The sequence below is a fragment of the Anabas testudineus genome, chromosome 6 (assembly GCF_900324465.2).
Source record: "Anabas testudineus chromosome 6, fAnaTes1.2, whole genome shotgun sequence".
Classification (NCBI taxonomy): domain Eukaryota; kingdom Metazoa; phylum Chordata; class Actinopteri; order Anabantiformes; family Anabantidae; genus Anabas; species Anabas testudineus.
The window spans coordinates 20,165,902-20,297,678 of NC_046615.1; the positions used below are offsets into that span (position 1 = coordinate 20,165,902).

The 131,777-nt window shown below is 39.5% G+C and overlaps 10 protein-coding genes across 15 annotated transcripts; 1 reads left to right on the top strand and 9 right to left on the bottom strand.

Moving 5' to 3' along the window:
• Positions 1–2,173: 2,173 nt before the first annotated feature.
• On the bottom strand, positions 2,174–22,595 carry mfge8b (milk fat globule EGF and factor V/VIII domain containing b). Of its 4 annotated transcripts, none has more exons than XM_026365192.1 (11): positions 22,391–22,595; positions 14,571–14,693; positions 14,279–14,410; positions 13,478–13,510; positions 7,542–7,655; positions 6,655–6,836; positions 6,313–6,468; positions 6,046–6,190; positions 4,575–4,759; positions 4,330–4,485; positions 2,174–3,369 (listed from the first exon to the last, which is right to left on the bottom strand). In XM_026365192.1, exons 1-11 carry the CDS (start codon positions 22,458–22,460, stop codon positions 3,226–3,228), a joined length of 1,440 nt encoding a protein of 479 aa, XP_026220977.1. In that variant the 5' UTR covers positions 22,461–22,595; the 3' UTR covers positions 2,174–3,225. The 4 variants fall into 4 exon arrangements, with proteins under 4 accessions (XP_026220977.1, XP_026220976.1, XP_026220979.1 ...); XM_026365191.1 differs by having other exon boundaries at positions 4,575–4,777; XM_026365194.1 differs by lacking the exon at positions 13,478–13,510.
• Positions 22,596–27,805: 5,210 nt separating this feature from the next.
• On the top strand, positions 27,806–35,793 carry abhd2b (abhydrolase domain containing 2, acylglycerol lipase b). Its single transcript, XM_026365682.1, has 11 exons — positions 27,806–28,118; positions 28,417–28,508; positions 28,834–29,061; positions 29,260–29,435; positions 29,804–29,971; positions 30,134–30,317; positions 30,448–30,540; positions 30,740–30,835; positions 30,921–30,990; positions 31,859–31,943; positions 33,788–35,793. Exons 3-11 carry the CDS (start codon positions 28,853–28,855, stop codon positions 34,012–34,014), a joined length of 1,308 nt encoding a protein of 435 aa, XP_026221467.1. The 5' UTR covers positions 27,806–28,118; positions 28,417–28,508; positions 28,834–28,852; the 3' UTR covers positions 34,015–35,793.
• Positions 35,794–35,877: 84 nt separating this feature from the next.
• rlbp1b (retinaldehyde binding protein 1b) lies at positions 35,878–40,362 on the bottom strand. The gene is made up of 8 exons (XM_026366175.1): positions 40,327–40,362; positions 39,415–39,458; positions 38,226–38,354; positions 37,684–37,888; positions 37,278–37,456; positions 37,027–37,185; positions 36,718–36,828; positions 35,878–36,370 (listed from the first exon to the last, which is right to left on the bottom strand). The coding sequence occupies exons 2-8, from the start codon at positions 39,424–39,426 to the stop codon at positions 36,242–36,244; spliced, it is 924 nt and encodes a 307-aa protein (XP_026221960.1). The 5' UTR covers positions 39,427–39,458; positions 40,327–40,362; the 3' UTR covers positions 35,878–36,241.
• Positions 40,363–42,498: 2,136 nt separating this feature from the next.
• isg20 (interferon stimulated exonuclease gene) lies at positions 42,499–45,851 on the bottom strand. Its single transcript, XM_026364680.1, has 4 exons — positions 45,804–45,851; positions 44,067–44,753; positions 43,544–43,744; positions 42,499–43,426 (listed from the first exon to the last, which is right to left on the bottom strand). Exons 2-4 carry the CDS (start codon positions 44,718–44,720, stop codon positions 43,226–43,228), a joined length of 1,056 nt encoding a protein of 351 aa, XP_026220465.1. The 5' UTR covers positions 44,721–44,753; positions 45,804–45,851; the 3' UTR covers positions 42,499–43,225.
• Positions 45,852–47,034: 1,183 nt separating this feature from the next.
• Positions 47,035–54,806, bottom strand: pdia3 (protein disulfide isomerase family A, member 3). Its single transcript, XM_026364853.1, has 13 exons — positions 54,467–54,806; positions 53,252–53,330; positions 53,040–53,157; positions 52,782–52,889; positions 52,450–52,579; positions 52,187–52,303; positions 51,119–51,244; positions 50,637–50,819; positions 49,777–49,885; positions 49,136–49,264; positions 48,694–48,773; positions 47,744–47,801; positions 47,035–47,652 (listed from the first exon to the last, which is right to left on the bottom strand). The coding sequence occupies exons 1-13, from the start codon at positions 54,598–54,600 to the stop codon at positions 47,533–47,535; spliced, it is 1,491 nt and encodes a 496-aa protein (XP_026220638.1). The 5' UTR covers positions 54,601–54,806; the 3' UTR covers positions 47,035–47,532.
• A 5,622-nt stretch (positions 54,807–60,428) lies between these two features.
• On the bottom strand, positions 60,429–70,314 carry LOC113165418 (creatine kinase U-type, mitochondrial). Its single transcript, XM_026364855.1, has 9 exons — positions 70,044–70,314; positions 67,383–67,581; positions 66,325–66,420; positions 65,937–66,158; positions 64,834–64,919; positions 62,549–62,672; positions 61,876–62,010; positions 61,418–61,543; positions 60,429–60,612 (listed from the first exon to the last, which is right to left on the bottom strand). The coding sequence occupies exons 1-9, from the start codon at positions 70,190–70,192 to the stop codon at positions 60,499–60,501; spliced, it is 1,251 nt and encodes a 416-aa protein (XP_026220640.1). The 5' UTR covers positions 70,193–70,314; the 3' UTR covers positions 60,429–60,498.
• A 3,572-nt stretch (positions 70,315–73,886) lies between these two features.
• Positions 73,887–86,290, bottom strand: ticrr (TopBP1-interacting, checkpoint, and replication regulator). Of its 2 annotated transcripts, none has more exons than XM_026366433.1 (21): positions 85,221–86,290; positions 84,871–85,108; positions 84,332–84,564; positions 83,437–83,671; positions 82,818–82,956; positions 82,541–82,668; positions 82,160–82,363; positions 81,906–82,051; positions 81,326–81,426; positions 81,131–81,224; positions 80,061–80,143; positions 79,443–79,667; positions 79,274–79,361; positions 79,122–79,182; positions 78,856–78,987; positions 78,583–78,673; positions 78,384–78,442; positions 77,786–78,060; positions 75,465–77,646; positions 75,050–75,175; positions 73,887–74,520 (listed from the first exon to the last, which is right to left on the bottom strand). In XM_026366433.1, the coding sequence occupies exons 1-21, from the start codon at positions 85,893–85,895 to the stop codon at positions 74,408–74,410; spliced, it is 5,628 nt and encodes a 1,875-aa protein (XP_026222218.1). In that variant the 5' UTR covers positions 85,896–86,290; the 3' UTR covers positions 73,887–74,407. The 2 variants fall into 2 exon arrangements, with proteins under 2 accessions (XP_026222218.1, XP_026222217.1); XM_026366432.1 differs by having other exon boundaries at positions 75,050–75,178.
• Positions 86,291–90,975: 4,685 nt separating this feature from the next.
• c6h11orf96 (chromosome 6 C11orf96 homolog) lies at positions 90,976–92,524 on the bottom strand. The gene is made up of 2 exons (XM_026364657.1): positions 92,248–92,524; positions 90,976–92,127 (listed from the first exon to the last, which is right to left on the bottom strand). Exon 2 carries the CDS (start codon positions 92,125–92,127, stop codon positions 91,765–91,767), a length of 363 nt encoding a protein of 120 aa, XP_026220442.1. The 5' UTR covers positions 92,248–92,524; the 3' UTR covers positions 90,976–91,764.
• Positions 92,525–104,085: 11,561 nt separating this feature from the next.
• Positions 104,086–113,696, bottom strand: alkbh3 (alkB homolog 3, alpha-ketoglutarate-dependent dioxygenase). Of its 2 annotated transcripts, none has more exons than XM_026366542.1 (10): positions 113,589–113,696; positions 112,525–112,615; positions 112,182–112,288; positions 112,062–112,096; positions 111,867–111,914; positions 110,527–110,630; positions 109,107–109,195; positions 107,611–107,820; positions 106,871–106,969; positions 104,086–105,351 (listed from the first exon to the last, which is right to left on the bottom strand). In XM_026366542.1, the coding sequence occupies exons 2-10, from the start codon at positions 112,598–112,600 to the stop codon at positions 105,226–105,228; spliced, it is 894 nt and encodes a 297-aa protein (XP_026222327.1). In that variant the 5' UTR covers positions 112,601–112,615; positions 113,589–113,696; the 3' UTR covers positions 104,086–105,225. The 2 variants fall into 2 exon arrangements, with proteins under 2 accessions (XP_026222327.1, XP_026222328.1); XM_026366543.1 differs by lacking the exon at positions 113,589–113,696 and adding an exon at positions 112,716–113,564.
• A 514-nt stretch (positions 113,697–114,210) lies between these two features.
• Positions 114,211–131,228, bottom strand: hsd17b12a (hydroxysteroid (17-beta) dehydrogenase 12a). Its single transcript, XM_026366372.1, has 11 exons — positions 130,926–131,228; positions 121,343–121,389; positions 120,525–120,600; positions 119,298–119,405; positions 118,556–118,620; positions 118,261–118,305; positions 117,793–117,827; positions 116,868–116,949; positions 116,686–116,751; positions 115,749–115,898; positions 114,211–115,437 (listed from the first exon to the last, which is right to left on the bottom strand). Exons 1-11 carry the CDS (start codon positions 131,101–131,103, stop codon positions 115,297–115,299), a joined length of 993 nt encoding a protein of 330 aa, XP_026222157.1. The 5' UTR covers positions 131,104–131,228; the 3' UTR covers positions 114,211–115,296.
• Between the last annotated feature and the right edge of the window lie 549 nt (positions 131,229–131,777).

Genomic DNA, 131,777 nt, shown 5'->3' on the forward strand with positions numbered 1-131,777 from the left:
TTGCAACAACAGCTGTTTCCCTCAAATTACTGCTGAATATTGCAAAGAATTGAACTGAACTCCTCTGCCGAAATACAAAAATGTCACCTTCACTGCATGAATGTATTTTCATATGATTGTGTGGTTCAAACCTTCTTACAGAGGGATTTCCCCACTTTAGCGTGACCTCCACAGACTGTAATGAGGGTGAGAAGGGGACGCGGGTGAAGATACCTTTGGAAGATTGTATGGTTGAATAAAGGAAGATTAGGCCCCTGGGGTGTTTAAATGCTAAACAGGCAAAACGACCCTCAGTGCTTTGGGTCTTTTGATCTCGCACCTTTTTAAATGGAAAACAGCTCTGATGGATTCAGCATTATGATTAATAATATGCCACATATATATATATCCCATCATATCCACCTACAGACTACTACTGTGCTGTTTGGACCAGTTATATTCATTTACAATAGTTTTTTTTTTTAATTCTTTATTTATTCTTCGTTTATAGATACAAAGGCCAAACATTAAAGAATCCTCTTAGAAACACAATACTGGAATAATAATAATAAAAAAAGCTTCAAATCCAGTGAAGATTTTATGAAATTAACGGTTACAATACCATAAAAACACGTCATCATTTTTTTATTCAATCATAGAAAATCTGAACAGTGAAGAAACAAGATATTAACAGTAATTTGAATGTTGATGAATGTCTTAAAAAAAATGTCACTAATAAATTCAAATTGGTTCAACTTGGAACAACACTCGTCACTAGAATGCATGCAGACATGGATAACAAGGGTGACGTGTCTGCAACACTAATAAATATTGTACAGTGTTTGACACCAACATCCATCCTCGACCTCCGAGTGGCACAGCTATCCCCTCATGCATTATTAAAGGATCTTGAATTAATAATCATTGTTATCAAAACTAACAGTCTAATATTGCACAAGCCCATAATTCATAATTCATGGGGTGAATACGGTGACGGGGGCGACAAAAGCGGATGATATGGCAGGTTGTGCCACATGTCCAGTGGAACCGTAAAAATCAGTTTTAATTTGGTTTCTCTCTTACAGTTTTATCAGCGGGAGCGCAGCTTTGAACTGGAGGAATAATGTTGGACACCAACTATATGGTCTCCATCGAATATTAACATCTACTCATATTAACAAATCCCAGTAAAGAAGTACTCTATATATGCACGTCACACATCAACACTAAACAACCAAGGGTTTGCCTGAACTGTGCATCTATTTTCTTTTCTCCTCTACATGATATTATGAACATATTAACTGTCTGTTCTTCAACACACTGGGTTCTTTGTTTTTGAATACTTCAAATATCAAAACACAAACATCAAAGTGCCATAAAAAAGTGAAACTGGGTGAACACAACTAGAAGCACAGTCGAGTGAGTGGATTAGTAGTGTTTCAGTAGCTTTTACTGTACATTAGGAGCAGATCTGCATCGACCTGAGACGATAACATCAATATAAGCTATGGTTAATCTCTGAGTTTATAATGCCAACCATTAGTAATACACACATTTCTTGATAATTACTGATTTAATACTGTAATTCTAGCAAAACACTAGCATGATGCGCCATTTCCAAACAGCCTATTAATAGAAAACTAAATATACTAACGATAAACTGACGAGAAATGTTTAAAAGAAACCACCACTTGAAATTTGATATACATCTGATGTAGCAGCCAGTAACATATGATGAACACTGCAATAACTGACACGTCTAAAGAAAGAAGACCACGTGACTAAGGTTATGACCATGGTGAAATTATTTTCTGAATTTATTATCAAAGCACCAGCTTCTCTTTTTGTTGGCTGAAGATGTCCTGCCAGCCTATCACAGCAGCATGTGTAAATCTCTGTCAGTGGATATTGTTCATTTCCTCTGGAGCAATAAAGTCTCTCTTTTCTCTTTCACTAAACAATGATCTCTCTGTACTTTGTAGCATCCTGTCTGTTAATGACTATGTCTCCTGTTTGACTGTTAAACTATCTGACTGTGATGGTTCATTGTCAGACTGCACCATATAATATTGTGCACCATACTACAGCATGTTTTGTCTAAATAACTCCACAGAAACAAAAATCTGAATGTGGGTTGGCACGAAGCTTTACCCCTGATTTGGCTAAATGAAGCTGTGGCCTCAAACTCAATTTCATGTTTATGTTGTACACTATGTAAAAGCTGGACCAGGGTTTTGTACACAGGTCAGAACCAATTATGAAGACTGGTTTGAGTCGTGGGATGTTCACTTTTCTGTTATTGGCTACTATTAACAAAGTGAAGACAGAGAGTTCAGTGTTGCCCTCTTAACGACTTCAAACCAACTATAAAGTAAAAAAAAATGAACTGGGGGTTTTACTGTCCAAACCACTGCAGGAATATACTTAAAATATTGTTGCACACTGTGACACATCAAGTTAAGATTTTCCTGAACAGAGACAAAAAAAACTGCATGTAAATAAGTTTAAAATCACTTAGATTACGTGCAGGTTTTAGCTACTAAAGATGAATAAACATGTGTTACTTTAATTTGATTTTATATGTGCAGATTGGCTTTTTGGTGAGGAAGATGGTCAAACAAAAATCATCAACGTATCCACTAAAGATATCATATATTCTGTTGGTCATGGGGAGACAGCAAGTGTTTGGTTACAGGATAGGGACAGAGTGGAGCTTATGTACATCACCAGCTGTAGGTCTTAGAGGTTCAACGTTCAATGTAGAACGGATCTAGGATCACAGTCCAGGCAGCAGCAGTGTCGTTACCTCATAACTCTGACACAGGGATGAGGGACTCACCATGTTTAATGCAGCCAGCATGTGGGATAAAAATCTGACCGCAGCTCTTTTTAGTAACAAAGCAGGTTTACTGTTGTTTATTGAAGTGATTGCAGCTTTAGTTCTGGTAGTAAACATAAGAGTGCACGCCAGGTAACTAATGGCAAGAGGGCAAAGGTGAGTTTAACTAAATCTGGACCCTGGTAACAGTGGTTAGGGGTAACATCTCCCACATCTCTCACATCCAACCAGCAGGGGTTGGGTTGGAGGTGTGATACTCAGGGGATTGCTGCCCCCTAGTGCTGAGAGCAAGGCAGTGCAGGTGTGTTAGGAAGGGGAAGGGAGGGAGGGTGAAGGAGGAGGAGAAGGGGAGGAGCGGGTGGAGGTAGAGAAAAGAGCAGGAGATGGGAGACGAGTACTGGGAGGTGCTACTCGTCACAGCCCAGGAGCTCCATTCGCAGGGTGATGCGCTCGTGCCACTCCCATGGCAGGATTCGAACATATCGCCCATAGAACGATGGTTCAAAGATGTTCTTTCTGTGAACGTTGTTATCGCTGTTACCTGGGAAGATCTGGACACAGAGTAGCAGCCAGTTAAAACAACACACATCATAGGTGTATTTTTTTCATACTGCTTGTACCTGCAACAGCTAAATACTAATGGAAAATATTGGTGTCTTTGGAGTTAAGAGCTTTCTTTAGTGGATAGCATGTTTACTTCTCTTCTTACATTGTATTGTTTTAAATAATGTTTCATTGGAAAAACATGGATGGAAACTAACTACAGTCTCAGGTAACTGCAGAAAAAAAAATACTGTATGACAATAAGAAGCGACTATAACAGTGGGTATCAGACAGACAATAATCAAAGTCTGAAAATATGAGCCTTGTAAGAAAGGAGCCTTAATCATTTGCACAAACTAAAGATTCAAGTCAGAAACTGAACTTCAGTAATAAGAGTTTAATGGATTAAGTCATAGCACAATAGCACATCTGCGAGTTAAATTGATTTTTGGGTGGATTATAAATTAATTCAAACTGAAAACTATTCAGGGCCACTGTCAGCATGATTGGTTCCACATTGTAAGTTGAAAGTATGGATGATCTAAGCTCAACTGTGACTCCATTTTACTACATTTTCCACACACAAAATAACTCTCTGGCAAGGCATGCATCTTTACTTTTAAACACAAACCCCAAATACACCAGGATGTTCTTTTTTTTAAAATCAGTGATTATTCTTATTTCATTAAACAGGCTATATTACATTTTTTTATTCTGAAGTGTATTTTCCCACCAAATTTATTTTAAGATAAGAACTTTATTGATTCTACAGCTGGGAAATTCACTTGTTGCAGCTCACAGAAACAGATATAGTGCAAACAGTATAAGGTGAAAAAAGAGAAGTAAATTTAAAATATAAAAATATTCCAAGTTTATTTAATTGCCTTGTATTGCAGAGTAATGGAATTGTTCTATAATGTAATATATTCAACATCTGTAGCCATGGTCCTGTGTGCAGCTGAACTTACCTTGTCTGTCTTTGTGGTCTCATCCTTCACGATGGTCCAGGATTTTCCATCATCACTGTAAGCCACTTTGAAGGCGGTGACAAACTGGATGTTGCCAAAGTCTTTGGCCCCCTGTGTGATGATTCCTGTGATCTTCCTGGGAGACTTCAGGTCCACCTGAACATGTACATACAGCTTCACTTTACAAATGCAGAGTTGGAAAAACAAAAATCATCACGCAGTTCTGTCCCTTCCTCCTCTCCTACCTGCAGCCACTCAGATCGGTTGTTGGTGGCAGCGGTCCAGGCATTGGTCTTGCCCTGTTTGTCCAGTCGGGCATAGTGAGGATACCAGGTGAAGGCCTCGATTCCCCAGGTGCGGAAGGTGCTGGAGGCCGTTATCTGGTGGTCAGACACCAGGCGGGACTTCATGCCCATTGGCTCTGAACAACCTGAAGTGTTTGAATACACTGTGGAGATGAGACCAGGCAGAGGAGGGGACAACATAGAGAAATAGAAAGAGAGAGAAAAAGAGTATGATAGACAAGGGGCGGACATGAAGACGCCCAGGCCAGCCAGTGCCGTGAAGCAGCAAACAAGACATCCAAAGACGACGATGATGTGGGGCACGATGCAGGTGGTAGAGACAGAACATACAGGTGTATGTGCAGCTTTAGGAATAGTTGACTCACATGATGGTAACAAACAACAATTTCTTGTTTCTACTAACTGTGGATCATTTTGAAAAAAATCACAATGTGTGGTCAGGGAATGGCAGAAAGCTACCTTTTGTGATCTAGAGAAATTAGTCACTAATGCACATTTTAAAATCAACTTACTACTAAAAATTTTGTAAATGTAAAAACAGATTGTAATAATCTCTTTAGCACTTCACATGTTTAGCTAATTTTTTCATCTAGAAAGTCTCTAACAATGACTGCGGTTTAGTGAAACAGCTTAATGTGCGAGTCAGATGTATAGAGGTTCAAAGCTATAAAAGTTACAAAAACTTCCGCTGTATTGATGCTCTCTGTCACAATGAACTGCATTTGATTGTGCAAAATGTGTCACAGAATCAAATGAGGCTGAATTTGGTGACCTGAACAAAAAAGGCTGCAAATAAGCAGGCTTGCCATCATGCACAAACTGGGAAGCACAAACGAAGGGAGAAGAACAGATGCTGATCTGACAAATGAGACAACCATCAAGAAAAATGAACATTCAACAGTGTAATGAGGCCAGCGGGTTTGGCTCACGATTAAAGGGGAAACAGGATGAAAAGATGTTTCTTGCAATGTAGAAGACTTAAAAGAACTTCGTTTTAGGTTTGCCTGCTGTGGTGACAATAAATTTTTAGATGATTAATCTGTCCAATGTGTTCTGAATCACTAACGTGATGCAAGTGTGCCAGTATATTATAAAAAATATGAACATCTGGTTTTAATAAAGAGCGAGATCATTTTGGAATAGAGTCATCAGACAGTGCGCATCTGTTTTCTGAGTTACTGAGTAATACTCTGAGATGCACAGTTTGAAATGTGATCAATCACGAAGTTTAGGAATTGAAATAATGTGCAAACAGTGGGCGTAAATTCTGGGAAAAAAGCATTTCCGTTCCTGAAAACAATTTTTCCACCTAGTCTGAATGACTTAATTCTGTTTAGGCACCAACAAACACTATCATATGGTTGTTCCTAGAGCATGTGAAAGTTGTTTACTCATTTCTGTGTAGGTTTACCGTTGAGTTCACAGCCAACCAGCTCCATGCGCAGGGTGCAGGCCTTACGACACACCACAGGAATAATGCGGATATATTGGGCAATGATTGGGGGGTCAAACAGATTGGTCTTAGTGCTGTCGTTGTCCACGTTACCCACAAATACCTACAAAAGAGGGAGGTGTTAAAAAAACAAATAGCATTACTGGATTAACTATGTTTATCATAAGAATAGTCTAAACTCTCTGAGATTATGTTGTGATGCAGTGCTCTCAAGTGTCTCCTTACATGGTCCCTTCTCTGTCCTTCTGTTCTGTACATGGTGTACGTCTTGCCATCCAGGCTGGAGGCAACTTTAAAGGCCTTGATGAACTCTGCTGTTCCCATGCGACTTGCACCTTGTGTCACAATACCTGTAAAACGCATCTTCCTCTGCATGTTGATCTAGAATCCAGAAGAGTCCACAGTCAAGTTAAATAAAAAAATAAAAAACAAAAACAAAACTTTTACCCCAAAGTTTAAAAATGTCAAGTACTATAAAATCAAAGTCTTGATGCCAGTTATTGAACTACTTCATTTTGTGCATATCTACAGCATTGAAGTGTTAATGTACAGAATCACTGGCCTCACCTGTATCCATGGGTTCTTATCATGAGCAGCAGCACTCCAAGCATTAACGAGCCCCTTGTTGTGGAGGCGGGAAAGCTCTGGTCCCCATCGCTGCAGGCCCAGGAGGCTGTAGCGAACTGATGAGGCTGTGATCTGGGATTCAGCGATGCCGCCTCCCTCCATGCCAAGGAGAGAAATACAACCTGGGGCGGAGAGGCGTGGAGCAGATTTAACTTCAGATAAGCTTTCACCCTAATGCAAATGTTGCACACAGTTTAAAGAAAAACCTAATTTAAAGGAGCTCACATTTCTACAGAAAAATTCTTACTTTGTTCCCTGCATAATTTTTTATTCTTTTAAGCTAAGATTCTGTTTTCTATCTTAAGTCAGAGAACATTTTAATCTGATGGCTTTAAAGGAAAATGGTGAGTGCATACTGATACTGTTAAAAAACGAGTGAGTGAGTATATGCTGTATGCATATACTCAGAGAGGTAATCAAAGTCTAAGGATATTCTTCCATATTATGCGTGTGCTAAACCATAAAAATCATTAAAGATGCAGAGCTTTGAATCAGCTTAATTGAATAAAGGTATTGATTCTTCATCTGGGTCCAGGCTCTCCATTTTCTGTCTATTGATCATCCCAAAATCCAGTAACCTGGCTGCCTTCCCAACCCTATCGTCTTTAGAGTCTTCTTTCAACTGCACTTACCTTAATTGGTATATTTATATTATACCAGTAATAGCACTAATTTATCATTTATTCATTTGGTCTTCAGAAGAAACTTTAAAGTGAACAGGCAACACATACTCCTACTATTATAAGTAGTAGAGGAAGTTATTTTTAGCTATATAACCATCATGTGAGACCATGTTGTAATGTACCGTTCTGGCTGGTCACACTTACGCAGTTGGCAATGTTTGCCCACATAAGGGGAAGGGCAGTGGCATTTGAAATCTCCGTCCAGGTCCCTGCAGGTGCCACCATTCTCACATGGCTGCCCGGCACAGTCGTTCACATCTACAGAGACATAAGTCACACCTTCATTCACTGTAGTCAGCCATAACTGGTTTATTAGTCAGCTGTTATCAGCCAGTCTGGAAATAAAGCACAGAAATGTGAGAGAAGATCATGTCATGCTTGAGAAAAAAAGTTTTGATAATTCTTCAGATGTTTCACAATAAGGTTAGTTAAAGCCATGCCAACAGTACTGCAACTATAGCAGAGTGAAGGAGCTGTTTCTTCATTAGATGTAATTAGACAGTTAATGTAGACTTAATCAGGATATTTAATATCAAAGAACAAGCTGCACCAAGGCATCATGTGGTCAGAGAGTGAGAGGAGTGGCAACTGGGCGAGTATGGAAATGACAATAAATAAATAAAAATTCAGACACGCTATGTAATCAGGGTCGGCCATTTCAGTTCTTAGCCAATTTCCTTGTAATTGCTTATATATCCTCTTGATGGCGCCCTCATCAACACTAAGTGTGCACCTCAAAGGGTAGGATAGATGACTCAGGGAGGGAAACGAATCCCGAATGAAAGACAAGAACTGGCAGTGTGACTAAACCAGCTTTGAACACATTTTGACCACAGGTTCACATTTAGCTGGTTATACTGATGATTGTACAGCAAAAAGGGATTTTCCATCAACATATGCAGTGCAGTGCTTTTATCTTTAGTGGTTGTTATTGCATGCAAACAATCCGGGCACACAGATGTAATATTGCTTCTAGCAAAAACACACGGCAGCATCTCCCTACCCACATGCTCTCTCCATAAATAGCTCCATGTCCAAACATTGATTTTCACATTGTCACTGGAGGAATACACTGATTCTGAAATGCATATGCACAAACTCTGGATAATGAGGTCTAACACTTCTCGCTCCAGGAGCTTAAAGTAAATTTAAAAAAAGAAAAAGAAAGAAAGACTATTTCAAGCAGCGATCGCTGAATACTTTAAATATCAAACTGTGTACACTTAGTAAATAAGCTGTCTAATCGATTTACTTTTGTAAAACAACTTCATAGCAGCTACTATCTGTATCCAGATATTCTGATGCTATTAAAAATATCTTCAGGTTTCACTGGCAGAAGGGCTGTCTTAGTACTAAAAGGTGCCTAAATCTGACTTTTCAAACTTAATAAATTGTCTAACCAAATCAGAAAACTAAAACTGTGGCACAGAATAAACTTGTTTGTTGAACAAATACAGTGAATGCAGATACCATGATCCATTAAATAGATTAAAGGTTTAGTTTGTATGCATGATTCCAACATTTAGACTTTAGGACTAACTAGACTAAACTTTCCTTGAGATGACCTCTGTTGTGATTTGGCGCTATACAAATAAAACTGAATTGAAGTGAATTAGATTAGTTAGAAAAACACAGATCTACAACCCAGAGATCTACATCAGTAGGTGCTGACAGACCTTTGTCCCATGTGCGTCAGCTGGCCCTCTCTCCAGTAAGAGGATTGGGCACCAGGAGTAGGAGGATCATACTGCCTATTGCCCAACTAAACTCTCTTATTTATTTACCTGACAACCAGAAGGGAGTCAGTGGAGGGAGGAGCCTGAGGAGCAGCCAGCATTCTTTTGACAGGTAGAGAAACACCGCAGAGGCTTGTAGATATGTTTATCATCAGGGCTATGCAAGCCTGAAATGTATACACTGTAATGATGACAGATGCACAGAGGATTCAAGGTGAAGACTGTAACTCTACAATGCCAACCAAGAAGAACAATGCTGACCTGACACCTAAGCAACTGTTACATATTTAGCAGTATCACTAACAGTAACAACACACTGTTTGCATATAGTACACATTTCAGGGAGCAGAGTGAGATGTGTATGGCCTGTATCCAACAAATCCAGTGGCTTATAATGGAAACAACACACTACCACATTATTTAGAGTGTCTATCTGTATATCTGTCTCAGCATGAGGCAAAAACCAATACAAATCTCATGCAGCTTGTTTGAAACTCGACTCTGATTAATCAAGGTCAGCTGGCAGTGCATGTGTTGACCAGGAAAACTATCTGTGTCCAGGATCTATGCTGCAGCCAGCAGGACTCAGGCTTAAACAAAGGTGCCAGGATGCATCAAAAACTAGTTGAGGATTGAAACGACAAGTCAGTTAAGAACCTTTAGTCCCAACAAATACACTGGCCTATACTGTGTTGAAGTAATGTACTGTATTTATGGTATAACTGTTTTCAACCCTGCACCTTTAATACATACAGTTTGCATTGGGACTGCCATACAGAAGCAAAATTAGCCTTTTCCTCCAACCACTGACAACATGAAATGAGAAAATGATATGTTTTTATTCACCACTCCCAATGTTGCCATGGTACATCAACCAAATAGGGTGCTCTACATGCATTACTGTCACCAGATAAAACTGAGATGGCTTATATAAATAAGAAAAATATTGACGTTTCCAGATGTGTGATCTTTTGTGCACTGTGGACTGGACTGTCATTAACCAGGGATTGCCAGTGGCACCCAGAATAACTTTAAATCATCTCTTTGCCAGGGTGTCACTGTTGGACAGATGCAGTCCTGAGAGGAATCTCTGATGTCATAAAGTAGATAAGTGCTCACAAGATCCTGTGCGCCGATACATGACAGCTGTGGTTCTTAAATTGCAATGTCTGCAGCATTTAAATATCTACAGTCAACTTAATTTACATTTGTTAAGTTATACATTTATTTTTTTCTTCATTGGAAACATAAAGAACAAACATTAAGCTCAGAGTGTCATCAAATTGACAAAGTCCTGACTCCATATCATTGTGGTTTGAGTGAGAACAGGGAGTCTGGTAAGATAAAAACAATGGATTTCCCCTGCTGAATGTCTGAAATTATTCAACACCACATTATGGTTACATATTTACACAAATGTGGTTATTGTAGTTTCTCAAGGATCTCAGGCAAACCCTCAAAGGAACACAAAGTCAAAGAGGTGTGTGTACAGTGCTCAACTTTCTGAGTGAATTCCAAAATCATGAAGAAAAAGAGCACAATTTCTTAAAAACATATTTTGAATAAAAATACATAAATCGTTTTCTAGTTTAAGGGAGCTGGACATTTTTAACTTTTAAAACTATCAAAAATCCTTATAGGTTTGCTTTCTAAAAAAAATTCACCTTAGTTTAAAAGTACATTAATTACAAATGTATGATCACATGTAATTTCTAGTTTAAAACTATAGAAATCTATCATGTCAGTTGGTGGGTGGGTTACTGGTCTGTTGCTGTTTTCTTGTTTACCTACGAAGGTTCATACCCTTTACTTAAAACACTGCTGCTTATATTGCTCAAGATAATGTTCTGATTTCAGGTAAGCAGCTTTGGCGATCTAAAAGACCAGGCTAACTTGTTTAAAACAGACAATAACAATACACCATGAAATGCATATCACGCTGAGTCAGATCCATGACAAACACATGTACATATTATATGTATATAAACACTGTCTTTATGCCATAGAGGGCATGAAGCCCAGTCTGCCCACACTACCACATCCTGGGAGTAACTGAAAGCTCAACTGAAAGCAAATAGTTCAAACACACCCTTCTGATTTCCAAGAAGCAAATAACGGGCTTAATCTGTTATGAAAATCTGGGTTTTAGAGACTGTAAGCAATGAAAAAGCTCATTCTTGCCTCACTGTTTACATCCATCTGCTTTGGCCCAAAGTGAACAGCTATCGACATCTCTCATTCTCTCTTCTGCATCTCCATACTTGAGTCCCCCAACACATACACTCATTCTCTGCAACTCATGAAGGCTTTTAGGGCAATTTGACAGGACAGTCAGAAGTGCTGCAGTCAGACTTGAGTAGTGAGTGTGACATTGTCAGGAGGGCAGACTTAATTCACCGTTACGCCTCCATGTTCACTTTTTCACCCAGCAACAGAAGCAGTGCTGACGTTGTGCACGCTCAGCATGGACCTCTACTTTCTGTTGGCTAGACGGGAATGAGGGATGGACCATGTGTGCATGTGTATGCTAAACAGTCTCTATATGAGATCATGAGCTGTGTGTGGTTGTGTAGGATGTGTAATGCACACGTGATTAAGCCTTTACCAGCAGAAATATCTTCCTTCCCTTGAGCAGTTTCTCAAAAGGAAAATTAGTCCTTGCAGAGAAAAAACAAAATAATACAGCTAAACTAGATATTAGTTTACGAAAAAAAAACTTCTGCACACCTTGTTGTTTTCAACTTCTTTCCCATACACAGTAAATTTTAAAGAGAGGAAAGTGCTATTTTTAACTCTATATTCTATTCCCACCTAGTCCATCTTCCACTTCTTTACTGGGGATTCTTCACCGTTATATTGTCTATTTGCATTTTTGTACTAATTTGTAACAGTGCATCAGGTTCAATTCTACACCTGGCTCCAATTTCATAACCTAAAACTAGTTCATCCTCCTATCATAGAGTCCCAAACATTATCACAAATTATCAGTGAGTGTATTGTAGTGGCAGCCTTTAAGTTTTAATCAGTTGCTGCCCCAAAATATCTTCTCAATACAGAACCGAGTGCGGGGATGCAAGTTAAATTCTGAACTACACTTCACCTTCCATGGTTAACCTCAATAGCAGCTTCTACAGCACCTCTCCTTCTGGGTTTTACAGAAACCATATGAGTTGGCTGTCATTAGCCTCGTACCCTACCAACACACACAAATTAGAGAGCACTTAAACTGTCACAACACAGTCATCAGTTTACAAATGAAGGGGGACCTCCCTGACCCAGTAGTCCTTAGAGGGGTTCTCCTCAACCAACATGGTTAAATAAATTCTCATCATGATCCCTTAGACATTATCTAATTAGTGTAAATGCCTGCTCTGCAGAGTGCTTTTACCACGGCAGCTAACGTAACAGCACTTGCCAAAGAACGTGTTAATGGATATGGATTTTGATGAGCTGTGATCTGTGGCTCTCAGGAGTAAAAATAACTTGGCTATGTTGTTAAATCAAATGGGAATGTTTGGAAATTGGAGCATAAATATGTACTGGGGATTCTGGATTAAAATAGATGCTAACTTGGAAACCACTTAGCTGGCTCAGAAGGCATATGTGTGGTTCCACTGAGGTCTGAGGCATGACGGAATTGAACATCAAATCTTTCATTGCAAAAGGAAGTCTTCCTGACAGGGTTAGGGTGAACTGATAATAGGGTTGTTTGTCTAACACTGGCCTGATCTCAGTGCTGCTTTTGCTGTTGGCCTTCACTCAGAAATAAGGAGAAATATTGCTGGCCTCAGCAGTTCATGGTCTATGAATGTTAGTGTGTGTGTGTGTATGTGCGCATGCATGCGTAATTGTTGAATTCCTCAGCCCCCACATGCAGCCAAGAGAACAGAGAGCACCTAGATCCAAGAAGGAAAAGAGATCACAGTCCTCAACACAAAAACACACACACACACACACACACATTTTGTATGGCAGTCAGTGTGAAGACACTCATTGACATAATATAGGAGGCATAGGCCAAGTTAATCTACCTTGTTTCAATTTTTAATTTATCAAGTGTACTGCCTTACCCTAACCTTAACAATCACAACTAACCCTAAACTTTTCCCTAACCCCAACCTAATTCTAAACCTAACTCTAAAACCTAGTCTAAAATGTCCTCACTTTGTAAAAATGTCCCCAGTCCAATGATTATAAATTCACACCGATAGCCATACAAACACACACACACACGCGCACGCGCACACACACACACACACACACACACACACACACACACACACACACACACACACACACACACACACACACACCATTCTCTCCTGAAGTCCCAGTTTCTGTTACCTTTTTTTGCATTTAAATCAGCCCCTTGGACACCTAGGATAAAAGGGCATACACAATCAAACACAAAACACATGTAGGATTTTCTAGTTCTTTCTGCACACTTGGTCAATGTTGCCCTGCTGCCTTCTAATGCAAACAGTAGCCATCTGTCTCAGTGTTCAGGGGTGGAGGCAGTTGAAGGAGAGCAGCACGTGTTTCCACTGTTGTGTCCCTCGCCCAGTATGACCCTGACTGAACCAACCTGGTCTGAGTTACATGTGAATGAAGCTACCATAAGGAAGACAGCTGTCTGTCTGGAGGCAAACACTCACAACAGCTGTCTCCATGTTAGTGTTTCAGGTTGAACTCAAACAGGAACTTCATTAGACTTGCCAATTAATTATACTTGGAGACTAATGTGTGTCATTAGGAAAGGAAAGATACTCGTATGCTCAATGGTCATGACTCATGATTGTGATTAATAATTGAATTTCTCAGTCAATCTTAAATACAGTTCTAATAAAATAGTCAAAAATAGCCCCAAGAGATGTCTTGTCTCACAGAACAATACTGTTATGAGATTCTTATATATCATTCATACAATGAATGCTGCAGTAGCCTTTTGCTTTATTATTGGCACCAGTGTAAATACTAAATATGTTTAATACAGCCACAAAAATACAACTTTCCCTGGGTGACAATTGTAATATTCACATATGACAGAGTGAGACAGATCGTGAATTGGATGTGAACCAGACTACTACTATTTATAAAATATTATATCATCCTATAAACTTATAGGGATAGGGAGGAGGAACTTACTGATCTGGCAGTGAACTCCTTCAAAGCCTGACTGGCACTTGCAGACGTACTCACTGAAGACATCACCTCTGCGTGTGTGGCCTGTCACCTCACAGATGGCATCATTCTTGCAGGGATTAGGGTAACAGGGTCCTTTTGGAAACACATACACACAGAAAAGGAGAGCCAAGTTAAACAGAGGTTAAACAGTACCATGTATGTGATCTTCCATACATATTTTTCTATCAGATCAACAAATTGTACAGAATAACTCATATCTGAGGTTTATTTTGACCTCAAAGACATTACTTACCAGTCTCAGTCTCATTGCAAGTTTCACCAGAGAAGCCATCAGGGCAGATACAGATAAACGGAGCTCCTGCTCTAATCACACATATTCCACCATTACTGCACACATTGACTTCACAGTAGTCACCTGCAGACAGAGGTAGGGAGATTAAACAAATTAAGCTACAGAGATATGTGGATTTGCAGAACCTCACAGTAAAGACAGTAACTTATTTACAATATATACATACTTTTCCCTGTTCGTGTTGCAACAAGGAACAAGCCACAAAGACATTTGAGTAAGATTCATTGCAGATGTTTATTATATTTGAAAAATTATTGATAGTAGCTAAATTAAACTGGAAGAGCAAGATATTTAAAGAGAGTAAAGCAAGCTTTTTTACAAGACTGAATTTGACTTTATGGCAGCAGGAAAGAGAAATGTTGTTAAAGAAGAGAACACAATAAAACTGCTTGTGTAAATCACCCAGCTGCAGTTTGTAATCCTTTCACAGTCAAAACTGTCTGACAGCTCAAGATGTCTGTTCTACAAATATCAAATTTTTCCAAGCCTATATTTCAGGACCAGAAGAGGACAATTAGATACTGTAGCAGTTGTGACTTTTGTGTAGTTGTGGCATTGGCTCGTTGCACGTCTACACTGTATTTAGTCCATTTTCTTCCATGTGCAGTTCCTAGAATTAAACCTGTTATGCAAAAGTATCTGTGAAGATTCTCATTCAGTTATCTGAAGGTTTTCTGTGAGAAAGACAGAAACATGTTTTGACAGAGTAGCAGCTGAAGTCATGTTTTTATCCATTATTACATTTGCTGTTCCAGTCCCTTGTTGTGCTGCTCAACAACAGGTAAACAGCCTGCTGCAGGTCACGGCCAGAACAGCTGAGTAAGCCATCACTACACTGTAAACAACACTAGACGCTTCCACTGGCATCACTGTTGCACAGTCTGAACCTGACAATCTGGCAGCTCTGTGGGCAAAAAGGAAATCAAGTCAGCTGGCACTGGATAGAGAGAAATATGATGTGTAGTGGTTTTCAAAAGCATGAGGACTTTATGAGCTGTGATTTACTGTTTTATTGTTTTATGTCAAAGAGATTTTGCAATTAGGTGTCTATGACAACAAATTAAATATCACAAATGGGAAACTAAGAGTGATACTACAATTAAGTATCATAGATTATCACAATACAGCAAGACTAGTGGCTTTATTTAAGGTTTGAACAATAAACCTCATATAATTACAATTTTCTGCACATGGATACATAAAGGTTTGGAAATCAACACTTAAATGATACCCTTCTATTCATTTTGACATTTAAAATATGGAGGAAGTAAATAATTAAGATACTTTTAACATCAGAGATGATAAGGAAGGCAACACTTATCGTTTGGATAATTGTGAAGGAAACTGCGGTTGGACCCCAAGTGTGAAATTGGTGGTTTAAGCACCACAGTCTCTGCCATGCAGGGTAAATAGGAGCCCTGATCTCACATTTTTCCAGTGCTTCAATGTGGGGTACCTTTTCCACCACAAAAAAATAAAACTGACTTGTGGGAGTAGATAATATTTTTTTAGACTTCAAGAGTAAGAAAATTGCCATTTAATTTCTGCTGCGGCTACACTTCTCGGAGGCCACAAGATCACGACTGAAAATTACATTTCTGAGAGGCTCCCAGGTTCCTGTGCAATGCTGCCTGTTTCTAAACTCACAAATACACTGGGGCAACTTTTCCTATTTTTTAAAACACTTTAAGTTAAGAGCGCTTCAAGTAGTTTACTTAGTGTGAACTAGCTGATCTTCAGACAGATGAAGGATTAAAAACACAATAATAAAATAAATAAATATACTGATGTTTCTGGATTGTAGTGTTATTTTATACACTAATGTTGAAATCTGGAGCCCATTAATCATCCATTAACAACAGAAGATGTCAGACAGATTTGCATTATATTCATTGAGGGAAAAGGGAGAAAGAGAATGAAAGCAATCTACCCTGCCAACATCCTGCTTGGTTATTTATTCAAAGAACTGCACTTCCCATGGACATCCAGTGTTATCAGTGCTGTATCCAGTGTCCTGGCCTTCAAGTGCTTTCACATCTCATGGGACTATTAGGCAACAGACTTGGCTGACACCATCAACACATCCTTATCCAAAGGTTTTTTATCTCAAGGGAAGGAATGCAACCTCCCTTCCTACACTGGCAGACAGCTCCCTTCAGGAAGTCATCTCAGCATTTAGAGATAAACTGAAGAAATTGTCTTGTATAAATTGTATATCTTACTGATGACCCCATGCTATTTAAGATACAACTTAAGAGAAATAAGAGAAACAACACGCTTCATCTAACCGTCTCTGTAAATCTTGGTTGTGTTCTGACTAAAGAGTAATTTAGTTGGGAGTTAATGTGGATTTATAAAGGAACTAAAACCAGTGATGTATTAGTCAAGGTGGTCAGCAAAAAGACAAACCAGCAGAGGCTCTTTAAAAATCCCCAGTGATGCAATTTGAACGCAGTGAAGAAAACAATGCTCATTTGCTCCCTATGGTTTAATGAAATACAATGATATATGAACTTGATTGTATAAGGAAGAAAAAGGAGAAAAAAAAAAAACTTCAAACTGCTGCAGAAAAAAATGCAGTTATGCATTGTGTGGTTTCCTCACCACAATATCTGTAAGCTCAGTTACTGATTGAGATGGAACCAGATACTTATTCTTCCCTATTATTTACACAACCAGCTGACAGACAAATATTGTTTCAGATAAGCCAAGGATTATGCTAATCAGTGGCTGTGGTTCAGTTTGGTTTACTGAGAAATTGTGCAGGAAAAGCAGCTTCAAATTTGTCACTGACCCACCACAGCCTATATTAGGAAATGAACACATTCCTTACTAATTTCTTGTGATATGTAGCCCAGACACCCTAGAGAGTTTTGGTTTTATATCCGTTTTACGTTCTGTCTGTGTCTATATCTGTGAGCCCAAAACAATGCTGGTGAATGACCATGATCTCTTCCCATTGTCTCTGGTACTTACTTTTTATTGGAACCACTTTCTACTAAAGACATAATTAATATAGAAAAACTTGACAGACAAATGTTGCTGCTGAATGTTTCAAGCAGTGCTTTTACATGTGAGCATCACAATGAAATATCCATTTACCTACAACAGAAATCCAAATAGCAGATCCTGTTAGAGATGTTATTATTATTTGTATAAATTAATTCTTATGCTGCTGAAACTGTCTACGCAAGTAAAAATTCCAAACCTATTCAGTAACACAAAGATACTTTAGGTATTTTTAGACAAAATTATATTTAAAGAGCCCACATTTTGACTTTTTAGTCTAGGATGCATGTAGACACACACTAAGTATGTTAGAAGTGCATCTTTTTTCCACATTTCCTGGTGTTGTATAAACCAGTCCCAGAGTGGCCCATTCAAAGTTTTACGCGAGTCTCAGGGAGACAATCCCTGATCTAATATGGCTTCATATTTTATTAATATATGTTTAAGACACACAGATACTGCCATTACATTACATACATTCCCAAAAACTACACCAGAACTAAGAATGCCCAACAAAGTCCCCCATTTTATCCGGTGACAGATTAGGAAGGTATGTGGAGTTGTTTTGGCAAAACAAGCAATTTCCACAGAGCATTGTACTTTTCTAATTCCTTATGAGTCATGGTTTGTGCCTTTCCCATGAGCCCTCAGCCCAAGAATGAGTTTCAAATACCAGACCAAAAACACAGAGCAGTTAGAGTCAACCTCACATAATGATCCAGTCCCCAATGCAACAACCAACAAAGAGGGTGTGTTAGAAAATGCAAAACCTTAAACCTCAGATATGAAAACACCACTGTGGTTGGATAATTTCAGTGCACGTAGTAATATTGTATAAGGTTAAACCATGTAAAGATATCAAATATCCAATGACACTAAAATTAGGTACTTCTGTATCTCATAATCTCTTATTGTCTACGTTCTGACGCCAGCTCTATTAATAAAACAAGTTTGTACTGACTAAAGTATTAAATTATTTGCCTATGTACACAGGTTTTACAAAAACCCAGTCTCATATCTCAAATGGCTGCATGGGCTTGTGTTTTCTTGAAGGGAACAGTGAACATGATAAGTCTTATATTTACTTTTTGAAACAAATGAGGGGCAGGACAACATGTGGTGCACGCTTCCTGCAGAAGCTTCACAGAACAAAAAAAAAATCATTACTGGTGCTAGGGGAATCTAAGTGATCTGATTCAACAAAATTACTTTGACCGGAGCACAGGTGAACAGGAAAAAAGGAACCTTCGGCTAAGCAAGATCACAAGCAGAGAGTAAAAACACCTCATGACTGGATAGCAAAATTTATTCTAGGATGTTATTTAAGGGCTCTGGGCTATGGGCATAAAGATGGGGGAGCCATTTCAGGACACAAGGGCTGAAAGGGGAGTCTTTGAAGATACTTGCTGCAGCTCATATAAGAAAAACAGTGACTGGTTAGGGAGAGAAAAGAGCACTTTATTGCTCTGACACTAGTGAGCAGGAAAGCCTTAATCAGTTTGATGCTTTCTTTAAGACAAACCATGCTATTTGCTGCATTAGGAAAACACACAGTGATGATCATGGGCAAAAATCTCTTTCATTTGAATTGCTTTTGAGTTATCAAAGATGATTTGAGGAAAATCAGTAGCATACCAAAAATAAATAAATAAATAAATAAATAAATAAACTTAGTTTGAGAGGGATTTAAAGGAATTAGCTTGTTTGAAATGAACTGACAAAGTAGATGTTGTAATGACCTAAAACCATTTAATTCATGCTGATTGTGTAGAGGCTGATAAATGCATGGGAAATGATAAATGACTGCATATACTGTATGTGTGTGTGTGCTTACGTCAATACTCATATCCTGTCTTTCCTCAGGCCTGAATACAGTAAACACTCTGCCCTCTGCTCTATCACGCACACACTGAAGCATATAGGCTGGCAGGCAAGTGTGGGAACTCAGTGTTCCAGAAAGCCAAGCAGAGAAGCATGTGCCCCTCTCTGTCAAACACACACACACACACACACACACACACACACACACACACACAGCCCTTGTTAAAACTGTTAAGGATGTCCTGAAGCATAATAAGAAGGCTTGAGACCTGTAGAGTGCTAATCTAGTCTGATGACTTACCACTGCCAAACTGCACTACTGAGCGGAGACAGAACAAAATGCAAACCTGGACCTTTGTAACAGGAAGTGGATTTATCAGGGTCAGGCCTACTGGTGTCCTTAAATAACCCAAACCTGTTCGATATGAAGATCAGCAGGAGTCCAGCTGCAGGTGAGCTTTCTGTAATCTGCAAGTGCTACTCCAGAGCAACACAGCCATCTGCTGCTGCTCCAAAAAAAAAAGAGGGCCAGTTACTAAAAATACCCACAAGCGTCACGCATCATCATCAAAACAAGATTTTCTCCTAAGTACTATTACTGAAATAGAGCCTGAAATACTGTCACAACCAGAACAGTCTAAATTTAAAGGAGCCATACCTGTACACCAGAACAGTCATTAAGTTGTCACTAACATTCACAGAGACGTTGTGGGAACTTCTCTTCTTCATCGATTCAAGTAGTGCCAATTTTATCCTTGGCTCAATGTCTAAATTCACATGAGAGCGAGTAAAATATTCAGCATCACAGATTGGAAAGTGGGGCGAGAGACACTAATAAAGCTGCCCAAATTAGAAAATACTCCATACTGTGATAAAACATTGATTAGGGAAGCTATTCAAAATTCAGATGGAAGAAAAAGATCCTGTCCTGTTCTAAGGGATTTGGAGGGAGAACACATAATAGAGTCATCAGTGCTGAACAAGACATACGCCTGAAGGGAAGACCCAGAACAGGCAGATGGTAAGAACTGTATTTGACTCTGAAGCACACACATACGCAAACTTACTGACACAACATCAACTTAACTAAAAATCTACAGTACGGCTACAATAAACAAAGTAATCAGACCATTCATTAGTCAATTAAATTATTTTAGTAGATTTGTTAAAAAAATGTAATATCAAAATAATGTATTATTCATATTAATCCACTCTAGCTTGGTTGTCACTGGATTTTGGAGCCTGCGACTGATCCTGATAAGTTAATAATCAATATCCAATTTCATGTTGAAGCCAAAAAGGTCTATTGACCTCAGTATTTTCAAAGATTTTGCTCTTATAAGGTTTGAAAATCTTCTAAAACCTTGAAATCGAAACCCAGAGTAATTCATATTGTAATAGGAAATTAAGGTTAAAAAAGTCCGATAACTGTATGATATTAGCAATTGAACCCTAGCAAGTTAACGTGTACTACTCATTGTTCATATGCACCTGTCTACATCCACACTTTAGACACACATACACCATTGGCAGAGTGTCATTCTATATTTAGCTGTGGTTCACTCAGCTGCCCTAAGTGGTCTTGTTTGAGAAAAGACTGCCTCAGCCCTGACAAAGAACACAGTTTTCCACTTTTCTCTCCTCAGCAGCAAATACAGGCGACAAGTGAGCTACAACCTGCTGAATTGAGCCTAATCAGGTAAAACACAGGGAAAAATCCCTCCCCTCAGCTCTTCTTCTACCCTGTAAACATATTGAATGACACAGCAGCAACAAGTCTCATTCCCTCTAGCCCTGACAGTGTGGAAAGGTCTCAGTGAGCGCTGTTGTGGGTGGAAGTTCACTGGCATGTCTATGTTGGCGGCTGCATCCGGAAAAGTGACTCAACGCTGTGGTCAGGATAACCACACCTATTCTCAATGGCTAACCCGTCTCTGAGCCTTGAGGAACAAACATGTTGTGATGTGTGCTTCTCTACAGACTGACAGAAAAAGTGCATAAAAAACACAAATATTCCTTTTTTTCTATCAGTCTTGAGCAAACCTTATGGTTTATTTTATTTTTTGCTTCAGGAAACTGAAGAAAGCATTTTTATTGCTGACAAATTGGCAAATTAATCAATAATGCAACAGATATTTACTTGCTGCCCTCATCTACAGCCTTAGGATGGTGTCCTTATTCAATTTTGATTAGCATTAACTGAAATGCTAAATTTGTGGTGACAACTAATCAAGTTATGAATTATTCAATTTTCCAATGTGTAAGAGTGGAACAGGAACATCATCAAACCAAGGAAAACACTTGACATGTCAAGACTTCCTCTTCCCCAGAAAAATCAGGTCATTTTCCCCTTTGTCTGTCGTCCTAAATACGTTTGATTCATACAAATGCAAACAAAAGCCAAGCACCAACGGGTTGGGGTTATCACTGGAGAAATATAATAGCAAGTCTGTGGAGCTTCTTAAAAGGATCAGCCTACACAAAGGTGTTGCCCCCAGGTGTTAATTCTGCAACCATGCATTATTTCATACCAAGCAACCTACAAAAGTTGAAAAACATTCATTTATTCTCGTGTACAAATTGCGTGATGCCTCTTATCAGACTACAGTACAAGCCTGGCACCTCCACAGCTGATCCTCTCACGTCCTGTCTGCTTAGCAGAGGATCGCTCGAACCCGTCACCTACAAATACCCACAGCTCCGTTACTCTGGTGATTAACTGGCTAGTTCATGGCGCCAGGCTGAAAATAAGCCATCAAATACCAAACACAGAAAGAGATAAATAATATGAACCACATTTCCAGTGAGTAAAGTTGAAAACAGCTCAACTTTACAACCATTTACTGAACGAACTCCACCGGAACAGCAACGGTCCGGGGACGTTAGCGGCGGCGGTTGGAACTGTAAACAAACACAAAGGGACAACTCACCGTCCACTCCGAGCACCACACAAGCTGTGAAAAGTTGCAGCCACACGACAACACGCAGGTGTGTCTTCATGGCTGTAGTTTTTCTTTGTGGTTAGTTAGTTAGTTAGTTAGTTTAGTTAACGCGAAGTGTCGGAGGACGGCGGCGGCTCTGCGGACGCTGCTGCGCGGACGAGCTCGAGCTGGTTGTGCGGAGGTTCGACTCCCAGGCAGCGGGAGTAGAGCGCGAGCACGTGCGCCTGTGCCTGTGAGCTCAGCCAATCACCGCCTGGGCTTTAATTGTAGCCACGCCCTCGGCCCCTCGTTGTTAAATCACCATGGAAACAAGTGAAGCTTTCCCGTCGGATGCTTCGACGCCATGTTGGTTGTTTTGGTGAGGGTTTGCAACCTGAGAGGGAAATTATCACAAACTCATGCATGCACCTGAGGGACTGAGTCAGCAGGGGAGCTGCGGTAGCACAGGTCCCCCCCCCCTCTTCACCCCACAAATCTGATTGGCGACCCCTGGTGCCCCCTGGCCGGAGCAATGGTGCAAACTTGCAAGGCCAGGTGGAAATTCATGGCACAACTATCAAAGTGCATGGATGAGGTTAAACAATCAGAAAACACCGAATCTCCTGCAACACCGGCAGGTTACTGAACAACTTGCATTTCAGCTTTTGGTCTTTATCAGGGTCTGTTAAAGCAAAAAGCAAATACTCCATATATGGTCAACAGGTGAGCACAATATGTGGGGCGGAGCCCTAATTAACCTGCTAGGTGTCTGGTAATTGTGGTCCACACCAAAACAAGTTTGTTTAATTCCCCTCTATAAAATCTGAGAAATACTTGTTCATACACTTTGCAAATAAACTGTTAAGATTGAAAAACAAATCTTAAAAGATGAATATTGCCACCTATTATTTTGGCTTTTAGCACCTCTATGTGTGTGAAGAACAGTGATGATATTTGGTGTTTAAACTTATTAAAATATCTTGTAACAGGGTTAGTGAGAGAGGGAGAGCAAGGTAGCGCAGAGTAGATACATCTTAAGGTTCCTTGTGGCATCAGGAGATACGTGGAGATGTGTGTATTCATTTGTCTCACTACTTTTCTGTAGGAGTTTTGGAGTTTAAAATGATTATTATTTATTGTCATTATTACATATCGGAATTTATAAATCATGGAAACAAAAGGAGCTTTAATAACGATAGTTTAGCATCAAACCTAATGTCTTGATAAATATCTTTGATGTAAAAACCCGTATGAGGTAAAACACCCACTCAACACTTTTTGCAAAATTTGAACTTGTGGATTATGTTGTGCTGTGTGTGTTTTTTTAATTCAGCATATTGCTAAATGAAGTCATGTTAAATCAATTTGCCTCAAACTACATGAACAGTACACACAGCAACACAAAATAACATAGTTTTTCTCTGGAGGACATATTTGCAGCTTTGTTTCATAATGTAATTTTTCCATTGAATCTGTGTGGTTGAAGTTTTTGGCTGTTTCTTTTATAGTTCTGGTAAAACTCCCATGATGATGCAAGGCATGAAGTATTCCTCTGAAATGCAGATTAAGAGGTTCATCTGTGGGCGTTTCTTGGCAGGGACCCAGCAGAGGGTCACAGCTAAGTTTTGTGCTGTCCAAGGGTGTGGGTGTGAGGTGAGGAATGTTTTTTATTGGGTGTATCTTTGAATCTTTCACTTAATTTTGCTTTCATCCTGGTCCAAATTTAGGAGACAGTTACCTCTACAGGGTATGGTACCTGCATTGTGGCATCCACCTTTAAATTTCTTTTCCTGTGGTGCATAATGTGTCATATTCTACAGTTGCAGGAACAATATTCTCAAACTCTGAGTTGCACTCATTTTGACAGGCAGGGTAAAATTACCCTTCTGTAGCTTAGTAACAAGCTAAAGTGATTTAAATGCAGCTTAAAATGATCTCACACTTTGCAACTGGCTCAAATACATACAGTAAGAAAAAGGCTGCTGTGCATTGAGGGTCGATTGTAATCGCATCTGCATGCTTAGTGTATCTCCTTTCTCATGCATGTTTAGATCGAATACAGCTAAAGAAATGTAGAGACAGTTCAATCGTGAAAGCGTTCTGTGTGAAATCTCTACTCCTCCTTCTCACGTGCTGCAAAGAAAAAGAAATCCTTCCCCCAGATGACCTTTAAACATCAAAGCTAAATCCCAGTGTATATGGCATGATACTAAACCCTGCGTATTCCCAGTAAAGGTTGAAACTGTGGGAACTAAAGGACTTCTTCACTTCAACTCCTACCTGTTGAGGAAACGAGAAATGAAAGTGCACGTTTTTCTTGAAGGGGAACAGTAAATACAGTAAATTTGAGAAAAGTTGGTTCTTTCTGTCCTTTAAATTGAAAAGGAAAGTTATGTAGGGAAATTTATAGACGTGCCATTTGTAAAAATCATCATGCCATCAGTTTCTGTACATAAGAGATAAAAAAAAAAGAATCATAAAGAAGTGACTAAACTTGGACTTTTAAGCTATTTAGCTTTTGTTATTCAGCTGCTGCAAAAAGTTTGATTTTGCTCAAATGGAGTTTATTCCTGAACGTGTCTAGCAAATAAAACACCAATGACCTGCTGTAGGGGTTTTGTGTGATGAAGATGAGCTGGGGTCCTTTGTTGTCTCTCATTCCCTGTCATCCTTTTTAACTGTGGATTACCAACATGGCACAGCAAGCAACTGCCACAGGGCTCCAGGCCTTGGATTCACTACATGGTTGAAATCGGTTTGACAGGACAGTATGCAGCTCAGTATGAACTTGAAAGTTGAGGACTTTAAAGTGACACTTGTATTTTTGTGTATTTTAGAGGCAAAAAGCACAAGAAAATATTAAGAATAAACAGGAGCCCACAGCTTATTAATCTGCATCTGTGTCTCACCGCACTTTTCCTGTCATATCTAATAAAAACAACTAAATGATTGATACTGTACATAGTGCATGGACTGTATCTATGATTATATGCACATATTTATACACCTCACACATTCAAACTCATATAAATCACTGTTACCAGGTAACAGTAACTATACACCTCAAAAAAGCCAACAAATGTTTACAAAATGTGGGAAATCACTCTGGACCATGAGCTGAAGGGTTCAAACAGGTTCTCTCATCTTGCAGTTAAAGGGTCAACATTTTGATTTTGCCTACAGATGTTTTAACCCCCGCTGGTTAATTTTCTGCCTGAAATAGTATATCAGCAAAGTCGCAAACTGTGAAATTTAACGAGCAGAAGGAAAAATAGTCCACACAACACTGAAACCACAAGAACAGAACTGAGACGCATTGTGGGCTTGTTGACGTGAAACATGGTCAAAGTGTTGACATTCCATGATGGCAGCATCCTGATGTTCCTCTTCTGTCACAGAAGGGTTTATTCTCATGACCAGGTTAAGCTAGAGGATGAATGATCACAATATGATGGTTGAATAGAATTTAAAGGCAGACAGAAGCTTGTTTGAGCCTAATCATCGAACAGAGAGGAGCATAATCCTGTAAATTTAAACCTAGTGAACATTTAGTGCACTTTGAACTGGTCACATGCTTAATAATCTTAAACTGATGTGTTTCAGTTATGTTTTATACACAAAGGTAAGATAAATGCTGTTTCACTTCTATTTCCCATCTGGAAACAACCATGAGGAGTGGCATTTACAAAGAACATCAGATAACGAAGTGAAAATTATGAAGAATGGAAGATGGTACATGGCTGTGGTTTAATTTCTTGTCAAAACCCTGTATGGTTGTTTAATTAATCAACAAATGGCAATATCCCATAAGATCAATTAAATATAATTTTAATTTAGAGTACCCTTTTCTTTGAGATATTTTAAAATGAGTAAGAATGATCTTTGTTGTTGACAAAATGCAAGTACAAAGAAAAGAAAGTTGCTTGCAATTCACTCAAAAAAATAGACAATGTTTAACACATGATCAAGTAATACTCTTCTGGATGATTCCAAATGTAGCATGTAAAATAAGCAATAATGAAACCACAGTAATACTGTAGGGTGAGTCCTCAAATATTCTCTTTGGGCAATTTCAAAGTGAAATGCAATGAAACAGTGACTGGTTTTACATGTTCCCTGTGTGCAAATATAGAAACTTATAATGTATTTATTCTTATATATAGTATAGGTTTATGATGAATGTCACAGTTACATTACACAAATACTGGTATAAAACAGGTCACTATGAATAAATATTTAGTTCCTGTAATTTGGCCTTTTAGTGGATGGCGACCTCCAGTGGTTAAAAAGATGTTTTACTGGCCTTAAAAAAGTCATCCCACATATATTTTTTTTACTTTTAACTAATTGATGATAACTAAATGAACTAATTATATAACTAACTAATATAAAATTAAAATGTAACTTACTATATTTTTGCATTGACTGAAAAGTCTGCTGGACATTCCAGGTAGAAACAAGTAGTAGTACAAACGAATGATGAATTTAGACTACATACTGTATTTACATACATTTGGCACAAGTAGCTTGTTTAGTTCATGTATTGGAAAGTGACATCTTAATTCTGTAACGCTGTGTCAGTAAAATGAAAAGGTAAAAGTAAGAATAAAAATAAATAAGTAAATACGTAAATAAATAATTGCATAAGATGCATCTGAAGAAAATGCAACTTCAGTAATTCAATAGCAACAAATAAATAAATGTAAACATGCACCTCCTTGTTTTCAATTTGTGATGAAATTTCACCTTTTATTTTCCACTTAGATAACTGGTTACCTATGTTCCAGGACAACATTCCTCTCTCCCTTTATCTGTTCCGTCAGATAACGACATTTACATATAATTTACATGTTAAACCTGCTTCACTAATAGTGTCTATTAAAATAACCTTAATTGATGTAGTGTTAAGAGTGTATGCAAATGTGACAAAGCAGAACCACTTGTTTTATCCCAAAATGTTCTTAAATATGAGTAAAACATTGTTGCAGGAAGCTCAAAACTGTTTTAAAGTGTATAGTACACAACATCAAGTACACTGTTGTTCCTTGTAATCAAATAAATCCCGATCCTTTTGTACATATATATAATTATCATGATATATTTGTCTAAGGCTTGTTTGTGAGTTTATGACGAGGTGAAGTCTTGTAGGTGTGGCGGCCACCGCTTTCCTACATTATGTAACATCCTCTACCTCATGTCTGTAAAAGAAGTGTTGTTGTTGTTGTTGTGAAACGTACATCTACGGTGCTTTTCTGCAGGTATCTCCATTTGTCCAGTGAAACCGCAAATACCACAGATGTAAATGAAGTTACAGTTATTACTGAAGGTTTTACTGTTATAATGTTAGTTTCTCAGAAGTAGGAAGTAAGCTGCACTGTAGCGCTACCTTGAGTTACCTCGGATTTTCCAAATGTCTCATCATGTGCTCAATATATACGGAAGAAGACTGAGAACCAGAAGTGGGGACTTCATTTATATATACACAACAATACAACTGCTGTAGTCGACTTATTATTTAGCGAGAGTGTAAGGGGAAGAGTAAGTTCAGGATAGTCTTGAAAGGGCTATCAGCTGCACTGCTTCCGAAACGTTGCAGTTTTCTCGGCGCACCTGAACGCACCGTGAGCTCCCTGCTGGTCAGTCATCTCCAGTGTTGTAAACAGACGCTGATCAGAGCCGGAGCTCGACTCTGGGTGGATCCGACCAGAACCCGGACAGACTCCAGAAGAACACCATGGTAGGACCGGAAATGTCCCAAATGTCTAATGTAGAAATGTCGTGTACTTTCTGTAAACTTCATGTTGTGTTCGGGGTCTAATGAAGTCTTTCAGTTTCACCTGAGGGACAAAAGAGAACAAGAGCCTCAGCACAAGTCACTGTGATCATTTATCCTCTTGGAGCTCTTGCGTAATAAACGCGTGTCAGTGTAATAAACGTGAAGTAACAGCCTTCCCATTATGTTTTTAATGTCGCCTCCTGTTCTCTTTTGTGTTTCCTGATTTCATAAAGTCGCTTTACTTTGTGTTTTCCTGCAGTGAGTGAACACGAACAGACGGATAACAGACGGATAACAGACTGAAAGTAGGGACCGACACCACACAACTTTTCCTGGAAGTCAGACAACGAGGTGGGTGTGGGCCCCACAGAGGGCACCTCTGTTTTATTTGGTCATTATCAGGATCAGTACTTGTGGAGTCAAACCAGTAGTCAGTATTTCTACATGTTGTGATGCTTCTCATGTGTCCTAATTTATGAATCAGTACCTCCAAGAGATCTAACATACAGGTGATTTCTTTAAGCTGGTGTCAGGTAGAAAGCTCTAAAAAATAACAGCATTAAAAAACTGACCTGACTCATACTGTTATTATAAATAAATCATTCATAAATAAATATTTGACTTCTGTTGGCTCCTGACTCATGTAAGTACATTTCTTTCATTGTGCACACGGCAGGTTTCCTCACATATCCACAATGACCCTAGAAGACAGTAACATGCACACCTTCGGGGCGGAGCTGCCCGCCATGTTTGATGGCATGAAGCTGGCAGCAGTAGCGACGGTCCTGTACATCATCGTCCGGTGTCTGAACCTGAAGAGTCCCACAGCTCCACCAGAGATCACCTACCAGGACACGCTGCTCAGCCGCTACCTGCTCAAATCCTGCCCGATGCTGACCAAAGAGTGAGCGTTTGTTCCTATCTTGTCCAAGATTTAAAAGCTTTTAAAGTTTTTGGAATTAGGGAAATTGGTTTTGAATCACTTGAGATACAGGTGTCACATCTTTATGGTCTTAATCTGCCACCTCCTGCTTTTTGACTGGTGTGTGTGGACTGGTAATCTTTGCTAAGACTGTGCTTTACAGCCTTTCTTTCTCTTCAGATACATTCCTCCGTTGCTGTGGGGGAAAAGTGGTCATCTTCAGACAGTTCTGTATGGCAAGATGGGACGTGTCAACACACCAACGCCCTGCGGTGTCCGCAAGTTCCTCCCAATGCAGGACGGCGCCACAGCCACTTTTGATGTCTTTGAAGCCCTGGGAGGCCACAGCACAGGAGGTCAGAACCTAATACTGAGCTGCAGACTTTAGATTTAATGTTTGGTCAGGATTTAATCACAAACCCACTGGTCTTCTGTTATAGTTCTACCTCTTAACCTCTTAACATCACTCACATGTTTTAGGCTTTATTTTTAGTTTTATATGCTTGATTGGGCGTGAACACATCGGCCCCGAGTAACGAACCGCTCATACCACAGTATGCACAAGCAGGAAGACCACTAATGAACTCCCTCAAGGAAGAATGTCATGCATTTCAGCAGCCAATTAAATCAAGCCACACACAAAAGCCATATTTATGCCCACACATGACTCCACTTTGTATGTTTGTGCATGTGTCGTGTCTTGTATTGTGTTTGTTTATGTCAGATGACATTACAATGGTAATCTGCCCTGGGATCGGTAACCATAGTGAGAAGAGCTACATTCGGACCTTTGTGGATTATTCCCAGCGGCAGGGTTACCGCTGTGCTGTCCTCAACCACCTGGGAGCCCTGCCCAATGTGGAGCTCACCTCACCACGCATGTTCACCTATGGTAAAGAGGGAATAGCTCATGATAACATGGGACTCACAAATCAGTGGCTTGTGTAGAAACATCACATACAAGAGCTTTGATAATTTGTCATTCCAAATAAATATTCAAAATATTTTAGCTGTGTAATATATAATATCATACATAAGAATCTTTTTTATTCAGGTTGTACATGGGAGTTTGCAGCTATGGTGGGCTACATCAAACGAGCCTTTCCCCAGACTCAGCTGGTGGTTGTGGGCTTTAGTCTGGGGGGGAACATCGTCTGTAAGTTTCTGGGTGAGAACCGATCGAACCAGGAGCGAGTGTTGTGCTGCGTCAGCGTCTGTCAGGGGTACAGTGCCCTCAGGTTGGTGGACTAATGGACAAACGGATCAACCGAATCTGGGCTGGATATGATAATGAATAGAGAAGGATAAAGTGGGACTTAAGTTTAGTAACTTTTTATTATAAAAAGCTGCATTTATATTTGTGCGTAGGGCCCAGGAAACATTTCTTCAGTGGGACCAGTGCCGGAGGTTCTACAACTTTGTGTTGGCAGGCAACATGAAGAGGCTCATCCTGTCACACAGGTGGAAAAACACTACATTAATTGTTGCAGTGACAGGCAATATATCTGTCTATAGACATGATATTAATCCTATTAAGCTAAGTGCTACAAGATAAAAATAATATGTATGAATTAAGGTTCTATGAACAGGACAATGTGCTGGTTTCCTTAGTTTCTGCCCTATTTGACTAAATGTCTTTATTTATTGTGCTGGTAAACAGGAGCAGTTTGTTGAACTCCAGCAACATTGGTGATGCAGACCTGAGCAGACTGTACGCAGCCACGTCTCTGATGCAGATAGATGACAGCGTCATGAGGTGAACTTTTGCTAAATTATGATTTGGCTACTTTTGGATATGTCAAACTCTACGACTTGACTCTGTTGCTTGATTTGTTCTGCAGAAAATTTCACGGCTACAGCTCAGTGAAGGAGTACTACAAGAAGGAGAGCTGTGTGCACTACATGCACAAAGTAAGTGAAAAGTGTGTTTTTAAAAGTGCCATTTAATTTGTTTTATTTTACTGCTGTTATTACTGTTAACACCCCTGACACACCTTCAGTTATTACTACTGCTAGTGTCAGTACTACTATTACTAATACTACATCTACTGCTCTCGCCAAGTACAACACTTTTTACTTTAGTATAATGGACCTAATACTTCTGCTTCACAGTTACTGTTTCTAGGATAATTACCACTACACTTCTACTACTACCAGGCTACTGCTATTTCTAATTACTTCTACTTCAGTTAATTGTTTTTCCTCAGTATTACCGCTTTGACATTCCACCTGAACTCCAAACCAGGTTCATGCGTTCATGGTTAAAGATAAAGGAGTAATGAGGCGTAACTCTTGAGTAAACGTGCTTATTTGTTTTCCTTCTTCTTTCCTTCTGAGATTTAGAGGAGAAGACTGATACCACAAGCGTGTTTTTGCATTAATGGAACCAGAACTTTGTCTGAATTAACTTGTACCGGCACCTCTAATGTTCAGTAGTTGTGACACATTACCATAATTTAGCCCCATAGAAAATGTAAAAGGGAACTTAGTTTGGCAAACAAGTTTATCTACTATCTAAGTATTTGCTCATTACCTTTGTAACTTCTGCAAAGCCACAAACGGCCATTCTTTGTACAGAATACACAAATGAGATATAAAGTGTTATATAGCGAGCTTTGGAGGTGTTGGTATGGACATGTTTTTACTGTGGGAACAGCCTGACTAATACTCTTACAACTTCTACTGCTGCTGCTGAACCTAACAAAAGCAGTAACTGTGTAACTAGACCTTACAAAAATAATTTCTGAACAAACTGTTGTTGGTTTTTGTTCTTCTTCAGATCACTGTGCCTCTCCTGTTGTTAAATTCCTCAGACGACCCACTAATTCATCAGTCGCTACTGGCTATTCCACGTGCACTTGCAGGTTTGTCATTCACCATAAGCTGTTCTTGGTATTAAAGCAGAAGTTTACGGGGTATTATGTAATGGTCACTATAGCGGTAAAGTACAGAATGTGTCTTAATATGTCATGTTGCAATACCCACAGTATGTTGTTAGTATTGGTGACAACAGTAGAACAGGAGTTCAAACACTGACCTGTAATCTTTAACCTTCATTGGGGCGTATGGAAAATCATTCATTATGATAAAGCAACAACGAATGTTAAATAGCTTTTAAAATCATCTGCCTTAGTGGGGCAATCAGAAAATAGGTCAGCATATAATAAAACAATCATATGATTGACTGTAACCACAGAATATCATAAAAACAATGACGTGAAAGCATGTCTGTGTGGAGTCCCCCCGTGCTGCGTGGGTAGACAACCTGTCCGTGGTGTGTCAGCTGAGGTTGGCTCCTTACGACCCTGAACAGGAAAGGTGGTTAAGACAATGGATGGATGAAGGGATCAAAGTATTCTTCACACATAAGTATGCAGAAGCACGAGTTAACCAAACCCTCGCTGAGAGGCTATGTGGTGTTTGTTGTTCAAACTGGGTGTGTTTCCTAGACAGCGATGACTAACTAGAGCAGTAAAACACCATCGTCAGAGTGATATTTAGACTAGTGTAAAACTAATAAATGTGCTTTCCTTCCTCTGGAGCTGGAGTCTTAAGTGATGATCTACTCTACACTGCCCAGCCCAGACAGTCTTGTTGAATTTTTTAGGGCCATGTGATCTGCCTGAGCTGTTGGATTATACATATAGAGTGTGTATGTGTGTGTGTCTGTGTGGCTGCAGCCTGCTATGTTGTCTTGCCTCAGTAGGTCCCATGCATCAGCCCCCGTGCTTGTAAATCACTGAGTTTGTAATGACTCAGACCTTGATAAGTACTAAACCTGTGTTCTGCTTCAAAGAAACATGGATATGTTGGATTTTACTCTTTAATGTCAACTTTGTCAGCTGATTCCACAAACTTCACACTTTCCAGTTAATGACCGATGAGTTTGATGATCATAATCATTTTGGTTCTGCTTTTAGATAAGGCACCATTTATAAAGTGTGTATGGGTTGTTGTTAATGGATTTATTAACATTTAAAAATAACTGTATTAATGCTTTCTAGATTGTTGTGTAAAATCCTCCTCTAGCACATCACTTGTCTTTCTAGTTCTTTAATTAATCAGGGAAATCATCAATCTACAGTTTGATTTATTATGAAAAATCATAAAAAAATGTAAATAAAGATGATAAATCGTTAACAGCTGTAATGAAAGCAAAACCTATAACAGCAGAAGCGAAGAAATGATGATCATAAGTTTCCATCCTGTATGTAATGTGCTCTTGCATCTCAGTTCCCTATTTTAGAAATGTGTTGGTAAGAACACGGCTCTGAGTGTTAGCTGTTAGGACTTGCACTTTCTAATATGTCACCTGTTTTTGCAGTTATGAATGTTGATGAATGATGAATTTTTAATGACTTATTTATTAATGTAGGCTTTCATTGAACAGGTGAATCTCAACTTTCGACTAACTATTGCTAGTTACTGAATGCTGAAATAAGCTCCTTGAGAAACTACTATACTATAAATACGTCAGAAGAATGTTTATGGATGTTTAAGACGATACTGGAGTCAGTGTTTCTAGTTAGAGAAGTGCCATTTTACCTCTATTAACTTATGTTTTGTTTGGATCTGATGCTAGACAGACAACCCAAACAGCCCCAGCTTGTTTCTACTGTTACAGACACTGTGTGTAACTTCTGTTATGTGAATGCATTTAACTTTCCATTAAAAAGAAAATACACCTTACCTCTGTCTTCCCCTACAGAGAAGATGCCCAATGTGATGTTTGCCCTGACGCAACATGGAGGTCACCTCGGCTTCTTCGAGGGGGCTGTGCTGTTCCCCCAGCCTCTCACCTGGATGGATAAGGTTATCATCGAGTACGCTGACGCCATCTGCCACTGGGAGAAGAACCAGCCGGCCTGTCACAGGAGCAGTCACCGGGATGGGAAGTGTTGCCAGCAGAGCACAGGAGAAACACTTAGCGGGTAGCACATACTGTACATGACTGGAGACAAAACAATAGACCAAAAACCACAAAGACACAGTCTTTGTATGTGCTCTGCTTCAGAAACTAAAGACCTTACAGTTACGTAAGTTATTCTAAGAAAGTGAGTAAACCAAATTGGACATTAAAACTTAAGGAGATACTAATACCTGAGAGTGTAACAGGACCCCGGGCTCAGTTGTTCCTTCCTCTTTTCTTCCCAGTATAACGATAGTTCGCCCTCTGCTGGTTGTTTGGCAGCTGTTATTGAGTCTGGACACCAGGGTGATGTATTTGGCAGGAAGGTGTACTTTAACTACAGCGTGATTGTGACCTTTGACCTCTGTATAGAAAGAAGAAAATGGGATATTTGTACGTGAATTACTACTGAAAACATTCAAAAGCACACGTATACTAACTTATGAATCAGCTCACACACAAATTAGACCTCTAATCTATTTTAAATTGATGCCTCAAAACCTTTAAAGAATCGGTTCTAGATTTTTCAAGTCTGTCTTAAAACAATATTCATGTGCGTATACATATGCAAGAATATGTCTTGGTCACACACTAAATATGCTGAATTCACTCCAAAGTTCAGGTGAAGCTTTATGTGAAGCTTCGTTCATTACTTACATATTTGTGGCCTTTTGTCAGTGTCAGTGTGGATATTAGAAACATTTCATTGACTGAGACCTATAGTATCAATACTGGTACAGCAATATTGTTTCTAGACAAAAAATCCAGAACTTATACTTGAACAAAAATGTACCTGATGCCCCACATCACTTGTAATTTTAAGTATATTATAGTTAATAGTTAAAAAATGACTTAAGTGCCTTCATATAAATGTGGGTCTGCAACAGGTTTGAGTTTACAGCTCCTCATGAGTCATTGAGCTGTTGATAATCAGATATAATCTTATTTTTCTGTTTAATTATGTAATATTTGTTTAATTATACAATATATAAGTATAATTTTAATCATTTTGACACCACTTTCCAGTTTGTGTGGTGAATCAGCTTCAAAATAAAAGAATCAGGGCATTAGGTTTTTTTAAGAGGTTTAAAGATTATATAAAAACAAACAGAAATGTATAAATCAGTAACACTTTTCAGACTGCTCATTTAACATTATGCGCCAAACATTAAACTTCTGCGTCCTCTTCTTGCTCCGTGGCACCAGGTGACAGCAGTTATTACTGTGAGGCCTGCTGCCACAGGATGAGCATATTCAGGTGGTTTAATTTTCTAAATGCACTGTTTAGATGGATTATTACCACAGAGAATTTCCCCTGATAAGTCTACAATCTGGGGCAGGAGATACTTGGGCATACACTGGACTAAAGGGCTTTTCAGGACAGGACTGAGTCACGCTGTTTTAGTAATACTGCTACTTTGAGAAGTACCCACAGCGTGCATGTTTGATGTTTCTCACAGTTTCCTGTGAGTAACATCCTGTCAGATTCTGTGTAAATGCAGTGGACTCCACCCACCTTTGTACCTGTTGTCAAAAAACATTTGAACCATTACCTTTAATGCAGCTTTATTCTCTTACCTGCACCACTGCCGCATCTGTATGTGTAATATGTCCTGAATGATTAAGACATGGACCATTTTGCTTGCACTTTACGGTTTTTACAGTTCCTTTTGTACTGTATGGACTTTTATTATATATCAGAATATGGGTGTTACATTTGTAATCTAATCATGAAGTGTTGTGTCATCAGCCTTGACTGATTGGACATATCTGACCTCACCCATTAATAAATATTTTCTCAAACATTAGTGTCTGTTCATTTTAACCCTATAAATGTTTTGCTTTTTTTTTATCTCCAGATGAATGCAAAGACTAGAACGTAGGTTTATATACAGTTTATTGTACACTTATTGACATTATTATTGGTGCACCAGGTAGAACAACTGGGAAACGAACAAACTAAAAAACATAAGAGACAGGCACTTGTTGTAATATCGGCCTTATGGTTCAAAGATAGACGGGAACAGTGGAGTGGAAACTGAGAAATCTGGGGCCCGCCAGTGTTAAAACAAGCTGTGTGGGTTGTCATGAATAAACAATTACAAATTTTGCGATAACATACTGTTTTCCAGCAAATTCTCAAATCAAATAAATTTTTTTCCTACAACCACACAGCTAGCTTGTGTTTTAAGTCTCCACAGTCGGTGGGGTCAGTAATGTATCATGCCTGGCTGGCAAAGGGATGGAGTACGTTTAGTCAAACAGCTTGGCTGCTATGGCCTTGCCGTCGTACTTGGCACCTTTTCCATCGAACTCAGAGGGAAGGATTTCAGGGTCAAACTCTTTGTAGTAGTTTTCCAGCTCGTCTCCATGGATGAACACCTAGAGCAAGAACAGGAGGCATTTGAGACTGTGGGGATTCTCAGCCCCTCTGAATGCCACATATTTAACTCTTTATCTATAACATGCTGTAGAATTAGTTAGAGACTAAAATCAGCTTAAAGCCAGTTTTGATGTTGCATTTTGGGATATTAATTCAACACCACCACCAAAAACAAAGACAACATATTTATCCACATAAAGTGAAATGTAAATTAAATCTTCAGTACTTTGAATGTTCACTGGTGGTGGCTCATTTATATACAGTACATGCACCGAGGAACAGTTTTGACATGAATGCATCTCGTCACAGTTATAATATATCACTGAATTGTGCCCGTCCAACTCACTCTCTCTAGCAGCTTGCTCTTCATGAGTGGTTTGACCACATTGTAGGTGGTGGTGAAGTACCAGGGCTGATGGATGAAGTGCACAGCTTTGAAACGGGCAGGAAATGAATCCTGGTGGAAGAGAAAGGATAAAATGAGGAAAACGTGACACATGCAACCTGCAAACCGCAACCAAACATGAGGAATAATCAGCATGAATGTCTTTACTGTAAGAAGAAAACATGAGCAAGTTTTCACTTCTACAATATCTGTGTGTCCACTCTTGTCTGTAACGACCAATTAATCCAGAGGAAGAATTTGTTTTCCCACCTGCAACATGTCCACCATCTTCTTGAGCTCAGTGGGTTTGATTCCAGACGCCTGCTGCATGGTGAAGCCCTTGAAGTTCTCGATGATACAGAACCCATTGATCTGAGTCTCCTCGTTCTCCAGCAGCTTCTCGAGGATCACACAGTAGGCGCGCAGGATCTAAACACAGATATTCAATATTTTCAATCTGAATGTTGGAAGAATAGGGTGGTATGGTATTATTATTTCTTTGTGCACCCAGCACATCTTACCTCATCAAAGGTGATCTCCTCGTAGTCCCAGTTCTCGATGTTGAAGAGCAGAACCACACGTCCATACTTGTCTCTGCTCTGCAGGATGCCTGGGTAGCCGGCCTCGATGGTGCTGCGGACAGCTTCAGGGGTCAGATTCTCGAACAGCTCAGGGTAGTCCCTCCTGAAACGCACATAGCCTGGAAGGCAGGAGGAATTTGGCATCTTTTGAGAACAAGCATTGACTGGTTCTGTCATCAGCTGCCAAAATGACATAGCAAATAAAATAATGTGTAACTGAACTAATAACTAAAAGAAGTGTTAGCGTTTTTCTTGTTGGGTTTTCATAAACTGGTGATGCAGTTAATAAGGATCCAAACATAATTACAGCAAAGCATTGAAGTGATGAAACATTTTTCTAACATACCCTTCACAAGCTCGTAGGCTCTGAACACATCAAACTTCCTGGCTCGGATGAAGCGAACCAGTAAACTGTCTGGTTTCTCCCCAAAGGTGTCTTGGATCACCTTAGCCAGGTCGTCACCTGCGTCTGCCTTCTCCTTAATGATTCCTCGCAGCTCCTTCACTGCAGACACCCGCTTCTCATCGGTCTCGTTCAGCTCATCCTTGGCCTGGTGGTGGTGGTGGGGGGCAACGTTCGGTTAACAAAACATTTGTAATCATAGCAATTCACGATTCTTATTCTACAATTACATGTAGTTCAATACATAATATGAATGAATGTTATGAGCAGCTGTGCGAGCTAAGCTTTTTATAATAAAATATATATTGTGAAGAAGTCAGTGTAGTGTAGTACGACACATTTGTACACACACAATCCTGGGAAGACGTCTAATCAGGACCCCTATGGGTATGTCATATACAGTGTGTGGTTGGTGTGATATGCGTGTTGATTGGGCCTGGACAGCTCATGCAGCTAAGTGTGGCTCCACCTGCAAAGACTGATACCTTCTGCTTGGTGTGGTCTGGCAGGCTGGCACACGGTCCAAACACTGGCCCGTGGTCCTTGACGGTGAGACGTTCCAGCTTGGCCCTGAGAGCCTGCTCTTCCTCTGACACCATACGGTAGGTTCCACTCTGAAGATAGACGACATAATGTTATGATTATGTCATGATGCAGCAGAAAACATTCAAGACCAACAGATTCCAAACAAGAAGCAGAGTTTGTTTGTGTTTCTCAGAGATTAGTTTTGTCTGTTTTTTTGCATCAGCACTGGATGGATGGTATTTTTCACAGCAGCCATTGAGACTTTTAATTGGAGCAATAATTAGTAAAATTAAAGAAACTTTTATTAAATGTAATTAATAGTACACGTGTGATGCAGCAAACACTGGAACAGTTAAACTAAATGAAGCTGTCTGTGTTAGACCACTTTAAATATTTATGAGGAAATTTGCTTTATATGTATGTCACTGTGGGATTTTTATCAAAAATAAGTGTCTTATTAATATTATAATTGTTCTTGGCTTACTAACCTCATACATTTTACACATACAATTTAGACTGCACTTACTAATACTCATTATGTACTAGGTTTTACTGTAGCAGCTCTCTTGGTGACTTTTAAAATAACATTTACTGTATTGTGTGCACACAGAGTGTGCACAGTACAACTGATCCTAGATCAGACTACAACTGATCTAGGATTTCAGGTTATTTATCTTGCATATTACTTTGGAGAAATCTAAATGCCCAAAAATAATTCTAAGAACAAGAAGTGGTTGTGCTGTTTGAGGTTTAAAACACATCTAATCCACGTGAGACAAAATGCCTGAACATCAGTGTTGCAGGACCGTAATCAATAGGCCTCAGTGTTTGGTTAATCTCCCTCACATGAGTCCAGTAAAGCCTGCAAATACACAGTAGGGACTACTAGTAGACTCGAAGCAGGGATCTGAGATTAGCAGCTGTAGCTGTTGACAGCATCCCTAACAATAGACTTTGGTTTTGAGAAATGTTGAGCTGCAGCTGAGTCCATGTTACAGGAAGTTGAATAGCTGGGGGGTACTGCTCATTCAGAGACCTTTCATCCTTCGACACTCGCTGTTAAAGCTTAGTATGAAAACTTTTGTGGAAAATATCGGTGAGCAAAATGTGACCCCATCATTTTAAATAAATAAAAGCGATGAAACTTACAACCACAGCCATGTCTTCTGCGCTTTAAAGCGGCTTTGCACCGTCTGGAAGAGAAGAAAAAAAACATTTTAGTGATTCAGATTAATTATAATTTTGTTTGTTTTTAAAGTTCACACCATGCTTCATGTTAATCCCCCCTCATGTCACACTCTCTGCCATTACAGGGCATCTTTGTTGTGCTATATTTAGCACCTCTGTGCTCCTGGATTGTTTTTCAGGAGATTTAAGGCTGATTGGTTTTATAATCAACAGGCTCACACTCACTGTGAAGGTTTAAACTCTATAGTATCATCTGGATGAAGTGTATGACTGTACATCCTTGATCAAACAAAACAATCAATGTCAAAATGCCACATATTAAATTAGACTGACCTGATAATAAGTAGATGACTCATTAACAAAACCAAATGTTATTTGCAGCACTCATCTAATTTAACATACGTCACATTTAAACAGAGGAGCATTGTTATATGAGACTAACACATTTATACTGTGTGTCTGCAAACTTGTTTCATGTGGATTCTTAATATTTTCTACACATTTACCTCATTTGGCATTTATGCAAACGCTGACGAGATAATACATCTCAAATTTGTAGTCTGACTGCATTAACAGATATCAGATTTACAGGTATGACGTTTCTAACATGGAGTATGCCGCTAAGTAGACATTAAAAACCAGAGCTCCTGCACCAAGAGTGCTGCTTTTGCCAGGTTTAGTCCCATGATGCACCCACGAAATTAGCAGAGGTGGCTTTTGAGAGCCACAGACTCAGATTTGAATTAAACTCAGATTCTGTTCAAGAATTCTGTTGCTAGAAAATTAAATGCATATAATATAAGTATAATAAGTTGTACATCCAAGGAAGAAAAGGGGTGAAGCAGCACCTCAGCAGTGGAGGCCCAGTCTTACCTGAGGCAGATGTGAAGTTGATGGTGAAGACTCGCAGGGGTCTGTGCAGAGCCGGGTGGATGGGAACTATGATTTGTAGCGCTCGGATTAGTGGCGTCACACCAGGTTACACCCAGCAGATTTCTTTTTGATTTTCAATCAGCATAAAAGTGGCAGAGTGTGTAATAAGGGGGATGGGAGGTGCTCCCATAATGAAAGGCAGGGCCTTGGCACATTATAGATGATGTAATGTTGAGTGCACACTTTTGGTAAGAAGTGGTTTATGGAGGTGGAGGGATTTGATCGAATTCCAAGGAGACTTTGGTTGTGTGAAAAGTGACCATTGTGGCTGCTGTATCCCAGTTTGGTTCATGCAACGTGAACACCCTCGGGTGACAGAGGAGGTGGAGTCTGAAAGTAAAAATAGTCTTTTCACATGTTCAGAGGAATGAAGCGTGTTCAGAGTAGCTCTGATGCTGTTATTCAGTTAACCACCAGCCATATTTTATTTAATGCAACATACATAACTTTTTAGCTATAGGAGTAAGTTTCTTTAAATTGTTTCTATGTTGTTGTTAAAATTTTTAAATAAGTTTTTCCACCCATTGCCACATCATGACTGGGATCAAGTGTCTGTGCTGACAAGCAACTGAAACCTTCATTTATCAATTCAGGCCGATCCCTGATCACTCAAAATTTTTACAGAACTATACATATTTCATGCAAATTTGTGAAATGTTTTTAAGATATTTGAGATGTTATGACATTCGGAACTTAAAAGCAGCTATTTAATACATCAAGAAATACGGCATTATGCTTACAAAAGTACCACATGATGACTCAAAAACTACTAGAAGCTTCATTGTGAGTGAGAGGAAAAGCTTCACAGTGTGTTTCACATATCCTCTGTTTCATAAGCCAGAAATTCTTAAACATATTATCCCAATTCAGACTTTGGTCCATTGATATCAGTAAACATGACCCTACACATGCAGTTCGAGTGTGTGCAGATTACTGTGAGCATTAGAAGCTCAGAGTAATGTTAATGTAATGTAAACGTTTACATAATGTGCTCAGTGCCTAATGTCTAAAGACATGTGAGTGGCGTCCACCTGCCCTACTCACTGCTGATTACCTGGATCAGGTGTGTCCACATGAAACTGGAAGATACTAGTCAAGACTAAAACCAGAAGTCCCACTACCCATCTCAGTAGTCCCTGACATGCTATAAGGCTTTTATTACATCTACATCTCAATGTGAGTTCCTGCTGAAAGGTTTTTCTATGAACTCATTTCACCTGCAGCAGCTTGTTCTTCTGTATGGTTGATGTTTGGAAGTTGTCCAGTTCGTCACCAACACACTTTTTCCCCCTGATGCAGCGATGGAGGCAGCCAACTACTAATCTGCTAAATCGGGCCTGATCTGCTCAATAAAGCGATTTGAGGAACAAAATTAGATGGATTGGGGCAAACAATGCTCCTCTCTGTTCTCTCCCTATAGCCTGAGCTGTAGGTGTGTGTGTGTATTCATTCATGGGTTCGGGTGTGAAACAACAAGCAGCACGGCTCCACCTGCAGCTCAGCGTATTGCATGTTAAGAGTGAGGGAATTTCATGGCATCTTCACATCTTTAGACCCATAAAAACAAACAAAAGATAAAGCGGTGCAGAATTTGAGCACTGGAAATACAGTGGAAGCATAAAAAACACAATTCTTTTTAAAAAAGTGTTTTTGTGTGACATTAAATTACTTTTTAATGCAAATAACAAAACATTTCCTAAGAGAGCGGTGGCTTAATCCATTAATGCTATTGCTGCTCACAATGCAGTTGTTAACGCTGATCTGGCAGTGGATCAACTAGGACACCATGTTTGGAGTTTCTCATCTGCTATCAGCGTAAATAAAGACAAAAACTCATTATGATGCAGTCCGTGGTGCAGCACAATGCCAATTAATGCTAAAACACAGAATTGGGTTAAAATTACAAGTTACCTAATAAAGTGGTTATGGCAGTAGGACAAACTAGAAATCTCTGTAGAGCAGAGTCTGGGAAAAATTCTTTATCAATAATATCTGTAATTTTACTAATATATTCATAATAAAAACAGCTTTTTCTCTTTTTAGAAAGAGATTTTGTTTTAGATTTTACAAAGATCCTCTATTTAAGACATGATTTACCTTTGTTACCTACAGTTGAGTAAAACAGGTCGAATGCTCCTTTATTATTCTTATTTCTGGCATTGTAACACCTGATCATTCAAATCAAACAAAGCTGTAATGTTTTATTTTAACAGGACATTTTATTAGGACATTTAAGAGCAGCTTACAATGCGAGGTCAGAACACTAACACCACCAACACCACTTTAAAATACTTAAGGCCACATATACACAGAGGAGTCACTGAAGCATTTTCATGTTCAAGAGAAAGATGATATTTGAAAAAACAAACATCACAAACACTGTTGTGTTTTACATAATAGCTGCATAAGTGGCCTAAGAACAGTTTCATGTCCTATTAATAGTAAAACTTAACCTTTCAAGTAAGAGCAGAAACTGTTAGAGAACTTCAAACCCTGCACATCATCACCCTCCATCTTCGGAGCACCACCATTTTTCATGGTACAAACATAATCAAGTCTGTAAAGACTACCTTTTACTAACAACTCTGCAGGCAGGTTATCGGCTATCACAGCAAACAAAGTGCTGGCAGGAACTCCAACCATGTTTAACATGTGTTAAAGAAATAAGTTATCAAGTGTTTTCACTCAAACAATAAAGTTATGTTCCCTTAAAGTGATACAGTACATCTTCTCATTAGATTTAATTACAGCCCCACACTTGATATCAAGTGTTCATGGTTATCATCACCATGTAATAGCAACTTTTTGAGGTATTTCCCACTAAATACATACTCTCCTCTCATTGGCTGTCAGCTGTGACATCATCAGGCCAGTACTCGTCCTGCATGTAGTGGTTAGAAGCAGCGAAGCTGGGCTCACGTGGAGCACCATCGTCCCTCAGTTTGTTCTGTAGCTCCTGCTCCCACTCACCCTCCACCAGCTTGTAGAGGTCGAGGGCGGCCTGAGCATCCTCCACCGAACAGTGGCCTCTTTTCCCGACCTGGGCCGACAAACAGAAACCCCACAATTTTAATAACAAGTCGGAGCAGAGTTGGCTACTAAAAGCCACCAACAATGTGCCCTTCCCCCCATATGACATGGCATGTGAATGTCTCACCTGTATTCTCCTGTTTAGCAGCTTATTGGCTAAAATTTTGAGGGAGGCGCAGCGTTCTCGGGGAAAACCGGCCAACCGGCTGAGAAGACGTGTTGTACTTGTGTCTCTGACCATGTGACATGGATGGATCATGTCCAGCGCCTCAAAGTCGTTGTAGATGGAGTGGCCAACGACCACTTTACCCTCAAGTATGGTAAGAATCTAAAAGGAGAGAAGCAGAAGACAGGTTAAGAAGAGTTGAAACTAGTTCTTAAATGTTTTTGTTTTAATCTGTAAAAAGATGCACTGTAGCTTAATGCAGAAGCTTCTTTATAATGGAGGCAATAACCCACTTTGTCACAGAAATATTACTGTAAACATTTATCTTTACGATTACAATTTTTGGGAGCAACACTGTGCCAGTTGATCATAGTGAATTTCATTTTATCTTCAACCCTGAACATTGTTTACTTTAGTAATAAAAAAAATATTGACAGGAAAAAATTATCAGCAGATTCAGATGCTAGAGTGAAGCTGGTCTCACCTCCTCCCTGGCCTGAGCGAAGGGCGTAGCATTGTGCAGATGATGCCTCCGGATGCCGCTCCAACGGGTCCTGTAGTCTGTGACAGGCTGACACGGTTGGACGTATTTATCGTACAGGACGTTACCATGATAGTCCAGAATACTGCAGCGGGCCAGCTCACTGCAACGCCCACCAGGCCCCGTCCCCACCATCTCACAGTCCAACGCCACCACGGTGGTGGGGCATGAGCTGAGGCACGGTGAACTTCTACCACTGGCTGGAGGACTGGCTTCAGAGGAGAAACCACTGTCCACCTCCCAGCTGTCTTTAAGGGCTGTGACTAAACTGTGGTGATCAGGTGCTTTAGAAGTAAATACAGAGAATTCGGGCTTAGATGCATCAGTGCTCTCGTGTTCAGTGTTCAGGGTGATTAGATTTTCTTGATTTGTATCATTTAATCTAGTTTTTTTGACCAGTTTAATAGAATCCACTGGTTCATTGTGGAGGTTTGTTTTCTTCCTCTTCATGTTTTCCATCATTATATTCTGCTGGCACTTCTTCCTAGCTCTTGAGCTCTCCATGGCTCGGATCATCATTGTTTTTTTGCACAAATATCGATAGTTGAAGCACTCCCACGAGGAGGAGGCTTTATTTCTTTTCGATGCCTCTGCCATCGTCAACCAAGGAAACTGATCTTTCTGTCATTTCTGAGGAAATACAACATAAACCAATTAGATTATCTTTAGGAAATGGATTACGTATGTGTTCACACCTATACATGACCTTTAAAAATATAAACATTTCATAACATACATAAGCTCGGTTCATATCTCAGCACCTTTATACATGAAACGTGAGAGCAACATACAGAAATGTAGTTCAGAGTTTCACCACATTTAGTAAATAAAACTGACAAAGTAGGTACTAAATTATCTAAATCAATGTTTTTAGAGTTCCTTATTTTAATAGGATTTACCATGTGACAATGGAGAAATACTACAGACTTACAGATGATTAACATCAACACGTCACAATAACAATGACGTAATGATGTAATACGTCATGTTGCTAATAACCTAACCGTTTGACAGCACCTTCTTGTGGTAATAACAAAAGCTAAGTTACATGTTTTTAGAAAGTAGACGTAACTGATTTCTACATGTATATGAAACCACACATGCCACAAGTTCAATGGTTCTTAGCTGGTCGACGGGTGTTCTTTAACTTCTCCAGTAAAGTCAGGCTGATAGAGGTTATTATAAGACTATAGTTTCTGTCTAATCTATAAACCATAAACTCAACATACAACAGACTGTACGTAAAACCCAAACCCACTCGTCAACACCTGATTTAGGTGTTTTCATCTTTTAAATTGTGGACAGCCAGTAGCGACCAGTGCCTCCTCCAATGATCGTTATGAAAATATAAATACGTGCTTGCTAGGTGAGCTGTTTACAATACGTGTTGAACACTAGTCCTTAAGAGTTCAACAATAATCAAAATGGTTGTTTTATATAGTGTTTAATTTTACCGATAGTCAAAGACAACTTTAATTCCCAGATATGTCAATGGAGTTTGGCATTCCTTTCTAGAAAAAACTAACACAGCTAGCTGACAAAAGTCACATGTAATAAGGCGGTAAACATAATTTCTCAAAGGAAAACATCTCTTAGTATTTCATCCAATAGTTGTTAAATATGTGAATGATAATAAAAGGCATAAAAAACGACCAAAAAGATGATAAAGTTTACACGTACCTTCTGCAACAACACGTGTAGTGTTCTGGACATGCCCGGACAGAGCTCTTCTTCTCTTTATCTGATTGGCTCTTTCTCTTCTTCGTGTGTTGTTTCACAGAAATACAGTGTCGCCACCTACTGGCCAAAGGCGAGACTTCCGGAAACAATATTTATTCACTGTTCTGTTAAATGTTAAAGAAATAGTAACAAAACCTGATCTACTGAATCCACAATGGTAAAAAACGAACACATATACTGCAAATTATAAATGTACTGGAAAATCAAAAAAGCAACAAGTGACGATCAAACATGCCTTACATGGCAAATCTAGCATGAAGGTGACTGTAACTGATTGTTTTCAATATTATTCATCTACAATTTTTTTAATAAAACACAGGTGTAATTTTGACAAGTCGTTATTTCTTCCTGATCTGTTTTGCTGGGAGTAGTCGTCTATTTCCCCCCTTTATCCTTTAGACACCAAACCAAATTCCATGTTTTAAACAATATGATCCAATAGTTATATGATTATTACTATGAATTCTGTAGAACTAATGTTTTTCATGAAGGAAAAATGTCAAAATAATCTAAAAGGTTCTGTTTTTCTTTGTTTTGTATATTTGTAAAGAAATTATTTTGAGGTTTTGCAATATCACTGGATGATGATGATGATGAATGTTACACTTGACTGAATACAAACTGTAGTGGAAATGTTTCAATAATCTATGAAATGTAAGGAAATTAAGAATCATTAATAAAAATAAAATGAGATGTTAATATGAGATTAATCTCCAATGAAAATAATTAAAGGTTGCAGTGAATGAGTAGGAAGGTAGTAATACCACAGTGTATTCAAACTTGTACTGTGCAGATCGTTTAACACATCACTGAATAAAAAATATGGATGCATGAACTGTTCCAGCTGGTAAAGATGGAGCTTATTTTAAACACCTTATATGCTGCTTTGATAATTGTAGGTTTTAATTTGAATTCTCCATGAGTTGTTGTGACAGCGGGGATCATTCAAGTCTTGTAAACTGAAATCAGATGTTGTCAAATACTGTAAATGTAGTTGAGAAAAAGTACAATATTTGTTTGGATAAGGTAGTGAAGGCAAAGTACGCAGAAACATGAGATGAAAATAAAGTACAAAAAGTAAGAGTTACATAATCATTATTAAAGCAAAGTGTTTAACTTTGCTTTGACAGCAAGAATATTTAAGTTGATGAATGAGGTCGTACAGTACATGTTGGTTTTGTGGGCCTTTTTATTTCACAATCCTTCCAAATGTACAAAAACAAAGATGTGTTACAAAACAAAAAAAGAGGAATTCACCATTACCATTATCCCCTGTGACGATGAAGACAACAAAAACTAAAGCGACAGATGACTGGAAACTGGTGTCAAACCAAAGTGCATCAGTCTGAGGTGTGGTAGACAGACCAGGGGAAATAAAAATCTCAAATTTTCAAAAGCTGTCCCCTCTTCCCTAAAAATGTATGTTTTTTTAATTTGTTTTTTTAAATCACCGGGCAGGCCCTGGCCACCACCTCTCCACCTTCCACAGTTTTCCCAGAGCAGCAGAGGACCTAAAGGGAGGGCCGCGTCTTTTTGACTTGGCTTCAGAGCATTCGGTAGTTCACTAAAAGAGTGGAATATAATTTAGTTCTTTCTCTGCCTGGATTTCACCAGTCCTCCTCCTCCTGGCATGATAAGGAGGGGGCTGTTGAGTTCCCGTTTGGAGCTTTTATAGCTCTGACTTGTCGTCATCCTTCTTCTTCTTCTTTTTGGTCTCCTCCTGCATTACCAAGGGGTTGGAGGCCTCCCTCTTCAGGTAGTTGATGAAGTCGCTCACCTCGCGACCTCCCTGGAACGAGAGCGGTGACACTGAACGATTAGCAGAGAAGCTAACAACAGGCGTGAATTCCCTTTAACTCGTCACTCAAGCAGATTCTCACCTCATATTTCTTTGGGCTTGTCTTACGTCCAGCTGGGGAAAAGTAGATTGTGGGGAAACTGAAAAAACAAAAGTTGTGGAGGTTGATAAGAATTCATATAGTTAAAGTACAATAGTCTGTTTTTGAGACCGATGTTACAATGACACTTTATTATTCGTCAGACACATGTTTGAAGCACATATTATCAATTTTAAAGTTTAGAATTCACAAATCCTCCAAATTGACAGTCAATATTTACTACATCAATGAATAACATCTGTGACCATCGACACACTGAGCTGTCGAAAATTGACTTGTCAGTGCACCCTGACTTTAATCTGCAATTTCTTCTTATTAATCCACATACACTGATTTACTTTTGCTTCAAATACTTTTAAATGCATATTATAGTATGTTTCTTTACAATAAAATATTTGCAGAAGCAACAGCATCTGAAATACCCTGATATGGGCTGGTGTATCTGCCTACATGTTAAATCATGTATAATTCAATATAATTCATTTTACAAATTTTCCACTGGCTTGTTTTGTGAAATCAAATTATTAAATAAATCGTAATGTAAATTACGAGAATTGGTTCTTTGGTAAGATGTTTTTTAGCTTTTAAAGAGAAGTGTATATTTAATTATATAAAGAGTAACTCTGGTTATTTTCTAAATGAACTGCATCTTAAACAAGGAGGGTCAGTGACATGGTTCCTTACTGCAAAGTATTTTAAAAATGGATGGCTGATTTTGCAGCACAGAGAAATGAGATAATCCAGGTTGCAGACTGACTCATCATGGCTGAGTTGAGGTAATCCATTCATTCATTTGTTGTTTTAGTGTGTGTATGGGCGATAAAGTTCTTTAAACCCAGAGAGACTTGTTAAACATCTTTTGTACTAAACGTCTCAGTAAATTCCTAAATGTGGAGGATAAACTCAGAAAATGAATTTAGAAAATTACTCACCCGCTGACTTCGTAGGGAGATGGCACATCATTAGCGGTGGCGTCCATTTTGGCGATGACAACGTTGGGATCGTTGGCCAGCTTCAGGAACAGAGAGACACAGAAAATGTTGTGGTGAATTAGTTTCAGGTCTAGTTGAGCTATTTTTAAACTCGGCAGGATCATGAACACACTGGCTTTAATGCAACAGTACTGCTGATAAAACAGTGTGCATGGATTATAAGAACTTAAAGTATACATCTTTACTCAAGTAAGAATTGAGTTCAAATTAATTAAATTAAACCAGGTTCCTCCAACACTCAACTTAAACTTGTTAAACAGCTGATGCAGCGAAATGTCTAAACATGTTTGGTACTAAAACAGTTTGGTTACTCATTAAAAATGCTGCTTGTATAAAGACTAATCTGGTAAACACTGAAGTAGGTTAGGAGTCCATCCCTCACCTTCTCTCCCAGCTCTTTGTATTTTGGCTCCAGGTTCTTGCAGTGACCGCACCATGGGGCGTAAAACTCAATCAGCACGTCTTTGCTGTCATCGTTGACGATGGAGTCAAAGTTCTCGGCCACAATAACCTGAAGACAAATGAGATACAAGTTTATCATTTATGGTATATTAAAGACCTGTGTTTTGTGACTGTACCGTCTCATCTTGTAGCCATGATGACACAGTACATTCTGCAGCTTATAGTGGCTTTACACTGTCAACACAGAGCTTACTTTAAATAAATAGAAGTACTGGTTGACAGTACTACTAGCACACAGTGACATTATAGAATAAAAGATCTTGGCGAAGGGACTCCAGTAAAATAACTTACAGTGTGCTCCCAAGCCTTTACAGTAAATCAGAAACAAATTAACCCACAACTTCTTCTCATGATGAGGAAGTGTGAGCCATAAAAGATTAGACTGGTTTCGTCTACATGACATATTACTTAAAATGATTCTGAGTGTGAACATCACATTAATACACTGGGAGTACACGTCTGTGGTAAATCAAATAGTCACACTGGGAATAAACAAGTCCCATCAGGACAGAGCAAAGTTGGTTTAAACAGAAATTAAGAATTCTCCATGCTGTTTCTTACCTTGACAGGTCCATCATTGTTTTCAGGGATGGGCTCAGATTTGAGGTAGCGCTTCAGTTTGCCATCAAAGTAGTCCTGCAGGAAACGCTCCAGAGCTTTTCCATCACGACTGTTGACAGATCAGGAAAGAGACATTCAGCAGGAAGACAGCGTTTGGTGGAAAACAACATAGAAAAACATGCTCTACGTGTATCTGACTACACCACTGCACTGTGTCTGTTTTAATGTAGAGTTTGACACTACATGGAAAATGTATGTGATCTCATGTATCTGCACATCTTCATGCAGATATGTGTATCATTTGCGACATCACGTTATTTTGAAAAATAATCCCAGTCTAATAGGTAGCCTAAAGATGGATGATATGCAGGTTTATAATTTGTAGCACCCAGACGATGAGAATGTGTCATGGTGTAGTAGGAGATGAGGTAAAACATTTACAGATTTAAATATCCTGTTTAATGCCATCATGCTTTAGCTTTTACAATTGTTGTGTTGGAAAAGCAATATGAAACAAATTATTATTCACAGGAGATGTTAAAGGATGACAGGAGAGGCTCTCGGGTGCAGCCTAAACACTGTTTATCTGTATGTTTCTAAGAATGTGACCACAGATATAAGACAGCATCTAAGAAACTGTCATATCTCACATTAAACTGAATATTTTTGATACATTTAACACTTAGCAGCATTTAGAGACACAAACAAAAGTAGAAAGCCACCAAAAGCAGGTGTAACTTATTGTAAAATCAACTAGAGAGAGGTGTGTATAATTACATTAGTAGTAGTTAGTATGTTTGGTAAATCAACAGTTTTAAACTGCAGTCGTGAAATAAGAAAAAGGATTTGTCTTGACTTACGAGAACTCCTCAGTCATGACGTATTTGTCGCCCTTGGCAGTGCGGATGGCCACGATGGGCACTTCTCCTGAGCTTCCATCCAGGCCAAACTCGGACACATCGTGGCTAAAAGTGTTCTTGCTGGCGACAGCAAAGTTCAGCTTCTTGCCCTGATCGAGGAAACTCTTTGCCACCTTCATCACCCTGTAAAATGTAAGTTGGTCTTAAAGTTGGCTTTCAGGGAAGAAAAAACGCAAAGTGGAATCTCAAATCAAATGCTGTGTTGAAGGAGAGAAACGTTTAGCTAACGAGAGGAGTTTCAGATATAAGGAGAAGTTCAGCTGAGAATTTGCAGTGATGAAAAGTGCTGCCTTCATATTATTATTATTGTTTCTTAGACAAAATGTTCATATATAAAAAAAAAAAAAAAAAAAAACAACTTTTACATCCACCACGTATTACAATGCTGAGAGCAATCTAGGTGCAGGTTGAGGGACTCCTACCTGTTCCTCCAGTAGTTGGAGCCCTTGGGGTTTTTGTCGTAGTCTACGTCATAATAAGCCACCAGCAGATCTTTTCCCCTCAGCTGGTCTTTGTTGTCATCTGTCATGTGGGGGCAGATTCCAAAGCTAAGGTGAAGAGAGAAGGAACTTATCAGCTTAGGAAGAAATTAGATGATCCCATCTTGAATTGCACTTTTTATTCCCTATTTTTCCATTTAAATTTTATGATTTAAACCCCATTTCCTTGTGTTTTACTGTTGCCCTGTGTTTCTTTACCTGAAGTACTTTCAGTTGCCTTGTTGTTGAAAAAGCTGCTGCTCAAAACAAACTGGCCTTACCACTTATAAACATTTCATTTGTTTTGATCTGAACACACCTTTCACATCGTTTGCCAATAAAAAAAACTCAAAAACAAAAAACACCAACTGAAATAAGTTTAACATACTGATACATTCACTATCATGTTGTTACTCTTAGATAAGATGAACCTGGTGCAAAATGAAAGTAAAACTTAAATATGGGTATTTTACCCATGTGTAGATAAGAAAAGCAAACTGCTAAAGTTATTAACTTTATGTTTCCACTTTATTAATAAGTGAACATTTAAGTAAAAACTAAATCATTATGCTAACAAGTTCCACATCCTGCTAAAGAGTTAGTGTAGTGATGTTGCCGAGCAAATTAACTTCTTTCACTTGTTTTTTTCCACTCAATTAAAAAAAAAAAAAAGAAGACATCTCACCAAAATTTAAAAAACATTCTTATGTTGATATCAGATGAAGTATTCGGTTATCAAACATCTTCTGTCTGAGTTAATTTCCCTGACTTACGTACTGCCAGAACTGAGTGAAAGCTGAGTCTGTGTTTGCAGAGTAGACACCTCATCTATCAAAGGTCCTGTTGGCCCTGGGCCACGTATGTAAATATGTACCGTTACTATGTAAGATGAGTGTTACCAACTGCTGTAAATGTATTGTGCTTAGCAATTGCACCATTTACTTTTGCACCGGCTATGAATTTGAGAAGACAGGATGTGGAGAGGGAAACTGGTAAGCATTCAAAACTCACATATTGTCCTGGATGAACTTCTTGATTTTATTGCTGGTGAATTTGTCTTCTGCGAATTTGACGGAGCTGTCTTCAAACTTGTTGTTAAGTCGTGGTGGGCGGAACAAGACAACTCCCCTGTGAGCCAACAAAGAAAATGTCACTTTAGTGCTATTTACTAGGAAAAGACAAACAAGAAGCTAAACTGCTCATGGGGCCATTTCATCACTTATGTACGAAAATTAATAATTAGGTTTAGGCCAAATGAAGAATGAGCCACTCACTCTCCGTCAATGCCTTGGCCAGCGAGAAGATCTTCAGAGTTTGTGTGGGCGAAGCGGTAGTTGTCCCTTAAGGCACTGGCTGCCTTGAGGAACTCTGCCTGTGCTGTGCTCTTGTCGTCAGCAAAGAACCCTGGGGAAAAAAAGAGTAATCTCATTTAGATCAATGTGCAATATCGATGGTTAAAAAAGGACACTGTTTTTTGCATGCTCACATGAGATGCAGTCAAAATCATTCTAGGTTCGTGCTTACAGACATTATTGCTAAATGACTTAGCAAGCATGAAAATGATCTGGTAGAGGTGTCAGTGGCTAAAATTCACACAGTAACTCACCAACAACACTTGCGTCTTGGTCTGAAAGAAATTTCGTCAAGTCTGCCTCAGTCTTCAGCTCCACAGAAGCTGGGCCAGCCTGCTTCTTCAAGAAGCTGACAATGCCATCTACACAGAGCAAGAGGAAAGCAAACAAGTGCAGGAGACAGAAAGAGAAATTAGAGATGATCATATAGTGATGTGAAGAAATGTGCCAATATTAAGAGGATTTGAGTAAATTTGGAAATAATGAGGACAAAAAAAAGCCTTGACAAACACCTGCAGTTCTGGGGCCATCATATGGACCAGACTCCTCTCCATCCCTGAAGATCTTCAGAGTGGGGTAACCACTAACACCATATTTGCTGCAAGTGTTGCTGTTAGCTGTGCAGTCAACCTAATAGGAAGAAAAGTACAGAGAGCACTATAGTACAAAGAGTTGAAAGACACACTAAAGTGTACAAAGTTAAATGAACTGCATTATGCAATACCTTGGCCAGAGAGACGATGCCTTTCAGACGTGTGGCGGCTGACTCGTACTCAGGTGCTAGCCGTTTACAATGGCCACACCTAATGGACAGAGGATATGGTTCAGTCAGTTACAATGAATTATATTTCAGCTGTACTGAGGATTCAGCTGAGGAAGATTTAGCAATTCGATTTCAGTGTGGAATTGGAAACCTAGGAGGTAATCGAATAGGTTTTGTTCAATGCAAAAGCTTGCTTGTCCAGTCAATACAAAAAATAAAAAAACTAATCAACAAAGCCACAACCTATGAATGTCTATTAATCTAGCTTTACATCTTGGTCTCATTACATTAACAGTAATAGGTGAAAATGCCAATTGTAATTGCGTAAAGACCAAGGGTCATGTCTTCAAATGTCTTATTTTGTCTGAAACATCACAAAAAACAAAAATATTCACTTTATTTCCATGTTTGACAAAAGAAGCATCCAACTGTCTCACTGGACATGCTAGAAACTCAACTACTCAAGTTTTTGCTCAAAAACAAATTGTGGCTTATTGTCAGTTAAAAATGATCTAAATTTATTTTAATTTATTCTAAATTTAACTGTTTATTAGTTAAATTCTTTCATAAATACAAAGCTATTAACTTTATTCAAGTTTGGCACCGTGGAACACGTCACTGTTACTCTGGACCAATCAGTGGTGGACACCAAAACTTCTCTGGCCAATCAGAACGTTACAACAACGAAAGGACACACCCCCCAACTTCCTCGTAGCCTCAGTCGCATTTAGTTTCCAACGAAAATGATTCAGATTGATAAAAAAGAAAAACAACAACAGGTCATAACTAATTGTCGTTAATATGCATGGTTTCATTTTCCGTCAATCAGTAACAGTGATTTGCAGGGCTTGCATCTGTAATCCATTAAGAACTCCATGTTAGCGCACACCTTCTCGCTCCTAGCTAACATGCTAACGTTGGTCACTAGCCAATAAAGACAATTAGCCCCTAATGCACCAACACTTAATGTTAAAGAGGGAAACATGCAGTTTGCAATTTGTAGCTTGTAATATAAATTGTGTTTATATTCCCCTAGAGGTTCACGGTGTCATGGTTGCTGCTAATGAACGTCAGTTGCTGAACTGTTAACCACGCAGCAAGTAAGCTAGCGTAAACCCAGCTAACGGACGTTTGGAAACAGTTGAACTGCGCAGCACAAATCATGTAAAAACTCACCACGGGGCAAAGAATTCCACGAGAATTAGGTCATGGCTTCCGATTCTGCTGTCGAAATCGTCATCCGTGAACTCCAGCACATCACTGGCTCGGGTGAACCCGGCGAGTGCGACCAAAAAGATCAGCCTCAACATGTCGTCAAACGGTGGCTGGAAGTGCTCCTCGCTTTTAGTCAAACCAAACGGAGTTTGAATTGCAAATTAGGCCCGCGGCAGCCCCCGTCTTCAGTTCCTCGGCGACGTCAAAGCCAAGGCTGCAGGCTCCTCGGACAAGGCCAAATGCAGACTAGTCGATAGAGAAAGAGAAAGAGTCGGAGGCGGTGAAGACGTTCAGCAGACAGCGGGACCGCTCCTAACCACAGTGTGGCATCCTCTCATTGGTCCACCCACCGCGTCACTCCGCCTCTATCAGCCAATGAGAAGCCGACAAATGAGACCTCGTCGTCTCCGAGCCAATCACGATCCGACTAAATCAAACCTCCTCTCTCACACGCGGAAGTGATTATGATGATAGTTCACTACATGTAATCGTGTTTTTTTTTTAACGAAGTGAAAACATTTAATGTGTCGATTACAGCTTGTTATGGCTGTTAAATAATAATCAGACGCACTCAAGTATCCAGCCCATGTATACATACCTTTTTAGTGGCCAAACATAAAAAAAAGAGCTCACATATAGCACAGGTCATCAGGTTTTTTATTATTTATACTACTGACGTTACCATTATAATGTGCTCGTTTCTATTTCTACTACACTATATTTGAAAGACAAATGTTGCATTTACTGCTTCACTACATTTATATGACAAGTAAAATTAGTCATTACTTTAGTTTTGCCTACAAAATAATATTAGTTAAACTTTTGAATTATTTTAGACTTAAGTGTTTCCAGTTATGTGCCTCATTAGACCTATTCAGGTTGTTGGAATTTAGGCTTCTCATAAGCGGCAACCTGTTCCACAAGAAACTAATGTATACTGTGATTCTTATCAATTTATGTTGTTATTTTTATTGCACTCTATAGGTAATTTTTAACACACAAAAGTAACGTAATAAAACCAGACACGCTATAATCCATTAAAAACCACACATGCCCACGCAGTTGTCAGTTATATGGCTGATTAGAGCTGTTCAACTTGAAGAAATGTGTTATCATTTACTAATTAGTTGCAACATGTCCACAACTTGAGTATGTAATTATGCCATTTTAAGTATATGTTACTGGCTATACATGTGCACTTTTACTTAGGTAGAACTTTGATATCTGCTTACAGATAACCTCATGATGGAATACCTACCTTTATTTAAATAAATGATCAGAGTACTTCCTTCACCACTGAGCAAGAGCAGTAAATCTTTACTGTTTCCCATGTGCAGTGAGTTATTTTCTCAATCAGTAATTTAATAATTTTCTCTAAAGGAAACCTGCAGAAAACAGTGAAAACGTCCATGAAATCTTCTGATAACTCCCAACATCATCCAGTACGGTGTTTTTACTGCTTAACAGCTTAAAACTCAGGGATACTTTACTATATTGTTATGACAAGCAAAAGAAGAACTCTTCACAACTTGTTTGAATAGAAAAGACAAACATTACAGTTAATCGATGCCTTATCTCTAATTGGTATTAACTCAGTAAAAACAAGTCAGCAGTACTTGCTGTGGTCTGATTGTTGCCATAATCTCAGTCTTCAGACTTTATTATCAAATTTAGATCAATCAACATTCACTTTATTTTCTGGTTTGTCCTTCAATTCTACTGTTGTTTACCAAGTTCACATTGTATGAACCAAATCCCCGGTGCTTTTAATCTGAGTACATCCTCAGAGGAAAGATCAGACACCCTCATCACCATGTTGAGGTGGAGGTTAGAGGCTTTGTGCTGCATATCTGTTGTGGGAAAAACAAAGCCCCCAGGATTTAGTGTGCTGGAGTCAGTTCTGATATAAGAAGCATTTCTCTGAAATTGATTCAATAAATCAAATTAAGTTTCTTTTGATTATATCACTCTGTCTTGTTTGTCATTTTCTTAACGATGGGACAGCCTGAGGTGGACGCTTTTCCAAAATACATGTTTTTTCTGTTGCTATTTTGCCACTGCAACTTGAGATGCTTGTGAAGATTGTGTACTAACTAAACAACAGACAAGCAAATACACTTTGTCCTTTTAGATGAGGACAAACAAGACCGCCTGTGTCCATTATGATAAAGGTAGGATTTAGTGAGTCATCTGAAGTTAGTAACCTGATTAGTTAAACTTTTATCAAGGATTTTGTGTGTGTGTTGTTTTGTATTCTAGTTGTATTGTGGATTATTGACTGTGTGTGTTTGAATATCAAAGAAATTGACTAAATTCTTTCTCATACAGGCAAAAATAGGCTTTAGTACTATTGTGACTTTTTGCACAGAATAAATAAATAAATAAATAGTTTCCTTGCATTGTAATGCTGCAGTTATACTACAATATCAGCAGAGGGAGCTCTCTGATAACACTGGTAATGTACCATGCTCTACTTCAAAATTGCAGTCCTTTCAGTTCTCAGTAAGTCTAAAAGTGTATGTGTGGTGGATAAAATAATAAAGACACCTGTCATATAATACATATAACAAGAGAATTACTGAACTACAGTATGTACAATGTCCAAATAATCATATAGTTTGAGATGCAGTCAAAACATAAACTTATAGCTTGATGAATGTAAGATTTCTACCTAATGATCTAGATCACAGTGTATAAACAGAGTGTAAACAGTGTATTTTACTCACTTTAAATGCAAACATACATACATACAACATCTAGTTTCATGACCAAGCACTTTACATTATTTTAACAGCTTTCTCACATACTTTGGTATCTCCACCACATTTGTATTTGTGATCAGAAAGTTATTATAATGTATATTTGTAGTATACTATCCTACTCTGTTATTTACTCCAGTGCCCCACTGTTGGTTGTGGAGCTTCCACCTTTGTCGGTGTATTTATCATCAAGCCTTCATCATCTTTCTCTTCTTCAAACTGCAGTTATTATGCAAAGCTTGTCGTATGCCCAAATTGCATTATTCAGATTAACATACAAACTTAATATTTCTACAGAATCTCATTTTTATAAAGACACAGAACACCTGCAGTGTTCTCATGTTAATTTTGGTGAACAAATATTAGTATTTACTTTGATCTGTAGCCTTTAATCCCACTAAAACTTCACCATACAAATTCAAAAGAACAGTACGTGTCTCATTTCGTACAGTGTGCTGTTCTTACCAGTTTCTTTCAGCAGCACCTCACAAAGTCCCTCCATCGCTGTGGCTCAGAGTTTTTCTAATCTGTTTAAGCAGAGCTGCCTTACTTCCAGATAAGCTACCATTTACTGTAAACTTACAGCTGGAAAAGGCAGGATATAATCAAAACAATTTGTTTTTCTTTTAATCTGGACATGACAGGGTGACGGTCAATGTTAGAGCAGCTGTGATCAATATGTGTAAGGGACAGAAACATTATTGAAGTACACAGCATGTTGTAAAACATCTGCACTGTTTCAATGTCAGCTGACTGGTCGCCCTCAGGACACTCAGCGCACAACAGTCAATGAAATGCTGCATTGTACAGACAGAGAGCGACGTATAGAAACAATGACAAAGGATGTGAAGTTCAAAGACTCTTATCTAAATGGTAAAAAAGATAAACAACATGAACGGTTTATGCTTTTTATGCTAATGAATGTTTTACAAGAAACCTAAAAAATAAATAAATAACAATTTAGCTAGACTATCATTCTCTATTTTTGGAATTGTAAGAAATTACTGCAGAATCTACAAATACAACAAAAAGCTTTACAACATGAAGTCCACCAGAAGCTACAGTACATAGGAGTTATGCACCTAGTAGGCTAGGTCACGTTTAGCAGGAGTGGCTTATCTGGCGTTCTCATTTATTTCTATTATGGATGAAGATTTAGCCATAGTCTGTTTTTGTGCCATATAGAAACTGGAGCATGAAAAGAGATTTAAGGTTATCTTGGCAACAGTCCACTGTGTTAGTTAGTGTCAGTACAGTAAGATTCGGGTTTAAGCCCAGTTCTAAGCAGATATTAGCATTTTTAAATAATATTTTCTCCTATTTATCATTCCTGATTTCTTCCTACTCAAACAGTCCTTCGGTTTCCTGACTGTCTTTATTGTATGGAGAGCCTGTGTGCTGTGCAGCACTCGACACTGCTGCAGAAATGTGCTTTCTGTTACCCACAAATCTCATCCTCCCCCCTCCCCATCCCAGAGAGCCCCCATCGCCTCAGTGGAGTGGTTGCCACAGCAACCAGCTTGTTCCTCAGCCATATTTGGAACGAGGAGGAGGAGAGAGGAGGAGAGAGGAGGAGAGAGGAGGAGAGAGGAGAGAGGAGGAGAGGAGGAGAGCTGCAGCATATTGCTGGTGACACGCTCTGGGCACACAAAGAGGGAGAGGGGGAGATGGAGGGAGGGAGGTACATTCAGGGTGTCAGACCCTTCCTCCAATCCTTGAAGAAAGAGGAACAGATTCCTCATGCTTTACAACTCCAACGCTCGACGTCTCGGCTGCTTCGCCTCAGAACAGTGAACGCCTTGTTGTCCTGAGCATCCAGACTGAAACTAGCTTCTTCACTGGAGACAATTGTGACTAAGTGACAAAGCAGTTTCAAAGCTTAAGAGCTGTTAGAGAAAAGACAAACACAGTCGTTTAGTCGAGCGCTGACGTTGCTGAGATGCTTTCAGTGTGCGTTAGTCCTTTTAACGTCACTCTAATACCACAGGACTAGTAGGAGTTCCCTAGTAGGTTCAGTTCAGTCTTGGTTTTAGTGTTTTCATGGGCTTTGAGGCAAACAAGAAACATATGGATGATACCCATCTTTTAGCAGATCCCTTCAGTATATTCTCAGCGGAAACAATAAAATGTTTAAGTCAACAAATTCAGACATTTTCCAGATTTTAAGATCTTGACTCTGTGTGGAAACTAGAGACCAGTGCACCAGCTTTCCAGCATAATACAGTTTTGTTTCGCCTCTGACTAAACATTGTCACATGGCGCTATACAACCACACGGATCACAATCATGCTCCTGCAGCTCAGTTACTATGGTTACTTAAAGCATTCTCGAGGAAAAATCTTCTTGGAAACCAAAAATTACGTGTTGTTCATGTGGAAACGGAGAAAAGAAGCAACACCCTATCAACAAATAAGAGACGGACTAGAAGGAGGTACTGTTAAATAGATGTCCTCTTTATTAAAAGACATTACAGATTAACATTCAGTGATGAGCTTGAATGATATTGCTTACAGTGCAGAGCCCAGCCCGGCAAGTGTGTGTGTGTGTGTGTTTTAACATTACATTTCGACACCAACGTGTCATTAAAACATTAAAATCCACAAGTCTCTTCAATTTTATGCTGTTAATCTACATTAAAATCCACTAAAATGGTAAAAAGAAACTATGTACACACACTCCACAATGAAAGGTGTAGCACAAATGGATGGAAGATACAAGCACCAGGTAATAGGCATGACCAATCAACACACAGGAATGAGGGGAAGAGAGAGACTGAGCACAGAACATGCAGCAGGACGGAATGGAGTCAGGATGAAGCCAGGTTCTGTGGGCTGTGGAGTGGTCTGGGTGCAGAGCCATAGATAATGTTTGGCCATGCAAAGATGGACAAGCTGGTGGCCATATTTGCTCTTTTCAAACAGCCTACAGCTTGTGCATCCTTTATTAGTTTTTGCTGCCATTTTAGAGCTTGGTCTGACTTTGAGTGAAAGATTAATCTCATTGCACTGCAGCACAATTAAGCTCAAGGCTCAATTGCCAGCAAAGAGATAGCTGCATATGATAGTATGTAGATTACATTATAAAGAGGTATATTATGGGGCTGGGAGGGAGGGTTAGATAAGTAGTAATAAACAAGAAAATGACATAGATATATATCATATCTATGGGCACAAAGCGGAGTGATTGAGCGTGTGTGTGCCCCGAGGTTTGTTGAGTGAGGTCAGGCATCAGTGTCTACTTGAACTGCTTGATGGGTGGGGGCACCTTGATGTCCTGGCCTTTCTCCAGTCTCTTCTCACACTCAATTAGGTAGTTGACGCCATCAATCACTGTCTGCACCAGTTGGACCTGAGAGAGGAGCAGAACACATTTGAATCCTACTACTAGTAATTTCTCCAGTAGGTGGTTGACGAGTAGTGGAACGTTTCGATCTAACAAGAACGAAGTCCAGTTGCCAAGAATCAACCTCCAGATAACTTCCCATGGACGAACGTGATGATAAATTAACTAGTTTCCTTAAAAAGAGGAATTCCGCCTGTGCATCTTATTTTCAAAAATGCATCTTATTTCCAAAATGTACAACATCTGGTAGATTATCTGCTGTTAGGGTGAAACAGGTACAGCTGCACGATTTGAGTGCAGGAAAATACTGTAGGACTTTTTTTTTTACATTCTCACTCATGATGAAATCTTACTTTGTCATGCGCTGATAGAGAAAGTTATTAAATCTCTGTGTACTTAGCAGAGAAAGAAACGACTATAGTGCCCTCATTTGTCCATCTCTTATTAAATTGACCACATTCTGAGATTGCTCCTCTCCTGAGTGCTCACCAGTCTGGGTGATGGACGACCAAACAGCACTGTGCAGCCCACACAATAAAACAGAAGTCGATGTTTGATGAAAATTAGATAAGTGATTCTAAATCTGCACAATCTCAAATGCTAATTACTACACTGCACTGCACTCCTCCCAGAAATGAAGAAGAATGGCGAAGAACCATTTCTACTCTGTGATCAGAGTACTATAAATAACTAAACATGTATTATTGGCTACTGCACAACTGGTTTAGCAGGTGATTGCTTCACTCTGTTAATAAAAGACAGTTGATCACACCCTTCATTCACACTCGCATTTCGACTTTGGTTTCCCTACCTCAGACTGTCCCAGGCGGTCCAGGTTGGAGATGTCGAACACCCCCCCCACGGCAGCAGTATCCACACCACCAGTCCCTCGCTTCTGCAGACGCAGGTTGTCCAGGATCTTACTGAAGCGGGAATCCTGGGAGGTGGATTAAAAATGGTTTAAATTTCATCGTCATTTAACAAATAACAACTTTATAACAAACATCAAAAGCAAGTTATTTGTAGGTGAACACAGTCCATTTAAGTTCTGAAAATATTATTTGGCCTATTTGCCATTTTTGTAGCAACCATACACATTTAAAAAATCCAGCACGTGGATCCAAAGTATGCAAATATGATGTAACTAAACAAATTCAAGTCATTGTTTTCATTGTTTTTGGAGAAACAAGATGATATTAGGCTTTTCAAAGCCTTTTTTTGTTTTCGGTCTTGACACAAACAGAATAATAACACAAAAATCCATGTTACCTTGCTCAGGAGGGGCAGTTTGACGTGGACTCCAGCTCTGAGCCCAGTGCCCAGGTTGGAGGGGCAGGTGAGGATGTAGCCTAGCCTCTCGTTCCACATGAACTCCCATCCTCTCTCCTGGATCAGACGCTCCACCTTAGAGGGATAGAATTAGTCAGTAAGAATGTGTTTCAGTCATACAATAACCTCTCGCTTTTGGCACTGTGGTCTTTCACAGTTTAAGCTGAATGTAGGAGAATTAAATGAACTCCAGTGGGAGTGGACTGATACAAACACCGGCACTGTGGTGAACTGAAGCTGTACAGAAGCACTGAGGTATATTGTTCAGACCTATCACACACTAACTGTGCAACAGTGTAGTACCAGATGCTGCACTGCTTGTCCTTTGGACTGGAACATGGAGACCGTGGATAACTAATTCATGTTTGCCTGGCCATATGTTTGTCTACAGGCTTTATTTTCTAGGCAGGGTTGGAGATTTTTGCTTTTGCAAGCGTAAACCACATGCTTTTAGTTCATATTAATGCATTCCCCTCTGGCTGATTAAATACTACATCTGATGGTGGAATGAGGGACTTTCTACTATAGTTAAAGCCACTAAATTAAACGTATGCTGTGCCCAAGTGCACAATGATCCTCTATGATCCAGTACCTTAAACAAACACAGTCTTACCTCCTTGAGGCCTCTGCAGAATCTGTCAAAGACTCTCTTCATGTTGCCTCCCTTCTCCATGGAGATGACCCTGGTGTGATCCTCCTCATTGATCCAGATCAGGAAAGTCTTCTCATTGTTGTGCCTGCACAGAGAGAAGTTCAATTGAATTATACAACATTGACCCCTGTGGGTTGGGGTCTGTTCTCTGATATTTAAGGAGCAGTGAACAGACAGATTGCAGCACCCAAGGGAGCGGTAATTGATTCTGATGCAGTAATCAGTCAATTTCAACACAGGGCTCTTATTAGCAGACATTAAGGACAAGATTTTAACCTCATCAAAACCTTCCATATATTTACTTATTCCATATACTGAAGAGTAAACTAACACCTGAATCTTTGAATCCAGATTTAATGCAGAAGTGATATTGGGGAAGCCTATTGTAAGTAAGTGTACATGATAATTTCATTTAACAGATTAAGTAGAGACCAGTGATGCTTTTCTGCCATTAACGGGGCCATTTGATATTGGTGAGTAAAGAGGAGGCCATTAGCCATAAGTCAGTGAGAATAATGCTTGTTTCTGCCAGGGGGTCATTCACTGTTGTGTTTGCCAGAGGCATCTGCAAGGCTGCACCTGTGCTTACAAGGCAATATGGTTCTGATTTATGGCACATATTACAGACAGTAGAAAAACAGAAACCATCCTTCAGCCACACTAGGTGTGGGGGTCTATTCGTGGTGTCTGTCTTTTGGTCCTACATCTTTGTCTAGATTGGAAATTCTCACCAACTTTTGAATTAATTACTTTGTCTTCAAAGTTTAATTCTTAATTTAAAAAAAATCACGTTGTGTTCTACTGCTCTTAGCAGACAAGGGAAAACTGAGTATGTATACTGTAAATGTACTTAGACAAGGCAAAAATGACAAAATACTATAAAATTAATAATCAAATGTCCATGAACATTGTACTAAATATTCATCATATGGAGTGCATTAATCATCTCCTCTGATGTTCCCTCAAGTACCTCTAAACCTGTTTCTAGTGTAATTATTTTCAATGGAAGCCTTCAGTGGACTTAGATGACCCTATGACCTCTTCTGAACCTTTTCTGTATGAGTTTTTGAACTGAGAAGCTACTGTCACTGTCTTGTTGACCACACTGGCCTCTTAAATATTGTTAGAGATTTAAGAAAGTAATGAATAGGTTATGGAGAGAGCAGGGTCGGCATCTGACAAAAAGGAAATTAGGGCAAATAAAGAGAACAAGTGCAAAAGGAGCTGGAAACTACAGCAGCAGCACAGGACACAGGAAGAAAAGGAGACCCGAGGGAGGAGGGAAACAAAAAAAGGTGCTGTAGTAAGATGAGGTTATCACAGGCAAAGAGGAGGGAAAGTAGAGCATGACATATGGACGGTGGAAAGACGAGAGTGTGAGAGAGAGTCGGTGAAAGAGAAATCTGCCAGTGGACGTGAAAGAAGAGCTGATAATGATAGAGTGAAGGTGAATTATTGAGGAGAGAAGAGAAGAGGAGGCTGGTGATTGATTCTGGTTGGCTGATGTGTTGCACTGCACTATTCCTGGGTCCATGTTGAAACTTAATGCTGAGGGAACATTGTCTGCATTGCTAATAAAACACCTCCAAAGCTCAGCAGCAGGGAAATGACAAACGTACCAGTGACATTAAAGACTGCCCAGGGACGGCTGGGCACTGCACACTGATCAAACTAAATGCTAAATGCCAGATTTTTTAAACAAGAAAAAAGCCAAGTGATTTTGAAAGAGGGTTCATTGTAGTACGAGCTTCAGCCACACAGACTGCTCGATTAGCTGGTGTTTCAACAGGAGCAGTGACTAAAGTGACGTCTGCTTTTAGATCTATGGAAAAGGCATCTGTAATTAAGGTCGGAGATTTTGGTTAACAGCTCACATTTGATTACCATGGTGCTTGTGCATTAGTGCAATATGTAAGGAAAACAGAAGGGCGAGAATGTCAATGCAAGACATGATCAGCAAGAACAGTCCAACAATTACACTAGGAGGGATATTATAGTAGGTCTGCAGTTCAAAATACCCTCATTACAAAGATAAGTGCACATTTATAAGTACAGTGGTGCAAAAACCAAAGACATTAGTCGACAGAGTGGAAAGAATGATGTGGTCAGATGAGTCAGTCCTTCCCTAAAGTCTATTGTTGAGATTCGTTACTACATACCAACAATATTAACCCCCCACGTTTTGCCCTAAATAAAGAAAATTCTTCTCGACCAGGCAGAAACTTGTACCACCACGTTTCACTTACCAAATCCCACGGGCATCTGGCCAGTCACGGGCCATGCCTGCACATGTCAGTAGGGGTGACACGGGCTTGTCAAACAGGAAGTGGTCCTGTGATAGATAAAGGGAACAGAGATTTTATACTCACAGTACAGACAATGCCTATGACTGAAGCAGTGAAAACTTAGATTGGAAGCTTCTGCCACAGAGAGACAGAAAAGACGTTGTAATCTGGTCAATCTCTCTCATTGTGGGTAGGAAAACATGCCATTGTAGGAAGAGCCAACACCCATTTCTCATTATATGTAATTAAATAGTTCATTCTTGTCCTCTTTTTCTCCTCCGTTTGGACGACGGTAGGGAGTAGTAGTAGTGCATGTTCACCAACTGTCACAATAGGATGTTTTTTGTATTAGTGACCTCATTGAAAATAAATTAAGTATGTTAGACATAACTATCACTTGGCAGGCTGCTGCAGTGTGTCATTTCTGAAACTGATCCTGCAGGCCTGCAGACAGACTGAGGAAAACAACTACTGTATTTACATGACTGCTCATTAAATGTAATTTAGTTAAGTAGCATGAAATATCATACGTCAAGGTGAACAGCCTCTAGGGCTTTGTTCACATTACAGTGTACGTGACATGTGTCCTGCTCCCGTGTGAACACAGGTGAGGTCTTAAACTGCCACGCATGCGCAGCCTGAACTGAAATATGAGTCACTTGCAAACAATACCAACAATTACGACATTTGTAGTCAAATCATGCTTAGTTATGGCGTGTTCCTTCCACTGTGGCTTCCACAAAAGCTTTTCCATAAATGTCCAAAAAATGTTAAACTTCCTATTCTCTCCATTCATTCCCTTTGTTGCTGCTGTTGCACATCTCTGTGTCTATTTTTGAGCTAGAGATCAGACACGAATCAGATCTAGAACGAGAGAAGTCCAACGTGGAAAAAAATCAAATCTGGTTTGAATTGAGTTCCTTTAATAAATAGTCTCTTTTAAAACTGCAGAAATATTTAAATAGTCAAATGAGTATTTAGTTTAAAACTGCTTCTTTGAACTGGTTACTACGTTCATAATGTACAACATCTTTATACACATACAGTGCTCCTGCATCACTCACATCAATGAGCTGCTGCTGCTCCTTTTCTGTCATCTGGGTGAGACTGTAGTACCTCCCGGTCAGGTCACCTTTCAGACCAGCAAGGGCGTCCACCACTACCCTCTCCACCTCCCTGCGCTCTGCACGGGTGCAAGCTGGGGGCAGGCTCAGCCCACGGATACTGCGGCCCGTCCTCACCCTGGATGACAGTACGTAGCGGTCGTCAAACTGCCCTGAATGGATCTAAAAGAAAGATAAGCAGGACAATGGTCCTTCATTTCATTTCAGTGTATGTTAAATAAAATCACTGATTACAGGTCTAGTGGTACCAACTTTAAAAAGAATGAATGAATGAAAAAGATGAATAATGAGGATGAAGCACTGTGGTTGTAGATTAGCTGAGTTTTACCTTACTGGAGTCCAGGTCAGTGGGGTGCTTCATGTTGTGAGGGTCATAGCCGTTGTGCCTCTCTTTGATGACAGGGTCCAGCAGATCTGCAAACACCTGAAACAGACCCAGAATATGAGAATATTAAAATATATCTAATGACTGTTAGCTGCTCATGCTCAAACAGCAGCACATACTAGATGTTTGCAAATGTTTGTGTAGGTTATCTGAATCTGTTAATCTGTTAGCGGTATCACTTGGTCCTAACTAACCCTAAACTGAGCAATGTGACATTGTCTGTGTCTCTGTGTATTGTGCATAGTTATTATTTTGGGAGCTGTGTCCTTTTTCAAATAAAATTCGAATTGACTGAATTTTATGTGTGAAATATTATGTTTTTTCATAAAAGAGTGATTTTTAAAGTGGGTAGAAGCATGTTTCAACAATCAGTGCAGTCTGTATATCGCAACTCTCTGTTGGTCGGCACTTCCTGCTCTTCTGTCTGAATTTCATCTTCACAACAGCACTCCTACCACACCCAGACAGTATGACCTCAATCAAAAGACTCACACCCACACATGCAAACGGCAGGGATGAATCATGTTCTGCATTACACTCTGGAGTCTCTGGGACAAACAACATCTACAAGTCTACCGAACAAATTCAAAACAGCTTCTGGCAACTGCAAAAAGTCCAACATATTTTTGTGGCCTCTAAGGAAAGTAGGCAAGCCTCGCTACAGAAGAATAAGGAAACATCCCAGAAGAGGCGTCCTAGCCTAAAATACTCGTTCCCCTGAAACAGCACAGGGAGGATGTGTGACTGAATCCCTTGATAGTGTAGGGAGGGTTAAAAACTGTTATTTCCCAATAATTTCTGATGATTCAAATGGTTCAGCTACGTTAAAATCATCTTGAAAGTTACAAGAAATCAATGTGGACTTTTATTTATTGTGTAATTTTGTGTTGTTTCAACTATTTCTCTTAATTTTCACTCTGTCACTGCAAAGTCCAACTGGACACCCAGGCCTACCCGTCCCTTCTTGTGTGTGAGAGAGAAAAGGCACAAAGATGTCTGACCTCGTAGGACTCCTCGTCTCCTGCCACCATCCCGACGGTCTTGATGAAGGGGTGCCCAGGGTTGTCCACGCCTGTCTGGATGGCTTGGTCCAGGGTGTAGCCATTAGGAGTGGCCTTATCACACAGCTTGGCATAGATGGCAGGTGTCAGGTTACTGGCCATGCAGTTGTTGTGTTTGCGCAGGTCAGGGTACTCCGCACTGTACAAATAAAAAAGAAAGATAACATATTGCTGCAGTAAAAGTGTGAGTGAAAGACTCACTCACCTCCATATAGTAGGTGCATGTGTAACTGGGGACTAAACATGTACTGGTACATTAGACCTCTGCTATGTATGACTAACATAATGTGTATATTCTTATCAATTTAAAGCTGATGGAGAAAAACACCTTTAGATCTGTGTTGTTTTTGCAAAGTAATGCTGCTCAGTTGACTAATGACTTATTCACCTGTGTCTGAATGAATTATTTAGGCTGGCATGGAAAAAAGAGAAGATTTCCTGTCAAATACTGGCTTTAATCCAAATAATGAAGGAGGAATAAGAAGGAATAAAACAGAGGCAGCACCGACTGGATTTCTGCTTCCTGCTGTCCTGCAATAATCAAGGCTTATAACCTGTTATAAGGTCTAACCCACGGGTTAGACATCATATTACCCTGAACATTGAACTGTAACAGGTGACAATCTGTGTATACACTACATACTACAAATGTCACAGATGGACCAGGGCCAAAGTCTGTTGTACTCGTTCTGTATGTTTAAACTGTCCATGAGTGGATTTTGGCTTCTTGCTTTAGGTCTCCTGTGGTTTATTCCCTTTAATCCACAATGTTTGTTTTTAATATATATTAATATTATAACACCTGTTCCACTATCACAACGTTTTCTTATCTTTTGAGGCATTTTATTTTTAGTACACATCTCAGGTAGAGAGGTGACAGGAAATGAAGGACAGATGGCACCTCAGGCAGCCGGCAAAGTCAGCAGCTAGAAAAGAACAATAATATGTTTGTTTTCATCCCTGGATTTGACGATACCTATGCCGATTATCTGTAAAAATAAAAATGGACTAAAGATTTTATTATTATGATATTATTCTCTCCAGTGATGCTGCAGTTGTCAATCAGACATGACAGCAGGAGATCTGCTTCGGCTCCACTGTTATTTATTTGATACCTGTAGTTTCTTTATGCACTCAGACCATAATCAACCAACAGATGACTATGTGTTATTACAGAGGAACATACGAGTGTAGTGATCCCTGAGGAACTTCACGAGCATCCATACAAACTCACTGTCAGATTTAGTAGATGCACCTGTGCAATCTAATGCGACCCAATCACTGTAAACCTCTTAACTCCAGCACAGCTAGAGCCAAACTGAGAAACACAGCAGACTTATCACCTTCCTGACAGAGAAATGAGAACCGTGTAAAAGCAGCAGTCGTGGCAGATCTGTACCACAACATCTTCTTTAACATGACTTCTCTTCACATGAAGATGCTGCCTTCATTACCATATGTGCACACACTGTATGTGAATGATGTTATTATTAATATCAGTTTGGTCTAGTGTAAATGGAAGCAGCCGTCCCCACCCCACCTATTTGACTTTATAACATCATATTGACACGCAGGATGATAAAGTCCAGTTTGTTGATAGCTTTATCTTTCCCCTCTGTCAGTGATGAAAACGGATTCGGGCGGATCCCTGTGGCGGACTTCAGATCAGACTGGGATGGAAACCTCTCTGAGCCTCTTCACTGCATCAATAAGACTCGATAGGAAACAGCAATCAAACAGTAATAGATTACTCTGGACTGCAGGGACCGAGTCCGGCTGCAGGGACCGAGTCCGGCTGCAGGGACCGAGTCCTGCTGCAGGGACCGAGTCCTGCGCTGCAGGTTCAGCCTCGGTGGGACCATTATGTAACAAACCCAGTGCAGGTTGTTATATTCGTGCAGCAGATAAGGATTTACTCCTGTGAACGTATGCGCTGCTTTGTGGGAGGACGCCGGCGTGTCGACGGACACGTACGCAGCCTCCCTCCGCCCCCCCCCCCGGCTCCATTATGATCGCATGTTCCGATTCATATGAAAATGCAGACATATGCGCGCCTGTGGTGCACAAGCAGCCATTTTCTCAGTTGTTCCCCCGTCTTAACAGAATTTCCTTTCGATCATAACAAAGCACCTTTATGATTTCCTCCAGCGACGTTACTTCAGTTTTCCACAGATGATGCTTTTACTGTGTGTTAATCTATATATTAGCAGTAGCTGGGTTTTCTTATTTCCTCATGTGTCTTCACACTGGTGATTGAATTAACACAAGTTTCACATGCATTCTGCAACAATAACTGTGGATTTAATATAATTAGAGTTTGCATCTCGTGTTTTTTTACACAGTAATGCTTTTACGCATGGTTTTAATCTCCTCTGTCATCCTACAGTGTACACTTCAGTGGTGGGATAGTGTATTAGAGCAGGCGGGGTTAGAAAGTGTTTACAGGCTGCACATTTACCATTATTAAGAAGTTTAAGCTGTTTTCTATTTAACGAGCTTGTTTCACACCATTAATTATTTGAATTAAGTTCATTATTAATAACATGCATATCAACGTCATGTGCATTTGCTGATTGATGAAATGACTGGTTACACCCTCACCTTGCGGGGTACCTCCTGCGGACGGGCACTCCGGCGCTGACGTGTTCCCGGTGGAGCAGGAAAGCGGCCGTGACCGCCGAGCCCCCCACCAGCGAGAGGATCCCCAGGTTCCGTCTGGAGGACAGGACTCTTGAGAAGCTGCTGGCCATTTTTATGATCGTTGTGCGTTTAGAAAAAAGGGTCTAATTTCCACGTTCGCAGGGAGGGAGGCACAGCTGAACGGGAGCCCGGTGATGAAGTACCTCTGAAGGAATGATAACCGGGCTTTTACCGGAGAAGCGTCAAGACGGAGGAGAGACGGCAGTGCACACCGGATGTGTACCCTGCTTCAAAATAAAAGCACAAGCAGAGATAAACACGGTTCAGCGTTCGTGGATAAATTGCATATTTGTAAATGATAATCATAACATGTAATTAAAACACTAATTACTTATTTATTTTTCTATTTTACCAACTTAAAAATAGTAGCATATACGAGTCTGGCTTATTCTAAGAACTACATTGTGAACCCACCTCAGAAGATGTCACAGCCTTCCACTGCCTTTACAGCCAGGCAGTGTGTCTTTTCCCAATTTTAATTTAGAACTTTCCACCCCTTCTTTCACAAAATCAGTTATTATATTATATAAAGTATTTGGGCTGTCTTAGTCTTGACAGTCTAACACAGAAGATAAGAACAACTGTATAATGACAGTAACCAAGAATTTGTACCAACAGATGAAGAATAATAGATAACAGTCCAACATAAGGTATGGCAATGAGCTTAATAATATAGGCTACTGGAAATATATGTAAATGTGTGGTATTAATACAGTTAATTGTGTATTTGTCATCTGCTTCATAGTATTGTGTTGTTGTAGAAGCTACTCTGATTGCATAATATTTAAATACTTTAAAGACAGATACAACCTGTCTTATCATGTAATGTTTTGATTCCCAAACCTACAAAACCAACAGAACTCAGGTATTTCAGGTTTTGTGTGATAGCTGGTCCAAAAACCGAGACGCTGATGCATAGTACCATCGTATTAATGCATCTCTGTTATCAAATGTGCCAGAGTGTTGTTCAGACAATGCCACAAGCAAAATACCAGAAAACAAGTGAGATATAAAATCAGGAAGGAACAAGTGGAAATGAACAGATATGAAAAGCTCATAAAAGAATTTAGATGTGCACATGTGGGAATAGGGAACCAGGTGACAGGAAAAGGTGTATGCAGCTGAAACATGAATGTAACAGCAATTATCCCAACTCCAATAAAATAAAATAAAATAAACAGTACCTCTATCTACTGTATTAGACTCATAACACTGAACAAAAGTGACTAAAAAAAATACAAATTGACACTTCGTCAATACCAATAAAACTTGGTATAACAATAAAACATCAGGTAATTGCAGTTAGTTAATAACAAAATATGAAATTATTATTTTTAGTCAAGACCTGAGAAGAATTAAGTGAACTAATAAACACTTTATGTGTTTAGTAGGCAACATAATTGTTTGAATATGAGGATGGGTTCCCTGTTGAGTCTGGTTCCACTCAAGGTTTCTTCCTGTTGCCTTCTCAGGGAGTTTTTCCTTGCCACCGTCGCCCTCGGCTTGCTCATCAGGGACAATCTGATTATTATTATTCATATATATTCACTGTTCATGTACTGTTCTTTGGTTGTGTAAAGCTGCTTTGTGACAATGTCAATTGTAAAAAGTGCTCTACAAATAAAACAGAATTGAATTGAATTGAATTGAATAATTAAACTATAACAAAAAGGACCAACTGCAAAATCAGTCAGGAGACCCTTCATTAGTGAGATGCCATACTTTATTTTGCTACTTTGATTTCACCTTCCTTGATATGGATGACATTAAAAATCGAGATGAGATCGTGACGAGATGTTTTGCAATCCTTCAATTCAGCTGCAGTTTGCTGTAGTAGTTTCATTGACCAGCCTTCTGTGTAACCCCATCATTTTAAGAATACAAGACCTAAAGGAGCAGAAACCTGAAAAATGTCTGGTAAGTCTCGCCCACAGTAACAGAAGCAGTAGTTAGAGCTTCCTCCCTTTCTATGAAGTGGTTTAGAGACAGCTGGTAGCATTTTTACATCCTGTGTTTACTTCCAGATTTCCCTAAAAGTATCACAGATTTTAAGTGATACTTTGAAGTCTCAACCCACAGTAAGTGTATAAAAAAAAAAAATAAAGTTAGAAAAGTGTATTGTAAAACATCATCAAGAACAACCTTCTGTTATGTACTTTCTCAAAATCAACACTTTTAGTTGCATTTACTGAAGCACCACTCAAACAAAAAGACTGATGATATAAATAAACATGAACGTTAACATGTAGAAAAAGTAGTTTAAATTACTTTTACACAGATCTCAGTAAACCAGAAGGCGGCGTCAGGTTTTATTGTGAAATCTGCCTTGTACCGGAAGTGTCCGTCCTTATTTTGTCCGGCCTGACGGTGGTGGAGAGGCGCGTGGTGAGAAACAGCTGCAGCTCGACAGGTCTCACATCACACCGAGCGACGACACCGGGTCACTTCACGCCTCTAAAATATTCATTGGACCTCTTTGCAGTTGCTGCTACTCGTCTCGTCTTTGTGAAAGACACAAGGACGAGGAAGTTTGTTCTTTCCGCATTAAGACGCATCACAAGGTCAAACCAGTCTCAAACCATAAAACTGCTGCAACTTCCTTGTAGCGACGCGTCACCGCTCGTTTATCAGACTGTTACTGCACATGAGCAGCAGCAACTCGAAATGGTACAAAACCTCTATTTTTATAAAGGATTTGAAAGTGTTTTCTGATATTATTAAACATTTAAACCAACATACAGACTGTTTGACACAATGGAAAATCTGAGCCACAGACCTCAGATGAGTTTTACATCACTTAACCTCTTACTCTCCGTCATGTTTGGTCCATTTATGAATGAACAGCACATTAAGACTGAACGTGTCCTTTATACCCACAGTCTGAGCTCCTTACCAGGATAATTCAGTAATCTGTGGATTAAAAAGGACACAATGGGCATAAAGTATTTAGGTGAAAGTTCACATGGACATTCTGCACAGACTGAATATTTCATTTAAAATAGGTACAAACTCAAAGGCTGCATGAAAACACTGTCTGCTGCTGAAATACAACAAACTCCAAAATAAAAAAATTAAATAAAAAAGGAAAGATTATGGCAGAAAAACCTGCTCAGCAACATTTAGTGGCAATAAAATGTATTTTGCATCAAGACTGAGATAACGCACCATAAAAATAACCAAATCACTGCAGATTTATTCAAACTCAGTACAAAGTTTATCTACTGAGACCACGTGTACTTATCCCTACTGCATGTAGATTATAAAAGAATAATTTAAACGGAGATCACTTGTTTGTAATCGATGGATCATCTGCATCTGCAGCACCCAACAGCTGATTAAAGGATTATTCCTCAGAAGGTAAATTACAAAAGGTAAATAAAACTGCCTCTAACTGGTCTGATTAGATACTTGGGTCGTTATCATCAGTCTTTCAGTTTGATTTATCATATGTAACATTAGTTTTCTGCTTATTAAAAACACCACTTTTTAAAAATATTATACGGACACATTATAGAACACTTACCTTTATGCTGGAGTATAATTACATGGTTTCTTTTTATTTGCTGAATCCTGCTAAGTTAAAATCAGAACAGACTAAAATGCACAAAAGGCTGTACAGCGAACATTTTTAGTTTGAATTACAAAAAGCTGTTCTTTCTGCTTAGGCAAAGCGGGGCAGACACAGTGATAACCAAATGTCAATAACTTAATTAAGAAAAATATTTATTTACATAAACTCTTGGCAACATATAACATATTTACAATATGAATCAATCGTAAGGGCTTCCCTTTTACTTAAAAGCAATTTTATGACAAGAACAAACTAATAAATAACATGAATAGCACTTATTTCAACAAGGTTTCAACTTGATGGTAAAACATCTGATTAGATTTTTGAAAACACTGATAATTCAGTTTTTCCAAAGTGACAGCTTCAGAAATACTGAGGAGGAGCAGGAACCACAACAAACTGTGAATGATAAAAACACTCAGGGACATTTTAAACAGCAGAGGTCTTTAACTTGAACCCAGTTTCAATTTTAAATCTTGAAATGTCCTGATTAAAACAATGAACACCAAGTGTCAGAGTCGAGTGAAATGGGGACATTCATTTATCTCCAAAGTCTTTGAGTGGCTCTTCAAACACATCCTACAGATCTGCCATCAAACACATTCCAGGCAGAAAATGGTGATAGAGAGCTCAAAGCTCAAACTCCAGAGTAAAACAGAAGCTTGTCGCTTTGCTTGCCAGATGGTTGTGTGGTTCAGTGGAGCAGTCTCTTCCTGCTGTAGCTCTTCCCTGTGTTTGAGCGTCTGATCGGCTGGCTGAAGGGCGAGACCTCCACTTCTTCGGCTTCTATCCTCCCTGCAGCCTCACCTACAACATTTAGTAAAATAATTGTTAACATACAGTTAGCACTAGGGCTGTCAATGAATGTTCTAAATTTTATTATACAAGTAGAAAAAAATTAAAATTAAAATGTGATAATATTAGAAAGCACTGATGTGGCTATTTGCCTCACAAGTGCTTGTGTGCAATAAATACACTGCATGACAGACATGAGTCCAACAATGTCACCTTCACTGACTGATAAAGAAATGTAGGTCAATTTGAAACAACTAAATGATTCCACAACCGTGTAATAATCATGGCTCAAAGCTCAACTCAGCTTGGCTGCAGATGGCTGCATGTGGAAGCTTAAACAAGCTAATGTTGTATAAGCTACGGTTAAATTTACTCTAAACAAACATATGCAGACAGTATTTTGCCAATGTAATATGTTAAATACAAAACTGGGATTTTTCCATCTACTGACAGAAATGATCCTGTCGTGTTTTAGATTTTATTAATAAATAATGGATTGGTCCCTAGTAGCAAAAATAAAAACTAGAGCTGTACACCTTACCTTTAAAATCTGGTGTTCTCTTACTAGCAGAGCCTGTTTTCCCCTTGAACAACATCGGAGAGTGAGTTAGTGCCAAAATCCCACTCGCTGTTACGGACTTCTTCACCTTTGAGCTGGGAGGAGTTGCTACTGAAATTTGCAGGATACAAAAAAGCAACAAAATTAGTTTTGTTCTATAACTATGAAAAAAGAAACTTGAATATATGATTTAATATCTAAAAACATATTATATATACATTTTTTTTTTATATATCTACATGTTTTATCAATTTTGAGATAAATTCTAAAAAACATCCAGGAAGTCAGAAAATATAAAATTAAATAAACTACAGACCATGAACATAACATTTGCAACAACAACAACTTGCTCTAAAAAGGACATACATCCAGAGAAGCTTACGTGAATTGACATTACCATTTCCAGCATCCCAGTTGATTTCTTCCTCAGTTCTCTGAGAATCAGTGCAGTCGACCTGCTGAGCCAGCTTCTCCATCCAGTACAAGTCTTCCAGTGGAGTGAGCGGAGATGCATCAGGTTTGACTGGAGGTGACTGTGTGGAAATTACTGCTAATTTTGCTGATTTGTTGTTTGAGGGTTCATCAGTGTCCTCAAAATCCTGCAATCTGCTCACTCCAAGTTCAGCTTCCTCCAGCAACTCTTCCAGCAGAGGCTCCCCCTTCAGGCCACGATCTTTACCTCCAAACACTCCAACCTGCGCTCTCTTCCTGCGAGGCCAGCTGTTGAGATTGTCGGGTGTCGTCTTTCCTACACTCTGAGGTGAAGGAGTCAGGGGAATGATCTCTGCAATAGCGACTGGAGACACTGTTCCCCCTGAACAGCGTGTAGGGGTGTAGGACTGGCAGATGTAAGTTTGGACACTTCCACCTTTTCCAGGTGTACTCTTGGCTGGGGTGACATGCGTACAGATAGATGGTGATACACAACCAGGATCTCTGTGTTTAGAGAACAAAGTCAAGGGGCTTTCCAGCTGAGTAGGTTTCACACCTACCTGTCCTCCATCTGAAGCCAAATCCCCAGCACTCATTGAATCGGAGCGCTTGATTTTGAGTTTGGGAAGTCCTGAGTTTTGCATCTCCATTTCTACCTGGTAGAGCTGAGGGTGTGTACCTGTGCCCTTTTGTCGGTTAGGTCTCACAAGGCCTCTAGGGGTAGAAAATCGAGGGGAATCATTTCCATACCCCAAACGAGCAGCGGCCTCCCTTTGTTGACGGTCAGGGGTCTGTCGGAAGCCGTAGCTCCGCCCAGGTGCACCCTGTGGTGGCACACGCAGTTTAGGAGAGTCTAAGTTTAAGAGAAAATCTTCACTAGACTTTGAAGGCTTTCTTGAAAAGCTGATGTTCATCTTGAGACCTCCACTAAACTCTGTCTTTACAACGGCTGCATCTACAATGTCAACACTATCATCGTCTGTGGATGCAGAGGTAAACTGTGAAGAGTCAAAGTGCTGTGAATCTGTATGGGAACTAGAGTCTGTTTCTGATGATTGGGAAGGTTCTGGCTGTAGCTCTTCTTTAGTACCCAAATGTGTGCTTTTTTCCAGGATGACAGCATTCTCTGCATTTTCAGTGTTTAGTTTATAGGAAATACTTTCATTAGACTGGGATCTCAAGTTACGCCTGGTGGTTGTAGCACCGGGGCCAGACTTCATACTTGTCAGGGATTTTGCTGGAGACTTTAACCAAGTATCCGATTCTTCTGAAACAATAGTACGTCTCTCTGGGGTAAAGGCTGGCTTACGTGGGGATGCAATATTTGAACTTTTGCCAGGGGTTCTTCCCGAGCGAGTAATCATTTGGTGAGTAGGACTAGGAGTCTTGGTTTGAGTTCTAGTGTTTGGATTAGGTGATACATGGTGGCCTAGAGGCGGCGTGGACTGTGGAGGGGTCTTTTCTGGTACACTAATCGTCTCACCATTTTCAGAGGTTTTCAGTCTGTTGGGAAGTTCTTCAGAGAACTGCTGATTATTTTGTGTCAGAACAAGAGTACTTGCATATTCAGGAACCCTCATTACGTTTACTTGACAAACCTTTTCTGGGGTCTTGAAAATGTCTCTGTTAGTGTTTACGCTTTTGACAGGACTGCTGAAGACGTTGGGTGTTTTCATCAGCCTTGGTGAACTGCGGGATGCAATACGAGGTGATTCTGGTACCTTGAAAGTCGTGTTGTTCTCTGTCACTTTACATTTTCGTGGAGAGGGAGACCACGTGACACTCTTCTTGGGAGTCCTGGAAACTGGGCTTTTGAGTAATCCAGAGCTGCACTCAACCAAAGCTTTAACTGGAGTCCTGAGAATACCCTTCAATGGGCTCCTCATGGGGCTTTGCTTAGTGGGTGTCTCTACCACAAGAGTCTTTCTTGCTGGTGATCTGAAAGGACTTCCCCTCAGTGCCATACCAAGCTCATGATACCTGCCTGCTACAGGGCTCTCTGCAACAGAGAAAAGATGGATCCTGGATGAAGGTGGGGTTTGGGGGGTACCTTGGGTATGAGGTGTCCTGGGTGTCCTGGGAGTCACGTTCCCAACAACAGCCCTCCCACGCTTGCTGGGTGACTTTGTTGGTGTTTTAGCTGGGCTCTGAAAAAAGTATTGAGCAAGTTAGCAAAAATTCTAAATTTTTATTTCAATATATTCAGTACCATAAGAACACATGTAGCCTTACTCCACACCAAATTTATGTACAGACTGCATTTGTGATTATTTGATGGGAACTTACCTCAAAGACACTAGAGTCTGTGGACAGCCGTGACCTGGCAGCTCTGGTTAAACAACGCTGATCAGAACGGCTGGGGGAACCAGCAGCCCCAAAAAGAAGGCGCATGGGAGACCGAACTGTTTTTACGTTAACCCCACTGATTTTGCCATCGCTGAGAGCAAGCTGGGATGCAGAGAGAGCCCGTTCCAGGTTACGGGAGCGAGGTTGAGAACTCGAATAAAACGTGTTTGAGTGTCGTCTTGCAAACTTTTTTATTCTTGGGCTCCTTCTTAAGTCTGGTAAAACACACATACAAACAAGTTATGATTAATGATACAGTTTTTTAAGTGTCCTTTTTGTTAAATAAATACATAACAAAATAAATCTTCGTGAAACTGCAGTATAACTATCACAAAATTGAAGTAAAAGAAACCACACGATAAAACGTATAAATATTGTGAAATTATGTGTAAATTGGATTTCATTTTTGTTTACTTAAATTTAAAAATGCTTACTTAAATTTAAAAATGCAGCAAATATTATCAGTCCCCCCCCCACATAAAAACCTAAGATGTAAACTTTGCATGTAAAATGAAAAACTATGATATCAGTAAAATACCTTCTGCAGGTTTTACTGGCGACTCTTCCACAATGCACTCCTCAGCTGGAATAGATTTCCTGAAAAGCAAAGCAAAGTCAATAAAAAAAAGAGCAAATGCAAAACGGCTCCAGAGGCATACAATAAATGTAATTACTGAAGAACTGGAAAAAGGCTCAATGAATATCAATAAGGCAAAGTATAGATAAATACAACATACCTTCCCATTTTCTGGCGATACAGGAGGCGACTGGACACTTGCTTGTGGATAGGCGTCTCACACACTTTCTTTGTTAGAAGTTTGTGCCTCTCTAAAAAGAAATGACGTCATTTTAAATAAACAACTGCAAAGAACTGCAAATCAGGGGAATATATGCACAATGGTAAACTATCATCTTCTTTCTAATGTCACGATTATCATGATAAATAGTAAAAGATGTTAATTTCTTCATTTACAACAATATTCCCTCAGTAACTGTAATCATCCATTTACCTTCCAAATCGTGAGATCGCTTGCGTTTCAACCCTTCCACAGCAGACACAGACTGGCTCCTTGGCAGCTTGGCTTTCTTTGAGGGTGAGACAGTGTCTTGGTTGAACAGATTTCTTCTCACTTTAGTCACCTCTGTGGACCAAAAATATTTAAGTATTTTGTATTTTCTGAGACTGGTTTGACACAAGTTAAGACAAATTAATTCTAGATGTGGTGGGAATGTTTTTGGCTATGATGAGATCAGAAAGACAAAAAACAGAACATACCTTGGGTTTGTTGTTTCTGAGGTTGTGGTTCTACCACAGGTTTCTCCACCTTTGACTTGGACTAATGAAACAACATAGCAGGTAAAGTATCAGAGATTAGACAACTTAAATAACCATAAAACATATGTTCAAATCTTTCAGTCTCTTCTTACAGCTCTTGTAATCTTTTTGGGTATCTCTACTTGGCGAAGAGTCTGTGATGATTCAGTCATACTGCGATGACGAGTCAGCAACCCACTCCTACAAAATAAAATAAAAACATAAATTCTAATTCTAATTCTAATTGGCAATTCTGATTAACCAAACTGCAATTTTCCTCACTTCCTCTTGTTAGCTGAGCGGTTTCGCAGATCCTGCAAACAATCTTTGTCATCCAAAGCCAGGCTGTGTGACGAAGGCAAGGAGGCAGAAGGAGAAATGCTGTCCTTGGCAACTGACTCATCACTGAAGAAGTCAGCGGGCAAAACAGCCACCAGTGCCTCAGGGAGCTGGGTGCCAAGACTATGGTAGATGTCTGCAAGCACTCTGGGGACTGTGGTCAGGAAGCTGCCAAGATACAGTAAAGTTTACAATAGATTCTAATTACTGCTGGCTACATAAAAAAATTCTACTCAAAATCAGCATTTCCAACTGTAATTCATTATAGATTCTGTGATATACCAACATCTTTTAAAATCAGTTTTATATTTTAGGATTATGAAATTAAGTTATGTGGAAAACCAAGTCATGAACTTGAAAATACATACAGTATGTGGTGTCTGTGCTCTTACAAATATCGTCAATAAATACTACTCCAGTATATTTTAAGCGAACTTTTGTTTTCAAACTAATTATCTATGTCCAGCTTTTTAAGTCAAAAAGGGGTCAAGAATATCAAGAAGTTAGTAGTCTAGATTGTAACATTATTATGGGAAATACAAACTAAGCCAGCATACTTACCCGGGGAGGACCTCATCTTGAAGGAACCTTGTCAGGCAAACTGGGTCTTTTGTTAAGGAGATAATCCTCAGCATTTCAGCCACCTGAGAAAAAGACAATGGAATGCACCAATTTAAATTTGTCTGCACTCAGAGTTCAGGCAATATATACTGCAGATCAAAGTGGTTTTAAGCCGTTTAAATATACTGTTAATCTTAACATATACATATAGGCCCTACAACTACTTTCAGATGGCCTTCTGTGAAATAAAACAGACTATAGCCGTTCCCACAGTTATTGCCCCTGCCATCCTGTTTCTGCAACTACGTCACTCATCGCATTTGCGTCCAGCTTTCTAAGCAAAACTACAATTAAATGTCAGGTGAAAAGTTATGGTGCCTTTGTACGGCAGCATTGCAGCAACATCATCAGATATGCACCAGAACCCTAAACGTATCAAGACTTTTCCTGAGTGAACTGTATATGAGAACGCAAATGTCCGAGGCAGATGGCCCAGAGATTATCAATACAAAGTTGCAATGTGATCTCCAGTCTGTCCTGCTGCACGCTCTGAGTTTTTACAAATGTCAAATGTTGTTTCTCAAGGATGTATGAATTTGCTGTTCTGATGATGAGACAGTAGCAACCATAGCAGCTAAGCTTAGGTGTTTGAAATAAAAAGTCACGATTGAGTCTTTTTTATATGTTTTGCTAGTTGCTAGGCGGGGCTGGTATGCAGACTGTAGCAATAACAACTGCCAAGTCTTACTGAAACACTACTACAGAAGGTCTGTATATAACCCAGAAACTTGAAATGGACTACAACAGCAAACAAACAACATTTATTGTCCCATTATCAGTTGATTGAGAATGTGTAAAATATAAAAGTCCACTACAATAACGATTATAGGAGCTAGAAATGTATAAATATGGCCATACTTTTTATTTTATCATTGAAGTTTGTGCTGATTACGTTATAAATTCAGTGAAATCAGCTTAAGAAGAGCAGTAGGAGTGCCAACTTAAAAAACAACATGTATATACATACAACACATAAAATGCCATGCATTAAAAATGAATGATCATCTTACTTCTTCTGCCATCTGATCAGAATCCAGGGAGTCAGACTGCTCTGAAGAGAAAAGTCTACACAACTCCAGCCTTAACACTACTTGAAGTTGGCATCTAGAGGAAACAACTTGTCAATGACAGCTAAATAAATAGAACTTCTACAGATTTTGCAGACTATGAAAACAAAGTAAACCTGCATTGTAAATAATACTCACTCCTTGACTTTTTGGTCAACATCAGTAGACATGGCATAGAGCTGCCTGATTAATTTGCTGGTCTTGAGGAGGTGCTGCTGAACAAACACAGAGGTCTTCACCTGTAAAGGAGACATAACATCAGACATTCAAAATTATCCACTGGGCTTAAATGTCTTTTGTGATGCACTGAATATATCAACAATCTGATTATTATGATTCATACACATTCACTGTTCATGTACTGTTCTTTGGTTGTGTAAAGCTGCTTTGTGACAATGCCATTTGTAAAAAGTGCTCTACAAATAAAACTGAATTGAACTGAATTGAATTGAAATCAATTATCCTGATAAGGAATGTTTCTAAATCCAATATCAGCATCAAGGTATTTTTCCTTGTATTAGGCACTCTGATTTAAAAAATAAATCTCACAATGCTATTACGTTTACCAATTGACAAACTTACAATGTATGACTGAGCAACACACTCATCTATCAATTCAGCATTCACATATTAATAACAGCCTGCTGCAAAGACAAAAAACTACATCAGGTGAGAATCTTTAATTAAATTTTTTATGTAAAACTACCACGTGTCTGACCTCCAGATCTGACTCTGACACAAAGAATGCTTTCACAGCACACACGAGCTGCTGGACGTCAGCGAGGAGCGACGAGTCTCTCTCTGCCACAGTCTTCTCATAACTAGACTTTAGATGGGACAGCAGCTCTGCCCCACTAGCAAAGCCTGGGCAGTGGGAGAAAACACATTAGTTGACAAGTTACGTATACATACTCGCCGTCTTGCAGAGAAAAACCACTGGGTGTATTGTGAAGTTTCAGTGGGGATACTCACTGATTGTGTTTGCTGGTCCAGATTTGTTCTTGTCACTTGACCGTCTCTTCCCTGCTCTGTCTGCCCCCTTGCCCTCTGCCACCTGTGGCTCATCTTCAGCCTGGTTCTTCTGGGCTTTCACATTCAACCGTGCCACATTCAGCATCTGCAAGGAACGGCTCATGGTCTTCATCTTCTGTTTCACTGGTGTGCGCTGGGCGCCACCTGTAGTCCAAAGATGGGAAATTACACACAATAAATTAGCTTTTTAAATAAAAACAAAAATTCCTAAAAGAATAAAGTGAAATTTATTCCTAATATCCAAATCTGATTTCCATATTTTTAAACAATCTTCATGACCTTCATAGAAAACCTAAAATGCACATAAAAAGTAGATCATACGTTTCTTGCCCCTCTTGTTATCTGCACCCTGGGATGTCTGATATAGTTCAGCCAGACCACAGACGAGCTCCTGCTGCAGGACTGACAACTCTTCCTCTTCTTTCTTTTCTGGTACAGCATGAAGCAACCTGTACAACAAATCAGGTAAAACAAAACATAAAGACCATATTTTTGTCCCAGGATTAAGTTTGTTACAGGCTGCTTTGTATAGAGTACTCTTGCTTCAAAAATACAGCAATTATTACCAGAGAAATATGCGAAACCGGAATCTACATACTTTATTGACTCCATTAAATGGGAGCTGACTCCTGAATGGTCCGATTGTGGGAACCAAGTCTCTAACATGTCAGTTGTCAGTGAGCAACGGCTGACTTCCTGCTGTGCCCACTCAGGAACTGGATGGTCCTTTAGATTGTCTAGGGAAAAAACAAAAACAATGGTTGACAACCTGATGCATACACATAATTAAAGTATATTGGTGTTGCTACCATTTAAAACATATCATTGTCTTTAAAAAACTTTAACACATAAGATGCTGTTACATGTAGGTGTCTATTGAGTTAAAAAACATTTGATAAATAACAGACTGTTGTAATGTTTTTTTAAATAAACGCAACATAAACAATCTTGACATGAATGCCCTCTACGTGTTAAAAAGAATTTTGATACAGATACACACTAAGCAAGAGAAATTTGTTTTGTAACATTAACTTCACAGTCTACAATAGTGGACTAACTAATGCTGATATAAATGCCAAACCTACTTTGACATTTATGTCTTGCAATCTCTTATTACTAATTGGCTGACATCTACATTGATGCAATATATCTGCAATAAGCTGATATCAGATCATATACTGGCCAGGCCAATTAATTGGATTAGCTCTAATCCTTACCATCGACCGTGTCACCATCTTCCTCCATGATGTCATACACTACTCCAAGAACACTGTTTACAATGTCTGGAAGGTCATCTGAAGTTTCTACTGTGGCAGGGGCAATGATTTCAGGGGTCAGGAGCTGGTCGTGCCAAGTGATTCCAGGCTGGAGAATTGTAAGCAGTGCTGTACAGTGTGACAAGGGTGAGAGTACAGCTGAGCACACCAGACTGCTGTCATTCACCTCAGCAAGCTGTAGGAAAAACCAAAATACAAACCAGAGTTAAAAATGTGAATCAGCAAATGCACATAGAAAAGAACAAGACTTTAAAAATAGCATATGTTTGTAAATTATTTGGTTATGTTATGGCTGTTTCAAGTTCTAACTAGTCCTGTGTTAAACCGAAGGATTGAAATATCTCTTTTCTGTACAACCTGCTTTCAACTCCCAGAAGCAGCAATCAACAACTGGAGAAGCAGTTCAATGTGATTAATCATAAAGGGCTCTTGGGCGATAATTTTGGTGTACCACCTATCTTAGAACTTGTCCAATGTACTTTCATGCAATATTTGATAGTGTAATAAACATAAACAGAATTTAAAGATGAATATAATGAGGTGCAAAACAAAACAATGGAGTATGTGATATAAGTAGCTTTTCAGATCCAATGCCAGAAGGGCTGATCGATAAAGAGGGTTTATAAGATATATGTATATGTATTTTAACTTGGAAAACATTATTTTGTACCAGCGGAGTTCAAGAATAAAATATAAACCCTAAATGAATCATAATATGTGTATTTTAAGTGGTTTACACTGCAACAGAACCTTAACTCTAAAATATAATTAAAACTAATTTGCTCATGGGCCCCTCTCTTGTGCAAATACACACTGGTGCTTTTGGATTTCTCACCATGTGTAGAGAATTAGCAGACAGTTCCAGTAGGAGATTCTGGAAGGTGACTGCTCCCTGATCACTGCTGTTGGAGTACTGAAGCACCCATGACTCTGTAGACGTCTGTGTTAGTGATGAGGCATCCCACCCCTGCAGCACTCCTTTCAGACACACATGTACTGACTCTGGTAGAAGACGCTGACTGCGAGACACAGGCTCTAGCGTCACACCATAACTGCATGCCACATCACCTGGTTAGATAGAATAACAGAAATTAATATTAATAGTTCATTTTCAATTCAACTTACTTTGTCATTTATGTGTCCTATATCAAATGACCTGTTAATTAATAAAGTATTAACTTCAATAAGTAATTTCTCCTGATAGAAGACTTTGTATTAAAATGCCCTAGATTTTCTCTCTAGTATGTGAATTTGGTTTATAACCTCATAGATATTTGCAAATACCCATAACATTAACTGTTTTAACAGCTGCACTATTTGGGACATCTTCTAGTCATAACAAATGATGATAAAGTTAGTTTAAATGTTACCAACCTTGTCCCCACTGCAGAACGGCCCCTGTGACAGGAAAAGCACAACGGTAGAGCCTTTCAGAAGACACTAGGTATCCAATGCTGGACTTGAATGCAAAGGCCTCTCCTCTGAAGCCTGAGTCTGGCTTTGGCTTGCAACAGAGATTCAAAACTGCAATCACAGGGATCACTCTGCCACCTACTACTGCCAAGACCTCAGACAGTTTGTCAGAGCCGAAGAAGTCCTCACACCTGGAGATCTGCAATAACACAATCTGTGCTTACTTTGTGTGCTCGTAATTGTTGAACTCAATGTAGGTGGGTTGTGGTCCTATTATCTTGTACACTGCCTGTACGGCCTCCTGTACTCACCTGGAGATGTGATCTACTGTCAATCCAATTCAGCACAACCTGTCGTTGAACCAGCATATCCTGAAGACCCTTGGACATAATGTGCTCCTTAACATCTGTATTGATGTCACAGTTCACTAAAGAAAGGTAGTCCACAAGTTGTGCCCTGGAATGTGGACACTCGGAGACAATAAACACCAGGTTCCTCCCATTGTTTGAAATATCATCCACCGGTGAAACACTTGGCTTTCCAGCTCGGCTCGCCTTCCTGGGTCTCAGGGACAGTTTAGTGGGAGATGTGATGTCTGGTCTGTCCCACTGGAAGTCCAACAGGATTTCTTTGAGGGCGTTTTGAACGGAAGCAGACTGACTGGACGGCTGCTTCTGCTGAGGTGGACACACTTTATCTTTCATGTCAAACTTGGCCTCAAATTCCACCTCAAAGTCTTCAAATGTTTTGTGCCGAAGCTCCTTAAAGTCTGAAATCCTCGATGTGACTCCGGCATTACGGCCCGTTTTGGACTGAAAGAATTTATAACCCCAGCGTACTTTATCAAATCCATGTTTGTACCCGAAGTGCAGCAGGATTTGTAGTATTCCTCTCTTCACAAAATGATTCCTCACACTGGGCTGAACGCCCGAATCACCATGTCCGAAGTGAACATCGATGGCAAAAACCAGGTTGTGTAAAGCCATCCCGTCAACTGCAGCGTCCCCAAAGACAGTGAGTGGCTCTACGGCCGTTCTCTCAACGATACGCCATGAAAACAGACCCGTTTGTCCGTGTCGGATTTGACTCAGCTGTTACTAGATTAATGAATTTGATCTAAATAGTTGTTCATCGTGCGACGTCGCAATTTCATGTCAACACAACGGCTGCTAAAGTTAGTCAACTTCGTCTGTTGCGATATAACGTTACCCTCTCGCTAGGCTTATGTAAACAAAACTGCAGATAATAAAACAGCCGGCGTGACCCTGTTTGTTTAAAATTACGTCTACGTTATAAAATCCAACCTTTCCGAACTTGTTTAAGCGTTAATAAAATAATTAAGGACTCCAGCTAACGTTACCTGCACACGTCTCGTTCGCCATTTTCTACCAGCCGTCTGTCCTCAACCGTTCGCGCTCCTTCAACGAGTGCCCACCTCTTTGCCGCGATTGGTTCCATTCTCTGACAACAACAATGTCATTGGTCCAATAGAAGGCGTAAGTTGGGCGTGAGTTAGCCGGTGATTCGCCACAAGTCTGAGACTAGCAATTTGATTGGCCTAACGCGCCGTCACTCAAATCTGTACAACTCAAAACGGGAAGGCAGACGTGATTGACAGGCACCGCTTGCATTTAACTTTTAAAATCTCGTCGTTCTTAGTTTGTGCATCAGATGTAGCATCAAAGATTTAAGAAGCACGTCGGTCCTGCTTCAACTAGCAACTGTTCACCGCTTTGTATAACTACCATATGCATTCCTTTTCTCCTTTATTGCTTTTGCAGAATTATTGTTGTGCACCTACTTTCTATCTTACCATGCAAACAGTATCTAGACAAAGATAGATAAAGATTGACATATTCAATACAAACAACCATTAAAAGGCATGCAACAAGGATACAATCATTGTTTATATAGGATCTTGCAATTGAGGCCTTGAATTAATACTGGATTTGAATATTTTTACACTTTCAGTGGGGCAGACAACAATATTCTGAGAAGTTGTTGCATGCTATTTTAGGATCTATCTGGATAACTGAGTAATCTTACTTGATGCAATACCTTCTTGGGCACTGGAACGAAAGTGTTTATAACCTGTGAACACTCTTTGCAATAAAATCAGCTAAGTGGTGTATTTTCCTGTACAATCTATTGTCAATTTGGTAGTTTTTAACAAAGTAGTTTGGATTACCTTTTCTAACGTAAGTTGACCAAATGCTTTCTTCCTAGAGTAGTTTTGCACTCTAGTTTTTTGTTTGTAGTTTATATTCCTCCAATGTGAAGTTAGCTTCATAACAATGTCTATGAATAACATAACATTTGCCTTTGCAAACATATTGATTTGGATAAATAATTGATGTGTGTTATACACAGCTACGTGCTCCGTTAGGGGAAATGACAAAATCAAACATGGGACAGTGCTCAGGCAGTTTTCGTTTTTATAGTGTTAGTGCACTGGTGACTCTTTATTTGCTCTGGCGTGCCAAGTTAAGCAGTGAGAATCAGAGCTTGGCATCCTCAACCATTCTGAATCTCATTGCCTAAAATGGAAAAACTCTTGTTCAGAGCAACATTGAACATTTGATCTGTTTCCTCAAGTTTTAAGCAAAGTGCATGGACTGTGTCTGCAGGCCAGAAAAATGGCCTGCAGACACATAATAGTTGAAGTTGTATTTCCAGGACATCTACATCAATTCAATGACTACACATAAATACTAAATAAACTATGTATAATGTTTTGAGAAAATAAACTTATTTGATATTTTTACAGTTGTGACTTCTCAGTACGATAAACACTAATAAACCATTCAAGATTCAACACAGATCTTTATTCAACAACATGTAATGTGACAGCATTGTGCAGTATTTGATCAATATTTCGTATATTAACATAATAACAGGAAGCCTACTACAGTTATTAAAACCAAAATCCTTAAAAATAGTTTTTCTGATAAATTCTAAGCATAGTAAGCATAGTATCACCACCCTTCTTCCTAGAACTGAAGGACAAAGAAATGGACAGATGTAAGGAAATAGAACACTCAGAGAGGAGGTATGTGGGTCACCTTCTATTTTGAATCCATAATCACCTCTTTTCTTTCAGCACCAGGGGGAGATGAAGAGCTTAAAGAAACTTTAAAATAGAGATTGATGAAAAGAGCATGCAAAATGTTCTAGACTGTGCTTCCTGAGTCCCACCAGACTCTGCCCTAGTGATAAGACCAGGATGTAGGTCAGGGATTCTTTTAGGAGCTTGCTGTTGCATATACATACTGCATTGATGCACACAGGGCATACATACATGCTCTGTAACTATACCGTTGTTTATCTCCAGGTCATTTCTGTCTTAGGGCACAGACTTATCAAAGAGGCTGTTTTAATAATCAATGACTAATTTTACTAGACAAGAGAAATCACATGTATTCACTTATAAAGCTCTCCTAAAGAAGTTATTTAAGTTATATTAATAATAGTGCCTCAGTTATTATCACATGTAGGGAAAAGGCCAAAACAGATTGGGTAAAGTTACATTTCACATTTTTGCAGACTCCTATGAGTTCAATTATTGGACCTCATTGTTTTTAAGACTATACATTGTCAGAGCTGTTTCCATATTCTATTGTATGCCTATTTATTCTTATACGTTGATGGTAAAACATTTTTTATAATCGTTTATAAATTTACAGCAGCTCAGGTTTGATTGGTACTCTATACAGTATATGCAGTAATATGGTGCAAAAATGCCCAATAATTAGATAGAAAATATCCTCTGAACATTTCTTAGTTCAGGAGAACCATTACTACTAAGTCACAATTAAATGTATTTTACTTTCACCACAGTCTTTTGTTGTTGATCCCAAACACAGAAAAAATGGGTTCAATGCATTTGGATGAATCAGCATATCATGCACAGTAGGAGGGTGTATTGTTGTTTGCTGTCGGCTCTGTCTCCTCCTGTCTGGCTTTTTTAGACACTAGCAAACACACTGTTATTAGAGTAGTACACTTAAAGGGGTGATGCTGTCTTTCAAAAGTCTCACCATCCCACCTACAATAGGGAAAATGCTGGCAGTTTAAAAAGATTATGTTCAGCTTCAGACATTTTGAGCCTTTCCCTACAGAACTTAGTGTCTCTACAGTTTGTTCCATGTGTTACGGGTTCTAATAGCGGATGATTGCCCATTTATGCAATTTTGTGTGCTGCCAGGTTACTTACAAAGACGTGCACATCACAGGACCCCTCTTTATACTCCTGATACACTGATTTCAAGTTGACTCTAAGATTTAACAGATTTTTTTTCTTTCCTTTTTTGCTTTTATATTTATGTCTTTTTAAGAGACGAAGATTTGACCCTTGTTGAATAGGAGTGCCATCTAAGATCTTAAAAAGACAAAAAGCTAAACCTTTGTCACCAAGTCACCAGACATTATATTCATTTTGAGGTTAGTCCTCAGAGAACTGTCTCTTCAGTCATTCTGGTGAAATGTAATCATGCATTTCCAGCTTTAGGAAACTCAGAGTCTGTCGTGCATTACAATCAGACAGTGGAACTAATTAGAAAAGAAGTGTCTTCAAACATAGGATTCAGTGAGAAAAAAAAAGTTCTAGGTTGCTGGAGAAGGCAGAAAGTGCAGACATAACCTGGATCAGTCTGTCACCATAGCACTTGGTGATGAATATGTTTCACTTATCTGTGTCTCTCTCTTTGCTCTCAAAAGTGTCCACGCTCTCAGTGACGCAAATGTTTCCAGAGTTGGGCTGTTACACACAAACAGATAATAATTCTGTTGTGGATGTGGTTAAGTGTGACAGTTCTACCACACTATAGACAAACAATGACTAATGTGTACATTCATGTCAGAGATGAAGAGAGAAGTGTGGAGACCAGCTGGTTTTTATCCAACTTAAAGACAGAAAGTGGCTGTTCTTAAAAAAGTCAAGCTGTGCCTTGTTTTCTGTCAGACACAGGAGTAAAATTAGTGTTGTCATAGTGTATAAGGTCTTACTTTGCTTTACCATTGTTTTCATATGGACTAAGAGACGAAAGTACATTGATTATTGCTAAAAGCCTAAATCCCATATAAGAAGCCTGTGCACACATTAATGTGTATAATTTGTGAAAGAAAAGCTGCTTCTTATTGAAACGAACACACACTAAATTGATCACACAGTAAGCCACAGAGTGACATGTTTGTTCATTAAGATGACTATCAACTCCCAAATACACTATCCTCAACAGTAAATGCACATTATTTCCTGTTTTATTAATGCACGGCTCTTTATATAAATTAATTCACCTTTTAAAATGATAAAACTATATGTTTGTGGCTTGTTTTATACATTTACACTATGTCCTCAGTGGGAGCACATTGGTTTGGAGGTGAGTGCAACAGACAGTGTAGGTAAGCTGAGAGGTGTTGGGAGACTGCCTAAAAATATAGAAGAATACCAACTGTATTCTTCAACTGGGAATTGTCAGTTCCACTACAACCCTGTCTCCAGACACTGATCTCCTCACAGCACACAAAACATGAGCCATTATGTTTGAGAAGAGAGCGTGTCTCTCATCTTGCAGATTTACTTAATAAGAGTCTATTTTTACTCAAGTCCCAGGGTCTCCACTAAAACCCCTGCAGCACCGTCTCCATCTAAAATACACTGCGGACTGGCACACTGACGAAAATCACCCATCACGTTTCACCCGTAACCGAGTGGATTAGGAGAAGAGGGTTATTAGCAACAGGGGAGATGAGTGCAGCGGCTCTTCTCTCAGCAGGCTGGTGGTTGTTGTGGCTGAGTTTGGTGATGAAAACCTGACATTACTAGATGAGTGTCACCATCCCACCAAACACAGGTTAAGTATTTAGTGTTTATATGTGGGACAGACATCAGGGTATCATAAAAATAACAGTGGAGAACCAGTAAAAGCGTGTGTGTCACTTCCCCTTTATCTCCTTACCTGCTTTTTTATGCATTCCTGCTTTCGTCATGTTTTTCTGTTGGTGCATTGATCTTTACTCTGTGTCTTAAATATCACATTTAAAAAGAAAGGATGAAATGACTCAACATACTTGAAAATATTTATTTAGGTACATATCATAAACATTGCAAAACATATGTATAAAGTAAAACAAATATAAAGTATAAAGGTTATGATTTTGTTGAAAGTCAAGATGACTTTAAAGTCAGAAAGAACAATAAAATCTCACATCTACAACTAAATCTGAGAATAAATAAAGACATTTAGAAAGGCATGTTTTGCTCAGGAAATGAAGCAAGAGCAGAGATTTAAGTCACTGTGAAGCTGGAAAACAAGAGCTTGAACTCTTGACAATATGATGATGATACTCTACTGCTTCAGCGACAGCCAGGCCACTTTCGATCAGTACATTGTTTAGTTTTAGTCTTTACAGTGTGGTAAGTCACAATATTAACACTTTTTAACACTTTTTATCTGGTGACTGGTCAAGTAGAAAAATCTGGATTGAAATAAAAATACCTATACAACTTTAAAATCGAAAAATATCAATAACTTTTCCTCTTTCAGGTTTGTCTCATAGACATCTAAAGTAGAAAAGGAATACATTTGAAGAATGGTGTGTTCAACACTGCATCATCTGCTACCTTCATATTCATCATATCAATACAGTCTACACATAACTTCACAGATGTGCATCAAGTGCATCTTTGAACTCTACACTGTATGTTGATATGTTAGTATATTAAATGCAGATTCGTTTGAGAGCAGCAGCTTACACACATAGGCAGGCTGGCAGACAGGCCAGTTTGGTTCAGGTTTTTGGCCTCCGTTTGAAGCGGCGTCAAGGTGAAGCATCGAACATCGGTAGTCCCAGCTCTCACTGCGTGGAGTCGGAGTCACTGGAGTCCAGGCTGGCTTGTGTGGGTGTGGGGGTGCAGCTGTGCTGGGCAGCTGGTGAACAGTGGAGGGCCTGCGTGCTCCGCCGCAAGTTCTCCAGGGACTGAAGGAAGGAGCGACGTGCCCTCTCCTCCTCCAGGGGTGAGGAACCTTCTTCTTCTACTTCTGCTATCTCAGCAAAGGTGACAGGCTGTGTTTTGAAGCGAGCCTCACGAGGTCGACGGGAGCGACTCTTGCCTCTTGCTGGGCCCTTGGGGACAGGCAGCTGCTGGGGGAACTCCTCCATTGCCGAGGCCATAAGGTGGGCCGGCAGGACATGGAACCCAGAGGCCTCCATAACCATCTGACGAACAGCAGCCATAGAACAGGAGTCCAAATTTGTATGAAACTAAATATAATTTGAATCAAAGGGTAACACTAGGTGCCAAAACAGTTTGAGTGACTTGTTGGAGTGTCCACTTGCCTTTCCTTGCTCTTCCTGGTGCACTTTCTTCCTAATTTAAGAAAATGCTCTGTGTCAGAGCAACAAAATAAGAGTCCATCCAAAGTCAAGCCAAACACTCCTCAAACTTCCACGTCCAGCTCGCTAAAGATGATCACGTTTAAGGAGATATCTGCTTTTAAGTTGCTATAGTTAGCCTGTCCTATTTACTTCTTGAAGTGAGTGCTGTTTCAATTCTGAGGTCTCTTTCCCCTGTGACAGTTTCTTGCACTGTTTGTGTGAATCTCTGCTGCTGAAGCTCCAGAACTCTCTTTTATAGTAGCTCTGCACCCTCTCTCTCTCTCTCTCCCTGTGTCTGCCAGGTCCCTCCCACTCCCCTCCTTCTCTCCCAGTCATGGTTCCGGCCTTCAGAATGGCCAGTCAGAGTCACCCCCCCAGAATAAACATGACAGAATAATATTTGTTTGTGTGTTAGGTTGTGTGTGTGTGTGTGTGTGTGTGTGTGTCTCACATTGAGATGTGGTAACATGGTTTGAGACATTCAGAGTGATTGTGCTGGTGAGAGATGAGGAGAAGACAGAGAAGAGAATTAGAACAGGGAGAAAAGTGGATCAAACCAAAAATGTCTAACTCCAGATTCAGGAACAGCTTGTCTTCAATTTTAAGAAACTGGTAGAAGTAACAAATGGAGGATAAAAAATGACAATCATTACATAAATATGGGATATGTGGCTTAATGGACCATGCAAAACATGGCAACCATCTCTGCTTAGTGTTCATGTTATCATGTAAATGTGACTACAGAACAAATAAACAGGAAGTTATTGCAGATCACGTGTTGGTGCAGCCACCTCATCTTTTATCTTGTGTATGTACAGTGATGCAGCCACACATGCGTATTTGCACACAGAGAAATAATAAACACCAGTGTATCATAACATGACAAATCCAGCTGTGTTTGGTGTCTTTAGACTGTGGGAAGAAACTAAAGCACCCTGAGGAACGCACATACAAAAGGGGAGATAATGCATCGCTGCTTTCAGGCACTATTATATTATATTCATCACAAAGTTGATGAATATAATATAATTCTTTGTCAACATCACCTTTAATTGTGCTATGGAATACCGATCTTTGTTTATCTTTGATGTGCCTTGTTTACCTCCTGTCTTTTATATTAAGCTGTTCATTGCATTACTAGTTCCTTCCTGTCCCACTACACATTGTGATGCCAAAACTGGGTGAATAAAAGACATTAAACTATGGTTCAAAATCAGAATGGCTATAAAACTGTCAGATAATAACAAACACAATTAAATAGGGACTTTGCTATCTGAATGCATCTGAGCCTGTAAAAATATAAATATGTCAATAAAGTAGTTTTTTAGTAGTAAATTATCAATAATTTAGAGTATAAAGCATATAACTATAGCACATGATATTCTGTGTAACATTTGTTTCTGAATACATTTGAATACTGAAAGTAAATATTCTTTTTGTAGCCGGACTTTTCAGATTTCAGAGATGAGAGAACAGGATGACACAAACACTAGACAGTCATTAGCAGTACCACCCCCGTCAACATGTCAGGTCATCTTAACTGTAACTGTAATGACTAAATTTATCAGTGTCACTGCTGACGGAGGCATGTCAGGGAAGGTGTTGGTGTAGATTGGTGGGGTCGTAACATTCACACTGCAGCTGACTGTGTGCCAATGCAAACTTTCCAAAATTCTCGACTGAAACATATGGTTTCCTATATAAACCAGAGATCAGCGAAAGAGACAGAGAAAGAGTCTACATTTTATTTCTAGGCTATAGGTGTAGTGTTATCATCTTACAGATACCTAAAGCAACATGGCACTAAAAAAGAGCTGTGTGTTTCTAAATGATAACACTGACCTACAACTGAAGGCCTGAAAGCAAAAGTTCAGCTCTGAGAACAGATTTAATGTAAAATGTGAAGCTGGTGATTCAGTTTCAAACCCAGGAAGATATTTGTCTCATGTTATGCACACTGATGCACAGACTATACATGAAAGCAGAGTGATAGATAAGTCAGTGACCTATACCTATAAATTGCGTCAGAATCTGTTACTACATTCAGCGCCGCAGTGGGCAAGGCAACGAGTACACAAACACCCAAAACTCAGGGGTAAACCCAAGCGTCACCCATCGTTTCTAATATTAACTTGACAAATCACCAACTGTGGCATGAACGTCGATCTATTGCACTGAGGTGACAAGTTTTTTTGCATTTCCTGGGCTTTCCTCTGTCGTAGTGTCTGAGTTTTCATGAGTGACGTTATGGCCTAAAAAGCCCCGGTCCATTCCACACATGACACCTCAGGAGGCTTAGACGAAGACCAGGTTATCCTGTTTCATGTCATACTGAGATGAGGCACACACACACACACACACAGTGGCATAGTAAATCATGGATATGAACTTGCAAATACACCCCCACACCCTGCCGCTCTATTTTGAGTTGATATAAGGTCACCCACCATCAAATCAGCAGCTGAGGTTCAAGTGACATCACATGACATTTTTGACTCATTTTTAACTGTGTGTATGTTTTTGAGCACGTGTGATGCCGTGTTGTCTTTGCCCACATGTCTAATATGTGGATACTTGATTTTTTTATTTTGTATCACAAATTTAAGTACATGCTTGCACGGAATGAGAAATTTAATGAGCACAAACTTTGTAGGCCAAAAGCTGTTTCTGTGTCCTTGGGGACAACTTGTTTTTCTAAAAGATCTTGCCAAGGCTGCAAATGCTGTACACAAGGACATAGTTTGGCAAAAACAATGATCCAGCAACCCTTAGCACTTCACTCGTTGTTTTTTAGTTGTTTAAATGCTCTGTCTCTTTATTAGATCCACATTTCTCCCTTCTTATTTGAATAACTAATGCATAGATTTTGTATTATATTCACAATATTATTAAAAGTACTCTATTATACAATTACAATTATAGCATCAAAATGTACTGAAAGGGTTCATATTATGTCACAAACTCAACATCTGATGTCAATGTAATATTGTATATTTTACTTCATACTCTTTGAAATTAAAAAATTTCAATCTGAGAACTATAATAATAGTATAATAGTAGGAAAGTAGACTGTAAAGTAGCATAAACTGGAAATACTCAACTACAATAAGTTATTTGTGCATTTTATTTGTATAAATATGTAATTACGTTAATAGAAAAATAAGAAGATTCTGGTGCTGTCTGCCCATTTGTTGTTTTTTATGGAACCACTGGAGTTGGTTTCTTATCTAGTCTATTTAGTAGGATTCACACATCCAGCTACTCTACACCTCAGTGCAAACTAAAGTCAATATAGCACAACTTCATATATATTACATACATATTAGCTTATCTTCTTTTAGGCAATGAAACGCTGTGTGTGATTCTGTCTGCTGCCTTGCTCCATCTTACTCGACTGCGTATCCTGTATCCAGCAGCTGATGGCATTTTGAGGAGAATACTTCCAGCTGGGACCAAGGGCAGAGGCAGCTGAGAAATAATCCCCACCAATCCTCTCCTTGATCACCTACACCACCCTTTTTTCATCTCAAACATCGACCGCGCCCAGACAGACGTACACACACAGGACAGTGTCTAGAAAAATTCAAATTGGGGGGTCCACACTGGGGCCCACAGTGGGCCACAAATTTTACCAATTTAAAGTCTTGCTTTTAGGAGATGATTAAATGTATATTATCACCAATTTCTTGGTGTAAGAAAGACCATAAATAAATAAATATATGTCACTCTTATGTCTGTGCATGTTTTTACAACCCCAGTAACCTTCCATAAAAAATTATAGTGTGACATAAAATATTAATAACATTAATTTAAATAAGGATTTATCATTTACAATATATAACAAATAATTCAGGCCTCAAATTTACATGTAATCCATGTTTTTTGTCTTTAAAGTTCATATTTTAAACTAATAAAACATTTACTTTAAGTGACATTACAGATGTATCTTGCAGTTATGAACACATAAAGAATTTTTACACAAATGTGCAGCTCTCCTGCTGTTTTACCTCTGACACAGTAGGTCAGTGTTATGTTTTCAAGACACTGTTATTACATAAGTCAATATTATCACTCAGATAAACCAGTTGTCCTAATTGTCCAGCACGAGGATCGAATTATTGGCATGAATCAAGCAAAGAAAACATCTAAGAAGATTACTCCATCAATTTACACTACAGGTGGGCATAAATTTTAAAGTTTTCCTTCCTTGATGAAATGGGCATTTTCCAAGATGACAATGTCAGGATAAATCAGGCTCAAATTGTAAAAGAGTGGTTCAGGGAGCAGGACACAACATTTTCACAGATTGATTGGCCACAACAGACTCCAGACCTTAACCCCACTGAGAATCTTTAGGATGTGCTGGAGAAGACTGGAGAAGAAGGAAGAAGGAATAAATGTTGTGACCGGGCAGAAGCTTATGTGTGCTGTAATCAAAGCTAAAGGTGGTCCAATGAAATATTAGAGTGTGTGACCTTTGTTTTTGGATGCACAGATTCATATTTACACTATAAGAAAAATGTGGCAGAAAGTGCTGCAGGCAGAACCAAACAATTAAAGGTTTTGGATCTTCTGTGTGTCCTGGATTTATTTATAATTGTATTTTATGTCATTGAGTACAGTTCTGTGGATCTGGGTGCAGTATTAGGTGGATGTGGTCATGGAAACACACATACACTCAGCTGTTCTTTATGATGAGGTTTACAATGCAGACAAAGCAACCAAGAACCCCAGCACCAACACCCAGCATGATCCTCTCTGCAAAAATACCTCCACCAGCCGACACTGTGGTGGCCTTTAGCAATACAACAATTATCTGTACTTGTGCAATCAAAATCAGCCGTGTGCCCTTCATTCAATCAGCTGTGTTCCCTTTAAATGCAAACTTCTAATTAGGGCAGACAAATGCATACAGAGTAAGAAACAACACACTCCTCTATTTACACACATAAAAACTTACATGAGCCTGCATTGCACTTTCGAGAATATGACAAAAGAAAAGATTTATAGTAATAATATTTATTATTATATATCTCCTTTTTAATCCAATCCATCCAATATATTTGTCTATATATAATAGAAAGCTTTGCATGTACAGGACAATTACTTGCACCTTGTGTGAGAAAGGAAAGCGAGAGAAAGAGGGAGAAGTCAGGAAAACCCATTACCCAGGTCCCTTGAGTCAAAAGGTGAGGAACACACCACAGACCTCATTCCTGAATCGGTAAATCACCCTGCACACAGCACGATGGGACACCCCTACTACCACAGCAACCTAAATGTCAGACGACTACAGAGAGGAGTGGAACCAGATCTGGCAAGTCACACACCAGCTCTGGTGTCTCCCTCAGTCCCTTCCCCCCCTAAGGACATATTTAATGTACAATATCATATATACATATATCACATGCTGTAAACAACATGCCAAAGTCGTGTGAATGCCTCCACTCTTTATGCTAAGCTAGGCTAATGACATACTCCGGCTTCCTACTGCGTGCAGAAACAAATGTTCCTTCTGTAACATAGCATTTACCTTGCTAACTTATATAGAACATGTTTTCATTAAATACAGCAGTTTACATTTACACAGCTGTTAACATACAAATGAATCCCTCGCACTGTGGTTTCGTTTTGAAAAAGAGCTTCAGTTCTGTTTGAAAATATAAAAGACGAAAAGCAGGCAGTGCTGATATAAATCAATAAACATGTCATTCCCTGGGGATTAGCATGGTTCCCCTTCCCTCTCTCTCTTGGAACTGAGAAACTTGGACACCATGGGGACAACGCGGTTATTTTTAGACTAAGAATCGGAGACTGAGAAGTATTCCCACCCATGAACATTGTGTGTGTTTACATTTACAGTCACAGGCACTACAAAATAATTTGTATTCTAAACCTTCCAGACATAAAATAATGATTTCACAATATAGTAAAAAGCTGGGGTTTGATTCCTGCAGCTCTGCTTCTGGATTGGCCTTTTGACTTCTTGTCCTGGTCTATGCACAACTGCCTGAGACCCGAAAGTTTTAAATGGTTAGTAAATGTCATAAACAGATTACTGCCTATGATTCATTTATGAGAAACTGTTATCAGTGGATGATCTGTGATCTTCTGGTCACAGGACTGTCTGTTGAAATATATACAGCAATATTGGCACAATTTAAAAGTATTGCACTTGAATCACACTTGTAATCTGTTACAATCAGTTGATATGTTCCTAAGAAGCCACTAGTGACACGTCTGTTAACATAAGCACCGTGCCAGCTGCCTAGACTCACACAGGAAAGACGTGACTTCACAGAACAGGGGGCGGGTATCGAAGACAGTGTAAGAGACGCATTACGACCAGCTGAGGTCACGTTTTCCATGATTCAAAAACTGGTACAAACCCTTGACGATACCATGAAAGACTGACGCATGAAATGCTACAGTTTTTAGGAAAGGGTTGTTATTTTTAAAGATTATTCTGCTGTTTCTAGCTTTAGCTTTGATAAATTGTATCTATCGCTATTCTGTCCTTTTCTCGTTCTAATGTTTACACACTAATGACATAAAACTGCACGTCTCTTAAAACTGCACGTCTCCTAAAACTGCACGTCTCTTACGTGCACAGAAATGCATTTGTGCTCTTAAACAGTATGAAAAATGCCTGAAAAAAATTATCCGAATACAAATGTCACTACCTTCGCAACTTAAAGTGTTAAAAAGCACATCTAAAAAACAAGATAATGTTATGTAACACAGTAGGTTACATAAGAAATTATATATTTTTTTTGCCAACAATCCATTAAAGTGTTTACTTCAATACAAAAAAGAGAGTGATTTGTAATGGAAAAATAAGAAAAATGTACTTATCCTCCTATAATGGATGCCTGTAAAACCGAACAAACCAAGTATCATGGGAAGACTGTGATATTTCAAAAGGCAACAAGTTTAACAGACAACCTCAAGTTAATACATTTACACAGAGAGACACAAGCCTGTTTATCATCTCAATACGTTTCTGAGGTTGACTAGAGAGTGGCAGCTGCAATATGATCTGAACAACAAGCCAACCTGACCAAGCTGGACAAAGGGAGTACAAAAGGTGACAGAACACAGAGATGGAGAGGTGAAAGATGAAGAGGCTAATAGGTGACCGGGGAGAAACAGAAAAGGAGGAGGCACAATTAAGGAAAAAGCAATGACGCTGAGGAACAGCGGGTCTGGGAGGGGGAAGTGAATCGGTCAGCTTGTTCCCAGAGCAGCTTCCCAGCAAATCCCAGCATGACTTCAGACTGCACTGACAGCTGGATAGAACTGACACATACACCTACAGATGTAAGACAACATACACATGTATACATAAAATATACAGGACAGTTGGATGTGTACATGTGGAGACATACACACAGACACAATTCCAAATTTTCCTGAAAGAGTTTTACAATCTATACAACACCTTTGTGCACCTTGCTCTACATAATCAGAATTGATTACTGCATTTAAACAACTCAGGCTTTTGCATAATATAGTTATTACAGATGGTTAAGACTGGCACTCACAGTACCGGTACTTTAATGGACTGTAGTTGGAATTTTCTTTTTGTGTGTTGACATGTAGCATCACGTTAAGCTATTGACATTGTTCACATTGATTTGACCTCCTTCCGCTGTAAGTAGGTATAATAAAAAAATAAAATGAATGATCTTTGTGATATTTGGCACAATAGCAGGACCCAAGATGGCCCAGATGGATTGAGAAATGCACACTGAATGGCAACAGCATTAATTTTACTATTCGTGTTTATAACCCAAACCTACTAAAGCTGCTCTGTCAGACTATACAAGCCTGAAATAGGTTCAACAGCTGTCGTTGAAGTTTGTTTGTTACTTAATTCTAACATTATGTAACACCGTAGAGGTTGTAGTTAATATGGTTACGGTTTATATCCCCTGCTGGATTCATTACAATATCCATGTGGATCAAAACTTTCTGCCATGCAAGCTATCCAGAGCTCAGTCTGCTAATCTGAGATGACTGCAGGGACACTGCACTGAGGCATAATTGGATGTGATCCATTCAGTGGCTCCAGTAGCTAAAAAGAGAGCTCAAAGGTGTTAGCAACAACCACAGCTCTAGTGCAGTTTCTGTAAGCCCGAACGTTTCCAGCTCCGCAAAACAGGTGTTGAAATCTGGAACAAGCAAACAGTGGCTAACACAGGAATTATCTTTAGCTTGCTTGGTAGCTATCATGTCACAAGTTCCTTTCCAGACAGACTGGAAAATGTCAACAATAACAAGACAGAGCTGGGAAAGTGCAGCAGATACAGGAAGACAAGGTCTATTTCCGAACATGCAGTGGGAATTAAGTTGGACAGATACTTTATAAACCTCATTAATAGAGCATTTTCAGGAAGGTGCTCAGTTCACTTGAAGTAAAAGTAGAAATATCACAATGTAAACATAACTACTTTATACAAGTAAACTTCTCATGTTTTATCTGAGTTAAAGTACAAGTAAAGAGTAAAAGTATTATCAACAAAATGTGTTCAAAGTCAACACCAAGCAGGTCACGTCACTCATAACAGGTCCAAGAATTGCAAGAAGGCCTTTCCAAAACACAAACACTGATCCTGTTGCCTGTTGAATATAAGGCTGTCACAAAACCAAATCTAATGTACAGCCTGGACCTGTTCTCATTCAGTACAAATTGTGCCAGTCTGTGCCTCTGGAGGCCCAACATTACACAGCAAGGTGCATGTCTTACCTGCACTGCACCAACAAAAGACTATTTCACAATGTGCTGCACTCGCTGTAGGTCTTTCTCATTAACTCTCTCACTTCCCTCCAGCCTCTCTTTCGTCAGTGAACATGGAAAACTAGGCTAAACAAAGGCTGCAGTACGTTTACATGCCTTGTCAGTGCCAAGGACCGTTTAATAAAGCCATTAAACCCCATCTTTATAAATTTAGCAAATTAGAATTTATGTGTTCTCACTTTAATATATTACTCAACTTATTGTGATCCAATCTACAGTGTTGCTTGGTTTGAAACTGAAATTGCCTTTTACCAGAAGAAAATCAACTACTGCTGTGCTGTTTAGACCAAAAGTACATGTCAAGTGTTGGTTTACTGTAGTGCCTATTTACTAATGTCCCTGATTCAAATACCCATAAGTACTGTGACCATCCTTTGCCTTTTCTGATAACATTGGGACTTACTATGACTAAGATCAGTCTTATGCTCCACATCTGACCATGTCTCAGATAAAAACTGTCTTTGCTCTGTCAAATATACACAAGGAGGGATCGTTTTTTCACTCTCAAGAGGTCGTCATCATGTTTTAGAGGGGGTGTGTGTGAAACATGAAAGCATATGCATATCCCAGATCTGGGTAAGAACAGAAGTGGGGCAACAGTCTATTCCATGTAAGGGCAGGCTGAAAATATTAACAGACCTTAAGAAGCTTCATCAGATCTACTAGTATGGAGTGACTTTATTCTGTGTGGCAAGCTGATTATATTCTTTTGGAATTATCTTTGATCCATTATTTGAATTTATCTGCTTTTCTTAATTCTTGTTGACCTTTCTTCACCAGTCTGGGTTGTTAGAGCTCCCATACACAGCCCTTATTGTAACCGCAGAACAATTTATTCCAGTCAGTTCTTCTCTCCAAAGGAAAGTATTATCAGTATTATCATCATATTATCATAAAATAACCTTCCTCTTTCCCAGTGGTTGGTAGAACAGTTAAGTCAGACCTATCTATAGATATACCAAGGGATCATTTAGCTACAGTGAATCCTCAGTTTCGACCAATCCATACAACACAAACAACTATTAATAAACTATATAGAGGGTTACTGGTATGACTGGACTTGCACCGGCAAGTTGACGTTACGTGGCCAATGACCTTGTGTCTAAAAATATAAATATATATCACCAGGAAGCACTCTGAGGAGTGGGTTCAGTGTCTCAACACTTGGCTGAATCTATGAGCCTCCACCTCTGTGGACAAAACTATGAATTACCCAGACAACTAAACTGGTGTAAAAAGAAGGGTGTCTGGTGTGATGCTCTCTGATGCAGCAAAGCAGGCCCAAATCATGATGTTTCCTCCACCATACAGTTACAGTTAGGATGATGTTAACATGATGAAATGCTGTGCCCTTTTTACGTCAAATGTAGTGCTCTGGATTCTTTCTAAATAGTTCAATCTTTTTCAGTTTCATCAGTCCACAAAACATTTTGCTAATACTGCTGTGGAGAGTCAATGTGCTCTTTGGCAGACTTCAGGCATGGAGCATTTTCGTTTTTAATAAACTGTGATCAATGTTTTACCTACTGTTGACTCATGAACACAGATGTTAGCCAGTTCCAATGATACCTGCTAGGTAGAGTAGCCACAGTCCCATTTGTAGATTGTCTAACTGTAGACTGGTGAATTTCTAAAGTCTTTGACATCACTTTGTAACCCTTTCCAGCTTTATGTAAATCAACAATTCTTGATAGATCCTCTGAAAGCTCCTTTTGGTGAGGCATGGCTCACATAAGCGTATTCTTCTTATGTGGCGCAAACTCTAAAGGTTAGAGTGGTTTTGTCAAAGTAGCTCTAGTCCACACCTACAAACACATTTTCTTAACTTATGCTAAGTCTAGGTCATTATTCATTCAGTTTTTATGGTTGTTCTCAATAGACATGAAAGATCAGAATTTCTTGTGCGTTATTACTTAAGGCACATTATATTTGTTAATACTCTTGACTTAGATGAAGATCAGATTGCGCTTTATGACAAATCAATGCAGGAAACCATGAAATTCACATACTTTAAATATACCTACACTCATTTTGAGTATATAAATCAGTTTTAAAACTTTAAAGGTTTGAGAGTATGTCAGACTTTCTAGATTATATGAAGATTCGTTGGATAGTGGCAGTTTGGATTGTGTCAGCTCTATACTCATTAGATTTAGAAATTAAGCAATGACTATGAGCATAATAGGGAAAATGTTCTCAGCTTCAGTTTAAGGATGTTTACTTCCACATCAGACAAATAATTTGCAGTAGAAGCAATTATTAAACACTGTACCCATATTTAGTGGTAAAAAACGAATTAAACTAATTAAAGTTGCCATGTTTTAAAACCATTTGCAATAAATGACAAAAGTCTGCGGCCATTTATCAGCAGGCACTATTGTGTCAGGCCTGTACTGCAGCCATCTTCATGTGTTGCTCAATTTGTATGTTACTGCCTTCAGTCTAGTCTTTAATATGTTTTATTGAAAGAGAGAGAAAGTCTTCATTGTTCTAACACTGAGGATCATTTACAAAAACTATTTCATTACACTGTTGTGCGAGTACTGAAGTACTGCACTATGTAGGGTGGTGTGTTTCAGCAGTAGAAGAGATGCTGCATAAAGGCACATTATAAGACAAATAAGCATGTTTCAAACTTTTTCAGCAGAGCCACGAAAATAAGATTTAATCCCAAAATTATGCATAATATGGCCTCTTGAAAGTTGGGAGACAGCACTTTTTAGATTTTACATCCTTCTCTATTTATTTGAAGAGCACAGTACATGATTGTTATTCAACCACAGTATGAAATTATCAAGATTTTAACATCATTGTCTCTTGGTGCAATTACAACAGTGAATACATGATGTTTCTGGTCTCATGTCACCTGAAGCAAACTGTCAAATTTTAATATCAAATTTTAATACCTTAATGCTTGTGTTGCTAAAAACTAATGTTTTAAATTCCACTTTATGTATCAAAGTGTTTTTTGGAACATAGGACACAATATTCCAGCGAAGAACATTTCACATTTTATTGTTTTATTTCAGGAAAAATAGCAATCAAGACCCGCCTCTCCATCTCTTTATTGTTATAAAGCAAATGTAATATCTCATCATGTGGGCCGTTAAACTGTCTGAACAAAATGAACAAGGAACAGACTCCTCAGGTTGATGACTTGTCTAATAGCCACTAAAAGTATCAGCAGTAACTGTGTATTGTTTAACTGTTACGTCTTCATTTTTAAACATTTTAAACTTTATTTCAGTTTATAGAACAAACTCCTTTATGCTCCTCACTCAGACCTTATTTTTAAATTGCAGCCATGTTGACCTGTTATGTTAACAAAACAAACTAGGTATTTGCTAACTTAAAACACATAAGCAATTTTAATTTAAATAATAATTTATGTATATTTTTATATAATTCATCATTTTTATTGAGCTTTAATTGGACTTAATGGTCACATCGCTTGCTCCTTCTCTTTTTAGAGCAACGATATACATGCTAGAAAAAGCTACTGATGACAAACATGAAACAGGCAGGAAGTAATTTTGATTTTTGGGCATTGCATCACAAATACTGTTCAACACTGTATTTTCGGTCAAAATGAAAGTCAGGCAAAGAAAAAGCTAACAAACAATACAGTATGAGAGTCACATAATGTCTCTATAACGCCACCACCTTGGAGCTTTCCAGCTGTCAATCTATTGTCTGAAATTAAACAACTGTCTGTGCTGAATAAATAAAATCAAAATAACATTCAGAAATGAAGTTTTCCAGCCCTCGTTATCAACCATTGTTCTGCTTAGCGAGCATCCCTGAACACAGTGATGTCTGCTAATCATAACTGTGGTGTTATTGTTTACTTATGTAACAGTGAATCTCCCCGGTTAAGGTGGAGGAAGACGTTTTTCATACTTTGTTCTGCATCACTGTGAAGATTTATTTCAAAAAGGTGAAACCTCTTGCAAGCTTATTGAAAAAGACAAGGTTAATCAGTCTACCTAGCCTTGTTTGACAAAATCTCTCCATTATTTATCAGCATGTCTTGTGTACACTCCAAACACATGATCAAACATTGTAGGGATCAGTGTTTGAAATGTTGAACCCCTGGACCCAGGTTTCCTGAGCCTTAAGTACCTGACTCTGAGAGGAGTTTACTTTTGTTTGGTGGTGAAGCGAAGCTTGGTCCCCGGCCTGTGGCCCTCGGGCTCTGGGTAGGTGGTTCTGAAGGTCAGGTTGATGCGTGGACCTCGGTCGTGGTACTCTTTGGCCACTTGATGCTGGTGGGGCAGAGAGACAGATTTTTTTCTTTTTTGTGAGTTTTAAAAGCATTAAAAACTTCAACTTAAATAAAATTAAACACTTCTAAATGTTGTCTAAAAGTATCACAAGTATTTATATTATTTTATATTATGTCACAGAAGTATCACAAAATAGTACTGAACGTGACTAAAGCTACTTTTAACCAGTGATCCCTCTGCTCTTGCAGACGTGTAATGGTAAGTATACAAGGAAAGAAGGTTAATATTGTCAGGAGTTTCCTAAACACAGTGTTGTTGTGCAGCTGAACTCTGTACTTCATTTACTGCTTAACGTTTCTTACTATTTACATTTAGGGTAAATGTCAGACGTATTCCCTTTGGTGCTAACATGTTTTTTAGAATATTACAAACAACATTTTTGCCTTGTTTTCCATTTGTGCATCTTGTGCCCTCAATAACACACACACACATGCTCCTTCGCCTACATTTCAAAAGGAGGTGAAAAGTTTGCTTAGTCACAACAGTGTAAAAAGAAAGAGTCCAGAACAGGTTGAACAGAAATAATCCTCTGTCCTTTGTCAAACAAATGAAGCACTCTCTTAGGATTGACAGGTTTAGTTAAATATTTAGTGCTCACTTCCAAAAGTCTCAGCCTGAGCCAGGGGGTTTTGTTAGGTAGACTTTGGCTGCAGTGACAGAGAGAGAATTAATGGTGGTGTGATCTTTATTCTCTGGCAGGATCTTTAAAGGAGAGATGAAACTTTTGTTAAGATACTCAGGGAGGTGTTGCCATAAAACACATGTGACCTTCTCCCTTTTCTGTGGAAGCTCAAACTTCTTTCACTGCCCCCTCTTTAGCCCCCCACCTAAGCTGTTGCATTATGTGCAGAATGTGATTGTTTTGCTTTCTCTGTAAAAGATGTTCTACAGCCCCAGTAATCACCCTTAAGAGCTCACGTCACTAAATGAACATGTATAAACATTTTGAGCTTTGTTTTTTGTTTTTCTGTTTAACTTAAATTTAAGTCCCTGCTGTGTTTCCGTCTTCTTCTGCTGATTCAAACTAATAGTATTTTCTCACTGTGACCCAGTTTTTTTCAACAGGAACTAGTCACACACTCACACACACAGAAAGACTTCCCCAGCTCTGTCATGTGGTCATATAAACCTGGTCACTGTCTCTAATTGTAAAACATATCTCTTATTATGACTCTCATTATGTTGAAGCTCAGCTACTCTGTATTAAACACAGGTCTATCTGTCTGCGAATGGGTAATTGAACACACATGAGCATGTTTACAGGCCGACACACACTCATAAATGCACACACACACGTCTTAAGATATTTACGCAAGTATTAATGGTATACATAATAAAAACAATGAAAAAGAGACACGGTGGTATTTAATCAGTTGTTAAGTGTAGCACTTTTAAAGCTGTCTTCAGTTTTAGCCTGTTTGTGATCCGTTCGCGTCCAGCAGCGGATGTTTTCATGACGACATTTTCCCTGCACTTGCTTTTTATTGGTCGAGCCTACCTGCCAATCGTCCTGTGTGGCTCCTTCCATCAACAATAGTGTCCCGTGACTCAGAGGAACTCGAATCCGCTCCACGTGGGTGTAGTCGCCATTCTCCTCCTAAGAAATAAACACCATCATGTATCTAATGACTCACACACCTGGCACAGTGTAGCATCACGTAACGTGTTGAAGGCACATTCTGTTATCTGCAAATCACAACAAAATGTCTGTATAGATTGTCTAAATCATGAGTAATAAAGCTTTCCTCCTAACAAGCACTTACTTAAACACTTGAAATAACAGGTGTATTTTTAAACACAGGACTCTAAATACTAAGTCTAAACACAAGCAGTGACTTAAGCAACCCCTGTGGCTGCCGTTCTGCACTCTACTAAACTGGATATCCTTGTTTTATGATTTTTCATTAAGATTTGCACAGCAGTTCTGCTTTATTAAGTACAGTGCAGTAGAAGCAGGACCTAGCCTCCTTGGCTAGGAGCCAAATCTCTCTACCAAAGTAAAGTGTGACTGCAAAAGGTCAGACAGAGTGTGTGCAGGTTTTAAAGGGCTAAAACAAACACTTTATGAGACCATTTTAATGAATACTAGGAGCTTGATTTAAGGCCGAAATGAGTAAAGAAATAATGACACAACTAAATTAAAAAAACAGGAAAAGGTCCAGCAACTATAAACTATGAAAACAGCACGAGAAAATGAGTGTGTCCAGAGACAGTATAAACCAAATTCAATTATCTCACCATTGGAGGCTGCTTGCGAAGGCTGAACACTCTGGTGTCGCCCAAACTGAGGGAGGCGATAGTGGGCTTTTCACCCAAAGAGGCCTCATCATCACTGTGCCAGCCAATGCTGTCATGGCCATCGCGATACAAGTTACATAGCAGGGAGTTAAAGCTGGATCCGCTCACCTGCTCCACTGCCCCACGAAGGGTTAACAGCAACGGATGCCACTATGAGCAAAAATAAAATAAAATAAAATAAATAAAGAGTTTGTATACAAAGGTATAATAGGAAATGGCAAAAAAACTATACCGTAATGTAGGAAAATATTCAGACCCCTTCACTTTCATGCATCAATATACACATTGTGAATCATAATGACAAAGTGAAAACGTATTTTTAAGGTCAGGTGCATCATGTTTGCTTTAGTTTTTCTGGTGATATGTCTATAATTTAACAAAATGAACTGACAGGACATCATTTGGAACCTGTGCATATAAGGTTCAACGATTCACACTGCATATCAGGACAACTCTAACAGAATCCTCTGCAGAGACAAGAGAGCCTGGCAGAAAGAGCCTCTCATTAATACTCCATTAATCAGGCCTTTGTAGTTAGACGGAAGCAACAACCCATTTAGAGTTTGCCAAACTGCATTTAAAGGACTCTAAAGGACTCTGGGAGCATGAGACACAGTTTAACTCTCTGGATCAACACTCCAAGCCCCATGTGTGGCAAACAACAGTACTGCTCCTCATCTAGCTGATGCCACCCTTACTGTGAAGCGTGGCAGCATCATACTATCAGGGGGACTTCACAGTTGCAGGGACAGGGAGAGTGGTCAGAATTAAAAGACTGGAAATTCAGAGAAGCTCTTGAAGAAACTTTGCACTATGACCACAATTCAAACATACAGCCAAGACAAGGCTGGAGTGGCTTCAGGCCAAGTCTCTGAGTGTCTAAAGCCTAGATTTAAACCTCATAACAAAACAGACCTGATGTTTTCCCATATATTGTGATAGAACTTGAAAACATCAAAAAACGTGCAGATTAGGGTAGGTTGTTTCACCATCGTGGGACCACAGAGCTGAAAAGTTCTGCCTCGGATCTTTTGTTCACTTGCAGAGTGCTGTGAGCAAGAGAGATTGTAGACCAGGAGGAGGAAGTTCGGGTACGCAGGTGCTGTTGACCACTTTGTAGGGAATGGACAGGGCTTTAAACCTGATGCAGCAGCTAAAGGAAGCCAGTGCAGAGATCTAACGTGTGTCATTTCTGACTGTTTAAAAATGAGACAAGCAGCTGCATCATCTGGAGGGGTTTGATGGTGCCAGCTGGTAACAGCGTCTACAGATTGCACAGACTAATATAGCATTAGATTCTTTTATAATTCATCATAAATATAATGTTAAAAATGTGGAGAAAGTGAAGGGGTCTGAATATTTTCAAATGTGGGTGTTTAGACTGGTCCACCTTCTACTTTGAGTAGTGAAGCATTAAGAAAGTGACAATATCTTACTTCTGTGTTGGCAGCCATGGTGGAGCGAGAGTACGTGTAAGGTAACTCTCCATACCAGCAGGTCAGCCTGGGCTCCTCATATGCTTCACCTAGAACAAATCGTAATTTAAAAAGACCAAGTTGCACTCTTTTAAAATGATAAATAATTATTTATCCAATGCTCAACCCCTGCTTCTCATGATAAAGTTAAATCTCACAGATCCACCTCTATAGTCTCTGGAATTTCCGCTTCAAAAGAGGATGTATGCAGTCTGTTTTCATAGCAACCCTTTTTTTGTTCTCAATATATTTGTTTTCAGTGTTAACACACACTTAAAAGATCATCTGCTTTGGTACTACAGTCTAATTCTAGCAGATGGTAAGGTAAGGTAAACATCTAAATCTAATTTCACTCGGTCTTTTTCTCCCTTGGTGGATTTCTCTTTCCCTGGAAACAACCACATCTCCTCCACAAACCAATTATCTGCCATTAATGTATTTTTCCTCTGGTACAAGAACATGGTGAAACCAAAACCATTCAGCCAACCACCACTTTTTATGGTGCCAATATTAGGAAATATGTGTTGTCATTTATCAACTCTGAAAAGCTTTGTCTCTCAATGAAAAGTTGTTATCACAGAGGAAAAGGTTTACAAAACATGAACCCATTCGCAATGTGCAGCTCAGAGCAATGGTGGGAAAAAACTGAGCCTGTGTATTGGAGAGAGTTTTCAAACAAGATAGAGTGAGTGGCAGTGGCAGTTGTTAACACCAGTTTTCCACCACTACACCACCAAACCCAAATGGACTTTACTAACAAAGTCTCAGATGTGATGGATTGAGGATTATGTAATCTTCCTCTTTGATCAGTGTTTATAAATCATCTTAGTCACTTGTCTTCATCATGCTGTTTCTGTATTATGGAGCTATTGCAGGATAACACACAACATGGACAAAAGCCAGCTGAGAGAAAGGATGAATTCAGGTCTGGCTACATGGTTGCTGTATACAGTCTGTCTGGGTACAAGAAAGTAGTACTTGAACATTTTGCTTTTCTTGTCAAGATATAGAACACCAAGTTGTTTTATCATGGACAGTAAACAATCACCAGTCAAGTGTATTTTTTGGCAGGCTTCCCTCTCTGTGCTGCACTTTACTTTTCTACTGTCTGCCACGCTCTGCACAGCCCTGCAGGTATAGGTCATTATTATGAAATTTTCTGTAGTTAGAAGGGTGAGCCTCGCTCAAATGAGTCTGAATGATATGAGGTGTCTACAGTGCAATTAAAGCATTAATTGAGAGGTTTATTAGAGCAAGAAAATAAAAATAAAAAGTTTCACACAATAAAACAGCTGCAGTGGGGAAACCTTGTTTACCCACCAGCTTAGGGCCCACATTTCACCCTATTAGTACTGCTTATTCCTAAGCTTCTGGTACCCACCCTGTCTGTAGTTGGTCTTTTGGGACCAGGGAAGCTCTGCTAGCAGTTTACTGAATGTCCAGTCAGCCTCTTCTGGGGGTAGAAATCCAGGCATCAACCGCAGCCTGGACAGAAAACAAAAAATAACCAGTTATTCTTAAATTCAACATCATCTTTCAGAATAACAACAGCATAGATATTGGTCGTTTATCCCAAAATAACAAACCAAAACTAAAATATACCAGGATTTAGCAGATTGCTGATGTCAGTGTGCCTTGGTGCTAAAATGTTGAACATGACCTAAGGTTGGTCCATTCATATTGTATTTAATGGGGCTTGTATGATGACTGGTCTTAGTTCACCTGCAATTTTGTGGTATCTATTGTCCTATTCTATGTGCAAACCACATGAGCCTGTTGCTGATGTAATGCATAGTGACACAAAGCTAACTGATTTGGTGGTACCGATGTATACAAATATCCAAAGAAATTCTCTCATTGCCATCTGTGTTGTAGGCATTCACAATAAAATAAAAATATATAAAGTATGTATATATATTTTTAATTTTAAACTCTAGTTCTTGATCTTTAAGCCTTGATAAAGGTATGATCTAAATACCTAGAAAGTAAAAAGTAAAAGGATGTTTAACACATTTCTACATTCAGAATCTTTTTAATAATATAAATTATGTAGATGACAAGATATTAACTGTGAGGTATTTAAAATATAGCTTGTGGGATTACCGCCATCTAGTGGATTGAAACTCTATCACAGATTTGTCAGAAGCTGTGCACTTATCAAAGTCATGAAGTTTAAATAATAATAATAATAATAATAATAATAATAATAATAATAATAATAATAATAATAATAATAATAATAATAATAATAGATATTTTATGTCCACAATTGACAAGTGGCCAGAAATCAGATGGGGAACCGGGTGGCAAATCATCAACCCTGGGGTTTGCAGATGATTGTCCTACTAACTTTGCCACTGTCAATTTCAAGCTGAAGTCTACAGATTGTGATCAACTTCGAGCACTAATAAAGCAAGAATGAGCCAGTCAGTACTTGGCCCAGAGGCTGATATTCAGCATGGATACAGAGCAGCAGTCATGAAGAAGAGAAGTCAACACTGTAATTATTTTATTTAACAATAAAAAGTCTTTGAAACGTATAAAATAATTAATATTTCTCAGAAATATGGAAAAAAATATGGAAAAAATTTAAGTAAAGCTTATAAAACACAAAATTTGTGTCACTTCCAAAATGTTTGGCCACGACTGTACACTTTTTTTTCCCCACTGTTTTTTTTTCAAAATCTACATCCTTCTGAGGCAGCTGTAGACTAGACTCACCTGGACACTCCAGAGGGTCCATGGCTGATCTCATAATCACCTGCTTGTCTGTCCAGAGCACAATACTGAATGTTAGTCTACTTGTGCATAGTAAAAAACGAAATAAACATGTGATAAGAGAAACTTGATTATGAATAAATGTTACACAAAGCTAAACCCTGAAGAGGTCTATCCAGTAAGAAATGTATTACTTACTCTAGCACCTTCTCTGGTGGAACATCTCTAACTGGCTGTGATGAAGAAAAGAGAAACACGTAATAAACAAAGTTTCCCAAAATTCAACAGTGACTATTCTATTTTATGTTTACCGTCTACCTTGTTGGGCTGTTGAAATTCAAATGCGTTTGACGTTTGTGATCCAAATCCCCAGGAACCAGGGTTTGGGTTCGTGTTTTTGGGTTGGCAGTTTTTTGTGACGACACCTGTTTAAAAAAACAAGAAACATTTACTATATATCAGGCAAGTTAATATAATTTAGCAAAAAGTGTTCCATTATTCTAAATTTGCAGCATCTGGAGCTGTAAATTATTGAATTTAGAAATAATGATCTAAATCATTTACAAGGCAGAATCACATACTACTAATACACGTCTATCAGTAACATTTAGTTCTATTATGAGTAACACAACAGTATACTATACATTAGACCTTTACTCACCTGTTGGTCCTGAGGGTTTTGGCAGTTGTTTGGCCCAGGAGCCCTGGACTCTGGCACGCTGACGCTTATCTGACATCACATCACATCACATCTGCAGGAAGACGAATAACATTTTCATTAACGTTTAAATCAGAAATATCCAAGAACCCAACAACAGATCTCTTCTGCTAGACTTCTCTTAAGCAACTCACCTGGTGTTTTATTATTGTATTTGATAGTTGTCTGCATTCACCCCCTCCCCCACGTGTGCCATGTCCAACATTACGTTATTCCCGTGCTGACCCCTGTCCACCACAACCATCCATAGGAAATATATGGGTCTCTCCTTCACACTGACTGATACATAATAGTATATATACATTTACAAATACACCTATTTTATTTTATTTTGGTAGCATTTGATTCTGCTATTGAACGGTGCTGCTTTAAAAAGAGACCTGTTTCTGTTATTTTGCCCGATTTCCATAATATCCTTGAGCTGGACAAAAAAATGCAAACACAGAAAAGTATAACACAATAAATTTCAACAACACCAGTAAAATCAGGCTGCACAATTAAATTATCACCTGATTTCAACTAAATCTGACAATTTGTACTTTCACTGTGGGAGGATTTATTACAGGAATATTGTAATACAGTGCTCTAGCCTTAGCTTGGGGTAACTGATGAACGACCAACTCAATATATGTTGATTTAATTAGTGACAAATAACTGAGTTTTAGTTTGCACTGTTGTCTACACTAGTCTTTTAATTTCTAATAGAGGGAGGGGGGTGCTGTTTCTTTCTCGTAAAACTAGTCTTAGTTCATTTTATAGTTAGATTTATTATGTTAATTTGTTCAGAGTTGACACTATTTAATGAGTTATTAATTCAAATAATCAGGCACTTGTAATTCAGCTAATGTTATTAGTTAAACCTTAACTGAAACAAACCCAGTTAGCTAACGTTAGCCCGAATAACGTTTATACGACAGAAGCTAATCTTGTTCAAGTTAAATAAATTAACACTTTGTAAAGTTAGGAGTTTCGAAGAAATACTAATAAACTAAATGTTCACGACTTACCTGAACAGTTGTTTAAACACAACATAGCGAGTAATAAATTGACAACTTCACGTACATTGTGGTCTAACAGCAGCCATTGACGATGTGTTACAAAAAAATAAATTCTACCCGGAACTGAGGCGTGAAACTATAGTTCCGCCCTGAATTTATAGTATCAGTAATAGAAAGTAGCTTAGTACTTTTATTTGATATTTATGATTCGAGTTCAACTCAAACGTGTCAGATTTACAGTCTAAACAAATTACACACCAACTGTTTAAACACTATATAAGTAGAATATATAGGTATTAATTTAATCATGGCCACATTAAATCCTACATATTTAATGCATTAACAATGATCCTGCTGTACACAATCATCTGGACCTATAAACGAGGATGAATTAATCTTGATGGTTGGATAATATAATGCCCCAAAAGGGGTTCATTCTAAATCATTCTATTTTCAATACTTCTAAGTCTTTGTCTGCAGCACTTAATACATTTTTCATAATTTATTATTACTACCTTTGATAAAACACTTTCTTCACTACTTCCTGGACCTCAGTGTATTTACATCACCAAACAAGTCACAATTCTTATGCAGCTAGATGTAAAAATACTCACACACACACACGGCAAAACACTGATGTATGCCAAAGATTTTAATAAGAAACTGTGGAAAAACAGTTGATAGCAGAATAAATGTAGAGTGTGCATTTTATATGTAGAAATGTAGATTCAACTCTTTACAGAGGAAACACTTTCACAAGGCTGCTTACATTAAGGCACAGGTCAGACCAAGTCATATGGGGTATTTAATTGTGCGTGAACAGTAAAGAGGAGCAGTTACCCTGTTTTTACAACAAACCTTTGTACAAACTGATGTTAAACTTTTTTTGGCCTTTTAACTTCAGTTGCTCCACAAGGAATGACATTCTCAAACCCCATAAAATCCTGTAAAAACATGGGTAGAACAAAATGCATTTAGCATAAGCAAAAAAAAAAAAAACAAATAACAAAAACGACAAGACAGTGAGGAACTCATGGCTATTGAGTCTATTGAATTGCATACTTTTCCATTTTTTTAATCTAGTAAATACCCGCTCATTGAGTCTGACAATTTCCAACTTTGACGCCACTAAAGGCACCTGCGTTTAATGCAACACTTAGTGATACCTTGGTGCAACATCAACCTACCACCACCACCACCAAAGTAACATTTTAAATATATTGTAAACACGCCATTAATAGAAAATAGTAGACAAAAAAAGACAATGATTGATTACAGCACAGCAAGGCAAGGAAACTGGCATGAAAGCAGAAATTGCCATCTTTAAATGGCTCAATTTGTAAACAGGACTAGGTTGGAAATCTAGCCTTTAAGGGTTGACAACTTGGCTCCTTTGTTCATACAAATATTAAAATAAATAATTATGCATATAAAAAATGCCCATCACCATTTCCACTGCTTACAACAGCAGGGTTAACAAACATTTTTTTTGGTAATATAATTTTCACCAGTGTCAGTGACAAAATACATCAATAAACGCCTTTACAGATGAATCATATTAGAGCAGGTTGCTGTCTTATTTTCATTTACTGAAGGCACAAAATGTGAAATCTGAAGCAGCCCCTGACAATCCATAACACATTGCACACACGATCTCTCTCCTGTTTATTATACCAGGTCAGAAAGGTGCGGCTGGCCGTTGATATGTGCCATCTTACTATTCACTTTTGAAACTTGTTCCATTCTTCTGTTCACGCAGCTTCCTTCTCTGAAGGTAACCAGTACGCTGCAGACGGTTCATTCTGGCTCCAAAGAAAATAACTAAATTGCTTGGCACCAGTTTTGTAGTCACCCAACCCTTCAAGGGAAGAAATGGAATAAGGTTATATGACAATCAATTATATTGATTTTGAGCTTATAATCAATTCAAATAGCAGATTTCAGGCTTTAATCTTCTTCTAGGACATCTTAAAATGTACATAATACATTCAGCACTCCTCATTCCATATTGTTAAAGCATTTTCAACAACATTTCCACCCATTGTTGAGATAGAATGAAGCCATTCCACAAAGGGGAATTAAATCATATACTGAGTTCGATACTTTTAGACTCAAGCCTGAAATCCTAAACCGAGAAAAGATTGGTGTTTGAGGATTTATGTTGCTTACCATGACAGCATGGGGAAAGTAGCCATTGGTCTGGCTCTGCAGACCCACAGTGCTGAGCTCAGCTGCCACATAACGCTCAGGGGTGGGTTTGTCCAAGGTGGGCTTTCTGATACGAGTCATCTTAGTGGCCACAAAGAAGGGCAGCACACTCTGCAGAAAAAGGAAAGAGTTTAAATGGGCTTAAGCAACAAGAACATGTGCAAACAGACACAGCAAGTACAAATTAATTCATTTAAATTACAAACATCCACCACTCGGTTACAAACTTTACAGCATTGATGGCAAGTATTTAAATGGTGGAAACTTATGTGTCCTCCTGTGAGGCTGACAAATGGCCCAGTGAGATGCACTTGAAATGTTTTTACTGGAAACTGGTCTGATAACTAAGGTTACACCGGTTTGCTGTGGAGGAAATGTGCCATGCACACTGCAACCACAAGGTGGCACATGAGTGAATACTACAGAAAACACTAAAAACAGAACAAACAAGCCATATGTGGAACAACATATTGTCAAAATGCCTCTGCTGAAAAAGGCTAAATATAGCATATCATGGGGATCATTCATAGTTATTTCAATCAGATAAGACTGTCTGAAAGCAACAATTTAGATTTTGAGTAGAATTAGAATTCACAGTTCAGATTTTACATAATAGTATTGTGTTGTCTTCTCCATCTATTTTCTATTAGAAATATTACCTTTCAATCCAGAGTGTAATTTAGTGCACAGTACCTAAATGTGTAATTTCCTTTAAAACTGAAAATGTTTTCCCCTAGCGTCACTCCACAGTGGCGTCCGCTTTTTACTCAATACAGATGTAAAACAATCGTCAGTTTCACAGCTCAGAACACCTCCGGAGAAAGTTTTCCGCACTCAAAATGCTTAATGCATGGTGTAGGTAAGGGATGAGTCTCAGACAAGACGCAAAGACGCTCACCTGAATGATTATGCCCTGACGCCTGTACTCTTCCTGAAGCCCACGAGAGAAGAAATCCACGAAGGCCTGCAAACATAAGACGGTCAAATTTAGCAAATACTAGCCAAACTCTTTAAAACGAGCAGTTACCATAGACAATTGTTGTTGATTTTAGGTGACACAAGCGTAGATGTTACACATACCTTTGTTGCAGAGTAGACTGTGAGCAGCGGGACAGGATACATGCCACTGGCAGAGGAGATGTTGAGGATAACACCTTTGGACCTGAGGTAAAAAAACAAACAAAAAAGACAAAATTTAGGTGCTTTATTCTGTTGTCTGTGATGCCAAGAGAACATTCAGGTCTGCAGCATCCAAATATCAGTGTTTTATATTCTATTACAATGATGTGGCTTTGGACAAAATTACATCTAAGGCAAATTGTTCACTTGGACAATGTCGAATCAAGAAGGCCAGGTGTAATTCTCAGTTTCAGTGCTGTTGCATTAACACAAATCTGCATCACAGGGCTCCACCCCCTCATGATGTGAAGCACTCACTCCTAAACAGTGCAAACAAACATTCAGAAATATGTTTCTAAATCCCCCCACCACCCCACCCAAAATCCACCAACTTTCAGTGATTTTCCAAGCCTGTGGGAACCCTGCGTCTATGCACATTCAACACACACACACTAAAACAGTGTGGTAGTGGCCATGTGCGTTGCCATGGCAGCCTGTTGCTGCAGTGATGTAGTGGAGCGACGCTCCAGCCTCACACGGCACCAAATGTGCCTGTGCTGCTATAGGCCAGCAGGAGTCACATGGGAACAGAGCAGCCAATCAGCCGGGAAGAGCACTTTGTGTGAATTGAAAGCTTGTCAGCATTGCGAACAAAGGAGGAGAGAGAAAGAGATGCAGTGATGAGAAGGCTTGGTGAGGATTCTTATGTCCCTTCTTGATAAGTCACCTTTATAAAGAATAAACTCCACATTGCAGTTCTCGTAAAAATAGGTTTTGTTCAATTTCGATATTCCCTGTGCAGCTTTGTGCCATAATCCCTCACTGACAACACTGATATTCGACTGCAGTCGTGTCACAAAACATGGAAGCCCATCATTTAACTTACCTATCAACCATTCTGGGCAGCACAAGGCGAGTCATCTGAAAGAACAAACACAAGCTCAGTTAGCGTCAACCATCACACAAAATGAGCTAACTCATTAGAACAAGGACCCTGGGAAAGGATGGAGAGAGTTTTGCTAAAAACAAAAAAGTCTAAAAGTAGCAGGGAGGGAGAGACAGGCAGAGACAGAGAGGGAGAGTTGCGTGGGTGGCGAGTACAGACAGCGTTGGTGTAGTCCACCGTTGCTTTGGGAACAACTGAGACACTGCAGGTACCATGGTAGAAACAGCAGAAGAGGAGGAAAAACAAGAACAAAAAGGTGGGAAGTGAGGAAAGTGAGACCTATGTAGCAACTTTAAACACATGGGGGTGATATAAATACATAGTTTGCAATTACTGGGCTGACTGTATTTGGAACATTTAATCCCTGGAAAGCAAGTGCAGAGTCACTGAAGACTGAGACAAACTTACCTGGCACACAGAGGTCATGTTGACATTGATCATGTTGGTGATGAACTAAAAAAAAAACAAACAAAAAAAAAAAAACACAAACAACAAATGTCAGCTAAACACTTGGGTGCAAGATTGTGTTTATACAGTACAGATCAGACCAATTATTAAATAAAATATTAAATGTATGCAGTAAAAACTAACTGTTAAAAATTTTGCTTTTGGAAATCGGTGATTTATTTGCTTCTTTCTGAAATTCTGTTACACAAAAACTAACACAGAATCTCAATAAAGACGAAACAAGAAACAAACGTACATTGTCCAGGTCAGGAATATGCAGGTAGTACTCAGGGTAGGGGTAGGACACACCAACATTATTCACTGTTGAAGACAAAGGTTGAGAAAAGAGATTATTCTACTATTGTCAGAAAATACAAGAGGGCTGGAGATGAGCTTAGATTTCTACCACAAGGTGGCAGGAGAAGCAAAAAAATTATATACCAGAAGGCATCTACTCCACACTAGACACAGCCACACCTTGCAACCAGTAGATCACATATAGTATGTATTTTTTTTTAAAAAAGGACTAAGACTCCTCCAAAAGCTGAAATGTTTGTGCACTGAGAGACGTACAGCGAGTTGTAATGCTAATACTCAAAATAATGTTTCTGAAGACATTAGATACTACAGAATCCATCAGATGTGGAGAAGACAATGCTAAAAGCATTCATCTTTGTTTTCGGCATGTTTCTCAACAGTGTCACGTAATTAAGCATCGTAATTTTAAGCACAATCCCAGTAAGTAGCTAGTGCATGATTTACATTCAAGCACCTAAATAGGATCAGGAGACCACAACAGTATTCATTCGTACAGCCAGCATGTTTGGTAAGTTTATGACAAGCAATGCACAGGTTTTCCCTTTGTGTGCAGTCTTTGCTTTTTTAGGAAAGGTCTTTATCACGTACATCTCTATTTAATACAACAACATTAAAATCTTTGACATTAATTGTGCCATATGTCACCACTGTTGGCAGAAGTTGGAAAAATCCGCTCTTACCAAGAACACCAATCTCTAGACCAGACAGTCCTGCCTCAATCTTGTGGTAGATGTCCGTCTTTCCAAAGTCAACAGCAATGGTCCTGGTTTCCACATTGTACTGCTCCTCTGAAGGGAGAAAAAGTGTCCATCACATATGAACACTACAATAATGTACATATGACACTAAACAAAGTTTTAAACTTCAAACACTTCAAGTACCCTCTGCAAGGTGAGGATCCTACTATATGAATATTATTGAGGTCATATTGTGGCTGAGTCATGTAATGGATTGCACTATATTGAGGTATTTCTAATGTTCTGGCCTCCTCATTGATGTAAAAGGGGTGGTAGTTATCACAGTCACTGAAAATAATAATAGCAGCTCAAGAAATGATGGCAAAGAAGCAGAAATATTAAGGCTGTGGTTGCCAAATTGGAGAAGCAATCTGAAGTTGCCAGGTAGGTGCGATCGAGAGTCAGCTGAGATGTTTGCATAAGAGAGAAGTCACAATTAAATTATAGGTGGGACAGGATGGGATGCCCCATTACATGCTAAGAAGGGTGGTTTTTGTCAGACTAATGGTGAGGGAGGAGTGCCAGTGCTTGGCAGGCCGCACCCTGCTCGTGACTACCCATCAGCCCCCTCCGTGGACTCGAAGCACGACAGGGGAAATTGCGCTGTGGGAGACGTCAAAGACAGATGGAAAGAGCAACTCGGGGAGAGGGCACCGTTTAAACGGGTGGAGAGGGAAGAGGGGAGCGCTCACCATTCAGTCTATTAAAATCTGGAGACAGGCCAACAAGATGGGGGGGGTTTCCCTTTCATAAGGATCCATTTAATTAGTTGTTTTAGTTTGGGTAGACTTATATAAGGTAGGTTTCTAAGAGTTATCTCAGAGGAATGAGTTTCCTTGATCAGGCCACATACGTTTTTGCACACACAGCGAGAGACTAATCTGGTTTGTTGGTTACACGTTTCTAATTCACCAGCAATCAGACAGAATGAAGGCAGAACTTAGCAGGATGCAAGACAGCATGAAAAATGGGATTTAGAGGATAAATCAGAAATAACTCTCACCGACTGTAAAACAAATGCATGCTGTGTTTGAATGGGGAAGTCAGGAGACCAATCTCTGTTGCACCACTTTATACAGGCTCACAAATCCATGATAAACATTGTTTATAGTGTATATCGTCAACCCAGGACAAGTTTCTATGATGGAGCACACTTTTATACACACTTACTAAGTGACTTGGCCACGTCATCCAGCTTATCCTGAGAACGACTGATCAACATCATGGCAAATCCTCGACGAGCCAGCTAGAAAGGGGCGGGAAGAAAGAAAAAAGATAAATAAGAATCAATATCAAGTACTGTGTTGGCAACTACAGAAGCCGTAGGAGCCAAAAATGTAACTACAGTGTCTAGAAATCACATATTTTATATAAAAATTATGAGACAAGAAAAAGAACTTTCACGTCACAAAGGCCAAGTTTGAGTAAAGTGTCGGAAATACATCTGTATTTCTCAGCTTTCAAATCAGCATCATTCAACAAGATTACATATGATCCAAAATGTATGTAATAGCTGCAGATGGATCTCCATCTACATGTGTCCCCACTGTATTTCAACTGAGTGAGTTAAGGAAAAACTTTCCACAATTTTCTGCCCCACTCTACTCAGTTGTGTATTTGAGCAGTGGATTTATAATTGTTAACATGTTTAAAACCTCTATGTAGCCCGACACACTGGGTAAAATGGTGGTCAGTGACTGCATGACAAGCAGCTAGCCCAACACCGACTTTATTATACATCCAGAATGCCCACACTAGTATGGGGCAAACACGTAGCGGGGTAGCTCCTATTTAACCTCCACATGAGCTCTTGTTGGCATATTTGCATTGAACTGTGTGCATATGTGTGTGAGGACTCTCGTTCACGTCAATAGGCCTGTAAGAACCCTTTCCCTACCATGGCTTATGAGTGAACATGGTTTGTATATGAGTCACAGCTTTGCTGTAGGAAAAAAATAAAAAATAAAATAAGGTTCCAGGAGTCTCACCTCCTCCGCATAGGATTTTCCAATTCCATCTGTGGCTCCTGTCACAACTGGAAAGAGAAAGTAAAAAAGGAGGTCAGTATAGGTTCATAACAGTTTCAAAGATCACATGTTCTTTTAACTGTGTGAAAGTGAGCTAAACTCAGAATGGCTCGTGTTCTGTGTGAATAAAAATCACACAATTAGAAACATGTTTCACTTTATTCTGGGTAAAATTGCTGTAACCCTGCCAAATGGCCTCAGCTGCTTGACAGCCACAATGTAGACTGACTGCTTTGTCTGACGCTGTGCAGTGTTTGTCATCTTTGTATCTGAATAAGTGAGCCTTTTTGTTCCCAGCAGTACAACACACCTTTACATCAGGTTCAACCACTTCCAGCTCCAAGGCCCAATATTGAGTTAAACCCTGGGACCTTGACTGAGAACAGCCACATGAGCAGATCCGTTGGGGAACACGCCCCACATTTCTATTCACCTGTTATGAGAAAACCTGTCTAAGCTCTATGGCGACAACTTTTTCAGTCATGAAACAGGATAGCCAGCTAGGCAGGAGTCAATCAAAGGAGGAGCGACAAAGACAGGAGACTGATTATATCGAGGTGCAGATACGCCGTCATCAATTACAGCAGAACAAACTGTGTAGGAGACAAATACCTCAAAAGTCCAACATCTGTGGTGTAAGACAGTAAGGTTTACAAGATTGTGTTTGGGTTTTTTTTTGCACATGAACCACTTCTCAGTTAATACTGACAAATGTAACTGGCAAGGTCAAACTGAGAACATGTGTAGCTCGGACAAAAGGTGGAGGAAGCAGAGAAGGTTGGTAAAAGTAACAAACACAGCAAGAGAAGCTGAAGTGTGAGAAGACAAAGAAAGAGAGAGGAGCTGATGTTCCTTCTTGTGTTCAGAGTTCTCCTCACCTTGTCATGCAAGCAGGGCTATTTTTAAACATTCACTGCCCATCAACCCCGGCCCCTGCTTGACTGACGGAGGATAGGAGGGAGGAGAGAGGGTAGCAGGGAGAAGGAGAGCAAAAGAACAAGGGAAGGATAAAAAAAGAAATAAAATAAAAAAAGAAAGGTAAAGTGAAATTGGGGTAATCACAAATACACACGCACACATACATAACCGTTCATGACTATATTAAGGAAAAGAGACTAGATGAGAGAGGGGATGCAGAGGAGGAGGGAGTGATGACGAACATGGAGCAGGAGAAAGGAGAGGGTGAAGTGGGGTAGGGAGGGTGGGGGAGACGAGGGGGGGATCCTAGGGGTGGCTAAAAATAGAACTGGAGCGAAGCAAGAGAACGAATGAGTGAAGGAGAAAGACAAAATAGAAATGGCAGTGGAAAAGAGGAGGAGGGGGGGAGAGAGAAGAACAAGTGAATGAGAGATTGGGAGTGAGAGCGAGTAGCACAAAGTCAAAAGTGAAAAGGGAGCAGAATCCCTGGTTATTTTTAAACCTCCCCCGTGATAAGAATGAAACGCTCCGTGGCAGAAAAGCCTCAATGGGCACAGGCTGTACCAAATCAGGCTCTCATTACAGATGCAGGTGGGGGGAAACAGACGGGGAGCGGCTTCATTTGATGCCAAGATGGCTCAGGGTGGAGAGGACTGGACAACAACATTGACATGAAATAGCTTTTACTGAAATAATTGAGTCAAACATCACGTCTCGTGGCTAGCAGGTTCAACTTTAGCTTTAAAATGGTCAAAAATCTGCCTCTCTTCAGTTTACCTGATGTGTTAGTGTATAGCTTCCATCTATTCTTCCCTTAAATGCACACAAATAGATCAGATATGGAAAACCAGTGCAACTGGGGTTATAGGGTTACTGATCGTAAGATGGTGACAGGGAGACTGCCACTTCTGAGATACTGTGTGAGTAAAAACCTGGACTGATAAGAAATCAGTTCTCCTTGAACTACAGGTCGACAGCATCTACATCACTCGTCTGCATTACTGAGTGTCAAATGCATAGAATTGCACGTGTGTTTAACAATGCGTCATACCAAAACGCACATACCGTAGAGCATCACCGGCTAAACTTTCACCTCAAAAGACGAGAGTGAATGTTTTGTGCTCAGTGCCTGTATAGGAATCACTTTCTGAACTTGTCATGACCCTGAGGAACATGCAGATCTCGTGTGCTACGTGACCGTGTATTCAAGCTATGCATGCCATGCATTTTCAGAAGTATTAATCTCAGGTCTGCATCTGTTTTTTCAATAGATTAGAAAGAGAATAAGCAAAAATATATGTATCTGGCATCTTTAAGGGTGAAAGGCCTTGACAGCTCATTTAGATTTGAATCAGTTGAGATGTTGCCATTATGGTCTGGTTTTGGCTGCAAGAACGTGGTCTTTAATTTTAACAATGTCCTTTACACAATACATTAAAAGTTTAATTGCTCATTTGGCATAACTAGAGTAGGTTTGAAAAACAGAGGTTATAGTACAGATATTGATCAAGTAGTTTCTAGAAGGACCTTTGAATCTCAGTCCTCTCAAACTATTACAGGTGTGCAAAAGCATTAACAGATTAACTACCCAAACTGTTCATCAGGATAAGATGCAATTGCAAAATAAAAAGACTCTTCTGAATTGTGATTTTCCACTGTGCATATGTGCTGCCAGCCTCCCTGCTCCTCAGACCTGATGTCCCTTCCCCACAGACCCTAAATCCTTGTGCTGTGCTGTTATGAATGGCTACACTCCTCCCACCCATTATATAATAGTACCATTTTCTCAATAAACGTTGTCTGGGGAGTGAGTGAGAGTGAAATGTGTGTTTTTGTGCGTGTAACAGGAGACTAGTACAGTGGGATGAGGACACCGAGTTCCTCTTGTGTCTCAAAACATTTCCTTTAGCCTTTTGAGTTATTACAAGAACAATAAATATTTAAAAAAAAGATTCTGTGGAATTCAAATAAAGAACTAGAAATTTACAGGGAAGAAATGCAGAGAACTAAACTACAGAAAGACTGATGCCAGTTTCACCAATAATTGTTGACCCTTGAATGATTAAGCAGCCCTGGACACACAAAATATACAATATCACCTATTTAATTGTTCTGCAAGCGAAACAGTGTCCACAATTCCCATTATTCAGTCTCAAAAAAATGTTCCTCTCTGCTCCTAAAATGGTTTATTTCCCCTCACGTGAGCCACGCAACACATCTGTGACACTCACAGAGATGTAATGTAACATAAAAGGGTCTACGCAAGCAAGCACGTGAGTGACAGCAGTGCTACTGACGCTCAAAGACGCACGCATATACTGACAACAAAGGGTGAATGTGTGTTGATGTGGCGACCACGTAAGAGAGTGATGTGTGCAATACAAAAAAAAAAAAAAAAATGGGAGAGGTCAGTGAGGAGAAGTGTGTGAATCCATGAATGTGTGACATCATAGAGGATGTGTGCACTGCATCCTCTTTTTCATTCCCAGCAACACTGCCCTGAACCCAGTTTTCCCCCCATTCCATCGCCTCTGAGAAAACTGATCCACCATGCTGGCTTTAAAGCTCCCTGATGGGGGCGTGTTTGCACCGCAGCTCTGCTGTGCTTAGTGCTGCACATCACGTCCAGAGGTATTGACATCCCCCAGCCTTTTCTATCTCCCTCTCTGCCTCCCTCCTTCCTCAGCAGTGGAGCAGCCCCTGCCGCTGCCTGCTCACTATTCTGAGGGTCTAAAAAAAGCAGCAGGAGGAGTAAAAATAGCAGCGCCTGCACTGCCTCGTCTGGGAGCTGCCTGCCTGCCTGCCGCAGCACCTGAATACCAACAAGATCCCCCACCATCATTGGCATCAAGTCTTTAGGTGCAGCCCTCCACCTAAAGACCTGATGTTAGCATGAGCACTGCAGGTTGAGGTGGAGAAAAAAAAAAAAAAAAAAAAAAAAAAAAAGCAACAAGATCCGATGAGCAGTGGACAAATGACAGGATGCTCACACAGCTCTGTCTGCAGATGCACATTCATTTTATTATTATTATTTATTAACAGACAGGCGTGTGGATGATCAGCTCAAATATTTTAAACAGATTCAGATTTCTACTGATTCGCTGATGGATGTGTGCTGACAAACAAAATGAGATGTGTTTCTTGTAGAGAAGTCTGGCATGGACTTGACTATCAGTTACCAAGGGGGTGAGTTTTTTGGGGGGAATATTCTACTTCCTATACAGAGAGTGAGACAGAACTAAAATGAGCACAAAACTCCCCCCTCAACCTCCCCCACAACCACCAAATCCGCAATTAAGATTCTCAGTGAGGATAGACTGCGGTCCTTGTATGCCCCGCTCTCGTTACGTACTGTTATGTAATCTGTCGCACCCCAAACTCGCCTATCAACGAGCAGCCCCTCCTACCTTGGGGGGGGGGGGATGCAGCAGCAGCAGAAGATACAAAGACAGCCCCCTCCTCACCGCATCCAAACACACATCCCAGTCTCCATCCACCCACCATCTACATTCTCGCATACATACACACACGCGCCGCTTTAAATAGCAGGGGAGAAAAGTCACATGGGTAATATAAAAGTCGACAAAAATAAAGCTTGATCAGGCCGGGGGAGAGGAAGAAATCAGGGGAGGGAGGGTGAGAGACAGAGAGAGAAAAAGAGAACATGTACTTCAGAGCTGCCCAAGATAGAAGCAGCATCTATATTTGGGTACAGAGCAAAAAATAGTCCCGTCCCCCTCCCTCCTCCAGTCACATGCCTTGTTTAAAAATCAATAGTTTCTTTCAGCACAACTACTTGGATTGAGATGATTTTTGAGCAGGAAACTAACTTACTTTTATTAAGGACAGACTGTACCGTGTGGGGGTTTTCATGTCAAACAAAGGCTACAGCAGGTGATTTCACTTTACTAGTCAGCCCTCTGTGGGTGAAGGGGGCTTAATCAGTGAAGTCACCTGCAGGAGTCTTTGGTCATAAGCACGAAAATGGTGCATGACAGAGAGAGAGAGAGAGAGAGACAGAGAGAGAGAGAGAAAAAAAAAGTAATTTGCATAACCTACAATTGTGACATAACTCGAGGAGGTGGATAAAACATCTACAAATTACATTTTAAAAATAAACTAAGTTTAAGACTCAACTTTACATGAACCCTTTGTGCAGCAACTCTTACACAACTGGATTTGTATGATAAACCTAACATAACTTTACTTCATGCATTCTTCTGCTTGGATGTCATCTCAGGAAGGTGCTGAAAACGCAAAAAAACATTTCAACAGATACTGAACGAACCACCTTTCTGGCATGTCAGACTGAAACCAGCATAAGGTGTTGTACTACAGTGAAAGCAATAACTCATCGACTGCAAACATGCTGGTGGTCCAGTTTTTCTTCAAAGTCAAAGTTCGCAGTAAAAATTCACTGGCTAAGGAACTCCAGTTAATGCCAGATCACATCTTTACTGCTTTGTCAGTGCTTCAAACGACAAAGTGAATCAAGTATTCTGGTTCAAGTAAAAGACACCTAACAATTCACTACTGATTGAATGTTGGCTGGAAATCCACAGTAACAGTTTTAAAGCCAGTCAACAAAGAAAGGCACGCGTTTGTAAAGTTATTTACACAATAATGTTTCTTCTGTTTCATAAATTAAAGTAAAGTATTTAACTTCTAAGAACACAGTATGCAAACGGAGAAAAAGTGAGAACTTGTTAGTAGGGAAAGAGAAAGAGAGATGGCACTGTAGCATGTTGATCTTTCTATAGGACGCTCATTACATCCCCCTACTCTAATATTCATAACCTAAATGTGAGTGTAGTACGTCTTAAAGTGTCACACAGATATTCGAAGTTATGAGGACTGGCCAAAATGTCCTCTCAGTGATGGTTATGAACTGAAATGTGTCCACATAACCACAGAAAGACAAGCACACATAACAGGCTAGATGAGTAGTTGGGTGAGAGGGAGGGATGGAGGGAGGAAAGGAGGGAGGGGAGGAGGGATTGAGAAGTGCTTGAAATGAGGAAGATGCAGAGGATTTTTTTTTTTTTTTTTTACCCAGCATCCCTGGCTCTGGCACGTGTCACAGAGCGTGTTCATCACATGAACAGCAGTGCTCTCTCCCTCTCCCCGCCCACACACACACACACACACACACACACACTCGTACAAAACACCAGGGAGAAGCACATTCACAAAGAATTGCAGACCCTGCCTCAGTTGAAACACATAAGTTTCATTCACATGTACATTTTTCTTACCATGAATGAAGCTTAATGCATACTCATAAAAAAAATAAAAATAACTCTTGTGATTATTAACACCACTTTGTAACCGACTGTTTGTAATGCAGCTTGTGCTGGTAAACATGCCACAAATACTTATTCCTGCAGCCAAAACAAATTCAACTAAATTCTTGCATAAGTGCTGACCCAAGTTTTTGTCACTCCTGAGCTGTACTGATGAATGGCTGCATCCTTCTTATATAATAGAACCATTTCCTCAATAAACTCTAATGTCAAAGGGAGGAGGGGGCACTGCCAAGGCGCATGTCACTACCCCCAACCTCCCCACCCCTGAAAGCCCTCTTTTGGTCTAATGGGATGCTTGGGGGCTAGTGGAAGGAGGGAGGAGAAACTAAGCACTACTACACATTAGAGCAAAAAGCGAATGCACAGGAAATAAAAGTATAAATATTGAACGCTGAAGCATCAATCTGCTAAAATATCATGAAATATGAGAGAGTGTTTAAAAATGTTCACTGAAAGACTAGATATATTTGTGAAAGCCAAATTGCTGCACAGTGATTAAGAATTGCAGGAATCTCCTCTTCTGGTGCAGTTTAGGTCTAAGGATGTGCTAAAACATAAAGTAAATGGATAAAATGTGTGGAGTTCTAGAGAACTGCAAGTTGCTTGCTGAGGAATTTAAAAGACAATCTAGGCTGCAGACATGGACAGAGCTGACAGGAGCTGGAGAGGGCGAGAGTGTGGATGCACGGTGCAGTAGAGGGGCTGGGGAAGCCGCCTTGACTCATGCTGCAGTGCTCCTGTTGCGCCACTAGGGGTCTCATTCACTAAGGGGAAGACCACTCAGTGGCAGAGGAGCTCCAGAGAAATCCCTGCTCTGCATGTGAGAGAGCTTCAGCCCAACACTGACACAACCATGTGCAGTAATAAAATGAAGTTTCCTAAAATCTGATTCAAAAACTTTAACCAAAGTATTTCAGCTTAAAAAACTGAGGGAGGAGATGAAGGCTTGTTGGTACAGTTTTAGTTTAATTATGAAGCAAAGGTGACCTCCGGAACCTGTACGCAAAAACCCATCTGACAAGGAAATATCAGTCTTTTCCTGATGTTGCAATTTATTATGAAAGGCAGGTTTGTCAAGGATACGTAACACCCCCAACCTTAGATATTCTAGAAACAAATCAGTTTGAGAACTTTTTCCTAAAACGTGAGATCCTGATTTTTCTTTGTTTTAAGATTTGTGCACCATCCTAAAGTTTATAACTAAAAGTCAAACATGATGGCTATTTAATTCAAACATATAATTATTTAAATGAAATGATGTATAAACTAAAACTTCAAGATGTTGTGCTTTGTCAACAGAGATAAACCCTGACTTTAGATGTTTCAAATAGTGGATTCAAGGGGAGAGGTCAAAAGAAAATAGAGGAATGATTGAAATGTGCATCTAAAAACTACAGCACACCATCTCTCAGCACGACTTCTCTTGTTGCAACAGGTGATTCTGTCCTTTAGTGAAAGAAAAAAATTTAAATATCTGATCACACCACTGCTCAACCTGGCCAGACCTGTAAACCTGGTATTACCAGCTGAAGAGCACACCTCATCTCACCCCCCCCCCCAATCCTCTGCCTATTCACCTTAGGTAGTTAGAAATGAGCTTGAGAGACTGGTCATACTGGTAATAGACCTGGTTTCAGGGAGTGGCAAGTTCACATCTCCGCAGCTTGTTATAGGAATAAAATGTACCCAGAATGAAAGTGTTGGGTAATATTTTATGAATCATTATGATTTAAATAATAATCCTGTCTAAATGGTTAAAACTGATGGTTGCTACACCTTTAAAACTGAACCTCACAGGGATTATACTCGACCAATCCCACTTGATGCGGGAAACCCTTTAAGAGAGATTCTTTAATGCACAACAAATGGGCTCCGAGCATAACAAATCATTTTTTGGTTACCAAAAGTGCAGTAATCAACCCTCTGATACGACGTTAAAGCGCTATCTGACAAGATACTGAGGGTGCTGGAGGCTGGGTGAAGGGGGAAGGGAGGGTAATCACAATATCTATATGACCAATGGATGACGACGCGATGAACAAGCGCATGACTCATTGGTGTGCACCGGTATTCCTCCGCATATTCCAGCAGAATCACAAAAAAAAAAAAAAAAACGCACATTAGTCACAAGGTAGGATGCCTTTGCATCCTACCTTTGCGTCACACGTTTCATTCCTTCCTATGGCGCACAGAGTATCAATTAAACACCCCATTCATAAAAAAACGACGATTTGGAGGCAAAGTGCGTCATGATGTAGAGAAACATCTGGGTTATTTAAAAATAAAACTGATCTGAATTTCCCATTTTTTCATGTTGGAAATAAAGAATTTGGGGTTATCAACCTATCCCGATGCGAGATTGAGCGCTCGGTAAATTGCGCAGCAAGAGGCTTTCGACACAGCAGTCTTTTCCAAATAGGAGACTAGAGAAGTGGGTCAAGCCATGGCAGGGCGAATCCTATGAGACTAGTCTCTAGCAAAATATAAAAAATAAAATCACAATACCTATAGATGTAACCGGGAAGTCGCCCCCACCCACCCCAAGCAATTTGAAAATGTACCTTATGGAGTCGAATCCAATTAATGACATTTTAATGTCGTTAAATATGTAGGGCAAACAGCTCGGGAAAGGTAATATGACATGGAGACATGATTAGAAAGAACCCGTCGACACAACCAAGAGCATGACAAAACACCGCCTGGATGTTATTAACGCACAAAGTCAGATAAAGATAATTAACATATGTGACAAAATGCTGGACAAACGACCGCAAAGTGATATTTTGTCAAGTCAAACGATATGAAATGGATTTAGATGTAGGTCACGTTTTAATTGAGCATATGGGTTTGTCCTACATCATGCGGATGGGCTAATGTGGTTCACTAGTGCGCTGGCTGAGAGCTCACCCACATAAAACAGCTCTCTGAAAAGTGCGCATAGCCTGCGCAATTTGGCTCCTGGCTCGCCAATGTGGGGCATCCCCCTGCTGCTCCAAATGTGGGTGAAAACGCTGATTGGAGCCACCGGCAGCAGACTGTGCTGCGTTTGCCGCGAGGAAAAAAAGCCCAATTGAGCTAATAAGAAGCCCTATCTTGTCAGTCAATCACCTGCTTACCTGCGCTTGTTACGCAACAGCAACTTCCCCTTGAATTAAGACACAAATACGCACCAGAATGAAGCCCTTCTTTGTGGCAAAGTGAAGTTTAAGCTCAATAACCTCCTCCTTGTGATTGCAAATCGAGTCCACCTGCCTACTTCTGAGCTGCCCTCTTCGTGACCGTGATGCAGGTGGCGTGAAAACTGATGTGACCCAACTCACCTGCCCATTTTCCCAGTTTCGGAGAGAGCAGCTGCCCATTTCCCAAGACCCAGATCCTAAAGCCTGAGAGCATCCTGTAGAGCAGCCACAGCGCCAGGGAGGCCACTGTAAACGCGCCGACCCAGAAGAGAGGCGTCTCGGCCCTGCGAAGCGTCTCCTCAACGTTCATCCAGTTCATGGCAGCGGCTCTCGGTGACTCGGCGTGTGCGAGAGTGTGTATGTGGAGACCTCAATTTTAGGCAATGTGCTCTAATTTCCAAGCCACAACGTGAGAGAGAGTCCCTTTATAAGGAGGTTGTAGCATCACACACACTCCCCCAACTCCCCCAACACTTGTCTAGCCTGATTTAAAGTGCACCGCCCCTCTCCTACTCTGCACCGCCCTCCCGCGCTTCTCACTGGCTGCAGCAGCTGCCTCTCGGCCGATCCACGCTGCAGGTTGGTGCAATCGCATGTCAGTCACCTCCAGAGCTTCCCCCATTCATTCGATTTTCTGTATGAAGCAGGGTGGGTCAAACAGAGACCGGGACGAGGAGTGATTGGACAAACATTACGGCTGCTCCCATCCGGAGCCTGTCATTGGTTCTCGCCAGAACAGGTTTGTCGGTTTCAGTCAGGATTATGAAACCCTCCAAACCCACGCTTTCGAAAAAAACTGCCCACACCACTTTATGAATGAAAGGATGCTCTCATTGGTGAAAAATGTGGGTGCCCTCCCGCCCCTTGGTGAGGGTTTGGAGACGGTTTATTGGCTAAAGTGATGCCAGTCTGTGAGGTCAGCCTGATCCCACCTAACCATGAGTCACTCGTCTATTTTAAGTATTCTGCCTGCATCATACTGCTGATAACTAC

Coding starts and splice junctions, on each gene's coding strand:
- mfge8b (XM_026365191.1), bottom strand. CDS start 22,460: ATGAAGACACACCTGCGTGTTGTCGTGTGGCTGCAACTTTTCACAGCT. Junction 14,411..14,570: donor TTGCAATGAGACTGAGACTG/GTAAGTAATGTC, acceptor TGTTTCCAAAAG/GACCCTGTTACCCTAATCCC. Junction 7,656..13,477: donor TGATTTAAATGCAAAAAAAG/GTAACAGAAACT, acceptor ATGTCTCTGTAG/ATGTGAACGACTGTGCCGGG.
- abhd2b (XM_026365682.1), top strand. CDS start 28,853: ATGACCCTAGAAGACAGTAACATGCACACCTTCGGGGCGGAGCTGCCC. Junction 29,972..30,133: donor ACCACGCATGTTCACCTATG/GTAAAGAGGGAA, acceptor TTTTTTATTCAG/GTTGTACATGGGAGTTTGCA. Junction 30,318..30,447: donor CAGGGGTACAGTGCCCTCAG/GTTGGTGGACTA, acceptor ATTTGTGCGTAG/GGCCCAGGAAACATTTCTTC.
- rlbp1b (XM_026366175.1), bottom strand. Junction 37,889..38,225: donor CAGACCACACCAAGCAGAAG/GTATCAGTCTTT, acceptor CACCACCACCAG/GCCAAGGATGAGCTGAACGA. Junction 36,371..36,717: donor AGAGCAAGCTGCTAGAGAGA/GTGAGTTGGACG, acceptor TTCTTGCTCTAG/GTGTTCATCCATGGAGACGA.
- isg20 (XM_026364680.1), bottom strand. CDS start 44,720: ATGGCAGAGGCATCGAAAAGAAATAAAGCCTCCTCCTCGTGGGAGTGC. Junction 43,745..44,066: donor TCGCTCAGGCCAGGGAGGAG/GTGAGACCAGCT, acceptor CTCTCCTTTTAG/ATTCTTACCATACTTGAGGG. Junction 43,427..43,543: donor TGCTAAACAGGAGAATACAG/GTGAGACATTCA, acceptor TTGTCGGCCCAG/GTCGGGAAAAGAGGCCACTG.
- pdia3 (XM_026364853.1), bottom strand. CDS start 54,600: ATGTTGAGGCTGATCTTTTTGGTCGCACTCGCCGGGTTCACCCGAGCC. Junction 52,580..52,781: donor CCAAGACGCAAGTGTTGTTG/GTGAGTTACTGT, acceptor TTTTTTCCCCAG/GGTTCTTTGCTGACGACAAG. Junction 48,774..49,135: donor ACAAAGAGCTGGGAGAGAAG/GTGAGGGATGGA, acceptor CTGTTCCTGAAG/CTGGCCAACGATCCCAACGT.
- LOC113165418 (XM_026364855.1), bottom strand. CDS start 70,192: ATGGCCAGCAGCTTCTCAAGAGTCCTGTCCTCCAGACGGAACCTGGGG. Junction 66,159..66,324: donor CTGACCTGGACTCCAGTAAG/GTAAAACTCAGC, acceptor TCTTTCTTTTAG/ATCCATTCAGGGCAGTTTGA. Junction 62,011..62,548: donor TCTGCAGAGGCCTCAAGGAG/GTAAGACTGTGT, acceptor TATCCCTCTAAG/GTGGAGCGTCTGATCCAGGA.
- ticrr (XM_026366432.1), bottom strand. CDS start 85,895: ATGGCTTTACACAACCTGGTTTTTGCCATCGATGTTCACTTCGGACAT. Junction 77,647..77,785: donor CAGACTCTAGTGTCTTTGAG/GTAAGTTCCCAT, acceptor TACTTTTTTCAG/AGCCCAGCTAAAACACCAAC. Junction 74,521..75,049: donor GAGAACACCAGATTTTAAAG/GTAAGGTGTACA, acceptor TAAATGTTGTAG/GTGAGGCTGCAGGGAGGATA.
- c6h11orf96 (XM_026364657.1), bottom strand. CDS start 92,127: ATGGTTATGGAGGCCTCTGGGTTCCATGTCCTGCCGGCCCACCTTATG.
- alkbh3 (XM_026366542.1), bottom strand. CDS start 112,600: ATGTCAGATAAGCGTCAGCGTGCCAGAGTCCAGGGCTCCTGGGCCAAA. Junction 112,289..112,524: donor AAAACCCTCAGGACCAACAG/GTGAGTAAAGGT, acceptor TTTTTTAAACAG/GTGTCGTCACAAAAAACTGC. Junction 110,631..111,866: donor GGACCCTCTGGAGTGTCCAG/GTGAGTCTAGTC, acceptor TTTTCTGTCCAG/GCTGCGGTTGATGCCTGGAT.
- hsd17b12a (XM_026366372.1), bottom strand. CDS start 131,103: ATGAACTGGATGAACGTTGAGGAGACGCTTCGCAGGGCCGAGACGCCT. Junction 120,601..121,342: donor GAAAATCCTATGCGGAGGAG/GTGAGACTCCTG, acceptor GCCCCTTTCTAG/CTGGCTCGTCGAGGATTTGC. Junction 119,406..120,524: donor TGACGTGGCCAAGTCACTTA/GTAAGTGTGTAT, acceptor TTCTCCCTTCAG/AGGAGCAGTACAATGTGGAA.